Source organism: Mytilus galloprovincialis, chromosome 12 (genome assembly GCF_965363235.1).
Source record: "Mytilus galloprovincialis chromosome 12, xbMytGall1.hap1.1, whole genome shotgun sequence".
In the NCBI taxonomy this organism is placed as follows: Eukaryota; Metazoa; Mollusca; class Bivalvia; order Mytilida; family Mytilidae; genus Mytilus; species Mytilus galloprovincialis.
Genome location: NC_134849.1, coordinates 49,825,338 through 49,969,516, shown reverse-complemented (window position 1 = coordinate 49,969,516; position 144,179 = coordinate 49,825,338). Strand labels below are relative to the sequence as shown.

Below are 144,179 nucleotides of genomic sequence, written 5' to 3'. Positions count from 1 at the left end.
TCAAACTATCATTATAAATAAGGATAGATAACTAAATTGTATTTCCCATGATTCTATCAAAATTTTAAATTTAAAAATAAGGAAAAATGAAAATTGTTATGTATAGCAGTAAAACACAGCCTGTGTGTGATCTTATCTATATAAAATATTTTTCAATGAGAAGATGTTAATCAAATATAAAAATAAGATTGTAAAGTAAATCAAAGAATCCAATAGAAAAAAATTAATGCATCAAAAAATTATCAATAAAATAATATTACATTTGTAAAAGATATATAAAACAACTTATTATGCAGAAAACTAAAGTATTGAAAATGTTGATGTAAAAAATACCGATGATGCAATCAGGATGTGATATATACTGTGAACATTGGTCATCAAAAATATAAATAACATTTGAAAAATGCAGTATTTTAGAAGTGCCACAAGGTTATATTTCAGTTCTGCCAAAATAAATGCTTAATTTGCACCATATCAATATAATTTGAGTGGTAAAAGAGAGGCTTATACCAGAATTTTTTAGATTGCAAACCTGTGGGTATTTAAATGCATCCATAGCTATTTTTCATAAAAATCAAACAACATTATAAATTTCTAGTGTTCACATGTTAGAGGTGACATGATGAAATTAATTGAATCTGAGAAAAACAGAAGAAATGTGTCTGTGATTTTTTATGATCACACATATAACGTATAAAAGAATAAATACAAATCTAATATAGATGTACAAAAACCACTTGCAAAGTACATTGATTAAATGAGGACAACCATGTTATTCAATAGCAAAAACAGATTCTCAGCAATGAAAAAAAGTCTGAAAAATTCTTCTGATATTCCTGAAACAAAATAAAAAATTGTAGATAATAATTTAACTTGCTGGGGAAAGATGTAAATGACAACCTAAAGGGAACTGAAAACCTCTTACATGCTCAAAGGAACCAAATATTTCTCATTAATTTTGTTTATGCAATGTGTTAAAATAAGATGTGAATATATCTATCTAACAGACTTAAACAGTCATTTTATTCAAAATCAAGAAGATATCTTTCTAATAAAAAAATAAAAATGTTTGATTTTAATACTTTTTAAATTTTAGTCAACCTTGAAATGATAATCTATCCAACATGATATAACTCAAATCTTAGGAATAAATTGGACACACTTACAACCATCAAAAAAGAAGTACATAGATAAAACCTACACTGTAAAATTCAAAGAAAATTAAATTAATAAATTTTAAACATTTATAAAATAAAAACCATATTTCTTATACAGCACAGCAAAATGCCATTTAATGTAGAGAAAAATACCTCACCCCCTCCAATATGATTAACAGTCCAGTGACAAGTTCAAATAACAACATTGTTTTCTTGAGAGAAAGAAGTTACTATCATTCTGAAGGTTACAGAAAATGTTTACATTAACAAACCAATTGTTTGACAACAGCCACAGTAAATGTTAAATGTGACAACCAAATATTTAATAAAAAAGAAACTGCTTTACAATATACTAGTGCTTTTTTAACTATTAGATTGAATATATTTGTTTTTTAAATAAATACAATTAACTATTTTCTGCATCAGATCTTCTTTTCCACACATCATCAGGTTTGGGATTTTTTTTTAATTGTTTCTTTTGTTCCTTAACATCATCAATGTCTTCATACATATGACTCCTCAGAACTCTTTTCTTTACATTGTCTGCTTCACTTGCAGGCTTGACTTCCTCATAATAGTGTTCTCTAATTAACTTGGTTCCATTTTGTTTTGTCACAATACTAAAAGGTCGCTTAGATTCTGCTTCTTGAACACTTTCATAATTAGGATCTGCTGACGCTGCCATGTCAGATATACAGTCTCTGACAGTCTGGTAATTAGGATCCAGAGTTATGGTCTCCTGGTTAGATAAGGTTCTTCTGTGATTGGAGTTACTCTCTACTGGTGAGCCAGCTCCGTTTGGTAGTCTCCCATCAGCTGATTTAGTCATAATGTGTAAACTGTCCAGGGAAGGAGGTGCAGGAACATTATGAGAACGTCCTCCTAAAAAATATATAAGTTGAGATTATTATAAAACTATAGATACACCTAATGATACACATCCAAGATAAAAACATGAAAAAAATGAATCCATGTAAAGTTACTTTAAAATAGATTTTATTTATATTCCTAGTAAGCAACACCAACACAAATGTCCATTCTGATCTCCTGCGTTATTCAAAATACAAATGACATTGTAATTTCAATTGTGACAGCAATCATGTGCATCTAATATTATATTGGAATAAGTACAGCTTTGTTATTGAATTTGTAAATGTATCACATAGTATAACATGTTCATTAGAAGCTTGATACTAAATTTCAGGAAGCTCTGTGAAGTTTCTAAGTAAATAGCAAAACAACCCTTATGAGACAGACAGAAGAACTATCAGGTGTAAACCAGTACTTCAATTGTTTTCAAAGCAGATGTTCAATATCTTAAACGCCTATCTTGTGTAAAACAAAATGTTTACAAAAATATAGATTCTTTTGATTCAACATTTCTAGGACAACTGCAATTTAAAAGAAATAACTAATCTTTAAAATCATGAAACTGTAAGTACAGGTATTATTTCAATGTCAAATCTGAAATGTTTCTACCATGATGAAGGGACCACTTATTCCACTATCCAAACTGGACACTCATGAGAACTTGTTAAAAATTAAAATTGCATTTCAGTCTAAAATGACAAAATCGCAATAATAAATGCGCACAATAATTTCTGAATCTACAGTACTAATATAGGTTCAAATTTTAAAAAAAATTGTAGTTTCCTTAAAACTAAGTAGTTATAGGTAAAAATTAATGTCTTCTGTATAATATCATATCAGATCGGTACTTTTTAAAACTTGTATATATGTTAGCTGCAATAAGTGAAATTATGCATTAAGCTTAAATCCTAGGCAATAAGCTAACGCCTAGGCAATAAGTTATTGCCTGAAATTTTCAGGCATTAAGCTTATTTCCTGAAATCTGATGATGATTATTCATCCTATTGCCGAACATAATTTTAGGCAATAAGTAAAATCTGGAATTTATGCATATTTGGTGATTTATTCTAACAGATCTTCAAATTTAGTAAGTTTATTTAGTAATTTTAGCAGTTATAAAACACAATTGACTCATACTTTTCATGTTTTTGTGGTATTCAAAAATATTAAAAAGATTACAAAAAATATGATTGTATCCAATTAAAAAAGGGGAGATTCTATAGAATTATTATAATATTTATTTGAAAATTTGAACTCATTACTAGTCGAGCTGGTTTGAACTGGTCAAAAATAGACAAAATTAAGATATTATTTTTTGCTCACACCATTTTCCAATTTTTTTTTATTGGGTAAGTAAATTTTCTTTGTTAACAGTTCCATAACTTTTGATAACAAAATAATTTAAACACAATTTTCTATCAAGTTTTCATATTTTAAAATTAATATTTGATGCGTTTTAATATGAATAACATATTGTAATAGTGAGTTTATTTCCAGTTTCTTGTGGAGAGTTGTCTCATTGGCAATTATACCACATCTTCTTTTTTATATTTAGGATGAAACTTGGCCCTGTAGTTTTGCATTGATAACATTTGATTTTTTTTTTCTCTTGCTCATTTGCAAATGTATTTTATTTGCAGTAATAAAATAAAATAGTTGAAGTACTCAGTATTTATATGAAAGATGCACAAGATTTGCTTTTAAAATTTAAAGTATAAAACTGTGACAATTAATATATTTCAGCTCCCTCAAAACATATAATGATGTTACCGATTACATGTTTTATTTTACCTCTTTACAATTATTTTGTCAATTCTAATATAAAATGTAGTTCTATATTTTTACTTAGGTGTGTTTTGTTTCAAAGAGTTTAAATGTAGTACTACAATTAAAATATCAAAATTATTTATTACCTTTAATTTAAAACTAATTATTATTTTCTAATAATTAATCGGTTTTTAAATTAAAGTTGTTGATTAAATTTGAGACACTATTTCAATTTTTTAATTTGCTATTTTCTTTTACGCCAATACTGAGGACAGCGGTTATAACATCATAGCTAAGATAATCCTTAGATAGCTTCGATGTGCATGCTGAGACATGTCGTAAGCTGGACCTAACCTTATCATTATTTCTGTCCTAAGAATATTTAATAAGGACCGATCTTAGAACAGTTTTGATAAACAGGCCCCAGTTCTCATAATATTATTATGTAACAAATATATTTTTATTTATATGAATAAATGTCTTTTATATACTCGCATTTATAGTTTAGGCATTAAGCTTAATGCCTGCACACTTTTTTCAGGATTTAAGCTTAAATCCTATTTAGGATTTAAGACTAATGCCTACAATCATTTAGGCAATAGACTTACTGCCTAAGCGTAAGCTTATTGCCTAGGATTTAAGCTTAAAGCCTAATTTCACTTATTGCCACTAACATATATATATATTAATAAACTAATCAAACAAACCTGTGGCACCTATTTCAGCATAATGGTCCATAATTGGAGATTGATTTAATCTATTCCTGCTACCATGGTTACCTTGATTTGTAACAACACCATCTCCAGAGCCACCTTCAACCTGAAAAACACATTTAATTATCAACTAATATTAAACATTTTTTTGCAAACTAAGTCAACAATACATAAGGTTAGTATATAAAAAAGAAGATGTGGTATGATTGCCAATGAGACAACTATCCACAAAAGACCAAAATGACACAGACATTAACAACTATATGTCACCGTATGGCCTTCAACAATGAGCAAAGCCCATACCGCATAGTCAGCTATAAAAGGCCTATATAAGACAATGTAAAACAATTCAAACGAGAAAACTAACGGCATTATTTATGTAAAAAAAATGAACGAAAAACAAATATGTAACACATAAACAAACGACAACCAATGAATTACAGGCTCCTGACTTGGGACAGGCACCTACATAAATAATGTGGCGGGGTTAAACATGTTAGCGGGATCCCAACCCTCCCCTTACCTGGGACAGTGGTATAACAGTACAACATAAGAACAAACTATAACAAGAGTGCACACGCTGAAATGTCTCGCCTTCTTTACTAATTATTGATATTATGTTGATAGTCCTAAGTATAAAACTTTATTAAAAACTGTCACATAAACTTAGCATTAACCAAGATAACTAAACAAAGACCAATGAACCATGAAAATGAGGTCAAGGTCAGATGAACCATGCCAGGCAGACATGTACAGCTAACAATGCTTCCATACAACAAATATAGTTGACCTATTACTTATAGTTTAAGAAAAATAGACCAAAACACAAAAACTTAACACTGAGCAATGAACCGTGAAAATGAGGTCGAGGTCAAATAAAACCTGCGGGACTGACATATAGATCATAAAATATTTCCATACACCAAATATAGTTGACCTATGGCATATAGTATTAGATAAAAAGACCAAAACTCAAAAACTTAACTTTGACCACTCAACCATGAAAATGAGCTCAAGGTCAGATGACATCTGCCCGCTAGACATGTACATCTTACAATCATTCCATACAACAAATATAGTAGATCTATTGCATAAAGTATGAGAAAAACAGACCAAAACACAAAACTTAACTATAACCACTGAACCATGAAAATGAGGTCAAGGTCAGATGACACCTGCCAGTTGGACATGTACACCTTACAGTCCTTCCATACACCGAATATACTAGACCTATTGCTTATAGTATCTGAGATATGGACTTGACCACCAAAACTTAACCTTGTTCACTGATCCATGAAATGAGGTCGAGGTCAAGTGAAAACTGTCTGACGGGCATTAGGACCTTGCAAGGTACGCATATACCAAATATAATTATCCTATTACTAATGATAAGAGAGAATTCAACATTACAAAAAATCTGAACTTTTTTTTCAAGTGGTCACTGAACCATGAAAATGAGGTCAAGGACATTTGACATGTGACTGACGGAAACTTTGTAACATGAGGCATCTATATACAAAGTATGAAGCATCCAGGTCTTCCACCCTCTAAAATATAAAGCTTTTAAAAAGTTAGCTAACGCCGCCGCCGTAGCCACCGTAGCCGCCGGATCACTATCCCTATGTCGAGCTTTCTGCAACAAAAGTTGCAGGCTCGACAAAAATCAGTTGAAAAAGGCTTAACTCATCAGATGGACAAAAATACAAGTGGTCGTGGGTTCATTTTTAGTCCTTTTATTACTGTGAATTCATATAATAAGGTTATACTTGAGGGTAACAATTTTGACAAAAAATGATTTTCAGATGATTATTTGAATATTTCATTTGATGGTTTTTTAAGTCTGTTTGAATTTAAACTAATATGGTATTTTTACTTCATTTAACATTTTTCCTGGTTATCCTAAACTAACAAGCTCGCTAATGTTCATTAATTATGTCAGATTAATAAAAAAAAATTTACTGTTGCGTAGAAGTTTTCCAATAATGGTAACGTTACAGCTTCTGTCTGTACATCAGCCACAGTTTCAGCTACTGTTTCGTAAGTATTTCTGGCCAATCTTTGGTTGATACTAGCTAAGGATTCTCTAGCTGTTATCTTGTGATATGGTGGTTCTCTTTTCTGTGTGGTCTGCTGTGTTGTTCCTAAAATTACATTTATATAGATAAAAGATGAATATGTCTGAGGACACTATTGTTGCTACTCAAGCTTGCTATAATCAGTGAAAATGTTGTATAAGAGCATTTGATGTCAACACAAATTTTTAACAAGTCTATTGAATGAATGAATGAATATTTTATATGCGAAAGCATAAATAACATGCTATGGCAATACATAAACAAGTTTCTCTAATTCTTTAGAAATTTATCCCTTTCCGAACCCATTGTATAAAAAAATTTAATCCATGTGTGGTTGCCGGTGATCTCAAAAGACCATTGGATGATTTTAAGGGTCATAACCTTTTTAGCTACATTTTTAAAACTGGATGAATCAAAATATGCTAACAGGTCTTACTGAAATTGACAACTTCGTGGAATGTGAAAGGCACTCCAAGGGGATTTTCGTTTAACTAAAAAAGAAAAATTATGTTTTAATCATAAATAGTTAAATAAAATTTTTTTAAATTGATACAGCTCTGAATTTGGATTGTGATTAAATAGTTGACACAGCATACTGAGCATAGGTTTCTGACAGTGACACAGAATAAATGTGGTCTAAGAACGTAAAAAATTGATATTGGACATTCACCATGTTTACTTTTATAATCCAATATCCAAAATCTAAATACATGCATGACATGGTTAGATTCAGCATATATAACATGTATAACATGTATAAGCCAAGAATTCAATTTTTGATGAAATCAAATAAAGTTCAATTTTGGACCCTTTAGATCTCAATTGATAACAGGGTCCACATATCAAAATCTAAATACATGCCAGGTTATATTCATTGAGATTCAGCATATCAAATTAAAGAACCCCACGTGCACATATTCAATTTTTTTTTAAATCAAAAAAGTAAAATTTTTGACCCTTTGGACCTTCATATTACCTTTATGTAGACCAATTTAAAAACAGGACCAAAAATTAAGAATCTAAATTCACGGATAGATTCGGCATATAAGCCTCGGTCACACCTTACCGGATAGCTCGAACGGACGCCTAACGGATAACTTATTTTCAATCCGTTGATGTCCGTTAGACGTCCGTTTTTATCCGTTAGGCGTCCGTCCATATCCGTTGCATGTCCGTTCAGCGTCCGTTTTATCCGTTGACGTCCGTTCTGTCCGGTGGAAAATTTTGAGCATGTTCAAAACTTTGAACGGACGTCCAACGGATAAAATGTCCGTTGAAAGTCCGTTAGGCGTCCGTTAGGCGTCCGTTTTGTACGGTACTCGTCCGTTTTGTATCCGTTACGTGTCCGTTATGCATCCGTTGGAGATCCGGTAGACCAATTCACCAACGGACGTCTACCGGACGCCTAACGAACGCCTAACGGATAAAACGGATGTGAAACGGACATTAACGGAAGGATAACGGATAAAACGGATGCCTACCAGATGTAAAACGGACAAATGCCTATTGAAATTTCGCGTCAGAAATGCCAATAATTGGTATGCTAGATTTTCGTAAGTGTCATGAATATTTATTATTCGTGATGGATCTTGGAGTAACAGCACGTCTTCGCTTCCAAGCAGCCCTTATTCAGGCCATACTTAACTTAAATGTAGCAAATATAAACCTTATAGCTGTCGAAAGGAGAAGAAGGAGAAGACAAAGGAGATGGTGGACACGACCATGGCTTAGTCCTGAAAGACGACGCAGTTTTGGTCTATATGACCAACTCATGACCGAACTTAGGCGGGAGGATCGGCGTACACTTCCTTCGAATGCCCACAGAGATGTTCGATGAGGTATTGCAGCGGGTTGGACCTCGCATAGCCAAGCAGTATACCTTTTACAGAAATCCGCTGGAACCAGGACTCAAGTTAGCAATTGCAATTACACTTAGACATCTTGCTTCTGGAGCAAAATATCGTAGCATGCAGAACGGATGGAGAGTTCCGCATAACACCATATCCGTTTTCATACCAGAGTTACATAATATAAACAAATTCAGAAAATCAACTTAAACTCTATAAAAATGAATTACCACACTGCTTCTACCTTGACTTTTTTAATCAGAGGAGCTCTATATTTGCACATATATCATGCTATACATCACGCAATACAAAATAAAATCAACTAAACCAGTTAACTAAAGTGACCCTCGTGTGTAAACACGTAAAAAAAATCGGATAAATTGTTCAATTTGTTTGGTACATGTGACCTTGATACCTGTCCTACTGACCACACTTTCTCAGAAGCAAATATTATAACATATATACCATGTCCATCTGACGCGCCTTTAATTTTCAGATGGTTTATTGCTTTTAATTTTCAGATGGTTTATTGCCTTTAATTTTTAGATGGTTTATTGCCTTTAATTTTTAGATGGTTTATTGCCTTTAATTTTCAGATTATTTTGTTCACCCGTTTTATCCGTTACGCTTCCGTTAGGTGTCCGTTTTATCCGGTACTCGTCCGTTGGATGTACGTTCGACGTCCGTTCTGTCCGGTACGTATCCGTTTCACGTACGTTCAATGTCCGTTGTGTGTCCGTTAGGCATTCGTTACATGTCCGTTAGTACACCAACGGACTCCCAACGGATACAAATTTTGTCAACGGATAACTTTTTTTTTATCCGTTAGGCGTCCGTTCGAGCTATCCGGTAAGGTGTGACCGAGGCTATATATCAAAGAACCCCAATAATTCAATTTTTGATGAAATCAAACAAAGTTTAATTTTGGAACCTTTTTGACCCTTATCCTAAACTGATGGGACCAAAACCCCCAAAATCAATCCCAACCTTCCTTTAATGGTTATACATGTTAACCTTGTGTTAAAATGTTATTGATTTCTTTCTATTTACTTATACTAAAGTTATTATCTGGAAATCATCGGTCTAAGACGTCGCTGACGTGATACCAATATACAACCATTTTTTTTTTAATTTTTGCAGTCGCATAAAAATCTGAGCATTTGCATTTGTGCTTATAAAAATAAGAAGATGTGGTATGGTTGCCAATAAGACAACTCTCCATCAGAAACAAATGAAACTTCAGCAAAGTCTTTTTTTCATAATTAATGTTTTATGTAGATTGAGTCATGTTTGCTTGTAACAAAATTATCCACAATTATCAGAGAAGAATAACTTCTTAAGGGGTCAATTGACAATTGTGTCATATTAACATTTATACCCCTGTAAGATTTGCTTTAACATGTTTAAATGCTTTAGTTTTTGAGATATAAGCCAAAAACTGCATTTGACCCCTATGTTCTATTTTAAGTAATGGCAAGTTTCATCCAAATCCATTCAGTAGTTTCAGAGGAGAAGATGTTTGAAAAATTGTTAACGACGACAGACGACGACGGACGCCAAATGATGAGAAAAGCTCACATTTCCTTTTAGGAAAGGTGAGCTAAAAACTGCAAAATTTCCTTAAAATTACCAATTCAGGGGCAGCAACCTAGCAACGTGCGTAATAAATAATTTTCTCAATCATGTTAATTTATGTTCTAATGTATACATGTATATGACGTAGATAAGCATGAAAACACAACACAACTGAAACAGTCCCAGAATTGCTCTTCTCTAAGAGGGAAGTCACGTCTCCCTCTTCAAATTCTAAGACTAGGCTCTGACATTTTTAAAGATATGTAGAGAAACTATTCATAACAACAGTTAAACAAACGACAGATCTTTACCGCAAATCATAACTTTTTAGCTCACATGGCCCGAAGGGCCAAGTGAGCTTATGCCATCACTTGGCGTCCGTCGTCGTCCATCGTCTGTCGTCGTCTGTTGTCGTAAACTATTTCAAGAAACTTCTCCTCTGAAACTACTAGGCCAAATACTTCCAAACTTCAACTGAATGTTCCTTAGGGTATCTAGTTTATAAATTGTATCCAAAGTTTTGATCTATCAACAAACATGATTGAGAAAATTATTTATTACGCAATAAAAAAATAACCTGGAGACAGGAGTATTTCATATGATATGTATTCTGTATAAATTTGTAGAAAATCTTTAACATGTTTAATGAAATATTATTTATTAAGTCATTTTTTGTACTTTTTTTTTATAAAAAGATTATCTCCCTTATTGAATGAGTTGTTTGTGGAAACAAAACATGCTGCTGATCACAAGCTGACCACATTGTCCAACAGCTGTTTTTACTTTTCATATATCGTTTGATTCAATGAATAGTAAAACATTTGTCATGATGTACTATCTTCATGATCTTGTGTACATTAGTTGTAAATCCCTCCTTTTAATTGAAAACACATTATATTTTGTTATTTTTACCTGCTGCACCTGCACCAGCTGCGACTGCTTGATCTGGTGATGACAAATCACTTTGTACTAATGATGACCTTTGTGAACCTATCTGTATCAGTGAAGACCTTTGTGAACTGATCTGTACCAGTGAAGACCTTTGTGAATCTCCTTGAACTGATGATCTTTGTGACCCTGCCCCACCAAGTATAGCATCATCAGGCTCAGCATACTCATTATATCTTCTTGGAGGTTCTGGCGGTAACATGTAAGGATCAGTCTCTTGGGACTGGAAAGTAAATGGATGTTGTGAGGTAGGTGTTGGTGTTGTGTCAGACCTCGACTTCATCACCACAGCATATTCATTGGTTGAATTTTCCACAATATTAAACTCTGTTCCATTGTGTGATATATTTGCACTTTTTGTAACATTTATTCTTGTGACTTGATTGGTTCTTGAAGACTTTGGTTCCACTGATGCATATGCATCAATAACTGTAGATGTTCCTGAAGCACCACTTTCCATGTCTCTTTCGTTCACTTTATTATACGGATCCTCAATCTGACTATTGGCTAGTGAATCTATATCATCATCAACCCTATTATATGGGTCATAATCTTTGACCCCAGAATATTGAGGGTCATCTTTCATTTTTGAATAAGGATCGTCTTTTACTTTGGAATAAGGATCATCTTTAACTTTGGAATATGGATCATCCTTTACTTTGGAATATGGATTAAAACTTTGACCCGAATCTGATTCAAAGTCATCTTTAAACTTTGAGTAAGGATCGTCCTTGACCTTTGAATACGGATCAATGTCAGTAAAGCTTCCACCCGAACCTTCTTCTTTCAATTTTGCATATGGATCCTCAATTGATTTAACCTTGACAACTGACACTCTTTTGACCTCTGCCACTGAGCCATCACTTCCTTCATTTAGTGTATCATAATCTCCTTCTTCATCCTCAGCCACTTTATTAGCACTAGATAATGGCCGATCAATGATCACATTGTCTTTCTCTTTCTTGGATTTCACTTCACTGTAAAAATGTTCTGGGGTTTTATGTTCTTCTACTAGAACTTTTCCCTCGGCAGACATCTTAATGTGGTCATAATTTGAGGCACGCTTGGCTGAAGTTTTAGAAGTCGTAAGATGATCATAATCAGCATCTTCCTCCTCCTCATCTTCTGCTGTTTTGAGGGAGGAATTTAAAGAGGATGTAGGTGGCGCTGGCAATTCCCTTTGTCCACCAGGCTGAGGTGAAGAACCAGAACTTCTGTAGGAACTTCTGGAAAACAAAATACATTACTGTCACATAACACATATAAAGACAATCTTAAACAAAATTCATTAGCATGATTGCTGTCACATATTTTTCATACATGGTGATAATCTTAAACAAAATACATTGCTGTCGCATAACTTTTATCCATGAAGACAATCTTAAGTGTTTTTGAAAAATAGTTAATATACAAATAAATATTTACAGTAGGTCTTCATTTGTTACAATCTTATCATTATGTCATAAGTTAGACAAAAACATTACATCAATGTATTGGGTTTCATCCTTTATCTCATAACATTAATATAAACTAAATGCTTTATTAATTACAGTAGCTGCCCATGTTTATTTATACTCTTTTAAAATTGAATCTAAGAAATTAATTAAATTTTTGAAAGTATTAAGCAATATCATGAATATAAAAGGGACTTAGAAAGTTTTTCTAAATCTTTCAAAGCTTTATGCAAATGAGCTATCACTTGCTTTCAAATCTGTTGTTCTATACAATTGTATTGCTAATTTCTGTACTCATTCTTATATAAGAATGTATATATGTATTATATAATTTGTTTGTCTTTATAATATTTTAGACTGTTTCTTGTTCTATATTCAGCATGTTAAGTTAGTATCAATTATTAATGAAAGCTAGTAAGATGCTATTTAATAGTGTGTCCATACCTTGATCCTGGTTCTGGTGGTAAATGACCATTCTCTACTGGCGTTACCCCATTATCAACATTGATAACTACACTCTGGGGATCCAAGGATTCCTGTAAGAAAAACAAATATATCTTATAACTTCTTCTATGTATTTGTATGTTCTTGTGTGATTATATAAGTCAAAGACAATGTCAACCTTGTATTAAAAGTATTGCAAAATATGCTTGACCTGACAATCTGAACTATAACTAAATTTCAAAGAACTTTGTTGCCTTTGTCTTTATGTAAATTTTATTTTGTGCACTGCTGTCATTAGGGAATTGTGATTAAGTACCTACAGAACAAACATTATTTCTAGTTTATTCTGCACAAAGATGATAAGTAAGAAGCTTGATGAACGTTAATAGAACAGGGATACAGGCGATCCCCTCTATCTGGTAAATGACATCATAAAGGCATGCATAATTGATGAGTTTTTCCCGGGGAAGGACAAACTCGAAAGTGGTCTATTTATTTAAACTCTTGTGATAACTATCTCGTTGGTAATCAAAGCAGATTTCTAACATTTTCAGGTAATGGAGTATTTGATATATTTGTATTGACTTTATCGATGTAACACAAATCTTATAAAAAAATATTAATCTTTATGTAGATTCTTCATTCAAAATCTGCACTTTTTCGTAATTGCTGGCTGTTTATTTACAATGTATTTTTATCAATATTACTTTTAAACACAAGACTTTTCTCTTACATTTTTGATAAAAGTACCACTTTTGCCATTTTCTGCTATTTCATCTTCTTTCCTTTTGTCACTGAAAAATATATTGTAAATGCTCTAAACTTTAAAAATATATGTACATGTAACATGAATTTTAAACTAATTAATTATAAGAGAACACATATTACACCATGTTAGACTGTCTGACACCATCAACATTTTGTATACATGGCAGATATTTTATTCAGATTGGTAGCCTTATATCAAACAAGCTCCATAAGATGCTTTGACCACATATATATATAATAGTCAGTGATATAGACAGATGACCAGCTATCCTTCTTAAAACTTTAGTTAATCTATCCTCATATGTATAGTGTCTCAAAATACCAAAATAAAATGCTCCCCAGGGTTCAGCTTGAATAAGACATTTTGGTATTTTTATTTGACATAACTAGGTTTATTTTACATCTTAATGTATAACATGTATAAGTAGAGTTGAAGTTTGTGTATCATGAATCTACATGGAGTATGTCTATATATTATATGCATGTACAGATGGTTTTTGTAGTTTGTTTTATTGTCCAGTAATTGACTATTGCTTTCTTAATATTTATACTTTAACATTCTGTCTAGTAAATTTTGCAAAAAATATATTTATGACATGTATTCTGCACGATTTACAAAATTTTCTGAGTAGTAAACAATTCAGGAACAAAATTCAGTGCATGTAGTTTGAGATGTCTCAATTATCTATTGATTTACATTTTTTCAACAAACACATTACTGTCTATAGTAATTTACCTGTCTCCACAAACACAAAGTAGAACCAGCACAAACAGTACAATACAGGAAACCAGACCACCAACAGCTACAGCAGTCGACTGGGACAACAAACTTGTTGTCACAGCAACAGTCATCTTCACATACAAAGTTTACATTTTTAGCTCTCTTGTTTCAAAACCTGAAAAAAACACAATTATACATATATATTGATTCTGGTATGTTGATAGTGGAAATAATTATAATCAACATAAGGTAAAACATTGAAATAAAATACTGACTATAAACAAGATATCTTAAACTGCAAGCATGAATACATCTAGCACTGTTTAATCAAGTATTGTGTCCATCATTTAGACATAAAACTATTATATTCTTTAGATGAATTTTAAGCAGTTTAACTTAACTAATGATAAGGTTCCTGGCATTCACATGATGAACATACTGGTAATTTTTTTTAAAGTTTTTATAGCTGACTATGTATTCAGTATGCTTTTTCTCAATACTGAATGTTTTATGGTGACCTAGGCCTATAATTGCTTACTTCAATTCTAACTCTGCATGACTTACTGGGGTTACTCTTGTCATTTATGTCAGTTTACAAAAAAGTCACATGTAAGAATTTATATAAACAACAGAAAAGGTGTAGGAGTTAATGACAAAGTTTGAAAATATAAATTTCCAAGACGTCCTACCTTATACTCATGAAGCTTCAGTTGTGATCAACATTGAATGGATTAGATGTTTCAAAAATTTGAAATGAATTTTTGTACATTTTTACTATTTAAAGAAAATTTTAAACAAAATGAAATGTTACCTTAAATATGCAGGTACACATGGTACATGTAACTTCCTGAAGACAAAAGAAAGATTTTACATGCAACCAGTAATTATTTCACTGGCAGAAAAGATGCCAAGGGAAGTTACTTCCTGATTTTTTTATCCCTAACAAAACAACTATTCAACAAAATCCAGTTTATCTATTTACAGCAACAAAAAGTATTTTTAAATTTTACTTCCTCCTTTAAGTTTTCAAATTGAATCGATGTTTACATCCAAATAGCTCATGCTCTATTGAATTTAAACATTTAATATATATACAGTATCGTGTATATAATGTCTATTTTTTTACCCTAAATATATATACATCAAATCTGCTTCTTTCTGCTATGAAAATGACATACAAATACTTTTAATTTAATTCTTAAGCAATTGAAACATTCTTAAGCATGTGTTAAGTGCAAAGTTATCTAAGTATTAAGTCTATTTTAGGATTTCCATCTTCCTTCATCCTTCTTTAACAAGTATAACTATATTACTGTTCTGATATAAAAACACAATAGGTCAGTTAATGTCAATAGTGATGTAATTTAGATCTTTCAAGACTCAAACTGACAAACATTGTTCAGTTTCTATATTAATTAAATACAATGTACCTGGTGTATCAAAATCAAGGTATGATTCAGACTGAATCTAAATTCTAACCCATTCATTTCCATTTACATATCAACATGTATATATATATATATATATATATATGTGTAGATTAAATTCAAACTTACTTAAGTTAAATTTACATAGAATTTTTAAGTCATGATCAATGATGATACATGTATATATTATTATATATATATCATTTATATTGGAAGCAAATGAAACAACTTGATATTTTTGTTAATGTCCCAAATGACTAAAATTAAGTCTATATCATGTATATTGCAATATTAATTATCTGTTGAAAATATTATTTTTTGTTGTTTCTCAATTTGATCAGACATGTCATTTGGCACCAATTTCAACAACAACAAAAACTTCCAGCATTCTACCATTGTCAAAAAGCATGTTTACATGGCCAGATGGCTGAGTACTTTCAATTTGAATTTATAAGTACAATGTATATCTTAGCTTGTGCCTTTTAGCAAATTATTATTTCTGCAATCACTATCCTTCTATATATATATTAAACATTGATGTATTACATATTGAGTATTTTTTCTAATTTATCATGAGCCATTGAAGTGTCATTTGTAGAAAGGTCAAAAATTTAAATACCAGTACATCATTTGTACATGTACAACACAAATGTACAACAATGTTTTACATCTTGTTTTTTTTAGATTAAACTCATTCCAAAGATGGTCTTCAGCAGATTTCAAATTATGTAATTATATATAACAGGTACATATATATCGGCTTCACAATAATCATGATAATAGTATCCTAGAATTTATCACAGAGCTTCCATTTATCTGTTTATATCCATTAATATTTCAATCATTTTTTTTTATGATCAAAACAAATGTAGTACCTGTATAATGCTGTTCTAATGGAGACTTGAAGTTAGCCCTAATATTCCCTAAGCATGCCAGTTATAAAATAAACAGAAAGAATTTAGGAAATTGAATAAGGTGAAATAGCTTCAAAGATGCATAATCTGGTCCTAGAAATGACTGCTGATATTAAAAAGACCTGCTTCCAAACTCTTTAACAAAAATCATGACCATGTGTAAAGGGGGGTCCCTAACATGTAAGTTAAACACCCCTTTGCTTTAGTTAAGTACCAGAAACAAAGACATGTGGATGCATTCTTACCTTATTTATACCTATCCTTTTCTAAACATCAATACTTTATAATCAATATGTTAAACACAGTTAATTAGTCATCCTACCCCCAGGTATTCCATTCATGTTCATTCACAAATGTCCAAACATAGATATTCATCAGGATACAAGAATTTCACCTGTAACAAATAATGTTAAATGATCAAATTATGGCCTTCAGTTACATCTTACTATCATTATTGATAATCTATCTTGTTTGGAAAAAATGTTAATTTTCATGTTTACATTATTGAAATACATGTACAAAAGGGCAAGGTCTTATAAACTCAAGATAAACATACATTTTGTAAAGTGTGTGAACATTATCTCTTATATTTCACAAATAGTTTATTTTGTTTTTTAATATATATATACATTGTATAAGAATTCCCTTCTGCAAGACAATAAATGTCAATAATCTAACATTACTGCAAGGGGTCAGATCTCCATTGATAACTAATAATTGTGTTGAGAAGGCATATGTTTGTCTTTGGTGGATGATTAAGTACAACTGTATCATGACATGTATATATTTCAAATTCAAAGTTACACAAGTTTGTAGTAATTAAAAATGTATACAAAAAAGGTCTAATGAAGGTTATGGCAACTGAAATGTTGCTGAACCTAATAACAATAATACTAAACAATGCTAAAACATTTTGTCATTTCCTACATTGGTTACAATGTACAAAAAAATGATGTATGGCAATGTATGGCAAAAATCTAAAATTGACTCTTTTTTGAAAATATATAAGAAAGATCATTTTTAATATATACAGTATACATATATATATATATACAAATATAAAATTGATTTCAAAAGGGAAACTGACAAACCATTCAGTCCAACATATTTCTCCAGTAACAAAATTTAAAATGTTTCAACATATTTAACATGTTTAAGACAAAAATCATTCAATGTCCTATAGCTATCATCATTATTGTAACCTGAGTTTCACTTTTATTTTATGATCATGATGATAATGAATAGTTGTAACTGAATCTAACTGCAGTTAAATCAATATTTTCAGAATTGAAAGAACTGTAGTGTTACATTTTTTGGAACATGTACACAAATCATGCAAATGATAAAATCATGATGATGTTATAAATTCACTGAGTATACAATACTGTATGCTATGACAAAAATAACCTCTCATGAAGTTCAGATCTTGAATTAATACATATACTGTGGATTCATTTATTTTCATGGGTACTAATTTTCGTGGATCAAGGAAAACCTATATGTTAGACAGTGGATATTTAAGCTAGTAGTTTTGCAAAAGTCTGCATACAAGCCTATAGAAAATATGTTCCTTGTTGAATATTTAATTTCTTGGTTCGCCTGTATCAACGAAATCCACAAAAATTGGTATCCAACGAATAATAATAAAATGAATCCACAGTATACATGGTATGTGCATTACAATACATGTACATGTATATATATGTACCATTAATAAGGAAACCAAATACATAATATACTGTATTTTGATTGAGTTTAACCAAAATCTACAGCATTTCAAATTTCAAATGAAGTTTGCAATCATAATTACCCAGAACATGCCATTTAAATACATCATAAAAGTCTTAAAATAGAAAATGATACACATTTTGTACATATTCATGGCTAAAATTAATATTCCTTAATCAGCATTAAATATTAATCATGTTAATAGTAGCTTCTAAAAATAAATTGACAGCTAAGGCCACACCAATTTAATTTCTTGCACTACAGATTTTTGGACTCCAAAAATAGGGGTGAGCAAGTGATTTGAAATTTTTATAAATAAATATTTAATTTGCTAATTTTTTAGGCGAAGCTTGAAAAGTAAAGGCGAGCGATTATATTTGTTTTTTGTAAACATAAAATAGTAGGTTATGACAATATTAAAACTTGATATATCACTTGTGTTCTCACATTTCTTTAATTTATGAAGTGTTATTTCCCTCAGTGTTCACCAAGAAATATTTGAATGATTAGCAATGATTAGACATGTTAGATGTGGTAAATATGTGTGCCAATGGCTCCATCCAAGTCATAATCAGGTTTAAAACAACCCCTCAATGTTATAAAATATCCCTTTTATGAGGGCACAATGCATTGCAATATAACATGTATAAGTTATAATATATTTTTTTGTAAAAAACACTTTTTAGTACAAACATGACAAAAGGGCTAAACTTTTCCCAAAATCTATCTGGTATGAAATGGTCAAAACATGTCCAAAAATTTTGTAATATTCCTGGATTTTAACCATGATCCAATTGTTAACACATATTATTTACTTTTATATTATTCAAAATATTAAAGTGGACCCCTCTTTTAGAAAAGTTACAAGTTTCAAATTATGAAATATGATGCATTTCTGCTCTTTTTTAAGCAAAAAATTCTAAGGTTTTCCCAGAATTTGTATAGTAGTACTAAAGAAATCCTTGGTTTTTGCTATTTTCTTTTCTACAACAGTAAAATGACACCTTGCCTGAGGGAGGGTTGTTCCCAACCTGATAATAACAAATTCAGGTCATAGCCTTTTACACAGGGCTTTGACTTAGACCAAACAGCAAACTAAAAGGGCATAAGGGACCCCAAAATTACTAGTGTACACCAGGGATGGGGTTGATTACTTTAAAATGTAATCGATTACATTACAATTACACCCTTTTTCATATGTAATCGATTACATTAGATTACTTTTCTTTAAAGTAATCATGATTACTTTAGATTACTTATGATTATAACATTGTATATTGCAATATCAAAAAAAAATTTATAATTTTTTATCCTCACAAAAAAGCTAATTTTGGTGATTTTTTTAAAAGCCTTAATTAAAAGAATTTATAGACAAGTACAGTGTGTAATATGTGTAATTTGATAAAGTAGCTATTACAGACAAGTGCATGTCCTTTCTCTATGTAAAAGATATAACTTTATCTTTTTCTACAAATTTTACCCAACTGGCTAATTAACAAAAAACCTGAACAAATAAGGAAAAATTAATTAAGTATAGTTTTATTGTCTGTTGGGACATAATTGACACATCCATTAATGTTTTTACAGGTGTTAATCACCACTTCCATTTTTTTTAACAAACAATAGGTCAGTCAGGGGTACTACTTGTACAAGTGTATTTTATTTACTTGAAGAAGTAAAAAAAAATATACACATATAAGTAAATAAATAATGTTTGAATAATCTCCCCTTAATTTTCTAAAAAATTTACTTGTATAAGTAAATTTTTCTTACAATCCCACAAAAATCCTCAAGTTTTGAGATGTAAAATCATGCCTTTGATGATTTTTCCCAGGTTTGCTCAAATTTTTTCATTAAAGTTCAATGTTTCATCTTATTAATTCATCAAAGAAACTGATTGAGCAAAGATCTTGTATATTTATGCAAGGCAATCCAAAATTGCTCCTTTGGGGCTTGTAAATGAGCAGTGTTATGAAGATAATAGACAAATGGGATTTTCATTGTCCAAGAAATTACACTTAAATGATTAGTAAAGACATCTGTAAAAGTTACACAATTTAAAGTTCTATTAGAGCAAAGAAATCTTAAGAATTAAAGAAAAGAAGAAAGGATGATTTTTTTACTTATACAAGTAAAAAATTCTGAATGCCTAAGGGACATAACTAAGCCAATTTTTTTTTTACCTATACAAGTAAATAAAATTCACTTGTATAAGTATCCTACAAATTTACTTATATGTGTATATTTTTTTTTAATTCTTCAAGTAAATAAAATACACTTGTACAAGTAGTACCCCTGACTGTAGGTGAGCTTGGGTAGTAAAATTTTATTGTCTTAATAACAATATCAATAAAATGCAATAAAGAAAGATTATCATATCAAAATAAAAAGTGGTTGATTGTCATTATTTTGTTTGAAATTTTTTATTACTTGATTTAATTAATAATTATTGTCAGGTGAAAACACAAAACAGCTTTGTAACTTAAGGAAAATATATACATTTCTCTTTAAATTAAGAAACAGTTTATTTTAATAAAATATAGTTTGTACTAATGAATCTTCTGACGTCACCTGTTGTTTACTATGTATATTGTTTGTAATATTATGCCATATGTATACACTGTACATGTACTTGTGTGTGCTGATGAGCCTTAAGGCTCAAAGTTGATAAAGAATAAAAATTAGAAAACACATATTATAAACGAATTTATGGAAAAGAAAATTTATTCAATTTGTCAATAAATGAAATCTGGTTTTAACTTCCATTTTGAATTAAGTGAGCTCATATATTTATGTCGACCATCAAAGTAAAATTGGAACTAAATGTTTTCTGCATTTGAATTTCAAAGTAGTTATTAATTATGTAAAAATATTGGTTAAACTTAAATGAAATTGGAGTTAATATCAGAAGTTTTCAATCAAGGAAAAAAATGCTTTCTACACAGCTACTTATGCATTTGTATGTACTATTTTTGTACTTTAAATCTGTAATACTGGAAATTTACTTGTAATATTTAGTACTATTTCTTTACTTTAGAATTATTGTAATATTTAGGTTCTTGTATTTTCCAGTACTTGATTTGTACTTAAAATATTGGTACAAAAATAATACCAACAATGATAACAGTATTCCATGTTTGAATATCATGACTTAATGAGATTGGAAAAAGACAAACTTTCAAAATGCTGAAAGTGTTACCGTGCAACCAAAAATCTGTAGTACTTAAATTTCAAGTACAAATCAAGTACTGTAAAATACAGGTACCTAAATATTACAATAATTCTTAAGTAATAAAAAAGTACTCATTATTAAAAGTAGATTTCCAGTACTACAGATTTTTGGTACATAAATAGTAATGGCCCCAAATCAATCTGGACAGGTGCATAACATAAGACTGTGATTTTAAAACAAGTGATAATATCTTTTTATTACATTTACCAAAAAAAAAACAGTGCGGGAAATGGACATGATTACATTTCCGGATGTTGAAAGCGGAAATTAAAAAAAAATTCTAAACTGCAGGTGGGTCTGTCGAACAAGGAATTAAATTGGTGTGGCATAATCACCTCAAGACAATACAACATTTCTTAATACATAATTTAAAAGCAGTATAAGGGAGGCAATCCAACATATAATTTGTCCTTTTTTAAAATTGTCCATTAACAAAGAAACCCTTGTTTTCCCACTTGTTTACCCCTTATTCCCAAACGGTTGAGCCATGCATAACCCCCAAAATCAATCCTAACCATCCCTATATGGTATGGAAACTTGATGTATAATCATGAAAATGGCACTTTAGAAATATGATTGAATAAAGGGCAGGCCAAAAATTGTCTTATACATGTATATGTGGACTGCAGGGGTTTCAGCAAGAATTTTTTAGGTGGGTTAATACCTTTTATCATGTTTATGCAAGATGAAACTCAAAACCTTATTTTGGGTAACAGTAAAGGATAAAGGCTTTTTAATGGTATTAAAACTAGCTATAAATATGCCCTAGTCCTTCAAGGACAAGGATCTTTGAATGCCTTAGGCATGCAATAAATGTAGGCAGTAAAATAATAAAATAAAAAATAATTTGTTTTGAATTCTGAAAAAAAAATTGTTATATTACACCCTCATCTGCCACTAAATGTAATGCTAAAATTGAAAGAAAAAATTGTTTTCGACTTGTCGCGTAAAAAAAAGTTTGTACAGAAAAAAAAACCATAGGCCCCCCCCAGAAAATTAAATGGCCTAATGTCCCATTTTATTGGATTTTGACAATGTTTGTGAACTAAACATAATTTAGAGTTTCTGTATAAAATATTATTTCCTTTTTCATATTTTTTGGTTTTCAATTCTAGTGTTTATATTTCATAGCTGAATATTGTGATCTGCTTGGATTTTTATTCATTTATTGTATTTAATCGGCAAACCCGGAATTATCCTTATCCGTTTCCAGAATCCGTTTTAAACGTTTTATTTACATTTCCGGTTGTGCCAATGATGGCAGCCATTGTTGTTTTTGACAGTCAGATACGTTTTTACCCGGATTTACACATTTCTGGTTGGCGATTTTCGGCATAAAGCTAGCGGTTGAACAAAATAAACATCGCTGTGATGAATAATAATGATGAAAATGAATTTGAGATCGTTTGGCAATTTTGCAAGACTGTTACAAAAAATCCATGAAAAAAACACACCGGACATTCGGACCGGAATTTAACAAAATTTTACCAGACAGATCCATTATTCACGGGATTTGTCCGACAGTCCGACGTATTTCGTGTAGTCTGTTGTTGAAGGCCATACGGTGACATTACATGTACAGTATAGTTGTTAATTTTTGTGTCATTTTGGTCTCTTGTGGACAGTTGTCTCATTGGCATCATACATTTTGTACATGTACCACATCTTCTTTTTTACAATCAACCTTCTGGTGGCGATAAACGTATTATCTGTTATCACAACATATCACACCTGCTGTAAATATTAACTAGCTGAGGGTCATAAACTTTTCATAAATATATATTAAGACAGGTAGAATAATGGTAATTCACCAAAATATTATGACAATAAACGTAAAGGCATGGACATGCTAAAAAGGGAAGGGCGTCAGAAGAAGGGCACAGGTTGGCACTTGTAGAAGGACGGGCTGATTGTTGTCCTGTTAAAACAACCAAGCTGGAACACTGTTAATTACCAAGCATACACCTTATCACTAATCCTGGCTGACCCGGCCTCTTGAAATTTTGACGCAAACAACAATCACTTTAATTTTCCATTGTGGCGTCAGATATTTTGTTTTATGACGTCAAAATTTTACGGGAACCTGTGTGATTTCCCGAAACGGCGGACAAATAGCGATAAGGTGTATTGTAAAATGTCATGACTAAATAATTTATGTGGACTACATTGTACATGTTGTATATCATACATTGTATATACATGTACAGTATATGTATATGGGGTGTTTTTTTTTTATAAATTAGACTTTTTCACAACTACGTTTCATATTATTCATGCCAGGGCCTTTTGTAGTCAGATTTAAGTAATGGGGTTTCTCTTTGTTGAAGGCTTCCAGGGTACCTATGTTTGCTTCAACTTCATTTGAACTTTGGTGGACAGCAATCATATTATACATCTTATATAAATAAAATCTTTAAATCAAGAAGCAAAATTGTAATCATTGTGAACTGATAATTGATTTAGGGTTGATAAGGATCTTCCCCCAACTAGGTAAAGATGCAGTAAAATCTAGGGCGCGGCATCAACGGTGGGGAAATTATCTGAACAGTTGAAAAATAATTTATCTTGTTTTTTGTTTGAAATTGAAGTTATGAACTGAGATGGGGGAAAAAACATGTTCTATTGGTGTAAACAGTAAAATCAGTCTGTACCTCAGCATTTAGCTTTTTAATGGTAAAGTATAAGAATACAATCAGTGTGAATCACAAATAAACAAGCTTATAATTTTACCTTTCAAAACAGGAAGTTATCTATTATTCACGAGTACAATATTATGCAGCTCCGGATTATAAAAAAACAGTTTCGGTAAACCTGAAAATTGTTCTTTCCGGATTTATCAAAGTATGATTGTACATTGCAAGTTAAAGTAAATTTTATTTAGAGTCGGCATATATCTCGGGGGGTGGGGGTGGGGGGGGGGCACTTGCTATAAAATTAGTGGTAGGGATGAGCCGCTGGAATAGGTGACTTGTTCATGCTCTATGATATATGAAAAGGGTGATGTGGTATTTCCACTGATACCAGTGATAGATGCAATAAATCCAACTATTTTGACATTTGCACCTAATATTAACATTCAAGGGTTTGTATACATAAAACATGATAACAGTTATTTAAAGAAATTCCATTGTGACAGCATCCTTTAAGAGGGAACGGCAATGTAACTTTGTATCAGTTTTTAATTAATATTTAAACATGTTAAAATCAGTGAAGGTGTTACACTCTGGGTGATATTACATGATTTATCTGACCATAGATGTATATACTAATACCATCTATGATCTGACCAAACGTCTTTTATATGTATTGTATTTTCAAATTGAAATCTTCATAATGATAAATGTAAAATGGACAATAAGAATAAAGTGTTTAAGATGTGACGAATTTATTGGAAAAGAAAAGGATATTAAATTGCGACTATTTTGCTTCTGAACAACAACTCGATATTTAAGTTAAAAAAATACCCCCCCCCCCCTCCCCGAGGCATATATATACATAATACTGTGACAGACAAAACATGAGCTCTGGTGAGCTCTTTAACCGACTATCACATAAAAAAAAAATCATGCAGCATTATGCAAATACTATCAAATAAAAATGAAAAAAGCACGCAAGTATGATGAAAGCAAATCTATTTGATCTGTGAGCCTCCAGAGTCAAAGTTCATGTGGCAAGCGCCTCTATGTGCATTGAAACGGAGGAGTCAGCAAATCACTTGAAAATCATAAAATAATAACAAACTGAAAGCGGCATAAAAACAATAAATAAATAAATATAAGCACTAGCATTTAGTGGCAGATATATTCAATAAACGCATAAAAAGCAGAGCAAAAGGCCATTATAAAAAGAAAGAAAGAAATTTCAGCTTTGAGATGAGCACTGGATGAAAACGACATGAACTGCAGTTGCATTTTTGACCCCCACACCAGGAATTTATATAATTTCTAAACTGGTCAGAAGAAGTCATGATTCTAGCCTCATTAGGAAGGGAGTTTCATACTTGTGCTGCCTCAAATCTAAAGAATCTTTTACCATAACTTGAGGTTCTAGGTGTCTTTTTTTAGATATATTTTTTTTCGTTCTGGTCACCCGTGAATCAGTGGTAGCTGGTAATACAACTTTTCAAAACAAGACAAATATATTTCAGAATATTAGAAATGGCTTTTATAAACACCATAATTTATCTTTAATATATCAATTTCAATTTGAATTGGTAATCAGGGGCGTAGCTAGAAAGAAACGATGTGGAAGCAACTACCGCCGAGCGGAGCGAGGCGAAAAAATTTTGGGACCCTATTATGCAGAATTTTTTTTTTTTTTTTTTCGGTTTTCGGCGGTCATAGGACGGTTAAAAGAGGAGCTATATGTAGATAAAAATTTATGAATGTAAAACTATTAATAAATCTTCTGAATATAGTAATACATAAACAACAAATATTTGTGATACAGAATTTACTCAAAATTGTCCAAAATCTGCTCTTCTGGTCTGGGCAGAAACGAATCCGGGTCTGTTCGCGCCCATTCACTTTCGCACCCGATCACGTTCGCACCCTACACGTTCGCGCCCAATTTTTATTGGTTTTGTGTTTGATAGCTTTATAACCAAGTTTTGGCAAGTGTATTCCTTTTAGTATATTTGTTGTCATTGTCTCAAAATAAAGTGACAACGTTTTTTTTATGTGTTAAATAAATCTTAATCATGTTTTGGATAGTGTAATGAGGGCCCTCATGGGGTTTTTGATTATGTGATTACTTGGCCGTTTTTTTAATGATTATTTGATTATTAAGCCAAATATTTCATGATTATTTGATTACCTAGGACTGTATTTTTAGTTTATGATTATTTGATTACTAAAGATAAGCAAATATTTAATGATTATGTGATTATATTGGCAAAAAAATGGTGATTATGTGATTACTAGGACCCCCCCATGAGGGGCCTCTGTAATGTTAAAATATTTTTAATCATTGTTTCTAAATAAAGTGAGATTCTGAAAACTGGGATGTTTTGGGTGGAATAAATCTTAAATTTTAATCATTTTTGGTTAGTGTATTGCTATAATTTTTTGTTTAATTGTTTCAGATCAAAGGGGCAAATCTGTTTGAAACAATTATCTTTTGTGTTTTTCATTTAAAATTTTCAAAGTCAAGTTTACCATGGATTTGTATAGTTTACTATATATATACACATGGATCCTTGGTTTTACTCATATCAAGGACGTATATTTATACGTCATTGCTCATACGAAGCTAAATACATGCAGTATTTACATCAAAGCAATTTAAAACAACAATCATGATTTTCTAATTATTCAACATATCTTAGAATAGACTGAGTATTACAAATTCAAAAGTAAAAATCTTGTAAAAGGAGGTATATAATATACAAGGTTATAGATATTGTAACCCGGACTGTAACCTCGTATTTGTGCGCATGCGCGACCGGAACTGGGCGGATCCGTTAATTTCTACTTTCACTTTTTGAAAAAAAATCTTCTATGTGGAGATAGATTTGTGTTAATAGGACATGAAACTTGAAACTGGTGAAAATGTAACAAATCTTGTAAAACGAGAGTGGTTTGATGTTGATGGTAATTTTTCATACACCTTATCAGGGGCGAATCCAGCCATTTGAAAAAGGGGGGGTCCAACTATAAGTCACCATTCCAATGCATTGATCGTTAAAAAAGGGGGGGGTCCAACCCCCCTGAACTCTCCCCTGGATCCGCCACTGCACCTTATCACTATTTGTCCGCCATTACTGGATATCACACAGGTTGTAGTAAAATTTTGAAGTAAAAAAAAATATCTGAAGCCACAAAGGAAAAATGATTGTTGTATTCGTCAAAAGTTCTATGCAGTCGGGTCAACCGGTGTTACCAATAATTAAGGTGTATTCAATATGATAGATAATTTCTATATATCTAGGACCTTGATTTATCTCTTCTGTCACTTTATGATATTGGTCGAGGGTGATGCGGCATGTGATACGGATTTTGCCATGTTATATACGCTTTATCATATATTTCACCAGACTTTATATATATGTCACCATACTTTATATATCTGTCCCCACACTTTATATATATATGTCACCAGACTTTATATATCTGTCACCACACTTTATATATCTGTCACCACACCTTTTATATCTGTCACCACATGCACATTTTATATATCCGTCACCACACTTTATATACCTGTCACCAGACTTTATATATCTGTCACCACACTTTATATATATATGTCACCAGACTCCGTCACAACACTTTATATATCTGTCACCACACTTAATATATATCTGTCACCACACTTTATATTCTGTCACCACACTTTATATATCTGCCACCACACTTTCTATATCTGTCACTAAACTTTCTATATCTGTCACCACACTTTATACATCTGTCACCAGACTTTATATATCTGTCACCACACTTTATATATCTGTCACCAGACTTTATTTATCTGTCACCACACGTAATATATATCTGTCACCAGACTCTGTCACCACACTTTATATATCTGTCACCACACTTTGTATATCTATCACCACACTTTATATATCTGTCATTACACTTGACATATCCATTTCCACACTTTATATGTCTATCACTACTTTATATATCTGTCACCACACTTTATATATCAGTCACTATACTCTGTCACCACACTTTATATATCTGTCACCAGACTCTGTCACCACACTTTATATATCCACCACCTCACTACATATATATCTATCACCTCACTTTATATTCTGTCACCACACTTTATATATCTGCCACCTCACTTTATATATCTGTCACTGAACTTTCTATATCTGTCACCACACTTTATATATCTGTCACCAAACTTTATATTTCTGTCACCACACTTTATATATCTGTCACCACTCTTTGTATATCTATCACCACACTTTATAAATCTGTCATTACACTTGACATATCCATCACCACACTTTATATCTCTATCACCACTTTAAATATCTGTCACATGACTTTATATATCTATCACCACACTATATATATCTATCACCATACTTTATATATCTGTCACCACACTTCATATATCAATCAGCACACTTTATTTATCTCTCATTACACTTTATATATCTATCACCATACTTTATATATCTGTCACCACACTTTATATATCTGTCACCACACTTCATATATCTGTCATTATACTTAACATATCCAACACCACACTTTATATATATCCATAATGTCTTTATATATCTATCACCACACTTTATATATATCCATAATGTCTTTATATATCTATCACCCCACTTTATATATCTGTCACCACACCTTATATATCTGTCACCACACTTAACATATCCATCACCACACTTTATATATCAATCACCTCACTATATATATCTATCACTTTATATATCTATAATTACACTTTATATATCAATCAACACACTTTATATATCTATCACCACACTTTACATATCTGTCACCTGACTTTATATATCTGTCACCACACTTTATATATATCTGTCACCAGACTTTATATATCTGTCACCACACTTTATATATTAACTGTCACCAGACTCTGTCACCACACTTTATATATCTGTCACCACACTTTGTATATCTATCACCACACTTTATATATCTGTCATTACACTTGAAATATCCATCACCACACTTTATATATCTATCACTACTTTAGATATCTGTCACCACACTTTATATTCTGTCACCACACTTTATATATCTGCCACAACACTTTCTATATCTGTCACCACACTTTATATATCTGTCACCAAACTTTATATACCAGTCACCACACTTTATATATCTGTCACCATACTTTATATTTCTGTCACCACACTTTATATATCTGTCACCACTCTGTATATCTATCACCACACTTTTTATATCTGTCATTACACTTGACATATCCATCACCACACTTTTTATATCTATCACCATTTTATATCAATCAGCACACTTTATATATCAATCAGCACACTTTATAAATCTATCACCATACTTTATATATCTGTCACCACACTTTATATATCTATCACCATACTTTATATATCTGTCACCACACTTTATATATCTGTCACCAAACTTTATATATCTGTCATTATACTTAACATATCCATCACCAAACTTTATATATTCATAATGTCACTATATATCTATCACCCCACTTTATATATCTGTCACCACACCTTATATATCTGTCACCACACTTAACATATCCATCACCACACTTTATATATCAATCACCTCACTATATATATCTATCACCTCACTTTATATATCTATATTTACACTTTATATATCAATCAACACACTTTATATATATTTCACCACACTTTATATATCTATCACCACTTTATATATCTGTCACAAGACTTTATATATCTATCACCACACTTTATATATCTATCACCACACTTTATATATCTGTCACCACACTTTATATATCTGTCATTATACTTAACATATCCATCACCACACTTTATATATCCATAATGTCACTATGTATCTATCACCCCACTTTATATATCTGTCACCACACTTTATATATATATCACAACACTTTATATATCTGTCACCACACTTTACATATCTGTCACAACACTCTATATATCTGTCACCAGAATTTATATATCTATCACCACACTTTATATATCTGTCACCACACTTAACATATCCATCATCACCCTTCATATATCAATCACCTCACAATATATATTTATCACCTCACTTTATATATCTATCATTACACTTTATATATCTGTCACCAGACTTTATATATCTGTCACCAGACTTTATATATCTATACCAACACTTTACATATCTGTCACCACGCTTTAAAAATCTATCACAACACTTTATGTATCTGTCATCAAACCTTATATACCTGTCACAAGACTTTATATATCTATCACCACACTTTATTTATCTGTTACCACACTTTATATATTCATCACCACACTTTATTTATCTGTTACCACACTTTATATATCTCACCAAACTTTATATATGTGTCACAATATTTTATATATTTGTCACCACACTTTATATATCTGCCACCACACTTCATAAATCTTTCACCACGCTTTTAAAATCTGTCACCACACATTATATATACATCACCACACCTTATACACATCACCACACCTTATAGATATATATATATATATATCACCACACTTTATATATCTGTCACCAGACTTCATAAATCAATCACCACACCTTATATATCTGTCACCACACTTTATATATCTGTCACTATACTCTGTCACCACACTTTATATATCTGTCACCAGACTCTGTCACCACACTTTATATATCCATCACCACACTTTATATATCCATAATGTCACTATGTATCTATCACCCCACTTTATATATCTGTCACCACACTTTATATATATATCACAACACTTTATATATCTGTCACCACACTTTACATATCTGTCACAACACTCTATATATCTGTCACCAGAATTTATATATCTGTCACCACACTTTATCTATCTGTCACCACACTTAACATATCCATCATCACCGATCATATATCAATCACCTCACAATATATATTTATCACCTCACTTTATATATCTATCATTACACTTTATATATCTGTCACCAGACTTTATATATCTGTCACCAGACTTTATATATCTATACCAACACTTTACATATCTGTCACCACGCTTTAAAAATCTATCACAACACTTTATGTATCTGTTACCACACTTTATATATTCATCACCACACTTTATTTATCTGTTACCACACTTTATATATCTCACCAAACTTTATATATGTGTCACAATATTTTATATATATGTCACCACACTTTATATATCTGCCACCACACTTCATAAATCTTTCACCACGCTTTTAAAATCTGTCACCACACATTATATATACATCACCACACCTTATACACATCACCACACCTTATATAGATATATATATATATATATCACCACACTTTATATATCTGTCACCAGACTTCATAAATCAATCACCACACCTTATATATCTGTCACCACACTTTATATATCTGTCATCAGACTCTGTCACCACACTTTATATATCAGTCACTATACTCTGTCACCACACTTTATATATCTGTCACCAGACTCTGTCACCACACTTTATATATCCACCACCTCACTACATATATATCTATCACCTCACTTGATATATATTTTACTCCATTATTTATGACTTTATAAATCTATCACCACACTACATATATCTGTCTCCATACTTTATATATCTGTCACTACACTTAACATATCCATGATCACACTTAACATATCCATGATCACACTTTATATATCACTCACCTCACTATATCTATATCTATCTATCTACTCACTTTATATATCTGTAACAACACTCTATATATCTGTCACCACACTTTATTTTTATCCACCAGACCGTATCTGTCACCACACTTAACATATACATCATCACACTTTATATATCAATCACTTCACAATATATATCTATCACCTCACTTTATATATCTATCACTACACTCTATATATCTGTCACCAGACTTTATATATCTATCCAAACACTTTATATATATATCACTACACTCTATATATCTGTCACTAGACTTTATATATATATCACCACACTTTATATATCTGTCACCATACTTAACATATATATCACCAAACTTTATATATCAATCACCTCACTATATCTATATCTATCACCACACTTTATATATCTACCTCCACATCTAATATATCAATCACCTCACTTTCTATATCGATCACCACACCTTATATATCAATCACCTCACTTTAGACATTTGTAAGTACACTTTATATATCTTATCACCACTTTATGTATCTATCACCACATTTCTATATCTATCACCACACTTATATATCCATCACCTCTCTTTGTACATCTGTTTCTACACTTTACATATCTATAATCTTACTTTCTTTATCTATCACCTCACATTCTTTATCTATCATCTCACTTTCTTTATCTATCACCTCACTTTTTTTATTTATCACCTCAATTTATATATCCATCACCTCGTATGATATAGCCATCACCACAGTCTATATATTTATCACCTAACATGATATCTTCACTTCATTTATCTATCACCACCTTCTATATACATATCACCTCAATTCTATTTATTTTTTTCTATCCCCATACTTAATATGTTTGGTATATTCTCTTACTGTATAAGGCTATCACAACTCTATGTGTATCTGTTAAAACCATGTTTATACCAATTTGAAAGTGGATATAAGCATACTAACGATTGATTTATATTTGCAGCAATCTGTGTATGTTTGCTGAAAACTAAAAATGATTCAGTTCGGCACCTATCATTGTAACTATTTGTTTTTCAACATGGTTGATTTTGTTGCACAATCATACACATTTCAATTTTGAAAACTATTATTGTCATCGTAGAAAAGACTGGTGTTTGTGTGTGTATCTTTTCAGAAAATGGGTGGGATTCTTATTGCTATATAGAGATATTTGAAAAACAAACAGAACATATTAAAGCACACCACATGACTGATATCTGGATAGTATATAAATACAGCCTAGCGATATATGTAGGACTGTATCTGTAGGACACCAAATTGAGGAATAGATATCTATGACCACACTCTACATATCTATCACCACTCTGTATAATTAATAACCTTACTGTATATATCTATCACCACTCTGTATCATCAATCACCAAACTGAATATATTTTTCACCACTCTGTATCATCAGTCACTATATTGTTTATCTCTATCACCATACTAGACATCTATCCCCACTCTGTATCACCAATTACCACACTGTATATAGCTATCACCTCTCTGTATATATCTTTCACCACTCTGTATCATCAGTCACCATATTGTTTATCTCTATCACCACACTAGACATCTATCCCCACTCTGTATCACCAATTACCACACTGTATATAGCTATCAACTCTCTGTATGTATCTATCACCACTCTGTATCATCAATCCTCATAGTGCATATATCTTTCACCACTCTGTACCATCAGTCACCATATTGTTTATCTCTATCACCATACTAGACATCTATCCCCACTCTGTATCACCAATTACCACACTGTATATAGCTATCAACTCTCTGTATGTATCTATCACCACTCTGTATCATCAATCGTCACAGTGTATATATCTTTCACGACTCTGTATCATCAGTCACCATATTGTTTATCTCTATTACCACACTAGACATCTATCCCCACTCTGTATCACCAATTACCACACTGTATATAGCTATCACCTCTCTGTATGTATCTATCACCACTCTGTTTCATCAATCCTCATAGTGTATATATCTTTCACCACTCTGTATCATCAATCACCCTACCCTTTATATGTATCACCACTGTGTATTACCTTTCAACACTCTGTATCATCAATCACTTCACTGTATATATATATTACCACTCTGTGTCATCAATTATCACACTGTTTAATAATCACTCTGTCATTAATCACCTTACTTTATATATCTATCATCACACTGTATATATTTATCACCACACTATATACAACTTTCACCTAACTCATCATATGTCAAAACAACTTATGTATCTGTCACCACACTTTATATATCTATCATCAAACTTTATATATCTTTCATCACACTTTATACATCTATCACCTACCTGATCATATGTGACAACACTTTATATATCTATCACCACACTGTATATATGTCACCACACTTTGTATATCTATCACTTCATTCTATATAAGAAAGACCTCATTTAATTGATACACCATCTCAGTTTATATATCTATCATCTTATTTAATATATCTATCAATACACTGTACATCTATCACTACATTTTATACATATATCACCACAGTGTGTATCTGTTACCACAATTTGTATATCTATCATCTCACTTTATATATCTTTCTATTAAATTTATATATCTATTTCCTCATTTTATATATATATGACATCCCTGAAAATATTTTATTGACCTCACTGTTGATATTTTTTCACCATATTTTTATATATGTATCCCCTCCACATATGTCATGTATGTATCTTTTAACTAACTGCACTGTTTAAATCAATCACAACACCATTGATATATATGTCACCACATAGTATATATATATATTTTACAGATCTAACATTGTTGAGTTGTATATACATTATGTACACAGCCATGTATCACCATCATTGATGGCGATCCGATGGATTAATCTGTTGGAAAGTTGTCACTGACTCAGACGTACTTATATATATATCAGCAGGGTTAAAGAACATCAGTTGTTCGACCTGTTAGTCAAATGCGTTTTGTTTAAAAATACTTTTTCACTTTGTTGGTCTTTTGGAAAATGTTGTTTGTGCTGTTTTTAGACCCTTCTACAACGAAATTTGTTTGACATGCACACGTATAAAAATTGCGGTTTTTATCCAACGCAATCATAGGTTTGAACGTAGTTTTCAATTTAGACTCGTTTATATATATATATATATATATATCATCCTTTTGTTTATATATCATCACACTGTATATATCTTAATACTATTCTGTGGACCCTTTACCTCACTGTATATACACATAACCCCACTGTAACTAAGTCCACACTTATCACCTATCTATATATATTTATCACCATCATATCATATTTATAGTAACACAATGATTATATCTATCATCATTCTTTATCTATTTTTCACAAGACTGTATATTATAACTTGTTGTATTTTCTCTAAGTCAGAGAAATGTACTGGTCATTGTATAATTTGCAGTGGAAGGAGATATGCAGATATGCAATGTCCACTGAGATATGTTTGTATAAGCTTGTATACTTGTTATGTAGCAATTATCAAATTCATTATTTATATTTGTGTTCTTCTTGCAGAAATACCAAACAACATTTTGCAGGGATTTAGAGGTCATTGGTGAAAATGGAAAAAAGGAAATGGTTCATCTAATTTTAAGTGAAATAACAAGAATAGTTAAATGATTTACAACCAAGCAGCACTCAGAAATAGTGATGGTAAAGTATTTTTAGAAAATAATACTCGAAAAAAGATATATACAGTGTGGTGCTTTATAAATTATATATTCTTCCATTGCTACAGTCGCTGTATTTAGCACCACATTCTTCATATATATCACAACAGTCTCAATAGGGACCCCCATACTATGATTATCTATCACTACAGTCTCAATAGCTATCCCCATACAATGATTATCTATCACTAGTCTCAATAGCTATCCCCATTCTATGATTATCTATCACTACAGTCTTAATAGCTATCCCCATACTATGATTGTCTATCACTACACTCTCCATACCAATGCCAACAGTCATTATGTATATATCATAATAGTATCATAATATTCTCTATGTATATCTCGGGATAATACAAACGCTACCCCCTTACTTTATTTATCAATCACCTCACTTCATATATTAATCACCACACTCTCTATATATATCCCCAACTCTCTGTATCCGCCCCAAAAGTCTCTCTGTATATCTCCACAAAATAAACACCTATCATCTTACTTTATTTATCAATCACCTCACTATATGTATCAATCACCACTCACACACTCTCTATATCTATCCCCCACTCTTTTTTGTATACCCCAAAAGTCTCTCTGTATAACTCCACATAATAAACACCTATCACCTAACTTTATTTATCAATCACCTCACTTTATGTATCAATCACCACACTCTATATATATCCACAACTCTCTATATTCGCCCTAAAAGTCTCTATGTATATTTCCACAAAATAAACAACTATCATCTTGCTTTATTTATCAATCACCTCACTATATGTATCAATCACCACTCACACACTCTCTATATCTATCCCCCACTCTTTTTTGTGTACCCCAAAAGTCTCTCTGTATATCTTCATATAATAAACACCTATCACCACACTTTATTTATCAATAACCTCACTTTATATATCAATCAACACACTCTTTATATATATCCCCATAATCTCTGTGTCACTCACCACACTGTCAATATCTATACCCACAGTCTCTATGTTTTTGACCACATTATCAACACCTATCACCTTACTTTATTTATCCATCACCTCCCTTTATATATTTATCACCACACACTTACTATATATATCCCCATACTCTCGATATGTATTCCCACAGTCTCTATGTTTATGACCACATCATAAACACCTACCACCTTACTTTTTTTAATCAATCACCTCACTTTATACATGAATCACCACACACTCTCTATATCTATCCCCAAACTCTCAATATCTACCCCCATAGTCTCTATGTTTATGACCAAATAACAAACACCAATCACTTTACTTTATTTATCCATCATCTAATTTTATATATCAATCGCCACACACTCTCTATATCTATCCCCATACTCTCAATATATATCCCCACAGTCTCTATGTTTATGACCACATTTTAAACACCTACCACCTTACTTTATTTATTCACCACCTCACTTAATATAATGATCACCACACACTCTCTATTTCTATCCCAATACTTTCAATATCTATCCCCACAGTCTCTATGTTTATGACCTCACAATAAACACCTATCACCTCATTTTATTTATCCATCACCTCACTTTATATATCAATCACCACACACTCTCTATATTTATCCCCAAACTCTCAATATCTATCCCCATAGTCTCTATGTTCATGACCAAATAACAAACACCAATCACTTTACTTTATTTATCCATCATCTGATTTTATATATCAATCACCACACACTCTCTATATCTATCCCCATACTCTCAATATCTATCCCCATTGTCTCTATGTTTATGACCACATCATAAACACCTATCACCTCATTTTATTTATCCATCACCTCACTTTATATATCAATCACCACACACTCTCAATATCTATCCCCATACTCTCAATATCTATCCCCAATGTCTCTATGTTTATGACAACATCCTAAACACCTATCACCTCATTTTATTTATCCATCACCTCACTTTATATATCAATCACCACATACTCTCTATTTCTATTACCCCTTCTCTATATCTACCCCCCCACAGTCTCTATGTATATTTCTACATATTAAACACCTTTACTTTATTAATCAATCACCTCACTGTATATTTTCACCTCAATTTATATATTATTTCTATCACACCACTGGGTATACCTTTCAAAGCCCTATTTATATCATTTTAAAAGTAGATATGAGCATGATAATAATCCACCTTTCTGTACAGAAATCTGTTTATGTTTATTCAGATTTTAAACTAAAAATGACTCAATTGTTATTATTTTTATTTCTTCAGAAAAGTGAAACTAGATTTTTGAAAGATAGAACATAGAAGAAAAAAGAAAAGGTAATCTTCATTAAAATTAAAAGTATTACTCATAGTTATCAAAGGTACCAGGATTATAATTTAGTACGCCAGACGCAAGTTTCGTTTCTACATAAGACTCATCAGTGACGCTCATATCAAAATAGTTAAAAATCAAACAAATACAAAGTTGAAGAGCATTGAGGATCCAATATTCCAAAAGTTGTGCCAAATACGACTAAGGTAATTTATGCCTGGGATAAGAAAATTCTTAGTTTTTCGAAAAATTCAAAGTTTTGTAAACAGGAAATTTATAAAAAATGACCAAATAATTGATATTCATGTCAACACCGACACTTTACTCTTTACATATGTATGTAAAGAGTTAATAAGCAATTAAACAATCCTGGTTGAAATGAAATAATTTAAAAGAAATGTTTTTTAAAGAATAATTGCTCCAACATATTGTGCAATATTTTATGTAAATATCATGTCAGATATCTTTTCAATAAAAGTAGCAAATATGGTATACTAACTGTCAGTCAAAGATTCTATCATTCAAGATGAGTAAACCTTAAAAATATATTGTTTCAGTGTTATTGTACTTGTAACTATGTCTACATGATACTTTTGCTGGCACACACATAATGTATATTCCACAACATATTATGTATCTACTGCAACACATAGTATAATTATGGCCACATATAATATATCTACCGCCACACATAATCAATCACCACACTACATAAGTCATTCACCACAGTCTGTGTATTTATCACCACAATATTTTTGTCTATCACCACACTATTGTCTATCAAGAAACTATGTGTTGTCTGTCACCACGCTATGTTTGTCTATCACCACAATTTGTTTGTCTATCACTTCAGTATGTTTGTCTATCACCACACTATTGTCTATCACCATGCTTTGTTTACCTATCACCACACTATGTATGTCTATCACTTCGGTATGTTTGTCTATCACAACACTATATATTTTAATCATCACAGTTTACATATTCACCAACACATTCTTATGACCGATACTTGATAAAAAGAAATAGTTATGATGAAGCCTTGTTTTCTCTCACATTGTCATTTCATAAAACAAAAAGGTAAATCATTTGAGTCATGGTTCTGTGTAAAGTCATTACTAAAGAAAAAAATAATTTTAACTTTTCATTTAAATGATTGGTCTCACAAATGAATTGTAATTCTGCATTACAAATTTTACAATTTGATACAATCTTGGGATTATGTTCTGTTTTTGCACTGATGAAACACGCTTTATTCTTAGATGGAAAATAAATAACAACTGTTTGAGGCATTGAAATTCTGTATTGTATTGGACTAATTATATATTCAACTGAACCATATATTATTTTGTAGGTTAAACAAGACTTAGTGCCAGCCACACAATTAAGAAAGAATACGAACAAGAATTCTTTACAGAACAGGGGAGACTATTTTATTGTGCTTAGATCTGTGTTTTTGTTATAATTAATTAATATTGTAATTTGTTCTTGGATAAAATATCTGCAATGTGGAGGACAACTGAACTGTGTTCTTATATATTGAAGACGTGCAATGATTTAAAAAGCATTTAAGATGAACTTTTTACTACTCGGAAAATGGTTATCATTAGAGAAACAAACATAGAATTCATTCACATGAATACATTTTATGTTCTATGTATAAAATGTTATCTAAAAGGTGAAAGTAAACAGATTCCTGGCTGTTTAAAATCAAATCAAAGCAGTTTTATTGTGTAGTTAAGAATGTGTATACGTTGTTCATGCATTTATGTATTTGAATATTTAGAATTGTACAATGTATTGAGTTTAGTGGATCTTTCATTCTATGTTATTTAGGTTTGATTTTCATGAAATAAAAAGTTCTAAAATTTTATTATAACTTTTACTTTGTATCAATGTGACAATTTTCCAGCAACAATCCTATATGATTGCTTTTCTGTATATATAATGAAATTCCTCATCTCTTTATTGACAAGAAATAAATATTGTGTCTATGATGATGATAAGAAAATGTAAACAGTCTTATGATAGGGAGACTTGGAAAATCTTGAAATAATTGTATATGAAGCTCATAAAATAGAGTCAGTGGTTTCCTAAAATATTCAGATTATTCCAGAGGGAACATCTACAATCTTTTATGCACATTTTATATGTTATCGACTGTGAGTAGATATAGGAAGATGTGGTTAGACATGCAAAGGTACTTTAGTCAGGGTGAAATATATCCAAAAGACACTTATAGAGTAGGCTGTATGTGTTGAGATTCTCCATGAAAATTTATTCAGTAGGCTGCAAGTGTCAAACTTTGAGGACATTTACAATGCTTCATACACATTTGATATTTTACTCACTGCAAGGGATATATAGGTACATGAAATCTTTCCACAAACATTTATACAGTAGGCTGCAAGTGTTGATATTTGAGAGGGAAAATCTGCAATGCTTCATACATATTTGGTATTTTCCCAACTGCAAGATATATATTAAAGAGGAACGAAATATACAAGAGGAACAGTCAAACTCATAAATAGAAAATCTTAGGTACATTAGTAAGGATCAAATCTTTACATCAGCATTTATGCAGTAGGCTGCAAGCGTTCATATTTGAGATAGATCATCTACAATCCTTCATACACATTTTGTATTTTACTGACTACAAGACGTAAAAAAAACATGAATATGAAATATTTCCAGGAAAATTATAAAGCTGTGGTTTGTGCTCATAGTTGAAGGCCGTATGGTGACCTTTAGTTGTTATTTTCTGTGTCGATTTGGTCTCTTGTGGAGAGTTGTCTCATTGGCAATCAATACCATATCTTCTTTTTTTATAATAAGGAGGATGTAAGTGTTGATATTTGAGAAGGAACATCTACAATCCTTCATATATAGATATAACAAGATGTGATATTAGACAAATCTTCATCCAAGTCCCAAGTTGTAAAAGTAACCAATTATAACATGTTTAAGTCAAAGTTCGGTTTTCAACACAGAGTTTTTGCTCACACCGAACGGCAAGCTATATAGGGCCCAAACTATTGTGAACCATTCAAACGGGAACACAAACGAATTTATCTAAATGAAAAAAACGAGAAACACTTATGAACCACGTCAACAAACAACAACCACTGAACATCAGGTACCTAATGAGGACAGGCGAATAACAAATGCAGCGGAATTAATTTTTTTGATAGGTACCAAGCTTAACCCTTAACAGAACAACAGTGTGACACCACAACATAGAAAGACTCACTATGAAATATGAATTAAAATGGGTTAACTTAATAAAAAAATTTCTAAGGGTTCCGCGGAACCCAGTGTCTCGCCTACTTTTGCTGTAAATCGCAGGCTCAACAACAATGAGGAAAAAAATCAATAAAAATATTCCTCTTGATACTATCTTATGATTGTAAGAACCTTCTGTCCAAGTTTGGTAAATATCTAGGATAGTTAATGAATCTAATAAGAAAAATTTAACTGCAGACTGTATGTAATGTTAACTGGAAGAAAATCTAAATCCATTTAAAAGAAAAATACAGAAAAAATGGAGTTATCTTTTTACAAAATTTACTTCTGGATACTATCTTATAAACATAAATAAGCTTATGTCCAAGTTTAGTACAAACCCAGGATAGTTTAAGAAAGTTATTAAAATTTTAAAAACTTTAACCACAGAGTGAATGTAATGTTTCGCCACAGAAAAACTAAGTCCATTTAAAAGTAAAATACGGAAAAAATGAATTTATTATTTTACAAAATATACTTCTGGATACTATCTTGTGATCACAAACAAGCTTCTGTCCAAGTTTGGTAGAAATCCAGTATAGTTTAAGAAAGTTATTAAAATTTCAAAAACTTTAACCACAGAGTGAATATTTGTGGACGCCGCCGACAACGACGCCGACGACAGAATGTAGGATCGCTTAGTCTCGCTTTTTCGACTAAAGTCGAAGGCTCGACAAAAAACATATAACCACAAACTTGAATGTATACACTGAAGGAATGAGTTTGATATATGCCACAATGATAATACAAAATCATTAGAATAAGGGATTATATGTTAAACAATTTCACATGGATAACCACAACCTTTATTGTAAAGGATCACGTTTGGGAGTTTACCGACTACAGGAGCTATATTGATACTAAGGTATAACTGAAATCTATCAATGTACATTTATACAGTAGGCAGTATGTGCTTGAATTCGAGAAACAACACCTACAATCCTTTGTGTACATTTGATATAATACAAATTGCAGGATAATGGTCAGAATTTGTTCAGTAGACAGGATGAGCTTAATTCGAGAAACAACACCTACAATCCTTTGTGTACATTTGATATAATACAAATTGCAGGATTATGGTCAGAATTTGTGAATCTGCACAAACTATCGTATCGTTTATGTTGGCACCACCCACAAAACATAAACCGTTAGTTCTTTATCTGTATTTTTATCTTCAAGTTGTCTTTGTGTTTACTTTTGTAGGACATGTATCTGCTCATTATATTACTCGTTGTAATTATCACCATCTACTCTAAAACTCCTAACCGAAATGTAATAATCTTTTGGCATAATGTTAACTTTCTAATGTTGTAGTGCAATTTATATTGTAGTAGATTTTTTGAAGCATGAACGTATTTTACAATAGGTTTATTTGAGAGATACACAGTGTTAAGGATTTGTATAGTGAGGAGGATTTTGCGGTTTATACAAATTCTTGCCAATATTTATCCATAAATTCTGAAAACCCTTTATTACAATAATTTATACCTTCTTATAATCTTAACCATATTACATGTTAATGGATTTTACACTCATTTTCTGAAACCCTATATTACAATAAATTAAACTTTCCCATTACAATAAATTAAAATTTCTCATAATCTTAACCATATAATCTTTAAGCATCTCATTCTTTTATCAGATTTTTTATAGCGTATACTTTATACACTTGGAGATTCACTTATATTCCCATGAAAAGCCTGAAATTAACAGGTACGCAAGCTCAAAATATAATTGTAGTTATCTTTATTCGTTTTGGCATTACTTATCTCAATTATTATATAAATTAGGTTAAATCTTAAGGAGTTAATATACAGTTACACGAAAGGCTGTTCTCTCTGTCGTATTGATTTAAATCAAGAAAGGATTTGTCTTCAGAATAACCGATATTGCTTCAATTTAATACGCCGTTTCACACTGTGTTCCTTTTTTGAATAGCAGGTACACTTGTTCCAAGTTGGGGAGTAATTTTTAATCAATTATGCGACAGTTATATCAGTTGTCCATATAGCACTTGACCCTTTTTCAACATGGTATTGAAAAGTCCAACATTATAGGGGTAAATCATATGTCAGCTGGTGTTCGCACACCAAACTTCAAGATCATTTAAGATCGACAGGTTATAGCTTATAAAGTATCATCATTCATCGAAACATTTAACAGAGTGTTATAAGCAATTAAGATATTTTCTTCATTTCATTGTAAAATATGTTATAAATCTGAACATCGGACAGACGCTAAATTAATTTTTAGTCAGGCAAATCTGTTAATGCTACATCCATTTCTATGATTACTGATAGAATAACTGAATGCAAACAAACAGAAAAATATATTGAAAACTTCTTCAAATCTTGTATCTTGTACGTTTTAACAAATTACAAAGTTTAGTCATATATTTTTTAAAAGTTTATTCATATGTATCATGACAAATGTACACGTATCAAGTTGAACTTCTAACTAATTTTACTACTGACTTCTGTGCGTGAAATATTCGTCGCTGGGCGTTGAACATTTGTTCTAAAAACAGTTGTTAGCATGACACGGGTTATGTTCTTCTCATATATGTTATGATGGTATGATGCTAAACCCCTCACGGGAAGGATTGTGCCTGATGTTCATATGATGAAATCATAATCTTTCAGTCAGTTTAATTGAAGTCTGGAGCTGGCATGTCAGTTAACTGCTAGTAGTCTGCTGATAATTATGTATTATTGTCATTTTGTCTATTTTCTTTGGTTACATCTTCAGATATCAGACTCGGACTTCTCTTGAACTGAATTTTAATGTGCGTATTGTTATGCGTTTACTTTTCTACATTGGTTAGAGGTATAAGGGAGGTTTGAGAACTCACAAACATGTTTAACCCCGCCGCATTTTTGCGCCATTCCCAAGTCAGGAGCCTCTGGCCTTTGTTAGTCTTGTATTATTTTAATATTAGTTTCTTGTGTACAATTCGGAAATTAGTATGGCGTTCATTATCACTGGACTAGTATATATTTGTTTAGGAGCCAGCTGAAGGACGCCTCCGGGTGCGGGAATTTCTCGCTACATTGAAGACCTGTTGGTGACCTTCTGCTGTTGTTTTTTATTTGGTCAGGTTGTTGTCTCTTTGACACATTCCCCATTTCCATTCTCAATTTTATGCAACCGGAATTAATCAATATATATACCATTAAAAAAATCAAGTACTCAGAAAACGTAGAAAAGTTGTTCCAGCTAATGATTTAGTAACAAACAAATGTGGTAGTCGTAAGAGGTAATACTTAATTAAATTCCATAAGAGTGAAATTATCTTTATTCATGATAGCAAGTTATCTATGTCAAGTAATTTTATATCACAACCAGATCTGAGCTTAAATCATGCCTTGAACATTCAACGATCCGTGTATATGAGAGAGTCGACAATTTGCTTAAATAAAATGACTATCTTCAGTTAAAAACCAAATCCTCTAAATATTTGCGGCTTCTGGTTGGTACTCCACAACATATATATTTTTTTATCTTTTTATCTGTATCTCTATTATTAACAAATATCAGTCTTTCTTCAATTATTCTAAACCACCCACGGAAAAAGATATATTCAGTGAAGATTTTTGGTGTGGTTTGTGTTGCTAAGTCTTCAGTTTTTTTATGTTTTTTTAAAACTGTTGTTTGTGTTTGTGATTTGGTCTTTTTCTTTTTTATCCCTGGCGTTGTCCCTTTATTTTCTACGTCTCAGTTTGTAAGTCCCTTTGTTATCGATCGCCTCTCTTAAGCTTAACTTCTGCGAGGTTTTGAATAACTGCATCTGCTGTATGTTCCCTTCAAATCGATTGATAGTTGTGACTTTTTGAATCGCTATACTACATTTTCAATCAAATGATAGAAGTTTTTTTTATAAATAGCCATTTATTATCAGCAACTAATAATTGTATGTCCACTTCGGTCAGGAAAATGATGAATACGGCATATATACTTGTAAAGAACTATGATGAAATCATGTTAGCTATATATTTTCTCCATAAAACTGTATATTAATGTTCGGCAAATAAGTTAAAATGCATGACTGTAGTTTTTCGTATTTTTCGCCATTGTCCATAGATTTGTTCGTGTGTTCTGTACAAAAGTGTATTATCAAAAGACATTTTCTTCATGAAAACTGAATATCAATGTTCGGCAAAAAAAGTGAATAAACGCATGACTATTTTTTTCCCAATTACCCTTAGATTTGCTCGTGCACATGTGTTGTTATGAACAAACATGTATTATCAAAAGACAGTAAAGACCGTGTAGATTCCATTCACTACGAACAAGTTAAAAATATCTAACGGTACCTTTATGATTTTTTGGCTTTGAATAATTAAGACTTGATTTTTCGGGATTAGATATTTCACTTTATAATAAATTCCAAGTATTACCTAAATTATGAAATAACGTCTTTTGAGTAACAAACAAGTTTTAACTAATCAACTGTATAAATTCTTCAATGGTTTCAGTACATACAAATAAACAAAAAAATATTCAGAACCACGGCTGATACAAACTGGTTCCTAGAATTCGAAACAATACCAACTGCCTATATCTCATAACCATAAACAAAACATATACAGACTGTATATGGGATTCACAGACAATAAAAAGACTAGATGTATCTTACAACCATAGAAATGCAAAGACTGTTTTAAAAACCATGTGCAGACTATTTACATTCAGATAACTTTAAAGAACCACAGACAATACATTCAGACTGTGAAGGAGAACCACAAACAAAACACACTAACGTACCTTACAATTAGACAATACTTAAGAACACATGCAATACATATAAGTTTGAGCGGATTAACGACCAACTATAATGTAAGTTTTTTTTACACATTGTTGTCAATATAATCGAATTTTATACATGTGAGAGGTTAAGCTAGCTATAAAACCAGTTTCGTTTAAAGCCACCAGTTTCAAAATCAGAAAATGTCTGTACCATTTCAGTAAAAAGACAGGTATTATACCAAATATGTCCGTTTTTTAAGCATTGTTATAAATAAATGGAATTTGATGTGACAGTCATTCAAGCGAGAGGTTTAGCGCTATAAAACCAGGTTAAATCCACCATTTTCTGCATTTGAGAATGCAGGTACAAAATCAGGAATATACAAATACAAATATAACAGTTGTTGTTTATTCATTTGATGCATTTCATCATTTGATGTATTTCATCATTTGATGTATTTCATCATTTGATTTTGCCATTTGATTGCTTTCCTTTTTGAATTTTTACTCGGAGTTCAGTATTCATTTATTTCACCTTTTATGTATTCTGTTTGATGTGTTTTTGCCTTTGATCAGGAACGTTCCATTTCTGCTTTTCCTAGGAGCTCTGTATTTTTGTATTTTACTTCATACAAATCAAGCATATTCTTTTTGCTCTGCATGTTCTTAATTTGTGTAACGGAAGGAGACCCATATCATGCGTTATTCTAATACATGAAGAAAATCTTGAAGTAATCTTTCAATTAAACATTGTTTTACACATGCTTAAAACTTAAAAACTTGAAATGTGATATGTTTATCAAGAAGATAACTATCCAATGGAGACTTTCAACAATGGCAAAACACATACAATATTGTATAATGTAGTTCAAAGGAGAAAACCAACCATGTCATTAGTGTAAACAACACATTTAGAAAGTGAGTAGGTTAAAATCAATCCAGTTTAGTCTGATGTAAAATCATTCTGTAATTGCCAAAAGTGCATTTGATATAAAACATGTATAAGGCAATTTCCTATAAAAATTTAATTTCCAAGGGACATTACTAATAGTGAAAAAGTGGATTTGAAATGAATTTCAATCTAACCCTAATACTTGCTAAGATAAACCTTCAATATAAATTTCGTAGCAATCCTATGAATGATGTAGATTTGAAAAGGCTTTCCATGCAATTTTTCGTATAATTTATATTTCCAAGGGGAATAGCTCCTTCAATAATAATTATTTGGAACTGAATATGACTCCCCTATAAAAAGAATTCTAAACACTAACTTTCCTAGGAGCTACATTCAGTTAAAGGGTAATCAAGTATAAAGGTATATTAAAACTGCTTCTGCATCTTCTAGTTGTTACAGATACACATGTTAGAAAATAGTTAAAAAAGATATGCATTTGTCACTTTACTAGGAGAATCCAATGTTGTCAAAGAACACCAAGCATGAGAAGGAGAATTGGCATAAAGTATTTTTTAAAGAACATAATATAACATGATTTATTGTACATAACTCTTTAATACTAATTGAATATAACTATAACACAAATCGAAGTGCAGTACAATTAATCTCCTCTGTTCTGTAGACATTCTTGCCTCTCATTCTTTCTTAATTGTGTGGCAGGCACTAAATCTTGTTTAACCTAAAACATAACAATATGGTTCAGTTGAATAAATAATTATTCCAAAACAATACAAAATTTTAAAGTCCCAAACAGTTGACATTTGTTTTCCATCTAAGGACAAATAGGAGTGTTTCATCACTGCAATGGCAGAATCCCAAGACAGTATCAAAATGTAAAACTTATAGAAATACAATTCATTTGTGCGACCAATCATTTAAAGTTCAAATCATTTTTTTCTTGGGTAATTACTTTTCTTTGCTTTACAACTGTGATGATTAAAATATAAAGTGTGGTGATAGACAAACATAGAATGGTGAGAGACAAACATAGTGTGGTGATAGACAAACGTAGTGTGGTGATAGACAAAGATAGTGTGGTGATAGACAAACATAGTGTGGTGATAGACAAACATAGTGTGGTGATAGACAAAGATAGTGTGGTGATAGACAAAGGTAGTGTGGTGATAGACAATAGTTTGGTGATAGACAAACATAGTGTGGTGATAGACAAACATAGTGTGGTGATAGACAAACATAGTGTGGTGATAGACAAACATAGTGTGGTGATAGACAATAGTGTGGTGATAAACAATAGTGTGGTGATAGACAAACATAATATGGTGATAGATATACACAGTGTGTTGATTTATTATGTGTGGCGGTCGATATATTATATGTGGCCATAATTATATTATGTGTGGCAGTAGATACATAATATGTGGTGGTATATACATTATGTGTGTGCCAGCAGATGTATACTGTAGACAATGCTTCAAGTGCAATAACACTGAAACAATATATTTATAAGGTTTACTCATTTTGAATGTTACAATCATTGACCCCCAGTTAGTATATCATATTTGCTGCTTTTACTGAAAAGATGCCTGACATGATATTTACATAAAATATTGCATGACATTTTGGAGCGGTCATACCTTAAAAAACATTTCTTTTAAATTATTTCATTTCAACCAGGATTGTTTAAGTGCTTATTAACTCTTTACATACATATGTATAATACTTTGCTAATTAACTCTTTACATACATATGTATAATACTTTGCTAATTAACTCTTTACATACATGTGTATAATACTTTGCTAATTAACTCTTTACATACATATGTATAATACTTTGCTAATTAACTCTTTACATACGTATGTATAATACTTTGCTAATTAACTCTTTACATACATATGTATATTACTTTAAATTTCAATGAAGATTACCTTTTCCTTTTCTTCTATTTTCTATCTATCAAAAATCTTGTTTCACTTTTCTGAAGAAAAAAAATAATAACAATGATAGGTGTCACATTGAGTCATTTTAAGTTTAAAATCTAAATTAACATAAACAGATTTCTGTACAGAAACATGGATTATTATCATACTCATATCCACTTTCAAGTTGGAAGTTGAGAGATATACCCAGTGGTGTGAAAGACATAATGTATATATTGAGGTGAAAATATTAACAGTGAGCTGATAGATACTTTCAGTGAGGTGATACATATAAAATGAGCAATTGATTTACAAAGTGAGGTAATTGGTATTTTCAGTAAGGTGATATGATATATTGTGTGGATATATACATAGAGAATTTTGGGTAAATATAGAGAGAATGGGGATATATATAGAGAGTATGTGGTGATTGATATATGTAGTGTGGTGATTGATAAATAAAGTAAGGTGATAGGTGTTTATGTTGTGAAGATAAACATAGAGACTTCTGGGTTAGATATAGAGAGTGTGTGGTCATTGATAATTTTTGCGAGGTGAAAGTATATAAAGTACGGTGAAAGGTGTTTATAAAGTGGTCATAAACATATGGACTGTGGGGATAGATATGGAGATTATGGGCATATTATACGTATATAGAGAGTTTGATGTGATTGATATATTTAGTGAGGTGATTGATAAAAACAGGAAACTGATAGGTGTTTATGATGTGGCCATAAACATAGAAACTAGTGGGATAGATATTGAGAGTATGGGGATGGATATAGAGAGTGTGTGGTGATTGATATATAAAGTGAGGTGATGGATAAATAAAGTAAGTTGATATGTGTTTATAATGTGGTCATAAACACAGAGACTGTAGGGATAGATATCGAAAGTATGGGGATAGATATAGAGAGTATGTGGTGATTGTTATATAAAGTGAGGTGATGGATAAATTAAGTAAGGTAATCTAAGGTGTTTATTATGTGGAGATATACAGAGAGACTTTTGGGGTAGATATAGAGAGTATGGGGATATATATAGAGAGTATGGGGATATATATAGAGAGTGTGGTGATTGATATATAAAGTGAGGTGATTGATAAATAAAGTAAAAGGGAAGCTTTTGTATTATCCTGAGATATACATAGAGATTATTATGATATATACATAATGACTGTTGGCATCAGAATGGAGAGTGTAGTGATAGATAATCATAGTATGGGGATAGCTATTGAGACTGTAGTGATAGATAATCATAGTATGGGGATAGCTATTGAGACTGTAGTGATAGATGGTCATAGTATGGGGATAGCTATTGAGACTGTAGTGATAGATAATCATAGTATGGGGGTAGCTATTGAGACTGTAGTGATAGATGGTCATAGTATGGGGATAGCTATTGAGACTGTAGTGATAGATAATCATGGTATGGAGATAGCTATTGAGACTGTAGTGATAGATAATCATAGTATGGGAATAGCTATTGAGACTGTAGTGATAGATAATCATGGTATGGAGATAGCTATTGAGACTGTAGTGATATATAATCATAGTATGGGAATAGCTATTGAGACTGTAGTGATAGATAATCATGGTATGGAAATAGCTATTGAGACTGTAGTGATATATAATCATAGTATGGGGATAGCTATTGAGACTGTAGTGATATATAATCATAGTATGGGGGTAGCTATTGAGACTGTTGGGATAAATGATCATAGTATGGGGGTAGCTATTGAGACTGTTGGGATATATATGGAGAGTGTGGTGATGAATGCAGCGACTGTAGCAATGGAGGAATATATTAAACACCACACTGTATATATCTTTTTTTGAGTATCATTTTATAAAAATACTTTACCATCACTATTGCTGAGTGCTGCTTGTTTGTAAATCATTTAACTATTCTTGTTATTGCATTTAAAATTAGATGTACCCATGTCCTTTCTTCCATTTTCACCAATGACCTCTAAATCCTTGCAAAATGTTGTTTGGTATTTCTGTAAGAAGAACACAAATATAAATAATCAATTTGATAATTGCTACATGATTAGTATACAAGCTTATACAAACATATCTCAGTGGACATTGCATATCTGCATATCTCCTTCCATTGTAAATTATACAATGACCAGTACATTTCTCTGACTTATAGAAGATACAACAAGTTATAGTATACAGTCTGGTGAAAAATAGATAAATAATGATGATAGATATAATCATTGTGTTACTATAAATATGATATGATGGTGATAAAAAGATATAGATAGGTGATAAGTGTGGACTTAGTTATAGTGGGATTATGTGTATATATGTTACAGTGAATTTGTATAATCAGGGATTATGTAGAATCCCTGATTTTTCAGGGAATATGTAGAATCACTAAAATCATTAGTAATTATATATAATCCCTGAAAATGACCAGTGATTTTACATAATCACTGAACATTTGAATAATTATTCTACAAATTCCCTTATATAATTTCAGGGATAATGAATAATTTAAGGATTCTTTGTTTAATAAAAAAAAATAAAAATAAATATATACAGAACAAATTAATTCGTTCATAGTGTGTTAATTTACGTTTTTTTTTATTGAGTTAAGCCTTCCAATTGATATTTATCGTGTGTTTTTCTATGTTGTGATGTTTTACTATTGTTTCAGAAAAAGGTAGACGGTTTGGTATCATTAAAACGTTTAATCCCGCTGCAAATGTTTGCACCTGTCCTAAGTCAGGAATCTGATGTACAGTAGTTGTCATTTGTTCATGTAATTTATACATGTTTCTCGGTTTTTTTTTATATTAGACCGTTGGTTTTCCCGTTTGAATGGTTTAACACGTCTAGTAATTTTGGAACCCTTTATAGCTTGATGTTCGGTCTGAGCCAAGGCTCCGTGTTGAAGGCCGTACATTGAACTATAATGGTTTACTTTTATAAATTGTTATTTGGATTGAGAGTTGTCTCATTGGCACTCATACCACATCTTCCTATATCTATCAAATTATCATTTTATTTACTTTCATATTCCTTGCCAGATGAAATAATGTTGCTTTTTAACACAGAGGATGCCATTGGTCTTAAAGATATAACCATACAGGGTTTCGAGATAAAGTTGAAGACTTCAAAATTAATAATATCAAGATTCCCTTTATAGCGATAACTTTACATATATTGTTTGTTTTTAAAAGCCAGCGTCAAATGGATATTGATGTTCTATTTGTAAATCTACAGAGCATGTTATTTGTTGTACATGTAAAACAAATGGTGAAGAAGATCATGGAAAATCTGCATTTTGGTGTTTTTTTTGTTTTTTTTTCTCTCAAATGAACAAGAAATTCAAACAAAGAGAACTTACGCATTTAAATGTAAAGAAAAACTAAAGATTGATAATTAGAACAAAATTGTAGAGGAAGCATGAATTTGGTTTAATGTTCTCATAGCAATTCCACACGGTAAAAAAGGAAAGGAAATCCCCCAAGAAACATAATTGTAATTGTTCACCAAGAAAAAAGGATATCGCCTGTCCAAAAAAACATAGAGTCTTGCAAGAACCAGTTCGAGGTTGCTAATTCTCTTATTTTTTGGAATACCTACATATGTTTTTACTGAACACTTTATTTCTCTTAGGCGGGTCATAAAATCTGATTCCGATCGACGATATGTCAAGGTAAATGTTTTCTAAAATATGTATATTGTTGTAAAAGCAGATGTAAAGCATATTATTTTAATATATTGTGTTTAACATTTTGAAATATATTGTGCCTAACATTTAAAAAATAAAAAAAGTTATAATTTTGATATTTTGTGCTTAACATTTTACAATTTATGTTTATACAGTGTAATGCTGTTTTAATATATGATTTTATAGCATACATTATTTGACTTTTATTCATTTTCTTTATAAATAAAACTATTTCTTCATTTCAGTTATTATGTATAATCCCTGACGTTTTTTCTAGTGATTATACATAATCCCTGAAAATTTTAGTGATTATATATAATCCCTAAACTGGTCAGTGATTCTACATAATCACTGAAATTTTCAGGGATTCTACATAATCACTGATTATACAAATTCACTGTAACATATATACAGTGAGGTAAAGGATCCACAGAATAGTATAAAGATATATACAGTGTGATGATATATAAACAAAAGGATGATATATATATATATATATATATATATATATATATATATATATATATATATATATATATATATATATATATATGCTGTGTGGTGACATATATAGCAATGGTGTTGTGATTGATTTAAGCAGTGCATTTAGTTAAAAGATACATATGTGGAGGGGATACATATATAAAATATGGTGAAAAATTATCAACAGTGAGGTCAAGAAAATATTTTCAAGGATGTCATCTATAATACTAAAATTACGAGGTCCAATTTGTCAGCTGTCATCACGTAAAAACGATGAATCAAAGAATTCAACTTTATATATAAATAATATAGTACAAAGGTGTAGATTAAAAATTACACCACTCCAGGCCCTTTTGTTTTCCACGTAATTAATATTGCTAATAATTAAGAAGTTCCGGGTCGAGTCCGATACCGATACCAATAGTATATTCATCTGTTTAATTTTCTGCATTTGACAGGCGCACCACCAAACGGTGTATTCAGGATATGCTGTATACACGGGTCATAATCACAGGGTTGACAATACTAAATTGTCAAATTGTTACCTATTGTAGTATTTTAATCAGTAAGACTTTATAAGATAACAATACGAATACTAAAAATAAGGCGTATAGGTACAGTTTTCAATTTGTTAGCGGGCATGACGTAAAACAGCGAATCAAATAATTCAACTTTATTTATAACTAATATAGGACAATGCTGTTGATAAAACAAATACTCCATCCCAGGACTTTTCATTTTCCAAATAATTAATATTACCAATAATTGATTAGTTCCAGTTAGACGGGTTCAAACAGAAAGATTTGAAAGCAGAGAAAACTGTGATAGCTATATCTTATAATCAGCATGACTTTATCAGATGACAATACTAATACAAAAATAAGTCTTGCGCATAGTTATATACTTTAATTCAGTCACGGACCCATGATATCACGGGTGTGTTCTAGTATATATATAAAATGAGGAAATAGATATATAAATTAAGGTGAAAGATATATAAAGTGAGATGATAAAGTGAGAGGATAGATATACAAATTGTGGTGACAGATACACAGTGTGGTGCTATATGTATAAAGTGAGGTGATAGAGATATAAAATGTAGTGGTAGATGTACAGTGTGGTGATAGATATATTAAATAAGGTGATATAAAATGAGGTGGTATATTAATAAAATGAGGTCTTACTTATATAGACTGAGATGATAGATATACAAAGTATGGTGACATATATACAGGGTGGTGATAGATATACAAAGTGTTGTGACATATGATCAGTTAGGTGATAGATGTATAAGGTGTTATGATAGATATATAAAGTGTGATGATAGATATATAAAGTGTGATGATAGATATATAAAGTGTGGTGATAGATACATAAAGTGTTGTGACATATGATGAGTTAGGTGATAGATGTATATAGTGTGGTGTGGTGATAGATATATACAGTGTGTTGATAGATATATAAAGTAAGGTGATTAATGATAGAGTGATACTAGATTATGCCACTGTCCCAGATTAGGGGAGGGTTGGGATCCCGCTCACATGTTTAACACCGCCACATTATATATGTATGTGCCTGTCCCAAGTCAGGAGCCTGTAATTCAGTGGTTGTTGTTTGTTTATGTGTCACATATTTGTTTTTCTTTTATTTTTTTCTAACATGAATAAGACCATTAGTTTTCTCGTTTAAATTGTCTTATTGGGGACTTTTATAGCTGACTATGGGGTATCGGGTTTGCTCATTGTTGAAGGACGTATGGTGACCTATAGTTGTTAATGTTTGTGTCATTTTGGTCTTTTTGTTGGTAGTTGTCAGTTGTCTCATTGGCAATCATACCACATCTTCTTTTTTAAATATAGAGTGTGATGATTGATGATACAGAGTGGTGATAGATATATACAGAGAGGTGAAAACTGATACAGAGTGATAATAGATATATACAATGTTGTGATTGATGATACAGAGTGGTGAAGGATGATACACAGTGGTGATAATTATAAACAATATGGTGACTGATGATACAGAGTGGTGATAGATACATACAGAGAGGTGATAGCTATATACAGTGTGGTAATTGGTGATACAGAGTGGGGATAGATGTCTAGTGTGGTGATACATATAAACAATATGGTGACTGATGATACAGAGTGGTGAAAGATATATACACTATGACGATTGATGATACAGAGTGGTGATAGATACATACAGAGAGGTGATAGCTATATACAGTATGGTTATTGGTGATAACGAGTTGGGATAGATGTCTAGTGTGGTGATACTGATAGAGATAAACAATATGGTGACTGATGATACAGAGTGGTGAAAGATATATTCACTATGACAATTGATGATACAGAGTGGTGATAGATATATACAGTAAGGTGATTAATTATACAGAGTGGTGATAGATATGTAGAGTGTGGTCATAGATATCTATTCCTCAATTTGGTGTCCTACAGATACAGTCCTACATATATCGCTAGGCTGTATTTATATACTATACAGATATCAGTCATGTGGTGTGCTTTAATATGTTCTGTATGTTTTTCAAATATCTCTATATAGCAATAAGAATCCCACCCATTTTCTGAAAAGATACACACACAAACACCAGTCTTTTCTACGATGACAATAATAGTTTTCAAAATTGCAATGTGTATGATTGTGCAACATAATCAACCATACTGAAAAACAGATAGTTACAATGATAGGTGCCGAACTGAATCACTTTTAGTTTTCAGCAAACATACACAGATTGCTGTAAATATACATTAATCATTAGTATGCTTATATACATTTTCAAATTGGTATAAACATGGTTTTAACAGATACACATAGAGTTGTGATAGCCTTATACAGTAAGAGGATAAACCAAACATATTAAGTATGGGGATAGACAAAAATAAATTGAATTGAGGTGATATGTATATAGAAGTTGGTGATAGATAAATGAAGTTAAGATATCATGTTAGGTGATAAATATATAGACTGTGGTGATGGCTATATCATATGAGGTGATGGATATAAAAATTGAGGTGATAAATAAAAAAAGTGTGGTGATAGATAAAGAAAGTGAGGTAATATATAAAGAATGTGAGGTGATAAATAAAGAAAGTAGGGTTATAGATATGTAAAGTGTGGTAACAGATGTATAAAGAGAGGTGATTGATATATTATATGTGTTGATAGATAATAGAAAGTGTGGTGATAGATACATAAATTGAGGTCATAAGATATATGAAGTGTAGTTACAAATGTATAAAAAGTGGTATATTGGGTATGGTTATAGATATATGAGGTGATGTAAATTAATGTGTAGTGACAAATTATAAAAAAAGGTGACAGATTTATAAAGTGTGGTGACAGATATATATAAAGTTAGGTGAAAGTTAGTTGATTGATATATGAAGGGTGGTGATATATATAATACATGTATATTGTGTAATCATACGTTTTTTGATTGAGTAAAGTCTGCCAATTGATATTTTATCGTATGTTTTTCTATGTTGTGATGTTATGCTATTGTTTCAAAAAAAGGGAGAAGGTTTGGATCCATTAAAACGTTTAATCCCGCTGCAAATGTTTGCACCTGTCCTAAGTCAGGAATCTGATGTACAGTAGTTGTCGTTTGTTTATGTAATATATACGTGTTTCTCGTTTTGTTTATATAGATTAGACCGTTGGTGTTCCGGTTTGAATGGTTTTACACTAGTAATTTTGGGGCCCTTTATAGCTTGTTGTTCTGTGTGAGCCAAGGCTTCGTGTTGAAGGCCATACTTTAACCTATAATGGTTTACTTTTTAAATTGTTATTTGGATGGAGAGTTGTCTCATTGGCACTCACACCACATCTTCCTATATCTATATATATATAAAGTGTGGGGACAGATTTATAAAGTGTGGTGACAAATATATTGAGTGAGGTGATAGATGTATTTAGTTTGATGATAGATATATAAAGTATAGTGATAGATATATAAAATGAGTTGATAGATATATATATAGTGACCTGATGGATATATTAAGTGTGGTGATGGATATGTTAAGAGTAGTGACAGATATATAAAGTGTGGTGACAGATATAAAATGTGTAGTGACAGATGAATGGTGTAGTGATAAATGAAGAATGGGGTGATAGATGTATAAAGTTTAGTGAGAGATAAATATAAAGTGAGGTGATTGATATATAAAGTGAGGTGATAGATATATAAAGTGTGGTGAAAGATTTATAAAGTGTGGTGACATATATATAAAGTGAGGTGATAGATATATAAGGTGTGGTGATGTATATATAATGTTTGGTGACAGATATAAAAAGTGTGCTGAAATATTTATTAAGTGTGAAGACAGATATATCAAGTGTGGTGACATATATATAAAGTATGGTGACATATATATAAGGTGTGGTGATAGATATAAAAAGTGTGGTAATAGATAAATAAAGTGGGGTGACAGATAAATTAATTTGGGTGAAAGATACATAAAGTATGGTGACAGATATATAAGGTGTGGTGACAGATATATAAAGTGTGGTGACAGATAAATAAAGTGTGGTGTCAGATATATAAAGTCTGGTGACAGATATATAAGGTGTAGTGATAAATATATAAAGTGAGGTGATAGATATATATATATATATATATAGAGTGATTGATATATAAGGTGTGGTGACAGATATATAAAGTGTGGTGATAGATATATAAAGTCCGGTGACAGATATATAAGGTGTGTACAGAGTGGTGTTATATATATTCAGTGTGGAGATTTTAATATATTGGTGATATAGAGTGTAGTGATAAATAAAGTGAGGTGATAGATATTTATATTGGTGATACATATAAAAACAGAAGGATGATAGATATATACACTGGTGATAGATGTTTGAAATGGTGATATATATATACAATTGGTAATATATGTTTACATTGGTGATAAAAAATAAATATTTTTTTATTATGAAGATTTTTTCAACTCGTTTTATGGCATTCCCGACCTGATGATTATTTTCATTTAATCTAGGTGTGTTTAGTTTTATCTTAGTTGTTCATTGGTCAATATTTGATTATGACGTCAAATTTTCAGGCTTTTGAAATTCCCATTGTGACGACATGAAGACAGAAAAACAGATTTCACCACCTAATCTCTTGCAATACCATATTTATCCACTCTTGACAGTGTCAAAATTAATTGATTTTGATATCACCTAAAGGAATGTGTACATTTTTATAGTCATGCACCCAAAACTACTGTTATAAACGTCATTTGCCAATTTTTTTTAAGGTTATTTGTGATTTCCAGATTTCCCAGGGATTACAAGTATCACCCTCATACATGACCAGGGGTAGGAGGGGTCCTGATCCCTTAAACATGAAATCCCGATTTTTAAATAAATTTAAATTCTGACATCCAGAAATTCAAAAATAGAATTCCCGTATCTCATTATAGATCCCAAAATCCTGAGCCTAAAAACACCAGATCCTGGAGTCCCGATAAAGGTCCTCTCCCCCCATATACATGCATGATCCATATCCATCTTTTTAAAACTTCCTTGACAGAATTAATAGGTAACACAGCAAATGACCAAGCAACTGCATACACTGATGGATCATGCATGGGAAACCCTGGACCATGTGGAGCTGGTGCAATCATATACACAGAAGACTCAAGACCAGCCATACGACTACACAGACCTGTCGCTCAAAGAGGATCCATCTTACTAGCAGAGCTTGTAGCAATTGTAATGGTACTGGAATTTTGTATACTGGAAAGACTACACAACACCATCACCACACTTAAGATCTTCTCTGACAGTCAAAGTGCTGTAGGACTCCTCACACTAAATTGGGCACCCAAATCCTATATTGATGTGATTCGAGACATCAAAGAACACATCGAAGACTTAAGAACTAAAGGGATGGAAATTTGCATCCTATGGACACCAGGACATGCAAATATTCAAGGGAACGATGAAGCGGACTTATTGGCAAAGCAAGCAGCAGAAGAAGCAACACAACTCTTGCCAAAAAACAATATTATTACCCTTCAAGACGTAAAACAAGGTGCACACAAGAGTGTCATGCAGAAATGGCAAAGACGATGGGAACTAAGAGACACAGGAAGAGACCTCTTTGATATAACACCAAACGTCAAAAACATCCCAATCTTTGACTTTCCTTCCAAAGAAATCTTCAGCATCCTTATACAACTTAGAACTGGCTACACAACCCTTAATTATTATAAACAACGCACAGGGCAAGACACCACCGACTTATGCAGCTGTGGAATTAAGGAAACACAACAGCACTACCTCACAGAGTGCCCCAACTACGAGAGTTATAGAGAAGAAATGTACCAGCAAATTACAAAGGAAATTGGAATACGCAAGATCAACACATGCACCCTGCTAGGAAGACTAGACCACGAAAACACAGAAGAATATAAACGGAAGTTAGAAATCATTTCGGCCTTTATCTCAAAAACAGGACGTTTCGACTTACCCGAACATCCGCAACCTCAATCGTAACAGCAATAACAAAATTAAAGTACATGGAGGAAAATACATGGAGGAAGATACACATAGGGCGTAATATGCACCAATGAGAAGAGTTGTGCCATAAGGCCATAAGATTGAGGATTGAGGATTCCTGGACGCCGCAAGAAATCATTTGGTCACCTCCTATGAACACTGACATGATAATTACACATGAAAAGTATTTATTGTCGGACTCTTTTGAACCAGATCACATTTTGTAGTTTGAAAAGGAAAAGGAAAAGGGGGGGTGGGGGGTGAAGCCTCCTTTCCTAGTTAAAATGTTATTTTGCATTTTGAGTTGATCATGTATGTTTTCATTGTTACAATGCATTATTTTTCAAACCTTTCACATGTTTTTGTTATGTGTGCTCTTAAGGACTCGAAAGAGAGCCACTTCAGCAAATGAGCACGACGTGTATTTTCTTTCGCAGATAAATGTAAATAAAAGCGTACAAATCTATCTCCACATAGGAGATTTTTTTCAAAAAGTGAAAGTAGAAATAACCGGATCCGCCCAATTCCGGCCGCGCATGCGCACAAATGCGAGGTTACAGTCCGGGTTACAATATCTATAACCTTGTATATTATATACCTCGTAAAAGATACAAGTAACCTTCCGATTTTGTCATAATCTCCAAAAAAAAAAATTATTTTGAAACCAAATGTCGTTATCTAATGATATTTCATCAATTAAAAAAAGTGACAAAATAGGTGTTTCCTTTAACATTCAATTTATAAATTTTTATTTTGCCATTTCTTTTTTTGCATGCCGAATCAATGTGCACGCAACTTCGGAGCTACGATCTTTTTCTGAATGAGCTTCATCAACACTTGTAACTAGGTTGTCAAACTAATATCCGGGATTGACGGAAAAGACACCAACAGTCTCCGATTCCGATCGACCAACTCATCTCTCTCTCTCTCTTCTGCTTTTTTTTTTTTTTTTTTTTTTTTTTTTTTTTTTTTGTGAAAACGACGTGGATGCACGTGCTGTCGTGCCTCCGGGTAGCTACGCCCCTGGTAATGATTCTAACAAGCTAAGGATTTGTATAGGAAGCCCATTTCCTTTCTCAATTTTACTATACAAATCCTTGGTTTTAAACACAAAATTTTAAAGGTAATCATCGGTTAAATGTAAAATAACTACGTTTTAAAATTTAATGTTTACAATCAGTACCAATTAGTAAAATTTGATATACACTCCAGGCTGAACAGAACTGAAATGTCACATTCACTGAAATCAAGTTAAATTCTTCCGAGTGTTTTCTTTTCTGTTTTTTTTTTCATTAGAATCGTTGTTTACCGTTGTGTCATACCAGAGTGACAAATATTCCAACCCAGAGTAAAAGGGGGGGGGGGGATTCCAACTATATGCTCCCATTCAAATGCATTGATTGTCCAAAAAAGTGGGGTTCCAACCACCGGAATCCCCCTAGATCCGCCACTGGGGTCTCAGTGAGAAATTACTGTATCATAAAAAAAAATTAACTTAATTCTTAATAATTCGCTGTTTTGACGACTAACTGATGGATGACCTTCGGTTGTTTTTGCTCTTTATCGAATTGTCTACATCTGACACATTTCCCATTTCCATTTTCAATTTTATAGCTGAAAAAATGAACCCTCTCAACCATTCAAAGTTTTTTCTTCATATTTTCGAGTTTTTATCGTAACAATTAGAGCTGAATCATCAGCATATAGGTCCATATAGGATTGTCTAACTTGAAGCGGATTAAAAAAAAAATCTACACTCAGGTGCGATGATAACAATAAATACATCTATGTCACGAGTTCTAATAAATTGTGGATATTTTTGTTTCAAACATAGTTTACTGACACCCTTTGTTTTCTATTCATCGATGTTCATACTGTTATTGTAACAAATGATAGAAGACCTATGCAATGGAACCTAGACTGAGCTAGGCAATGAACATTATTTATCATGCACAATCATGTAAGCGGCCGTTTGCACAATTCAAAGTCTTGCTGTTCTTACTTAATAAACAAATGATACTTAATGATGTTGTCCGGTGCAGGAGCCTCACGGTTCCTCAGACTCATATATTAAATTGTTATATATAATTTGATTTGTTTTAAACAAGAAATTTAAACATCACAAACAATTCAAAGTAAATGAACCATGACTGAATGTATAATGCAATATATAATCACCATGAAAATAAGAAATACCAATTTGAATAAACATCATACTAAATCTCATTGACTTTTTATAACTTATATATAGTCTCTGAAAACATGTACACTATGAATATAAGGAGAATAGATCCAATGAGACAACTGTGTACAAAGCGGATCCAATAGATCATGGGCAAGCTATTATAGCTGACTATGAGGTATGGGATATGCTCATTGTTGAATGCCGCACCGTCACCTATATAAGTTTCTAACTTTTATGTCATTTGGTCTCTGGTGGAGTTGCTCATTAGCAATTATACAACAATTTCTAATTTTAATATTTTTCACAAAAAAATTAATACGTCATTTTTTCAAAATGTTCAAAGTTAATATACCAGGACTGAAGTGGACGAGCCACATAATCTTCATGGTTATGAGATCAGAAAATTCGATCAAACTGTGCATTTATACTATGTATAACATTGATCTTCCACTAGTGTAACTGACGTAGTCGCACACTTAATTTATGCATTGTTGATGCTGACACCGCCGCCGAAAACAGCAATCCTTAGTCTCACCTCCTCGATTTCTTTGGGGCGAGACAAAACTTATCAATTTCCGACCATAATTATTTGTATCAAAATCGTCTGTGTATTATTTTTATTTTATTGGAATTTTTTTAAAATATCATATATATACCATATCAGTTGTTATTTCATTTGTTTTTATGTTTTATTGTACATGTATTTAAAGATTTTTTCTTCAAATAATTGATCTCAAATATAATATTTTTTAAAACTTTAAACAATATCACGAAATTCCACACATGACGTCACACAGTATATCGGTTTTTAGATACTAGTATTCTAGAAATAACCGTGCAATATGTTTTTTTTGCAATCCACCGTTTTCTATCTACATTCGAAAAGATAGCTTAACAGTGACTATCCCTGAACGAATCAAATTAGTTAAAATATACGAATTAATAATATTAGTACATATCTCTGTCAAAAATGAAGTTGAAAAGTTTCAGTTAAAACATTGTATCCAAATATTAACCTCGCAAATTGCCAATTCGAATGTCCTACTGTATGTAAATTAGAGAGTAAAACAAATTGCTTTCGGAATGTTAATTGTATTCGTTCACTTCACAGGCATGATTTGTCTCAGCATCACCCCCCTTATATATTAAGGTATATAGGGGGGAATCTGAGACAAATGCCTGTGAAACACTATCGTCATTAAGAAGTTTTTGTGACCGCGTTTCCCTTGCACAATATCATTAGTCTGTTCTGACTCTTACGAGGCGATAGCTTGGATATTATACAGGTAAAAGACGTTATTACATTAAAATTCGACATTCGCAAAATATTCTTCTGCAAAGAAGCATTTGACCGACCATATAACAACAGCATTAGAGAACTGAGCTTGACAAAACTAATTTATTCGTTCATAATTCAAATTTTGTCCAGTGGACCCATCATAGTATCATCCATGGATTGATTGATACAGTGTCTAATTTTCTGAACTTGAAATTACCAGAGAAATGTAAACACTAGATCTGTCCACACTTGTCTTCTATTGTCCTGTATACATTATAACAAGTTTTACTTTGTTCATGAATTTGAATTTTTACAGAATATGCGATGGGTTATGCTTTTAAACTCGCTGTTTGACATATACAACTACAATTAGCAATATAAGCAAGGAAAAGTATAAAAATGATTAAATAAAATGGTACGAAATTTACAAGAAGGTACACAACATAAACAAAATGTTGTTCATTCTTTTTATTCGGGGTCTAGTGATACAATTAAGTGATGCATATCTGATTCATTAAATAACAATAAAGAGGGGGGCAAGGGGGTCCCAATAACAGCAAAACAGCAAATTGATTTGGCTCATAACAGATAACAAGGAATTAAAATGGACAAAAACAGATAACAGTAAATGAAATATTAAAATAATTCGGTCTTTGACAAATCAGTATTTCTTATTACGGATATAATCCTTTGTAATGCATTCCATTTTTTATGACTCTGTTTTCAGTATCAATTTATGTATCTAGAATGTGTTTAAATTACTACTCAATATATTATAATATTTTTTATACGCTCGTTTACGGAACGTATTATGGTATACTGTTGTCCGTCTGTTGTCAACATATCGGACATTAACTCAAAAATTCTTTAATCATTTGCATTAAACTTTGGGAAATTGTTTATATCTATTGACGTGAGCTCCCCTTTTTTTTTTTTTTTTTTTTTATAAATTTTAGATTTTAAGTTTCTGGGTAATGGGTTTTTATTCAATAAAATTGGTGTTTTTTTCAGTTTTCTGATAACATCTCAAAAATGCTTTTACAAAGCAAGGAATTTTGGTGAATTGTTTATATCTATTAACATGAGGTAACTTTCAATTTTTATAAATTTTAGATTTTACGTTTCCGAGTTAACAGGTTTTATTTTAAAATTAAAAAGGGGTTATTTTCCAGTTTTCAGACATTAACACAAAAATGTTTTCAGCAATTCTCATGAAACGTTGGTGTATTGTTTATATATATTGACTGAAGCTCCCTTTGTTGCTAATAAAAAAAGTGACCTAAAAGAGTTTGACTTTTTCTAAATGACCATTTAATGTGGTGTGTGAATTTTTCTTAATAAAACTATGAGACAAAGTGGTATATAGGGTAGAAAAATCAAAAGCACCAATTTAAGCATGCAATTTACCAAGTACTTCGAACGAATTTTGACACTCTAAAAGCAATTTATTCCACTATTTTCAAAGGCCTTATTTGAACAAATTTTTATCAGCTGAGGTTTTTGATTGTACCAAGTGTACTAGTAAGTAGAATACATAGTTTAGTAGGGAAACAATGGCTTGAAACGAAATAAATCTTTGTTTGTAATGAGTTATGTGCAGCTTCGGACCCAAGTACATGGTTGGAACTTTCATTGTACAATGAATTTGGTTCTGCTTTGAAAAGAATCACAGAGCTGAGTCTATGTACCATATTATATAAAAGGTTAAGTGGTTGTTAGGACCTAGTCCTTAATTGAGATCCTTGTCAGATATTCCTGGCCATATGTTTTCCTTTTTGTCATATTAAGAATTGTTTTAATTTAATATGTTCGTACGGAAAACAAGGAACATTATTCTCATACAAAAAATTAAGATAATTCTAAATACACATTCATTAAAAAAATGGAATTTATTACAAAGGATAATCATAAGATATACTTGAAGTGTCCTGGACCTCACTTCTGTGATGGGTATATGTTAATGGAATCCTCTGAATAGGGAACAAACATATTAGTAGTGGTAGACCCAAATGGCCAATGATATTCAATTTATACCGAATATTGACTGTCAAAAAAATGCTAACATTCCAATTTTCAATAACAGTTAACAGCAAATACATTATCACAATAACAGATAACAAAAAAACTAGAAGCGCAATAACAGCTAACAAAGAATAAGACAATAACAGCTAACAGCAAATGTATTTTCAAAATAACAGATAACAAAGAATTAAATTGCCCCATAACAGCATAACAGTTAAACCCCTTGCCCCCCTCAATAAACAATAGATGCACATTCAAACACAAAATGAGCACTGCAAAACCTGTATAACCGTAACCAATATAACATACATTAAAAACACAAACATTTCATTCAATCAAAATAATGAATAGATCAAAGAAATCAGAACTAGCATGTTAACCATAAATTATTTCTTCTCTAAAACTCTCTAATATTTTTCAACTTAAGGTAGATCATAAGTAAATGTTTTTTTGAGACAGATTTTTTTTATAATTTGCCAAAATGAAGATCTTACTACGCTTTTTTCAAAAATATAACAAAAAGTATGGGTTACCGTGCTATTTTTTGAGCTATGAGTCGTTGAAAAATGCCTAAATTTGGTTAGTTTGTTCATGAAAAAACACATAAGAGTGCATAAAAAAAATTCTATGAGATAGAATTTTGAAATAAATTGTGAGAGTATAGCTTTCATAATATATTTTAAGAAAATAAAAAGAAAACATGGTGTCACCGAACTTGTTTTCTTGCCACAAGTAAAAATAAAAAATTTCCCTATTAGTCGAGTATAAATTTTGTACTAAAAGAGTTATCTACCCTTAAATAGCTCATTTGTAAAAAATGATTTTAAAAACCAAAAAGCTTGATATTTGTCAAAATATTTTGAATAATACAATACATTTACAAGTTTTCTTGATATAGATAAACAGTCTTACCATTAAATTCCAAATCTGTTTCCAAATTTGTTGATTTGGGCAAATTACTAGACCGATTTTGTACTGTAAATGTACAATCCAAGATGGCAGTATACCATAAATCTACCTTAACAACAGTGAAGCAAGTTGACCTTAAAAAAAATTGAAGAATAAATATTTCCAGAATGGAAAATTCTTTCATTTTGTACAATAAACAAGACATTGACTCTCTTTTAAAGTTTTACAATTATATTATTTGCTCTTAAAATTCATACACCGAAAGTGAATCAATATTGAAATTAAAACGCATATGATGGCTTAAACAATATTGAGTGTATGCAGTATTTATAAACAAATTTGATGATACTATACTGGAGTCCACAAAAGAATTATTCTTCGGTAATTCCTTTTGCAGCAAGTTCGTCAAGGACACGTGAAATATATCCTGGATCTGGATATCCAAACCTGAATGAAACAAAACGTTTGATATACTAGTAAATGATTGCATAACTTGATCAATTAAAAAAATAAGCATACAGGGGTTATTTTATGAACACATAGAACCACGAAACGTTTATCTTGTGTTTTATTTTGTGATATGTTCCAATCCCGGTAGGAAACACAATGTCTGAAACATCGCATTTATTGATGATATATTTACAATATGTTTAAACGAAACATTTAAAATAAAAACAAAATGCAAGTCAGGAACCGTTCTTATTGTAGACTTCATGCTGTTTATTATGGTATGGTGCAGATCTAACTTCTCGTATTGTAATTCAATTCTAATTCAATCAGATATTGAGTCACCACGTTTTCGGTATTTTTATAAAGTGGAGCTTCGATACATCTAGCTTTCTTGAGAAGTCTATGTATATTAAGCCTGTTCCATACAAATAAAGCACGAATTATGATGGGCAGAATTCTACAACATCAACGGCGTCAGATGAAAAATCCATTCACCAAATACATGATTAATGCTTCTGGTAGCGTGTATATACATAATGACAACAGAATATCTGAAGAATAATACAGACTTTTACATAGATAAAGCATTCAAATAATAATATGATTTGGAACATCACACATCAGATTAAAAAAAAAGCTTTCGGACAAATTTGTGGTCAACTGAGCATGCAGTCAAATTTGATGTCAACAGTGTTGCTTGTCTTAAGTAAATTATGTAGCTTGTAGGTATCCGTGTGTGCTGGAACATTTACACATACTAGTTATGTTTGCAACGTTAACACACATGGTAGTTTTATCAGAATACAATATCTACAAACGAACGTTTATGGAAAAAATTATTATGATGTTGACAAATTTGGTATTATAGTAACCTTACACGCCATCTGTCCTCCGTCTATTGTATTGAAAAATCTGATATTATAGTTAACTTGCAGGTCCTACGACTATTATATTAACTAATCAAATCGTATAGTTACCTCTCAAGTCCCCCGTTTATTATGTTGACAAATCATATTATATTTACCTAGCAGGTCCTCCATCAATTCTTGTTTTATGATGAACATCGTTCCATGTGACCACATCTTCTTTTCCAGTTGTCCTAGAACTGCCAATCGTAAAGAGAATACGTTGTTCAAAAGCCCGCCGTAGTAACCGATGAACCTTCTGTCCCTCTGTGTTGTCTGGTAAGTATGCTGTCCGTTTAGTTCCTCTGTAAACTTTACCTGGGTTTGGATGACCTTGCTTATAGAAAATAATTATAATTAGAAATATACATCGAACGCTTTATGCAGATCTATGAACGTAAATATAAATAGTAGTGTTGTCAAATCGTACAGTTTTGCCTAACCGGTTACTCGGATAATCATTTAACCGATTAACTGGTTAACCGGTAGTTTAGGTTGATAATCGAAGGTCTTATCCATAGTACCCTACACATGTACGTTTTAAAATACGATGAATTTAAGTTTGTCCTTTGGCATTGTAAGGCTTGTCTGTGAGGATTCCCGACTAAGTTTGACTTTTAATAATCCAATACACCGTTTCTAATATGGCGTTTGTAATAGCTTCAGATTGGAAAATAAAAAAAAACCAGTTTTTGATTTCGTCGAATTGAAAATGTCAGATTCGATGATTCTTTCATTTTTTCTTGATGTCTCAGGAAATACTGTGTGTATATAAAAACTATATTTAAAAAACAGATAAGTGGAAAATACCAAGGGAACATTCGAAACTAATGAATCGAAATGCAAATAACAAAAGACAAGACAAACAACCACAAAATACATATAATTCTGTTTAATAAAAACCCACTAAATATGGGGTTATCTCAGGTGCTCCGTTAGGTAACAGATTCCTATCAACTCGTGACACCGGCGATATAACTCTGTTTGTTGAAAAACACGTCCTTCAAATGTTACAAATTCGAAATAATTGATTCATACTATGCGTGGTACTTGTCTCAACATGAACATAATTTTTTATCATATCTTTTTAGTTAGGGTTATCAAAGTGTTACATGTTGGCAAATGTAATTAGTACCAATGTTAAAATGCGCGTAGAGCATGACACCTTATTTCCTTTTGAGCATCACAAACCCAATTGCCAATTTTTATTTTCGGTGTTGTGCAACCTATGTTTCATTGGAATGAAATGATGACTTTGTTTACAAAGTAAAAGAAGATCGACTTTTAGTATACGCCTTACTTTACCCCCTCTCTCTCTCTCTCTCTCTCTCTCTCTCTCTCTCTCTCTCTCTCATACTTTTGCATTACATTCTCAGAATACTCACCGATTGTTTCCCATCAAGAAATGAATAGAAAATCTTGATGACCCCACATTTTTTATAACCTTTCAGATTGATATCGTTTTGGAAGCATTCGATCATGATTCCGTCTGGCTGATTTCCGGTTAGTTTGCCGTACACCATGTTGCATACTGGACAAGCAGGTGTTTGTATAAAGCACTTCTTAATACATGTTTTACAAAATATATGCTTGCATCTGTAAAGCTGTTTTAATTTTGAACTTGCTAGTTCTTCCATACAAACAGGGCACGTGTCTTTTTCTCTATCAACCACACTTAGAAAGTAGGAATTCCCATTGTCTTGTGTTTCCTTCAGAGACTGTACATGATTTAGCTTACGGAGACATGTTCTTGAACTTTTTACCCTATGCTCTATAGTATCTACCACTCTTTTATCAGGATGAACTACCATCACAGTTCGAAGCCCTTTGATTGACGTTTTTGTCGTCGCAAACTTATCAATGCTTGCGCAAATTAAATCAATTACGAAATCAATCGGTGCACCACCTTTTCTAGTGCCAATTACTGGAAGAGCTATAGATTCGTATCCCATATTATCTGTTCTCGAAAAGATATCAAATAGGAGAGATTCAAGCCCATCTACCCAGTTAGATTGCCATTGTCTGGGAAACTGAGGGACAACCGCATGGAAAATATGTTTACATTTCAATTTTCCTGTTGCTGGAGTTGGTTGAAATGCCCAGTTAAGAATGCTCGGATGCATTTTCCGCAAGCAATCTTTACATACGTCTAAAAGAGGGCCTCCCTTTTCTGCGATAATTTTAGCAACAATGCCGCCGCTTTGTATTGAAGAATCTTCACTACTGAGTATAACATCTACAGTTAGATCGACAATACTTTCATTTGATGCAATGATTTCTATAAAAGAAGTATCTTCTTTTACATTTGAGTCAGTATTGGTTTGTTTCAGAAAAGCGTCTTCCTCTTTTAGTATTTTTGGGGATGCTCCAGAAGTTCCGCATGATACATCAGCAGTTTGTACCTCCGTATTTTTCTTTTTACGGAAACCATCTTCTGAATAGCTTTCATATGCACTACCAGTGTGAGAAGACACGTCAGTGTCTGCAAATTTCTTTGATATTCTATCTTCAGATATTGAACCTATTGCTGAATTTTGGTTGGTGTCAGACTTATCCTTTATGGTAGACAATGAAGGAGCAACATTGGTGGATTTTTCGATAGTTCTTGTGTCGTCTAATTCTCTTTCCTTTGACTTGCTGATATAATTAGTTGTGTTTGTTGTTAACTGATTCTCACTGTTTCCCGTTGATTGCCATACTGGAAGTGAAATCTACAATAATTTGAGTAGTTTATTTTGAATAAGACAAAATTGATTACGATCAATATATAGTAAAGAACTTTTTTTCATTTAGAAGTGAATAAATAGTGTTCAAATATTTATCGCGTACTTGTATTTCCCGCATATAAAAAACCTCAATACATTTGAACTTATTTAAGGTAAATACTTTGCCTTTGTTTATATGCGCTCTATAGTGTCTGATTCAGGTTATTTCAAGAACACCTGTAGTGTTGAAATGGTATATATTCTGCTACATGTAGTTCACATTCGATATTAATGCAATCTAAAGGACACTTTTTGACTGTACTTTTACAATAAATAAATTGTGTCATTCTTCTAAATAATTGACCCCAACGCTCTCTTTGTTGTTCTCTCTATGCCTTTTGATATTAATATCAAGAAAAAAATCCCATTTCTGGGCCTTTTGAACACTTAATGAGGGTCGCTATGCCCTCTACCGTCAGGCGTCAAACATTAATTTTCAGCAACCACTAGCGTCAAATCGGTTGACTATTACCGGGATTTGTCTAAATATCCTTATCGTGATTCGTTAGAGGTCTCAAATAATTATCGTTATCGTTATTTTTGGGATAAAAAATAACGTGATTTGTCAAAATCAGCTGACTGTATTATCGTCTAAAAGAAAGAGTGCATTTTATCGTCATGCACCAACAATTACTGTTGACGTCAATTGGCAATATTTTTTTTTTACCGTTCTTCGTCATGAAAGTACCCCCATTACGACCCTCCTTAATTTCGAGCATACACGAATGAATGTTTTCAGAAGAATCCGTCTTGTCCCCTGGAATCCGTATCTTTTGCATGATTACGTTGCTAGGCGGTATTTTTTTGTGTTATATAAACCTGATTAATGTTGTATGAATTTATTCCTCGTTCTGAATCTGAATAATGATAACTGGATATATAGCACTTACACTTCTGGAGGCGGAAATAAAATCATGACAAAAATCAAAATCATGACAAAAATTAATAGCTAGGATGAGCTCACAATCACTTTCATATTATCAAACGGATATGTCCACAGCAATAACATACTATTTCTTAAAAGTAAAATAGTAAAATAACAAAACAAAAACAAAAAACGATGTCAAAGGAAAATTAAAAACGTACTCTTCTAACAAATGACAAAATCAAAAGTTCAAACACATCAAACAAATGGAAGACAACTGTCATAGTTCTTTGACTTGAGGCATACTCAATAAGGTGTGCATGGATTAAGAGAAATAAGTTTTTTTTAGCTGCTTTTTGTGCATTCTATATTAATTTTGTGAATCTCTTTACGTATATACACTGCATTTGCCGCTTAATGATATCAAAATGCATACACTTTCACATGAATCAGAAAATCAAATAATTAAATATTCAAACTTATCAAATGATGTATACTTCGACATAAACATGTATTATTGATATCTTTTTAATGAAAGAATATGAGGATGTAATGTAAGAAAATCAATGCTTCAAAAAAGAAAAAGACTCAAACGAGGTTTACTATATATGATACTAGTATACGTTTTGCAGCTATAATCTTCGCATATGCATGTATAAAATCTTAGTAATCTGATTACCTTTGTTGTGCTCCCACCATTTAACTGAACTTCAGTTACATTTTTTTCTGTGAGACTTCGACTTTTACTATCTAATTTTTTACCAGCTTTGTTATTTGACTTTGACCTTCCTTCATCTAGTCGGCTTGCTTTTCCAATTGTTGTTGGTAAAGACGTGGCAAACGACTCTGCACGTGGTTTTATTTTTGGGTTTCTCATACTTGACCCTGGCTTCGTTATGCTGGCATTTGCTGGATTATTTATGGCTTCCCCAAATATTGCATTTTGTATGTCGTGTGTTTTTTTGTGCATAATAATTTTCCCTTGGTCTTCTTTGCTCTTTGGTTTCTTTGAATCTTTAGCCGCCATGACTTAAATGAAAATATGTCTTTTTGTAACACTGCAATTTACTTATGAAATCTCAAAAACTGTTCATCTAATATTCGAATTTTTAATAATAATTCTTTATTTGCAAAACAGACAAAAACCAATTTAGGCTATGGCAAATACAAAACAAACATGATCAAACATAATGAAAACTCGACAATATTATAATAGATATATATGATAAAAACAGTTATTGTTCTCCTTTCCTCAGTTCTAATGACTCTTTATTAAAAGAAACAACTGCTATAAACGAGGATTATACCACAATCCACCAATATGCCTTATACTTCTAAGTTCGAGGGAAATGGCATAGGAATCATTTTAATTATAGTTTGTAAAGTAGGTAAGCATGTTATACATTTTGAAATATTAACATAACACTGCCAAATAAGAATACAAAAATATGTATGGGGTGTTTTCTACAAGAAAACAACTCAACGACATAAATAGACTCGATGCCTTTACACACAAAGACAAATTTGTAAAATCATGCAATATACCAGCCTCTAAATTGTCCCTAGACTATAAAAGTTGGGATTTAGTTAACGACGGATATCGAATAATTCAGCTTATGTGTTAAATATTTCTTGTTGATATCAGTTGTCAATGTATAAACGATAATGACGTATATCAATATATTTTTTAAAAACATAACCTCTTGAATTATGTATACTAGTATATCATTTCTCGTAAAATAATTATAGCGAGTACTTACTGTTCATCAGCAGAATGAAAAATGAAACAGGAAATTCCTATAGTTCTTCTTCCGCATAGATTGTATATCTATTTCCATGTACACTTCAAATGTCAAGGCACATTATATTTAAATAGCAATCGCGTTTAGTTTCGTTTTCGTAGTATCGATCTGCACTTTAAATTATGTTTCAATAATACGACTGCCGTAAATGATACAATTAAATTAAGAGTATTAATTTTATTATTAATTTTTTTCTACTATTGTCATTAAACATACATTTCATTTGATTTAGCCTTAGAAGTGAGTCTTCTGTTCACAGCGGCTTATAACTGTATGTTTTTCGACCTGATATATTAGTATGCGTTTTATTAACAACGTTCCTCTTGAAGCATTGCTATAAAAATGCTTTTATATCTGTCCTCGCTGGAACAAACATCGTATACCGTCAATTTGCTTCGGCAGGAACAAAAATATTGATCAAGATGAAATCATGGTAACCCAGAAATTTTTATCCATTTTAGACTAATATTATGTAGAACGTTTTATTTCATGCGATTGTTACCACTCTCAGTAACCATTACGCATATTGTTAACTATTATATTTGTATTTCAAAGAGATTGCCATTGCTTAAAAGCAGAAACTATCTACTAAGGTAAAATGCGATTGGTGAAACAGATTTCCAAATATTAGGATAGGAAAAAAATTATCTTTTACGTATTTATTGTATGTATGATATTACTATAATTAAATGGACGACTGCAGATCTCACCTTTTAAGTAGGGACCTACATTTTTGTCTCATTTGAATATCCTCATAAATGAGATGTGCATAATGTTTAGATTTTTAATTATGTGAAGAAGGAACATAATATATAGCGAAAGTTTAATATCCCGCCTTTATAAAACATGAATGACTTGGCTAGCACCCCAATTTGTTTCGATCTGTTCGTAAATTTATCTATATATTAATTCCAAAGAGAATAATAAAATAAATAGACATTTGTGCAAAATATCTTTCCCATAACAAGATTTTGACCGTCCATATAACAACAGCTTGTCAGAAATGAGCCTAAAAGAGAGGGACGAAAGATACCAAAGGGACAGTCAAACTCATAAATCTAAAACGAACTGACAACGCCATGGCTAAAAATGAAAAAGACAAACAGAAAAACAATAGTACACATGACACAACATAGAAAACTAAAGAATAAACAACACGAACCCCACCAAAAACTAGGGGTGATCTCAGGTGCTCCGGAAGGGTAAGCAGATCCTGCTCCACACCCGTCGTGTTGCTTATGTGATAACAAATCCGGTAAATAGTCTAATTCGGTAGGTCACATTCAGGAAAGGAAAGGGGATTGTAGTTACGACGTAAGGAACATATCCGATATCATTTGTGATACGGTTATTCCATAACGGTCAACCAACTCGTGATGGCGTCCGTAAAATTTACGAAAGGATGATTTCAACTTCACCATTTGGAACTCTTGGTTAAATAGCTTCCTTGTGAGCAGCAACCCTCTATCAAGAAAATCATGATAGGAAATGCAAGCACGGGAATATCGTATCAATTGGGAGATATATACCCCGTATGCAGGTGCTGCTGGAATGTTGCTACTTAGAAATGGAAAGTTCACAATTGGAAAGCTGAAATCATCTCTTTTGTCGTAAAGTTTTGTTTTCAACCGACCCTCATTGTCAATTTCTAGATGTAAGTCAAGATATGAGGCCGACGTAACTGTATCTGTAGTATCCTTTATCTCTAGCTCAATTGGATAGATGCGTTCCACATAGTCACCAAATTTTGAATTATTTAGTGAAAGAACATCATCTATATAGCGAAACGTAGAGTTAAAGGATAGTGCTAACTTCTTATCTTTCTTCCTAAGAAGTTCCTGCACGAAGTCAGCCTCATAATAATAAAGAAAAAAGTCGGCAAGTAGAGGGGCACAGTTTGTTCCCATTGTTAACAAAGGATGTCACAACCTACTTGTTCGTTCATATGTCTAGTCTGGGACAGGTTACCTCCTACAGTAACATACATATATTGATTGTTATAATGTTTCATTTTAGAGACATGTTAACACTGTCGATTATCCTACATGTCTTCTTTTATCGGACATTACTACTTCATTAATGTGAGTTATTACCGAATATGCACAAATTGGGAAAATTTGGCAAGAGTCGTCTGCATATCGAATGCGGTATCTTTATATTCATCGGTATGCACAGATTCATTTCAGATAATATACTAGTATCAACCGTTAATATTTCGTTCGTAACTGTGTGATCAAATCATATTTTAATGGGTGTTGATGAGAAATTAATGTTGCACATTATGGACCCTTATTTAGAATCATATTTTTGTTTGTTTCTACCTTATGTCTTTATAGGTTGCACTTTGTAAATACAGCTGTTTCTGACAACACGCCTCTTTTGGGGAGAAATAGAATATTCATAGAAAATTAATTTTGTTTACATACTGGTTCCCAGTTATGCTCTCTGTGTTCCATATCGCAGAGACAGAACTGGGGAATGTTACCAGTAAATAAACACGTGCATATTGTTTACATTGAAATCTGTGGTAACCTTTCATTCGAGGTAGGGGTAGTTAAGAAAATTAGTGTAAGTTTCAACTCTGAGAAGTTCGGGGCATATAAACGTTGAAAATATGCCGCACAGCCCTATATTTTGACCTTTGAAAAAAATTGTGGTGCAAATGAACTTTCAATTCTAGGATAAGATTTTTTTCAAAACTTCATAGTGAAAGTGGTACAGTTTTAGCCGTAAAAGGAGTTCCTATGGGAAATCGCATTGTCAATATTTACAGAAATGCAACCTATATAGGATGAAAAAGGGGAACATTCAGAATTTAACCAAATTTGCTTTATTTCACAGATTTTAAAGAAATTAACTCAAATATGAAGTTTTATAAATATTTAATGAAGATTGATAGAATCCTGGGCCTTAGATATGATGACTCAGCATAAATTCACAGTTTACAATATGCATAGCTTACTTAAAGTCCTGGATACAAAATTAATTCATAACATTTGCATATTTGTAAGTTAAATTGTTAAAAAGTGCTTATATTTACTCTTCGCAGTCATTGAAACTCATAGATCCTTCCTGAATATTATTTATGGAGTATTTGTGTCCTTTCGATAACCCAAAATTAAGCCGCAACACCTAATTCTTCTTTTTTGTCACCACGGCAAAACAAATACAAGCTAGAAAAACAAAAATATCTCAAGAAAACTTACAATAGTGTGTTCTATCCTGAATATGTACTAAATATTTCAAATTGCTAGAAACAGCAGATTGATTTAGGAAATTTGAGGCCCAAGGGGCAAAAAACATAGAAAATTGCCTACCCCCCGGGTCATAAAACAAATAATTTAACTTGTAAATGCTATGATTTTCTGATTTTAAAGTTCTTGATATAGAAACAATAACTATGTTTGGAAGTTATGCAAAAATCAGATGTTAGCAGTCATCTCTACAACATTTTAAGTGAATTTATATCTCAGACTGGTATCTGCATACATACAACTATTGCAAATATGGCTTTGTTTGAACACTTCTAGTATATATAGTAGCTAAATTGTGTCAGATATATGGTTACAGATGATACTGTTGTGACAAGAATTCTAAATTGACCATTTGAGTCAGAAAATGTGTTCTTTAATTGACAAATAGGCATACAGTAAGATGTGGACTGGAGACAGAGGCTGGATTGGATACTTTATATAATCTTAAATGTTGTGATGATTGACTGCTAAACATTACATTTATAATATTCTGATATGCTTTCAATATGTTATCAAAACAGTTTTTAACAGGTTCTTGGCATTTTTTTATCAGAAAATATGTAAATAGGGTAAGCTGGCAATAATTAAAGTCTTGTTTTCAAATTCTTTAAAAAAATGCAACAGGGGAGGGGGTATAAAATGTATAGTAAAGAAAAACTTAGAGTATACACAGTGATTTCTTTAAGACTATAATTCTGATAAATGAGTCATAATGTGAGAAAAACTGGTTTTAGAGAGTTTTCTATTTGAATAAATGTCTGTATAGGTTGCACTTTGTAAATACAGCTGTTTCTGACAACACGCCTCTTTTGGGGAGAAATAGAATATTCATAGAAAATTAATTTTGTTTACATACTGGTTCCCAGTTATGCTCTCTGTGTTCCATATCGCAGAGACAGAACTGGGGAATGTTACCAGTAAATAAACACGTGCATATTGTTTACATTGAAATCTGTGGTAACCTTTCATTCGAGGTAGGGGTAGTTAAGAAAATTAGTGTAAGTTTCAACTCTGAGAAGTTCGGGGCATATAAACGTTGAAAATATGCCGCACAGCCCTATATTTTGACCTTTGAAAAAAATTGTGGTGCAAATGAACTTTCAATTCTAGGATAAGATTTTTTTCAAAACTTCATAGTGAAAGTGGTACAGTTTTAGCCGTAAAAGGAGTTCCTATGGGAAATCGCATTGTCAATATTTACAGAAATGCAACCTATAGATATATAACACTGCATACTGATACTAATACTGAAAACCATTAGTCTTTTGTTTCTATTTTCACTATATTCTTAACACAAAATGTCATACTTACACGAGCTATAATCTTGGTACCTTTGTTAACTATTCGCAATTTACAAAACGTGAACTATCGAAAAATACTGGACAGTACAACAAACAACATTAATCATCAACATTCCGTTTCATCAGAAAAATTAACAACACATTGTCCCGATAGCTTGTGGACTAGTTTTAAACCCCCTCATATATAAAGTAACCATAATGAAACTGTTTAAGGTAAAACACACAATAACAAACCTGCGCAGTATAGCTATCGAGGGGCTGACCTCTTACTTGAACAAATAGTTAACTTTAAGACGGCACACTCATTCGACACATTACACAAATGTTTTATTGTACTCAAAGATACAAAAAATACAAGATTTGAATAATACATTAACAGAAAAAATACAAAAGAACGAACGATATCATACCGCATGTATAGCATTCATGCTTGCGTCTAACTGAATCGTACAAGTACGTTACTTAAAGAATAACTGTTCACTTAGCTTCAGTTACGAAGAATGTAAAAGAACACAGACCAAGGTTCATTATTACCAATCAGTATATAGGACTTTTGCATACTAAAACAATTAAATAATTCAACAGTGATAGAGCCATGACTTGGCGGACGATTTTTAACGTATAATGCAATAATTTTTGTCATGAAGTAGCAACATGAAGAAGCAAATAAATTAGTACTTGTATTTTAATAAATGAAAAGGTTTGGGGTTCGTGTTGTATATTCTTGAGTTTTCTATGTTGTGTCATGTGTACTATTGTTTGTCTGTTTGTCTTTTTCATTTTAAGCCATGGCGTTGTCAGTTTATTTTAGATTTATGAGTTTGACTGTCCCTTTGGTATCTTTCGTCCCTCTTTTAAGATAATATAGTATCCCACGTACAACAACTGAAACAAAATCAAACAATTTATTTTGCCTTTAAAGCAATGTTGATCGATTACAGTAATTACAGTCATCATAGTATACAAATATGGTTTCAAACAAAATAAATATCTCTACAAGGATAGCACTGCGAAAAATATTAAGCAATTTCCATGCTATTAAATAAACTCAGTATAGATACCAGGATTGTATTTTTTTTAATAACGCCAGACGCGCGTTTCGTCTACAAAAGACTAACCAGTGACGCTCGATTCTAATATGACGTTCTTCTTAAGCTTTGGGTACAAAACCATGTTCTAATTCAAATAGAAAATAGGCTGCATGTGATTGACGGCACAATTGAAATTGCAACGTCAGATGAATTTTGAACAACGCCAGAGATCAAAATGGACATTTTTGTTGGTGTTGCTCGCTAGGAAATTAAATAAAAACATTATAAAAGTAAGTTTATGCTCTTAAACTTCGTACTTTATTTGGCATTTTCAACTTTTTTGGATTCTAGCGTCACTGATTTTTTAGACGAAACGCGCGTCTGGCGTATTTAAAAAAAAATTGGTCCTGGTATCTATGATGAGTTTATTTAAATGTTTCTGTTCTTTTTTTATTGATAAACTTCTGATTTTCTATAACGTTTTTGGTTCATGAAATCAAAATGGCGATATTCCGAGCGTCTACTATAGGTCCGCTTTGAAGTGAAAAAGTTCAAATATTCCTATTAGAATCGAAATAATTCTATCCTCTATGCTCATTTTAACATGGGTAGGCATTATATTTGTAAACTTAACAAATATAATGCCTACCCATGTTAAAATGAGCATCGAGCATGGCAGAACAGAATTATATCTTAAATAAAAAAATGTTTAAAAGGCCAAATAAAGTACGAAGTTGAAGAGCATTGAAGACCAAATTGTCCTAAAAGTTTTGCCAAATACAGCTTAAGTAATTTATTCCTGAGATAGAAAAGCCTTATTATTTCAAAAATGCAAAGTTTTGTTATCAGGTTATTTATAATTATGAACATATCAATGATAAATCAAGTCAACACAGAAGTGCTGACTACTGGGATGGTGATACCATCGGGCATTTAAAACTCCACCAGCAGTGCCATCGACCCATAAGCACCAATTTAAGATAAACCAGCCTTATAACTCCCAGCAGTTTTTATTTTATTAAATACTCCTTTCTATATTTCTCTCTAATAATCGTCGAATCATTTATTTCAGAAGCAATACATTATGTTAGAATATATCCAATAACGTAAACGTCTTTAAATAAATATACTTTTTTTTCAATAGCTGTCAAACATTGCAACAAGATATATTATACAATAATTTATTCTTCTGTAATTCCCTTGACTGCAAGTTCGTCAAGGACACGTGACACATATTCTGGATCTGGATATCCAAACCTTAAAGAGAAAAACAATATTGGAACTTTGATTTATGTAGTGTTAGCACGTATAAGAAACTTTTATAATTCTTATGTACCATATGTTCGTTTCAGAATAATTAAACGTTAGCTCTAAAAATTATATAGATATTATATATTCAAAATCTAAATTTCAATGTTTACACACAAACGGAATCGTTTGCAGTGGAAGTATAGCAAATAGCAAATCCAGCTGTAAACGGCGTCGCCGAAACTCTCTTCTATCTAAATGCACATATATAACCCTAAAGTGGTCCAAATATTGTATAGTTACTTTAAAGAATGGACGTATCTATATTTTGGTATTGCACCAGACAGTTTGATAATCCTTTAAATGATTTGATTATTTTCGTTCTGCAATCTTTGTGCTTATGTAAACACTAAAATATTTTGCTTTGATCTATATCTCATCGTTGGAATGGAACATAGTTTGGTCTGTGAAACTCCGAAATAGTCATATAGTCGTCTCTGCTACTTTCAAAGCAATATGGTAACTATCTTAACGTTTCGTGATTAAAAAGGTTTACGAAATTTGATAACTACTTAGATCATTGTTGATGAGACGATTGTTTATGAATGCAGCGTAGCGAAGTCGTTGACCTTTCGGATTTTTGTGTGTGTAGATCATAGTATGGTATAACACTGACTATACTTACAGAGAAAGTGTTCATTGTTTCAGATTTAATCGAATGTAAATGGGATCTACATAATCTCTTATGTTGAAAAACCTGATATCATAATTACCTCGCAGGCCTTCAGTCTATTATTTTGACAAATCTAATATTATAGTTACATCGCAGATCCTCTGTCTATTAAATTGAAAAGTATGATATTATATTTACCTAGCAGGTCCTCCATCCATTCTTGTTTTATGATGAACATCGTTCCATGTGACCACGTTTTCTTTTCCAGTTGTCCTAGAACTGCCAATCGTAAAGAGAATACGTTGTTGGAAGGCGCGTCTCAGTAACCGATGAACCTTCTGTCCCTCTGTGTTGTCTGGTAAGTATGCTGTCCTGTTCGTTCCTTCGAAACTTTTACCTGGGTTGGGTTGTCCTTTCTATAAAAAAATAATTTATTGTAAAAATATAACAACTTTATTTCAAAAGAAAGTCCTAACGGTTTAGGATATAGAAACATATGAAATATACATTCGTTGATTACAACAATGTACACGAGTGAACAAAAACCATATAAATAATGTTTAAGCAAGGTATTCTGAGTTCAGTAAAAGAATACATGCACAACTACTCGAAACAGAGATATGTCGAATTTAGACATCCCGGACGAAAGGCAAGTAGGACACTTTGGTCAAGTTATAAAGACAACAAGATCACTTACGAAACCACCAAAGAGTTGTTGCATTGGTTTTCTTGCATATGTTTTATAAGTATGACTGGAATTCAAGATTATGAGATATGGTATAATTGCCGATGAGACAACTATCTACCGTAGTACAAATGATGTGGATGTCAGCAGTTATAGGCCACCGAAGAGATTTGTCAATGCAAAAAATATCATACCGAATAGGAGGCTATATAATGCAACGACATGAAAAATATATCAAAATTTAATTGAGAAAACTGACGGCCTAATTTGTCAGTTGTCAGTTTATTTTCGATTTGTGAGTTTGACTGTCCCTCTGGTACCTTTTGGTACCTCTTTTATATCAATATAGTTTTTGAAAAAACAAATATGGTAGACACGATGTTGTGTCTGTTGAAGGCCGGACGATGACCAATACTTGTTAATTTCTTTGTCATTTGGTCTCATGTGAAGCGTTGTCTCATTCGAAATCATACCACATCTATTTTTTTCTGTATATGAGCCAACGACAACCACTGACTAACATATATTCTTGAATTGATTATAACATGTGGCGGGGATGAGCATGCTTGAAGAATTTTTAATTTAAAATATCAGCTGGTTATAAGAGATCATGATCCATGTAAATGTATTTATTTATATGTTTATGACTATCAGATTTTAAATAAATATCAAACACACTTCACTTTTCCTCGGAGTTCAGTTTTTTTGTGATTTTACATTTTAGGTTTATATAAAAAAAAAAATAGATGAAGGAGTTATAATTACTTCTACTTTGTTTCCCGTTTCATTATATTTCAGAAAACTCACCAATTGTTTCCCATCAAAGAATAAGTAGAAAATCTTGATTACGCCACAATCTTTATAACCCGGTAGATGGATATCATTTAGGAAGCATTCTATCATAAGTCCTTCTGGTTGATTTCCGGTTAATTCGCCGTAAACCATGTTGCATATTGGACACGTAGGCATTCGTTTAAAACACTCTTCAAGACATTTCTTACAAAATATATGCTTGCATCTGGAGAGCTGTCTCAATTTGGAACCGGATATTTCTTCTAAACAAATAGGACATTTGTCTGTCTCTGTATCTTCAACATTCTGGAAGTACATTTTCCCGTTTCCTTTCGTTGTCTTTGGTGCAATCTTTGTTTTTTGTTTTGGAGCGCCATTTCGTAAAAGTGTAACTCTTTCCTCTAAAATTTGCCTGACTCGTTTGTCAGGATGGACTATAATCACAGTTTTCAAACCATTAGTTGATGTTTTTGAGAGAGAAAACTGATTTACAGATTCGCAAATCAAATCAATCACAAAGTCAGAAGGTGCCCCATTCTTGCCAGTCCCAATTATTGGAAGGCCTAAAGACTCGTATCCCATAAACTCTGTTCTACTGAGTATATTCTTTAACAATGATTGAAGTCCTTCCGTCCATTTATCTTGATTTTGAATGGAAAACTGTGGCACAACAGCATGGAAGACATGTTTACATTTCAATTTTTCCGTAGCAGGGGTGGGTTGGAAAGTCCAGTAAGGTATATTCGAACACATCTTTCTCAAACAGTCTTTGCAAACCTCTTGGAGCTTACCTCCCTTTTCAGCAACAATCTTAGCCACCATACCTCCGCTTTGTATTGCAGAATCTTCACTACTAACTATAACATCGACGTCTAATTCTGCAATACTGTCTTTTGATACAGTAATTTCAGTTATAGAAAAACGGTTACTATTTTTTGCCGGGTTCCTTTCTGCATTTCTGTGCTCAAGAATCGAGTTATCCTGATGATTAGGGGGAATATTGCAGACATCATTTGTGTGACCTGCAGGTATTTGACTTTTGACATCTGTAAGTGAAACACGTCCGTCCGGTTTAATTCCAGGTAGACTAGTGTCATCGTTTATCTTAACTTTGTTTTCCATAATGAATTTAGTTTTCAGCTTTTCTCCTTTATAACTACCTTTAAAATCTGCTTCATTAGATTGAGAATGGTTTCCTCGAAAGGCCTCAAGTAATCTCCGGGTTACAGACTTCTTTTTTGTTGTTGGTAACTTTCTGACATTTGATTGTATTTTACTGTTAACTGACAATCTCGCTGTGTGTGAATTGTTAGCTTCTTCCTGGTCATATAAGAAATAAAAAATAGACACCAGTTAATTAATTATTACTCTTAAAATCAATTAACAAAAGTTGGAAGAAAATCTTTGCTGTTTTGAAACATACATAAGATTAATAACTGATTCTCGATTTTGAAAAATATGTTATAAAATACTTTAAAATGTCAAAGGAGTAGGTCCGGTAAGGACCGATTTTGGCCTCAAATTTCAGGTTCATCTAACGAAAGATTTTGACCTCTTTTTAAACACTTAAGTGTCTATTTCAATTGTTTCAATTAGTGTATGTGCAAGATTTTAACTGATTAAGTCATTAAAAACGCTCTGATTCAAGCTTAAATATGAAAAATCTATCAAATATGCCAAAAAAATATTATAGTATTTGCATTATTATTTCTTCCACTAACCCACATCGTGAGTGTACTCTGATGCATCACAAATCTTAGAATGATAAAGCCAGATAGAAGTTCTTGTCAAGGCCTGATAACATACATTGCACGTCACGTCCATGGTATAAATATTACAGTCGTTGTAGCCGATATTTTTGCGTAATAGTCAATAAAAAAACAAACAAACTTGCTGTAGGTCTTACCGGTTTTGATAGACTTCGTGCAGTGTTTGTTGGAGTCGGTTTTTCACGTATGTTTACACCTGAGTGTGAAAATGATTGGAACAGTCCCGGTTGTCTACTAGTACAATTTTTATCCAAATCTGGCGATGATGATAAGTTGTGTGTTGACCTTCCTCCATCATCAGACAATACCGTTCGGTTATGACGAGAAGTCCGATGCGCATGCCTATCCGATGTCGATACGGATATAATGTTTCCTTCATTCTTAATTTGTTGTTTTGATGTATGATTAAGTTTCGCATCCGATTTATCAACAATCTGTCCAATTTTAATATCCTGTGCGATGTCCTCGATTTCTGTTCCACCAGTGGCCATTGTTGACTCTGTGACTAGGAAAAATCAAAATTATCTATCAACACCAATTATTGCAGTCTGAAATTGGAAAAAATTTATCATCAAAATGTGTTCACCGATTTTCTGTGTTCTGTCTGACGTAGAATGATCAATTATGCATATTTGATATAAACATATAAGTTTTACTTTTCGATTTTCGTTAGAGTCATCAATATTTTGAAGTGAGATGTGAACGGTAGTTCTTCGTCTGATTATTTATACTCTTTGTCGCCCTCAAGTAACGAGTTATAGTGTGCTTATTGTGATTTCTTTGTTTGTTTCACAGATGATTTGATATTGCTTTTCAATTAAAAAAAACAACAGAAATAGCTTTAAAAAAAGAGGAAAATTTCAAGAGGGTATTAAAAACTAAAAGATGGGCAACACATTGCAAAATGTGAAAACAACAAAGTAAAAGATCATGTCTACAAAACACTACATAGAATGCTACATACTTACCATGTCAACCTAACCGATCTAATTATATTGACCTGTAAACAGGCACGGATTTGTTTATGGTACCATGTCAACCTAACCGATCTAATTATATTGACCTGTAAACAGGCACGGATTTGTTTATAGTACCATGTCAACCTAACCGATCTAATTATATTGACCTGTAAACAGGCACGGATTTGTTTATGGTACCATGTCAACCTAACCGATCTAATTATATTGACCTGTAAACAGGCACGGATCTGTTTATGGTACCATGTCAACCTAACCGATCTAATTATATTGACCTGTAAACAGGCACGGATTTGTTTATGTTACCATGTCAACATAACCGATCTAATTATATTGACCTGTAAACAGGCACGGATTTGTTTATGGTACCATGTCAACCTAACCGATCTAATTATATTGACCTGTAAACAGGCACTGATTTGTTTATGGTACCATGTCAACCTAACCGATCGAATTATATTGACCTGTAAACAGGCACTGATCTGTTTATTGTACCATGTCAACCTAACCGATCTAATTATATTGACCTGTAAACAGGCACTGATTTGTTTATGGTACCATGTCAACCTAACCGATCTAATTATATTGACCTGTAAACAGGCACTGATCTGTTTATGGTACCATGTCAACCTAACCGATCTAATTATATTGACCTGTAAACAGGCACTGATCTGTTTATGGTACCATGTCAACCTAACCGATCTAATTATATTGACCTGTAAACAGTAACTGATCTGTTTATGGTACCATGTCAACCTAACCGATCGAATTATATTGACCTGTAAACAGGCACTGATCTGTTTATTGTACCATGTCAACCTAACCGATCTAATTATATTGACCTGTAAACAGGCACTGATCTGTTTATTGTACCATGTCAACCTATCCGATCTAATTATATTGACCTGTAAACAGGCACTGATTTGTTTATGGTACCATGTCAACCTAACCGATCTAATTATATTGACCTGTAAACAGGCACTGATCTGTTTATTGTACCATGTCAACCTAACCGGTCTAATTATATTGACCTGTAAACAGGCACTGATTTGTTTATGGTACCATGTCAACCTAACCGATCTAATTATATTGACCTGTAAACAGGCACGGATTTGTTTATGGTACCATGTCAACCTAACCGATCTAATTATATTGACCTGTAAACAGGCACGGATTTGTTTATGGTACCATGTCAACCTAACCGATCTAATTATATTGACCTGTAAACAGGCACTGATTTGTTTATGGTACCATGTCAACCTAATCGATCTTATTATATTGACCTGTAAACAGGCACTGATCTGTTTATGGTACCATGTCAACCTAACCGATCTAATTATATTGACCTGTAAACAGGCACGGATTTGTTTATGGTACCATGTCAACCTAACCGATCTAATTATATTGACCTGTAAACAGGCACGGATTTGTTTATGGTACCATGTCAACCTAACCGATCTAATTATATTGACCTGTAAACAGGCACGGATTTGTTTATGGTACCATGTCAACCTAACCGATCTTATTATATTGACCTGTAAACAGGCACTGATTTGTTTATGGTACCATGTCAACCTAACCGATCTTATTATATTGACCTGTAAACAGGCACTGATCTGTTTATGGTACCATGTCAACCTAACCGATCTAATTATATTGACCTGTAAACAGGCACTGATCTGTTTATGGTACCATGTCAACCTAACCGATCTAATTATATTGACCTGTAAACAGGCACTGATTTGTTTATGGTACCATGTCAACCTAACCGATCTAATTATATTGACCTGTAAACAGGCACTGATCTGTTTATGGTACCATGGCAACCTAACCTATCTAATTATATTGACCTGTAAACATGCACTAATTTGTTCATTGTACCATGTCAACCTAACCCATCAATGTATAATGACCTGTAAACATGCACTTATCTGTTAATGGTACATGGCAACCTAACCTATCTAATTATATTGACCTGTAAACATTCATTGTTCTATTAATAGAACCATGTCAACCTAACCGATCTAATTATATTGACCTGTAAACATGCACTAATCTGTTAATGGTACCATGGCAACCTTAACTTATCTAATTATATTGACGTTTAAACAGACACGGATCTCTTAATGGTACCATGGCAACCTAGTCTATCTCATTATATTGACCTGTAAAAATTCATTGATCTGTTAATAGAACCATGTCAACTTAACCCATCATGCAATTTATAATGACCTGAAAACATGCATTAATCTGTTAATAGAACCATGTCAACCCAACCCATCTATTTATAATGACATGTAAACATGCACTGATCTGTTAATTGTATATTTGAAGGTACGTAAGCAAAGGTGAATGTACTGCTTCCGTTAGTTTGGAGATATTACTACTATTTTATTTGATACATTTTCATGAATTTCTATAATAATATCAAACAAACTTTTTCAAAATCTGCATGATCTTAATTTGGCAATGAATAAGGGAAATGTTTACAGAAGTATATCATTGACAAATGTTTGAATATGTTATTTATATGATTAACCAATACGAAAATATATAAATCTACAGTACTGTTCTGAAATCTTTGCCAAAATAAATATGTTTGTAGCAAGAGGAAATATTTTCTATAATGTCCGTTAGATAGGTCTTCATGGTCTTACCGGTTTTGAAATACTACGTGCATGCAAGTTTTCTGAAAGATTTATACTGCAAGCTTGCGGCAAGTTTGCAGAAGAAAACATGTTCGCAGTAAAATAAGTTGCATAAGAATTGATGTGAGGGATATTTGCAGCTATATAACAGACATCTTGGACCATTCTAGTTGTTTGCATGAGCATCGAAAGAAATACACAAGAAATGTATACTAGTCACTACCTCTAATGTAAGTTGAGAATTCGAAATTAATTGGTGAGTGCATGTTGATTGTAAAATTGAGAATTGAAATGGGGAATGTGTTAAATTAATTTTAAATATGACTGCGCAGAAAGGTATGGCAGGTTCATTACGTTTTTGGATATAAAAAATAAAAAAATTCCATTATTCAATTTCGAAATAAAAAAGAATAAACATACACTATTCATAGATTGTAAACTAATGAAAGTACTTCTTTGTCACCTCCTCAAATGACTGTATACAGTTTGAAAACAATTTACAAAGATATTTATAACACATTTTACTCTCAAATCTGTTTGGATTTACATATGAAATATAATATTTCTATGAGTCACGTTGAATTTTGTCATAAAATAAAAATAGCGAGCTGTGTATGCAAAAAATCATTTTAACTTGAAACTAAAACATTTGAGCACTTCAACCAATCAGAAAATAGTACTAGTAGCATTTATAAAACATATTGGTGAAACATAAGTATTGAAATGGTTGTGTGTATGTTACCAAACTTTGTTTTGGGAACTCGCTATTAAAAAATAATGTTGTAGATTGCACACAACATGAAATTAATCAATTGTAATGTATGTAGTTCCAGCATGATTGCAGCAAACTTACAGGAGAAAACTTTTTTCCTTCATATAAATGTTCGCTGCAGGTTTACAGCAAAAACGAAGGAAAACTATTGATTTGCATATCAATGTTTGCTGCAGGTCTGCAACAAATACTCAGTTGGATAAAATATTGGCTGCAGATCAGCAGCAAATATTTCTTGGCATAGTAATGTTTGTGTGGTGGACTTGCAGCACATTTGCAGAAAACATGAATATCATATTTGAAAATATTCTTGAGCTTACTGTTAGCTGGCTGTAAATAAATTTATATCTATAAAAATATATAAAATATTTGCTGCAAGTTGCACAAATACTGATTTTTTTTCAGAAGAGGGCCGGATGTAATTTATGCATAATATAAATGCTTGTGTGTAGGATAGAATATGCAGTAGCTTCCAATATGTTTGCTCAAGTTGTTAATCAATCAACATACTAGATAAATTGATGAAATCTAGTCTTCTCTTCAAGGGGAATTATATCTATACTATCCACACTGATCTGTGTCCACACTTGTTAATTAAACAATTTAATTAATAGATTTTACACGAATGCATTACTAAATTTTCCGTGGTACAAGGCAAGAAGGTCAACTTAAAAAAGAAGGCAAGCGTTAGCCTATATTCGGGGTAGCGAACAGTAAGATGAAACACACCAACCTTATCATTACTAAACACGGAAGACTTGCAGCAACATATATTGTTTTTGGAGGCTGATAGTATAAAAAAAGAAGACAATGAACTAACTCTTCACAAGAGACCAAATGACACAGAAATTAACAACTATAAGTCATCATACGGCATTCAACAACGAGTAACACCCATACCGCATAGTCAGTTATGAAAGGCCCTAAAATGTCAAACGTAAAACAACTTAAACAGCCTGATGTATGTATAAAATAATAAACGAAAAGCAAATATGATACACAAGAACAAACGACAACCACTGGATTCCTGACTTACAAGCACAATCGTCATATAGAATGTGGTGGGTTATGTTAGTTAGAAGGCACAGTGCTCAACCTAACCTAGGACATTGGTGTAACAGTGAACCATAAGAACAAACTATAATTAACACTTAAACAGAGGTTAACTCAACAGATCGATACAAAGCAGCAACAAGAGTGCACACGCTGAAATGTCTCGCCTTCTTTACTAATCATTGATATTATGTTGATAGTCCTATATATATTTAAAGCTTTATTACAACTGTCACATAAACTCAACATTAACCAAGATAACTAAAAATTGATCAAAGAACCATGAAAATGATGTCAAGGTCAGATCCAGCATGCAAGGCAGACATTAACAGCTAACAATTCTTCCATAAAACAAATATAGTTGACCTATTGCTTATAAATTAAGAAAAACAGACCAAAACACAAATACTTAACACTTAGCAATGAACCGTGAAAATGAGGTCAAGGTCAAATAAAACCTGCGCGACTGACATATAGATCATAAAATATTTCCATACACTAAATATAGTTGACCTTTTGCATAAAGTATTAGAAAAATAGACCAAAACTCAGAAACTTAACCTTGACCACTGAACCATGAAAATGAGGTCAAGGTCAGATTACACCTGTCAGCTAGACATGTACACCTTGCAATCATTCCATACACCAAGTATAGTAGACTTATTGCATATAATATATGAAAAACAGACCAAAACACAAAAACTTAACTATAACCACTGAACCATGAAAATGAGGTCAAGGTCAGATGACACCTACCAGTTGGACATGTACACCTTACAGTCCTTCCATACACCGAATATACTAGACCTACTGCCTATAGTATCTGAGATATGGACTTGACTACCAAAACTTAACCTTGTTCGCTGATCCATGAAATGAGGTCAAGGTCAAGTGAAAACTGTCTGACAGGCATGAGGACCTTGCAAGATACGCACATACCAAATATAGATATCCTATTACTTATAATAAGAGAGAATTTAACATTACAAAAAATCTGAACTTTTTTTTCAAGTAGTCACTGAACCATGAAAATGAGGGTCAAGGACATTGGACATGTGACTGACGGAAAGTTCGTAACATGAGGCGTCTATATACAAAGTATGAAGCATCCAGGTCTTCCAACTTCTAAAATATAAAGCTTTTAAGAAGTTAGCTAACACCGCCGCCGCCACCGCCGGATCACTATCCCTATGTCGAGCTTTCTGTAACAAAAGTTGCAGGCTCGACAAAAAACATTTAATAAACACGTGACACTGTGGCAGGGTACTAATAAATCACCACAAAAAAATGAAACTAAGTATAGATAGTAGATTACTCGCAGTAACTGACAGCTAGGTCAATCCAATATCAACTAATAATAATAAAAAAACATGCAACTGAGACTTTTATATAAGTAAACATTCTTCAACATCCAATGGATTTAGTGTAGATACGTCATCAACAGTCAGAGAAAAACATGACCTTGTACAATACAAAGATACAGGTATCGACAGATTGTAGAGCCATGAATTTGCAAATATTTATACAAATAATATTTAGTTTGATTTTAAAATACCGATAAAAACAAAATCCATAGATTCTAGTTATTGTGTTGAATTGATACCCTTTGATGATAACTTTATTTAAAGGACCGATAAGTTACCCGGATCGTATATAAATTTCCGGTATCGGTAAACAACAACTTTGTCTGCTCTTTGAAATTCGATAATTTTATTCTTTTGCACAAGAATGTGAAATTTGGCTACCGTTAGTGGATCACGCCGAAAGTTATTGCATTATATATTACAATTTTTAAAAGTAAAATGAGTCCCCTTAATATCAAGATCTTTCTTACATTTCGAATGGGGACCCACATATGATTATCAATTTTTAACGATTCATGATTTGGGTAAAAATATATATTTTTTTAACATCTCACAGCGGTATACTACTTTTACCTTTATTTATTCAATCATTATTTTATTTTATAGATCAAATGCATTCGTTCAGTGTATGTTCACTTGTGTTTATATGTCTTTTGATTGAGTTAAGTACTTCAATTGATATTTTATATTGTGTCTTTTTTTGTTATGATGTTACACTTTTGTTTCAGGTAAGGGTTAAGGTTTGTACCTATAAAACGTTTAAACCCGCTGCATTTGTATGCACCTGTCACACGTCAGCAACCTGATGTTCAGTAGGTGTCGATTGTTGATGTAATTCATAAGAGTTTCTTGCTATTCGGTGTTTATCAAGCCTAGACTCCGTGTTGAAGACAGTACCTTGACCTATAATGGTTTACTTTTATAAATTTTGACTTGGATAAATAGTTGTCTCAATGGCACTCATACCACATCTTCCTATATCTATTATAAGACATTTTTGACAATTTGAAAAGACAATAAGGACCACTTATTACATTGAGGAAGAAGAACAAATATCTATTTCCTATATTTGCATTTATCTTCAACACAGCGATATAGTTAAAAAAAATACAATATAAAGGAAATATATATGACTGTCATATAAGTGAGATGATCACTAGCTATAATACCAAGTTGATGTCACTATTCTATACATAAAGAAATGTCTGTACCAAGTCAGGAAATTGACAGTTGTTTCTATTATTTTAAAGTGTTTGGGCTTTTAATTTTGCCATTTGTGAAGGGTCTTCCCGTTTGGAATTTTCTTTGAGTTCGGTATTTTTGTTATTTCACGTATACAAAAAGATGTATTTTACAATGATGTGCATTCAGATGAAAGATGATTGATATCGTTGACATTTTCCTTCTGTACATTAACAACGGGTTACTCGTCTCTGTTAGGATGAGTTACCATTGATCAATCATACCAATTGACGCACGACAATGATAGCTACTCGCATCTTTCTCAGACCTAATAAATAAAAGCGATGAATGACAAATTATAGAAAAGAGCGAAAGAGTTATGCATACTATTTATCATTTACATAAATCTATATGTAGTTTGTTCTAGTTCCGGTTTTAAAGCATCTGATGTAAACATTAATAATTACTTCTTACCAAGGGCCTGTATTTTCATATGAATCTTTTATTTTACTCTTGATATTGTTTATGTTTCTTTAATTCATATTCAAATTTAACACTTCCTTGTAGGAGTCAACGTCAATTTATGAATCAGTAGGGATTGTTTTTAAATTATTTACATTTGTATCAGGACATCTACACTAGACAAGTTACTTTCCAGGAAGTGTGAGAAGGTTGAAATAAAAATATTGTCGTGAGTTTTACATATACCGTATTTATTTCATGCATAGAGTGCATACATTTGACACTTACATGATGATGTAAACACTTTTGTTGAATGTACCCCATATACATATGGGTATTTAAAAAAAAGTTAACCCTAAACATAAATCCTTTTTGTTTTGCCAAACAAATATTGTTTTCTCTTAGTCATAAAATAAAATACTAAGTAATTTCATTTCTATTCTGGTTAACTTTAATTAATCGATTTTTGAAGCTTGATGTTGATGATGACTTATCTGATAAAACAACAGTTAAGTGATGTCCTTTTCAATTTCCTTGAATTGTGATAAATAGGCACATGGTGCATTTTGTTGATGTAGCACTCTTTCGTTTATGGATTGAGATTAAACGTGTGTGTTGATTGTGACTGTAATTCTTATACAACAAAAGAAAATACAATTTTTTTTTTATTAGTAGGAAGTAATTTTGCCACATCATATACGATTATAGTATAAAAGCACTGTATTAGCTTAGAACATAGCGCACGCTTCCTATTATATTAAGTTAGTGTTTATTACTATTAGAGCTTTCTTACAAATTGACGAAAGGTACGTATGCTTGACGAATCATACGTAAGACTCGTTTTATGGATCCTTTATTTTGACATATTTAAATAATAGTTGTGAAACTTCGGACAATTATCGTATATGTAACGACACTTATGAAATTGGATTTTTCTTGAGATATATTTAGGATTTCGAGACGTACGATAGGTTAGAATATGATTATTGATACCACCAGGTTGGAGGAGATAACGCTACAAAATATTCTAAATATAGATTACTGGCATACGAAACAAATGCCCCTTGAAGACTAAAAACCGGCCCCTCCCCCACTCTTCAATATTACAATGTTGCAATGTTTAACATAAGAAAATGTTAAAGCAAATACATTGTCTTCTTCCCTAACAGAAACATAAATACTTCCGTGAAACTCATGCTTGAAAAATTCCCGCGGAAATGTGTGTACTCGTGGTTTACGTAAGTAACGTATCGGACGTAAGTGTATTTGACACTATTTTTCTCTGTTTTATTATATTAAAATCGTGTATTATTTGCGATATTTTTTTTTTTTTTAAAGAAACTTGATTTAGAAAAGAATGCTGTTTTACTAGATAAAACAAAGACACTTTTAACTGTTATTGTAGAAATGAAATACGTGCTCCCTTTCCGTTCGTTCGTACCTTTCGTCAATTTGTAAGAAAGCTCTAATAAGAAATAGAAAGTTAAAGTCTATCTGATATATACAGAAAGTTAAAGTCTATCTGATATATACATCATTTTTACACAATTTAATCTACTGTGTGATGGTTCATATTCTGGACGCCAGTCTTTGCTCCTTTGTAATAAATCTACATAAAACCCCGCCGCAATTTTGCGCCTGTCCCAAGTCAGGAGCCTCTGGCCTTTGTTAGTCTTGTATGATTTTAAATTTTAGTTTCTTGTGTATAATTCGGAGTTTAGTATGACGTCCATTATCACTGTACTATTATGCATATTTTAGGGGCCAGCTGAAGGACACCTACGGGTGCGGGAATTCTCGCTACATTGAAGACCCATTGGTTGCCTTCGGCTGTTGTTTGCTCTATGGTCGGGTGGTTGTCGCTTTGACATATTCACCATTTCCTTTCTCAATTTTATCAATCGATAATTGTAAACAAACACTTGGCTCAAAATCCTAGCTTCTATAAATGGTGCCAGCTGAAGGACTCCTCCGGGTGCGGGAGTTTCTCGCTGCATTGAAGACCCATTGGTGGCTTTCGGCTGTTGTCTGCTCTATGTTCGGGTTGCTGTCTCTTTGACTCATTCCCTAATTCCATTCTCAATTTATTTTACAGTGGAAACAACAAAAAATAGTATGAACCTATTAATATTGAACCAAGAAGTAATTTGTTTTACAGAAAATCATCATTTTAGAGTTATTTCTTGATTGATGATTAGTTATTTCTTAATTGATGATTGTTTACACACGAATTTGTGTACCATCTATGATCATCCTAATGATCTTGTTTCCTTGGGTCATTTAAAATGCAAAATAACAAAACAAAAATAAGATGTGGCATGATTTGGACTTTCCGCCAGAGTAGTTAACACACATTAGATATCACTTATATCACTATACAGCCTTCAACAATTAACAAAATCCATACTGCATAGTCAGCTATACACGGCTCCATAATAACAGCCGTGAAACAATGAAAATATAAAAAAGAAGATGTGGTATGATTGCCAATGAGACAACTGTCCACAAGAGACCAAAATGACACAGACATTAACAACTATAGGTCACCGTACGGCCTTCAACAATGATCAAAGCCCATACCGCATAGTCAGCTATAAAAGACCCAGATTAGACAATGTAAAACAATTCAAACGAAAAACTAACGGCCTAAATTATATAAAAAAAAAATGAACGAAAAACAAATAAGTAACACATAAACAAACGACAACCACTGAATTACAGGCTCTTTACTCGGGACAGGCACATACATAAATAATGTGGCGGGGTTTAACATGTTAGCGGGATCCCCCTAACCTAGGACAGTGGTATAACCGTACAACATAAGAACGACCTATAAAAATCAGTTGAAAAAGGCTTAACTCATCAGGTGGACAAAAATACAAGTGGACGTGGCCGGGTACTTGTACATCCCGACAACAAAAGACACAATGAACAGATCTGAGAGTACTCGCAGTTATCTGACAGCTAGTTCAAAGCCACTAACAACTAATAAAAAAAATCATGCATCTAAGACTAAACTATCAATCCGTACACATCCAACATCCAATGGATTTAGATAAAAGACGTCATAAACAGTCAGAGAAAAACATGACCTTGTGCAATGCCAAGTTACAGGTATCGACAGGTTGTAGATCCATGAATGTGTATAATTTACTGATAACAAAATCAATATTCATACCAATAAAAACAATATTCAATGATCTTTTAACAGTGTTGAATTGGTAACCTTTTAGAATAAGTTTATTGAAAGGAGCGATAAGTTTACAAGGATTGTTTCATACCTGCACAATTTAGAACTGTCAATCCGTATCCTTGATATGTGCACATCGTTGAATTGAAATTTAACACCATTAACTATAGTACAAAACAGTAAGTACGGATAATAAGCTTCTAAATGAAATGTAAACCTACCGTGTATTAGAAGGTTACAATAACATGCACATGCTTTTAACACTCCTTGTTATATAATTCTACTGAATTATAATACAAGGAAATTAAAAATTGACGAATTTGATCGGATATAAGATATCTACAGTACAAGGCAGTTGTTGCAAGTTTCTTTTTCTGTTTACAACACTATCATATAATAGGGGGGCTTAAATATTGACATAGACACAGAAACCTGGTGGGGTGAAGGATGGATAAATACCCTACCACGTCTGGTCTGTTAAACTTTATGTTTGATGGTTTTCTTCTTTGTTATGACCATGCAGCTGAGTTGAAATTGATTACTTATGTTAATATATAGATGCTTGTTTATTGTCTATTTGTGTAATTAGGTTGTATAATCTACATATTATTTTTAACGCCATGATCCTTAGATTGGGTTCTCCGAAAAGAGAAATCATGGAATGTCCTTCTCCACTCTACACCAATTCGTATTGTATCATTAACATTTGATCTTATTAACAATAATATATAATCTTTGCCAAAAATTGAGATAATACAATAAAATATATAGAGGTTAACAGGAAAAAACTGGACATAATAATAGACTACATCAACCACCAAAACCTGACTCCACGATAAAAAGGAACATCAGCAAATTAATCAAAACAGGAATTACCAACAAAGTTGAACAGTACAACATACCTCAGCAACTTAATTACATAGCGACGAACTGTTCTTTCATGGGCTCATCACAACATTGACCTACAAAATTGTGCCTTGATAAGGGACAGACAACACAGACCTGCAAAATTGTGCTTCGGTGAGCGAGAAAACACAGACCTACAAAACTGTTGTGTGATGAGCCACGAACAAAACAGAGTTACAAAACTGTTCTTTGGTGAGCGATAAGCAACATAGACCTACAAATCTGTGCTTTGATGAGCAATAAAACACAGACCTACAAAGCTGTTTTTTATTAGCGATTAACAACACAGACCTACAAAACTGTTTTTTGATGATCGACGAACAACACAGACCTACAAAACTGTGCTTTTATGAGCGATGAACAATACAGAACTACATAACTGTGCGTTGATGAGCTATGAACAAAACAGACCTAAAAAACTGATTTTTTTATGAGCGATAAAACACAGACCTACAAAACTGTTTTTATGAGCGATTTATAACACAGACCTGCAAAACTGCTATTTGATGAGCGACGAACAACACAGACCTGCAAAACTGCTTTTGATGAGTGACGAACAACACAGACCTACAAAACTGTGCTTTAATGAGCAATAAACAAAACCGACCTACAAAACTGTTTTTTGATGAGCGATTAACACCACAGACCTACAATACTGTGCTTTAATGGGCGATTAACAACACAGACCTACAAAACTTCGCCTTGATGAGCGATGAACAAAACAGAACTAAAAAACTGTTTTTGATGAGCGATTATCAACACAAACCTATACAAAAATGTGCTTTGAAGAGCGATAAATAACACAGACCTACAATACTGTGCTTTAATGGGCGATTAACAACACAGACCTACAAAACTTCGCCTTGATGAGCGATGAACAAAACAGAACTAAAAAATCTGTTTTTGATGAGCGATTATCAACACAAACCTATACAAAACTGTGCTTTGAAGAGCGATGAATAACACAGACCTACAAAACTGTTTTTTGATGAGCGATTAATAGCACATACCTACAATACTGTGCTTCGATGAGCAATGAACAACACAGACCTACAGAACTCTTCTTTGATGAGCGCCGAACAACGAAAACCTAACTCTGATACAAATATATTAAAATGTAAGATGCGACCCCTGTTGAATCTAAGTCGGTTTATGTTTTGTCAGGAATATTTTCCTTATCCTTTAGATATGTTTTGCTTAAGAACTTGTTCCAGACGCGTTGGCAGTTTGTAAACTAGTAATTCCATCATTATGTTGATCCAATTCTGAAACACGTCCATCTGCTCGACCAATAAGAGAAAAGAAATCATCGTCTTCTGTAGACGTCAGTTCTGTTCCATTGGGCGATCTTGAATCTATATCTGAATTATTGGGGTTGGCAGGTGTATCTGTAATGGCAGGGGTCGATCTCGAATCTACAGCTGAATTGTTGGAGTTGGCAGATGTATCTGTGTTGGTAGGGAGTAAGGGAGCCACAATGTTTGATTTTTCGTCCGTTGTCTTGTCGTCCGAATCTTTTTTAGTCGGGTCTCTAATAACATTAGATGGTTGTATCACAGACTGAGTTTGACCATCTGCAGAGCATCCAGGTATTGAAATCTAAAACAACGTTGAAATATTATTACTGTGGATTTAATTTATTTTCGTGGGTATCAATTTTCGTGGGTTGCTGAAAAATTGCATTTTCGCGGATATTTGATTTCGTGGTTTTTCCAATCTCTCTGTACAAAGTCTATTGAAATATAAAATTCGTTGAACATTTGAATTCGTGGTTCACACGTACCCACGAAATTCACGAACATTGGTATCCAACGAATAAAAATGAATCCACAGTAATCAAATTAAAGGTTTTTAAATATTTTATTCGGGTCTAGAAAACTGTAGTCCGAGATTACTCTGACGTCCAACGGCTGTTTTGCCAGACAAGCTGGGGCCGTGGGACGTCAGAGCTCGGCCCATATCAAAAAGTGGATATTTGCCCACCCAAAATAGATGTGCTGCTTCGTCGCTTCTGGTGCCGACTGGCGGCCTTGGAATTATATAAATCGGGTATCAATCTGTTCATTTTTCATTTATCTCTTCATTTATGTAAGTTTCACCTACCTGCCAACCTTTATTTTTCCATATTTTAACAGTTTTCACAGAGACCCATCGATTTCTGCATTTTGCCTTTCACTTTTAAATGGACGTCAAGTTACGAGAGAGTTCGTGGTCTCGAGACTCAAATATGCAAATATTTATATTTTTTCACCTCCTTTGTAGGAGATCGATGTTTAAGATTTAGAAGCCAACCACGATTTTCACCTTCTTTACAGGAGATCGGTATTAAGCATTTAGTTCCGACCATGATAACAGTCGGAAGCTCTCGGACATATAGATAACTTGCATCGTAAATGATCGAGGTGTTACATTATGGTCATTTGCGCTGTTTTCTCGTGGTCACGTGATAATCTTTGAAAATGAAAGTCAAAATGCAGAAATCGATGGGTCTCTGTGAAAACTGTTAAAATATGGAAAAATAAATGTTGGCAGATAGGTGAAACTTACATAAATGAAGAGATAAATGAAAAATGAACAGATTGATACCCGATTTATATAATTCCAAGGCCGCCAGTCGGCACCAGACGCGACGAAGCAGCGCATCTATTTTGGGTGGGCAAATATCCACTTTTTGATATGGGACGAGCTCTGACGTCCCACGGCCCCAGCTTGTCTGGCAAAACAGCCGTTGGACGTCAGAGAAATCTCGGACTAAGAAAACTGAGACTCGCTAAAAGTGTCTAATATGTATCGGCTATTTTCTCCAATTTGAATGGAATTCTAAAGTAAAATCTAAACATTTGAAATATGATTAATCATCAACACGTTGTAATCATGCTCTTTTCTCTCGTATGAACAATTTCACCATGGAATAGATCCTGACGGTTTTATCTCTACAACAATTTTAAATAATATGTATATTGGTTTATTTTATTTGTTTTATTACTGATCTTATCAATTTTATTTATCCATTCGTATGCATAATTCATCTATGAATTAATTAGTTTATTATTTGTGTACCGTTTTTGTTGTAGGAAATTTATGAATCTTATTTTTAACAAAATATTCTGAGATATTGTTCTTACTTTTCATGAATTATTCAATAATGTTCAATCCTAATAACATCTAAAATTGTTTTTAGCGCTACAATAGTGTTTATTAAAAGTAAGGGCGAGCCAAAATTCAACTCCATGGCAATATGCACTATACTTAGTATCATGTAAAACAAATTCAAAAACTGAATTTTAGTTTAGAACTGTCCAAAAGTATTTTTTGAAACTATTCTGTGGGTTTTATGAGAACTGTTCTACAGAAGACCGTTTTCTAGACAAGTTCTCTTGACAGATTTAAAGAGCGATTAAAACTGATCCGCACTGTATAGTCAAAGTGTTGTTTTCGTATTTAGGCCAATAAATAATTAACTTGCCTGTATGTTGTTTTCTTCCTTTTGCAGAACTTTCGCTGCAGGATTTCCATTTTGGTGATTTTCTGCGATTCTCTCCGTCGTATTTTGTTGCTGCGATGTCGTTTTTGTGATACCTCGACTATGATTAACTTTGTGACCTCGCATAAAATGTTCTTGATCTCGTTTTGCGACATTTGTTGCTGTCGCTGTAGAAGCGGACACTTTCTCTTGTGATTTTTTGTTATTTGGTTTTTTGATACTAGAGACTGTTTTGGCTTGGCTTGGGTTTACTGGATTATTTATGCCTTCTCCAAAAACTGCATTTTGTATGCTAATCCTTGCATTCATAGCAGTGTATTCTTGGTTTTCTTTTGTTTGTGTTTTCGTTGGATATTTATGCTTCTTGGCTAAAACAAAAAAGAATAATGATGGAATATTGCAATTAATTGCATGTTATTTTGATATTTCAAGTTAGTTTTCAACGCAAAGTTATCGGAGATCAAAATATGTGCAGTATTTGAAGTATAAATCGTTTTCTCGTTCGGACTGTTACACATTGTCGGGACAATATATGATTTGTATGGCCCCGCAACGAAGTTGTCGGTGCCATATAGTTTTTACCCTTGTCCGAAATTCCGTCATTCCGAAATTCCGTCATTCCGAAATTCCGTCATTCCGCAACAAACCATTGTACGGAGTTTTTTTCTAAACGCCTTCAGGTATTGGGCTGATTTTTGGTTTGTGAGTTAACCACGATGAGTTACAGATCAAGTTTAAGTTTCGTTCCGCTCCGCTAATTTTTGCTGAAATTACGGCTCTTGACTTTGATAAATTGTTGAAAATCACAGTTATACGGAGTTTTTTTTTCTAAACACCTTCAGATATTGGGCTGATGTTTGGTTTGTGAGTTAACCATGATGAGTTACAGATCAAGTGTAAGTTTCGTTTCGCTCCGCTAATTTTTGCTGAAATTACGGCGTTTGATAAATTGTTAAAAATCACAGTTATACGGAGTTTTTTTTCTAAACGCCTTCAGATATTGGGCTGAATTTTGGTTTGTGAGTTGACCATGATGAGTTACAGATCAAGTTTAAGTTTTGTTCCATTCCATTAATTTTTGCCAAAATTAAGGGTTTACAACTTTGAAAATTGTTGAAAATCACATTTATACAGACTTTTTTTCTAAACGCTTTCAGATATTGGGCTGATTTTTGGTATGTGAGTTAACCATGATGAGATACTGTTCAAGTTTAAGTTTTGTTCCACTTCGCTAATTTTTGCCGAAATTACGGGCTTTGGACTTTGATAAATTTTTGAAAATAACAGTTATACAGACTTTTTTTCTAAACGCTTTCAGATATTGGGCTGATTTTTGGTATGTGAGTTACTCATGATGAGTTACAGATCAAGTTTAAGTTTTGTTCCACTCCATTAAGTTTTGCCAAAATTAAGGTTTACAACTTTGAAAATTGTTGAAAATCAGTTATACAGACTTTTTTCCTATAGGCCTCCACATTTTGAGCTGAGTTTTGTTAACAGTTATGAGTTTTGTTAACAGTTTATTTATAATTATGAACATATCAATGTGAGACTTATACCATCATGTTTGTGTCCACATGTGTTATTGAAATTGCAGATTTTTCAACTTTTTAGGACGGGGCCATTCATGTCGCTTTGACACAAATAGTTCAGTATACGGATAGGGATAGTAAACTGCACATTGCTAGAAAACAAAAATATATCGCTTTCATCGTCAAATACGTTAATAAAGCAATACAAATAGACAGGAAATATTATAAAAAATATACAAAAAACATTAACAATTTTTTTTATCTGCTAACCGAGTCCCTGTGGAAAGAGCTAGTGTGCCATAATTAAACAGACTTGTTATAAAATCCTTCAAGAATGATTCCAGTGGCTGATCCAGCGGTATAAATAATAGAGGGCGAGCAACCCCTTTGATCCCCCATCCCCCAAAACAAAACAAAATCATGTTTTCCACGACATTTATAACTATTAAGTATAGAATCGCCCATATTTTTTAATTGTTAGGAAATCAGCCCCATGTTAAATAATCCCAGGCCCGCCTATTAATTATACTACTGTCTTACCTTCACGTCAGTTGTTGCGCAGATTGACGAGAAATCTGTAGCGGATGAATTAAAATCGCATATGGTAGATATTTGCTCTTTTGTACCAGCACGATGTTCATTATGTCCACTGTCTCCTCATCACAAAGGAATTGTCAGTCTTCACATCGCAGGATGTTAAAACTTTTAGAAATATATTATATATATTATTTGCTGAATCAGATATCTAATTATCTTAATAATAATAGAATGAATTATTTGTTTGTCTAGTATATGAATTAAAGTTCTGCATACCCTTATTTATCACTACATTACCACAACGCAATGTGTAATATTTTAATTGTAGCAGAATAAAAGGCCAATTGTTTACAAATTGTAGTAGGCCATTTAAATTCTTTGTTTATTGTTCAAAAAGATGTATAGCTGAGATACCGTTACATTTCACTATGTAAGACATTCATAAGTTCATATATACAATAAAACAAGATAAATATCCAAATCATTAGACAGGAAAATGTCTTTTAAGAATCACTGCTCGCTTAGATTTTGACGGTAAGTTTATCTCAACATATCAATATTCTAATAGAAAAAGGATCTTTGGCAAACAGAAATCTATTGAAGGTCTCCTAACATTTAAGTTTTTATTATTATATTTTAACGAAGGAAAATAAAAAAAAGAGTTAATATACTATTGTCGTTGTCTTTGCAATCATATTCTTATAATACCTTTTATATTAAAATGTTTACAAGCATTCCATTTCAAACTTTTCCTCTTGACCATGATCATAATTTGCTTATTAGTATATCAATATCCATAACTTGTGTTACGTGGCTGGCGATGTTGAATATTATTTACGGAGACATGGTTACAATTTTTCTTTCTTTTGGTTTTGTTAATCTTTTATTGGTCTATATTTACTTGATATGATAACGATTAATGAGTTCAATAATTATTAATTATAATATTTGCATCAAAATGTACTGACTTCTAGGCGGTAAAAAAAACCACCAAAGGATGCGAGCGGACATGTATTTTTTAATCATCATATTTTTTTTCTATTTGAATCAAATTTTTAACGTTGGCACTAATATGTGCATTTTACTGTCCATATCCGCATATACACGGATTATTCAGTATACAGATATTGTAAAGAATCATCAAAAACAAGAGACTCAACCGTGCACAAGAGCTTGAATGTCTTGAATTTATGGCCGTGTAGATCTTGCATCAATGATTATTTTTTCATTTTTAATTTATATTAATGCGTGCTCAAATATTTTCTTCTATCTATGTTTCTGTAACACTAAAATAAATTAAAAATAAAAAATCCTCTCCTCGGCAACAACTATATAGATTAGTTGACGATATCGGTCATCTTGACTTGTTTGTATAGGTCTTACTTGCTGAACATTTTCCCCGAGTAGCGTTTATCGCTATTAATTATGATTCAATTATAGTGTCTGGTAAAAACTATATGGTAATTATATTTTAGAGAACAATTGACAATTTCGGTCATTTGACATTTTTTTTTCGATTGAAAGTTTCTGTACAAGTCTTTCTATTATAGTTTCTCAAAGAAAAAATATTAATGGAATAGTATTTTAAGGTGATCAACTGCTATAAGGAATCAATTGGTGAATTCAGTCTATAAACTTATTGCTAAATCTAACTTTGCTTAACTCCAGAATGGGTTGTCAATTTAGTCTGAAAAAATTAACCTGCTGCTAATTTTTTTGCAATAGAATTTACTCTTGAGATGTAAGCCATAACCTCCATTTTATCCCCGTCTTATTTTAACCAATATCAGAAATGTTTTTGACTGACCGGAATATCACAAAATTATGGTACAAGAATCATTCACTCAAAGTTGAGTGAAATATGTTCAGTAGTTTTGAAAGAAAATTTCTTTTAAAAAGTTGACGACAACGTATGACAATAGCTCACCTGGTCCTTTGACCTGAAAATATGACACTTGATGGTTATTATTCTAGACAAGCAATAAAGATCAATCCCTCTCGTTCAATACCTCTCCTATGAAATAATTGCTTAATACAAGTGTTCCATGGCGCACAGTTTCAGAATCACACTGCCATAAGGTTTTTCTACCTCAGGATTAGATTACCTTAGCTGTATTTACGGGGCGCCGAATGGGACTCTTGTGGTTTTGTACAAAATTCCATTCTGTCATAACAAAATCATTTTTGTCATACAAAACTATGTGATACAGACTTGTTTTATGAGAACTTCAATTTTGTGATGACAAAATTCATTTTTGTCATGACAAAAGTCAATTTTGTCAAAAAGGTATGCAAATATAAACTTATTTGCATACAAATTGACTTTTGTTACCTGATATGGAAATTAAAACACAAAAGTCAACTGTGTGAGACAAGATTCAATTTTTGTGAGACAAAATTCAATTTCGTCAATTTTGTCTCACAAAAGTCAATTTTGTGACGACAAAAGTCAATTTTGTGACGACAAAAGTCAATTTTGGGACGACAAAAGTAAATTTTGTGACGACAAAATTGACATTTGTGAGACAAAATTGACTTTGAGACAAAATTCAATTTTGTGAGACAATATTAACTTTTGTGAGACAAAATTCAATTTTGTCAATTTTGTCTCACAGAAGTCAATTTTGTCTCACAAAAGTCAATTTTATCTCACAAAAGTCAATTTTGTCTCACAATAGTCAATATTGTCTCACAAAAGTCGATTTTGTATGCAAATTAGTTCACAGAATCCAACCTAAACTAATTTGCATACAAAATTGACTTTTGTCGCCCAATTTTCAAATTAGGTAACCAAAGTCAAGTCTGTGATATAAAAATGAATTTTGTATGACAAAATTTAAATTTGTAGTATACTACAAATTTTGTTAAACTGAACTCATTTTTGTTTTTAAAACAAAAATCACTTTTGTCCGTACAAAATTGAATTTCGAGTACAAAACCACAAGAGTCCCGTTCGGCGCCCCGTAGTATTTGGAAAAACTTTTAGGATTTTTTGTTCTCCATGCTCTTCAACATCGTACATTATTTGGCCTTTTAAACATTTTTTGTTTCGAGCGTCACTGATGAGTCTTTTGTAGACGAAACGCGAGTCTGTTGTAAATATGAAATTTCAATTCTGGTATCTATGATGAGTTTATTTACAACCACTGGGTCGATGCCACTGCTTGTGGAGATTTATTTACCCGAGGGTATCACCAGCCCAGTAGTCCACACTTCTGTGTTGACTTGAGTTATCATCGATAAGTTCATAATTATAAAGTAGTAGGTTCAGTAAGACCCCTTTTTGGCCCCAAAATATAGCAGTTTTACGAAATTGTTAAAATGTAAACCTTTAGTTATTTTTTGGACAGTAGAATGCTTCTGCTACATAAATATGGGCTGTTTTTTACAATACAATGCACATATATCCGGTACTAGCACCATTAAGTCATGCTAAATTACTGAAATCCTCATAATTCTAGCATTTTAGTTAAATTTTAGACGGTTTTCGTGTAAAACGAAAGTGGCCGCATTCGTGTTCATCCTTAATATTGAAATGTAAGTTGTATTTTATGATAATACATAACATATATAAAGGTTGAGGATGAACACGGATGCGGCCACTTTCATTTTTTCCAAAAACCATCTGAAAAGTGACATTTTTCGGCATATTAGGTAAATTTTTCATATTTGAGCTTGAATCGGATCGTTTTTAATGACTAAATCTGTTAAAATCTTTCACATAAACTAATTAATTCAAATAAAATAGACACTTAAGTGTTTAAAAAGTGGTCAAAATCTTTCGTCAAATGAACCTGAAATTTGAGGCCAAAATCGGTCCTTACCGGACCTACTCCTTTACTGTTAACAAAATGTTTAATTTTTGAAATACTGAGGCTTTTAAACCTCAGGAACAGATTACCATAGCTGTATTTGACAAAACTTTTAGGAATTTGGGTCCTCAATGCTCTTCAACTTCGTACTTTATTTGGCCTTTTTAACATTTTTTTATTCGAGCGTCACTGATGAGTCTTTTGTAGACGAAATCCGCGTCTGGAGTAAATATGAAATTTCAATCCTGGTATCTATGATGAGTTTATTTACAACCACTGGGTCGATGCCACTGCTGGTGGAGATTTATTTCCCCGAGGGTATCACCAGCCTAGTAGTCAGCACTTCTGTGTTGACGTGAGTTATCATTGACATGTTCATAATTATAAATTTACTGTAAATTTGTTTTTTGAATTTTTGAAATACTAAGGCTTTTCTAACTCATGAATAGATTACCTTAGCTGTATTTGGCAAACCGTTTAGGAATGTTGGTCCTCAATGCTCTTCAACTTCGTACTTTATTTGTCCATTTTAATTTTTTTCATTAGAGTGTCACTGATGAGTCTTTTGTAGACGAAATGCGCGTGTGGCGTTAATATGAAATTTCAATCCTGGTATCTATGATGAGTTTATTTACAACCACTTGGTCGATGCCACTGCTGGTGGAGATTTATTTCCCGAGGGTATCACCAGCCCAGTTGCACGTCAGCACTTCTGTGTTGACTTGAGTTATCATTGATATGGATATTTTTATAAATATACTGTTAACCAAAATGTTGAATTTTTGAAATACTAAGGCTTTTCTACCTCAGGAATAGATTACCTTGCTGTATTTGACAAAACTTTAGGAATTTTGGTCCTCAATGCTCTTCAACTTCGTACTTTATTTGGCTTTTAAAAAAAAAATTATTCGAGCGTCACTAATGAGTCTTTTGTAAACGAAACGTGCATCTGGTGTAAATATGAAATTTCGATCCTGGTATCTATGATGAGTTTATTAATTAATACTGGTCTATTCACTCAACACAAGTGAGTCTATCCATATTCTGTAATGACAGTATCAATTAATTCTTTAAGGCTAGAGCCCATATTTCTTTTCTCTTGTTTGTTTCACGGAATATTTAATTGGGAAAAAAGAATAAAACTTATCACTTTGATAAAAATAAAAATGCTTCTCAGTTGCTTCATATCTGTCATTTTTTTTTCTAGTAAATTGCACATGTGACATTGCTAATAAACATACATGTCATTTTCTATACTGAAATGACATTTCTTTCACATGAATTACCTACTACTCTCGAAATTTGTACATTTGATTAAAGATCTAGACCGATTGTATTCTGGTATTTAAAAATCCAAGATGGAGGAAGACACCTTATCTACCTTAAAGCCAATATCTCATATTTTTTCAGGGTTGACATTTACATGTATTTATATGTCTGACTATTCGTAAATCTCGTTAATTAGCTTTTTAAAGTTTCTCTTTTTCTATTACAGTTTCTAGTCCCACCCTCTCCAGAAGGGACTGGTTACTATCAACCCTTGGCTATTAAGGATGTGGTTTATCAATTACGACCAATAATGATTTTCAAGATTTAAGTGATTATTGACAATTAAAATATTTACCAATTAGAATTCAAACAAAAATAAATTATAGTGACCTTATTCAACCATGATAAAACGTGTATGTCTAACAAATGGTACACACAAAATGTTAAACTTAAAAGAGGGGGAATATATAGTTATCATAGGTACCAGGATTATAATTTAGTACGCCAGACACGTGTTTCATCTACATAAGACTCATCAGTAAGGCTCATATCAAAATATTTATAAAGCCAAACAAGTACAAAGTTGAAGAGCATTGAGAATCTAAAATTCCAAAAAGTTGTGCCAAATACGGCTAAGGTAATCTATGCCTGGAATAAGAAAATCCTTAGTTTTACGAAAAATTCAAAGTTTTGTGAACAGGAAATCTATTAAAATGGCCACATTGTTGTTATTCTTGTCAAAACCGAAATGTTAACTACTGGGCTGGTGATACCCTCGGGGACGAAACGTCCACCAGCGGTGGCATCGACCCAGTGGTGTAAATAGTACAATAGGTACCAGTATTATAATTTAGAATGCCAGACGCGCGTTTTGTCTACATAAGACTCATCAGTGACGCTCATATCAAATATTTATAAAGCCAAACAAGTACAAAATTGAAGAGCATTAAGGAAAATATACTAGACATTCTAGAGGGACATTCAAACTCATAGATCGAAAATAAACTGACAATGCTACTGCTAAAAAAAAGACAAACAGACAAATAATAGTACACACGACACAAAAATAGAAAACTAAAGACTAAGCAACAAACACTGGGGGTGATTTCAGGTGATAGTGGGCACAACATAAGAACTAACTGTTAATATCAATTGATTCTGTTACATGTTCATGACATCAAAACTAACTATTCTGTCTGCAGATTATCATCCTAATCATTTGATAAATTGATATTAGAACTAACATAATAATGAAAGGAATTAAATAATAGATTTAGTCTACAGAAAAAAATTCTTTGATTGTTTTTCAAAAAAAGTTTATTTGCAAATTGATTACTTCTTTGTACAAATGCTGTACAAAAAATGCATAAAGTTTCATCCATTTTTACATTAAGTAACAATAACATAAAACATTGGATAAATATCTATTAATAATGTTAATACTTTGATTGAAAGTGAACAGAATTGAAAGACAATGGTAATCATCAAAGACATTAGAAATGATATAACATGATTTTTTTTTCTTTTTCTTTTACCAGTTTACATGACTTTTTACTTGATAAATACATTTTTCAGAAAGTCAGTTAGTAGTCAGGAACCTAGTTAGTAGTTCCACATGTTAAGTCTCAATGTTTATTTGTCATTTGGAGAATTGGTAGGTTGATTACAGATCTCTTAATGTTGTTATATACACCTTACTTTTGTTGAAGATTGTGTATTGCTCTTTATATATCTTTTGGTTATGCATGATATATTTCTCCTTAAGATTCTGTCTCATTGACAAAATTACAACCCATATCTCCTTTTCTTCATATCTCTGTAAAGTCTACTTTAGGAGGCTCAAGGGAACACAAATTTCAGCAAAATGTTAAACATTTTTTTTTTTCATTACAAATTTTATTTATTACATTTCTATAAGTTGTTACTTTATGATATGGTAAAAAAATCAACCATAAAAATCAATTTGTTTTGGCCCCAGATGCCTTTTAAAATGTTTTATTATTGAAAAAGCTCCAAATTATCTCCCTTTGCTGCAAAATGCCATTTTTGGGCATTAAAATTGAAATATCTTTTTTCACTCCTCTGTGACATATATTTTTTATTGAGTTTTTCAAATAAGCTGTACTTATTATAGTAGGAAATTAAAATTCTGAAGAATGATTGTATTTTACATTGTTAAAATTTACCAGAATATGACATTATTTTATCTAGCTTTGGTTGTGCCAGTCTAAAGGAGTATTTATTTTTAAGTATGTATATATCATCAAATGCCAATTTACAGATCTAACATTGTTGGGTTGATGCTTAGACGAGTTGTATATACATAATGTACACAGCCATGTATCACCATCATTGCTGGTGATCCGATGGATAAATCTGTTGTAGAGTTGTCCTGACTCAGACGTACTTATATATATCATCAAATGTATACCCCCGTACATATAGAACAATATATTAACATAAACAATAGGTACATGTACCACACTATTAAAAATTCACTCTTATCTTTCTTAATTACACAATCTGTGACCGTCTCATCATTGATGAAATGGCCTTTTAGTTTCAAATGTGTCACTTATCAACATTTCTGTCTGTTACCATATAGTTATCACCAAAATTTCTCGCTCTTTTGCTTAAACATATAAATACTGATGTGACCTTGTCATCTAGGGTTGATGGGTGAGCAGAAAAATATGAATATTATATGCTTATGGTTGACAACATACACTACACTCAAATGTTGATGTTGTTACATTCACTTCTTTTTGTCAGAGATATTACATCTTTCTGATTCACATTCTTCTTTGTCTCTTCCAGTCATTCTGTATCTATTGACTGCAAACCACCTATAGAATTTATCTGAAGTCTCTTTGATCCCAGGGTATGATAACAGTTTAGATAACCAGGTAAGTCCAACTGCATTATACATAACTTTCATTCCTTCCATACTATCATATATCTGGAAAACAGTAAATACAAGTTTGTCTCATTTACAATTACACCCCTTATTCTCTTAGTCTTATATTAATTTTGATTCATGAATGTAGTTTCCTTTATGTTTGTTTATTTATGTTGAAATATAAAGAATAATTGTCTCCCTTTAACCCAATAATTGATATTTTTAAAATCTTTGAATTACAGTATAATAATAAGTAAAATGTACATGTACTAGCAGTGAACTGTAGCTCTAATATACATATATAATCAGGTCCTTTTGTGGTAGACTTTCCTCACAAATCAGGCAATACAATAAGGACCAATAGAGTTATGGTTCCACAGTTAAGTAAGAACAAGAAATGGCTTCAGGTACAAATAAATAAACATTTTTTTTGCAGTTTGTATTTTCTCATCTTTTTCTTTTTGTATTGAGATTTGTGAAGACAAAAGTTGCTTTCTATTTAATCATGTTAATAAAATTTGTCCTATGGATATCAATATTTGTCTTTATTAATGTTGTATATCATGTAGATATAATATATATATATATATATATATATATATATATATATATATATATATATATATATGAGTTAGGAATTTTACAGTACTTAATTTGATTGTGTGTTTGTAATGTATGTATCTTCTGTTTGTCCAATGATCCACAGAAGGAAAAGTAAGTGTCTTGGTGGCAGGCAGACACACATCATTTAATATTCTGTTTTTAATCCCAAATATATGACATATACTTATTCAGTCAACAGTTAATATTAATTCTTTACATGCATGTAGGAAAAAACCCACTGATATATCGAACAATTTTAATACTATCTGTTGGAAAGGTCTGTTTATATAACTTACTTTTGTTACTTCTGGTGTAGAATGAGTCTTTGTATTATTTCCATGAGTTACTATCACATGCATTTTACCCATAGCCTGACTATAAGTGATCCCTAAATGATCATCTGGTTTGTATTCTCCAACAGTTATATCCACAAAATTTACAACATTGTCCTTCTTGTTTAATTTCTTCATTAAGTTTATTTCAACAGCACAGATAGGACACTGTCCATCATACAAAACCTGGGAAAAGACAAAAGTAGATAAGATTAAAACTAAACAAACTTTTACAATGTATGTTAAAAAAAAGATGCATATCACATTTGAAAAAGCAACTATATACATGTACATGTACAGTGTTCCAGCTAGGATTTCAAAAGGGCAGGGTGCTAATCCTGAAAAAGGGCATTTAACGCATGATATGATAATATGGAAAGGGCATGTTTTAATAAAGATATTAATCAAAAATTGTGTTTATTTGTTGAAATCACTGGTTATACAAGAACTACATCATTAGCCCTTATAGAACTCTATCTTTTTACTTTTTAGGCTGAAAAACTTGTCAAGCACCTTGTCACACAAGTTTTAAAATCATTGCTTGGCACAGTTGAGCTTTATATGCAGCATGTTTTGAAATGCTTTTTTTGCATGCTTAATTGCAATACAGCACAAAACAGCTGTGCTCAGTAAATGCACAATGTTAGGATATAGCAACAGTGAAAATTTGTATTAAATTTAAAGAAAACAGAAAAAGATGACCAAAGCACCCTACCAACACTGCTACTAAGACCCTCTTTAACTTTTCCCATAACTCAAAATACCTAAACATTTATATTCTTAAGCAAGAAGTATGTAGACATATTTTAGATGTTAAGTGGGTTACTCAATGCTAGGAAAAAAAATCAGATTGAGTTATCTTTCTTTATTCAGGTGTGCTCATTGTATGAAATGTTAAATAACCACTATTGTTTATATAATATAGCTACATGTACTATTTGCTTAAAAATTACATGTAATTGTTATCAACTTTAATTTGATCATGTTGATTCAAAGATTACACCTGAGAGATCTAATTAGTAAGAGTTGCATGTAACTTAAGTTTCAAGTTTCAGCTGAGGGTCTAGATGTGGTTTACAGAACAGAGTTAATGGGTTGAAAACCAAAGATAACAAAACAACAGAAAATAACCAGATGCTCCGCAGGGCGCAGCTTTATATGACCGCAGAGGTTGAACCCTGAACGGTTGGGGCAAGTATGGACACAACATTCAAGCTGGATTCAGGCCTAAATTTGGATTGTGATAAAATAGTTGACACAGCATAGGTTTTGGACACAGAATGAATGTGGTCTAATGAACTTAAAATAATTTGTTTGCCTTTGAGCAATCACTATGCTGTTGAATATTAATCCTCTCACAAAAATGTTTGAAGAAATTTTCTTTTTATTTATGAAATCTGAAATGAGAAAAATTTAACCCCCCCACCATTTTTTTTTCAAATCCCCCTTTCCCTTTTTTCAAAACTGATCTCAATTCAAATTTCTAATGGAGTTTGCAACAATAACTACTCATTTAAATACATCATAAAATATTAAAATGTAACAAAAAGTGCTTGTTATCACTGAATGGTAAAGATTGTTTTAATTTATCAGTTGGTAGTAAAAGTGAATATACATTGTATATTGTATAAAACAATGATTTAAGTTGATTCAACTACTATTCTGGACAAAGAAAGATAACTCCAATCAATTGAAAATTTCTTGCTATTGCACAATATTGTGCAATTAGATATTTCTTGCTATTGCACAATACTGTGCAACTGAAAATATTTGCTATTGCACAATACTGTGCAAATGAAGATTTCTTGCTATTGTGCAATATTGTGCAATTGAAAATTTCTTGCTATTGCACAATACTTAATATAATAATTTTGGATCCTGATTTGAACCAACTTGAAAACTGCTTTAACTGGGCCCATAATCAAAAATCTAAGTACATGATTAAATTCAGCATATCAAAAAAGCCAAAGAATTCAATTTTTGTTAAAATCAAACTTAGTTTAATTTTGGATCCTTTGGTATTTAATGTAGACCAATTTGAAAACGGGACTAAAAATTAAGAATCTACATACACAGTTAGCATGGTTAGATTTGGCATATCAAAGAACCCCAATTATTCAATTTTTGAAACAAAGTTTAATTTTGGACCCCGATTTGGACCAACTTGAAAACTGGGCCAATAATCAAAAATCTAAGTACATTTTTAGATTCAGCATATCAAAGAACCAAGTACATGATTAAATTCAGCATATCAAAAAAGCCAAAGAATTCAATTTTTATTAAAATCAAACTAAGTTTAATTTGGACCCTTTGGACCTTAATGTAGACCAATTGGAAAACGGGACCAAAAATTAAGAATCTACATACACAGTTAGATCCGGCATATCAAAGAACCCCAATTATTCAATTTTTGATGAAATCAAACAAAGTTCAATTTTGGACCCTTTGGGCCCTTATTCCTAAACTGTTGGGACCAAAACTCCCAAAATCAAACCCAACCTTCCTTTTATGGTAATAAACCTTGTGTTTAAATTTCAAAGATTTCTATTTAATTATACTAAAGTTATGGTGCGAAAACCAAGAATAATGCTTACTTGGGCCCCTTTTTGGCCCCTAATTCCTAAACTGTTCAGACCTCAACTCCCAAAATCAATCCCAACCTTCCTTTTGTGGTCATAAACCTAGTGTTTAAATTTCATTGATTTCTATTTACTAATATACTAAAGTTATTGTGCGAAGACCAAGAATAATGCTTATTTGGGCCCTTTTTTGGCCCCTAATTCCTAAACTGTTTGAACTAAAACTCCCAAAATCAATCCCAACCTTCCTTTTGTGGTCATAAACCTTGTGTCAAAATTTCATAGATTTCTATTTACTTAAACTAGAGTTATAGTGCGAAAACCAAGAAAATGCTTATTTGGGCCCTTTTTGACCCCTAATTCCTAAAATGTTGGGACCAAAACTCCCAAAATCAATCCCAACCTTTCTTTTGTGGTTATAAACCTTGTGTTAAAATTTCATAGATTTCTATTCACTTTTACTAAAGTTAGAGTGCGAAAACTAAAAGTATTCGGACGACGACGACGCAGGACGACAACGCCAACGTGATAGCAATACATGTATATGACGAAAAATTTAAATTTTTGCGGTCGTATAAAAAAAGAATAGAGAATTATACCTATATCATGTACATGTATATAGTGTGCGATATAAAATAACATGAAGGAAAAAAGCAGCAACAAAACCTCCTTCAAAGATCTTCATTTATTGTTAGCCTAAATTGGGACAGATCATAGTTAGTCTGTTAGCATCAAATGAGGAAAGGATAAATTTCTTGGAATAGTGTGAATATCTTGATAATTATACTCTTACAAATATTAGTGACAAAACTGATCAGAATTTTTGTTGACATTTAGAAAAAAAATCGTAATGGTCATCCCCTATTAGGGAGGACATCAAAAGATCAATGTAGGATAAAAAAAAACTTAATTCAAATAGTTAGGGGGGTAGGGGTGGTTAAATTTTCTGCAAGTTTTGTTTATCCAACATCGATTTTTCATACATGTCCATGTATATCCATATTGGTCAATAAATTTTTCCCAAATTAAGTTAAGGGGGGTGTCAGTGTAAAAACTATGTGAATTAAGTTTTTTTTATCCTTCATTAAACTTTTGATGTCATCCCTAAGAGAGGAACATACAATTTCCAAAAAGCAAACAAATGTTAAATATATATGGATGAGGAGTTTATAGAATAAAGAATAATATAAACAATAAAAAAAAAACAAAAGAAAAGAAAAGAGAATAATGACTTGAATGAGGTGATAAAATCTATAGAAAAAAAATTATATGCAAAAAGTATAAAGAATAGACATGATAGAGATAAATGGTCATAAACATTAGGACAGCACTCTCTCAGAACATGGAACGAAGGAAAGGAGTAACAAGTGGGAATTCTAGTCAAATCGGCACCTGGTTAAATGGGCACCTGGTCAAATCAGCACCCGGTATAGTAAAATCAGCACCTAGTCAAATTGGCACCTGATTAAATCGGCACTTGATATAGTCAATTCATCACCCATGTTAGATTTGTTTAATATTTTTTTAACAGTATTTAACATGTTTAAGCAAAAAAACAGTAAAAATAAGGAATGGGTTGTCCAGAAATTTTTCAGTATTTACACAAGAGTTAAATAAGGAAGGGTTTGTCCAGCAATATTCTCTTAATAGTATTCACTATTATGGGGGTTGATGTATTTTTAATTATATATGAGGTATTGGATATTTTTTATGCAATTTTTAACCAGTTGAACATTTTGCAGGATTGTTAACCCACCTTAATTGCTAATTACAAATGTATTTTGCAAGAAAGTTTAAATAGATTTGACTAGATGCCGATTTAACCAGGTGCCAATTTGACTTTTTGGACTTTTTCTATAGCCAGTATGGGTGCCGATTTGACTTTTTCTATGGGTGCCGATTTGACTTGTACCCACATGTGATTTCCAAAAATCATTATCATTATAGAATAAACAAGTATCAATATTTTCTCATATACAAATGTACAAGAGCGAGAGTAAACTGGTAAAGATCATGGTGCATTTGTATATATATCATACCTTTACTTTTTTATTTATACCATTTTCTCCTTTTACCCTTTCCTGATGAAAAACTGAGGTAGTAGTAAACAATCTAGTGGAAATTTTTGTTTTCTTGGAAATAAAAGACTTCAATAATTGGTGCTTAAAATTTCTTAGAACGCAAGAAATGTTCATTTTGCGATTTTTTGGTTTTATAACAACAGGAAGTTTTCGTGTCTATTCTAATTCAAAAACCCATTTCGGGAGACACGGGGTAAACGGTATTTTTGACTCACATGATACAGTGGTTAGGGGATACTCTTCCAATCGAGTTATTATTTGATAAGAAAAGGGGGAATGTAAAACTGCAAAAAGTCATAGGATATACTACATGAACCGTTTATATCAAAAATGCATTAAAATTTGAATCATTCGCGGATATTCTTTCATTGCTTTTCCGTTTTAATTTATTTTTAGGAAACTCTACTTACCGGAAGCACGTGTCTGTATATTTTTCTGTTGACAAACATCAGATTTACTATCCATGCGTCACGTTCAGGAATAACGTTTACAACTACTTTGCAATTATGTAAGGTTATACTGTTCATTCAGGTCATTTAAACCAATCACCCGGACAAAACGTCTGGCAAGGCTATTTTTTTTTTCTGGTACGAATTGGATAAAAAAAGTCAAAATCGAAAAATACCCACAGCAGACGGCATGATTATCTGGACTTCCATTACTCTAGTCCAAATAATTATGATGTCTTGAAAGGCCATTATATTCATTTTTTTTTTACCCCTTACATGATGTAAGGGGTAAAAAAAATGAATATAATATACATGATGTAAGGGGTAAACACAAATTAGGATAGAAACTAAGGCGTCCAAGCAAAAAAATAAAATAGCCTTCCTCTAAGACGTCTTATTTTTTGGATTACCATGACTCAGTCCAAATAATTATTAGTCCGAGATTACTCTGACGTCCAACAGCTGTTTTGCCAGACAAGCTTGGGCCGTCAGAGCTCGTCCCATATAAAAAAGTGGATATTTGCCCATCCAAAAATAGATGCGCTGCTTAATTAATTCGTCGCTTCTGGTGCCAACGGAAGGCCTTGGAATTATATAAATCGGGTATCAATTTGTTCATTTTTCATTTATCTCTTCATTTATGTAAGTTTTACCTACCTGCTAACCTTTATTTTCTCTTATTTATTTTAGACAGTTTTCACATTGACCCATTGATTCAGACATTTTACTTTTATTTTCAACTGGACGTCAAGTTACGAAAGATTTCGCGACCTCAAGACTCAAATATGCAAATATTTATACTTTTTTCACCTCCTTTATAGGAGATCAGTATTAAGCATTTAGTGCCACCCACGCTAAACATTCGGAAGCTCTAGGATATTTACATTGCTTGCATTGTAAATGAGCCAGGTGTTAGGTTATACATGTATGTATACATGTATTCATATTTACCTAGGGTCATATGCATACATCATTTCCCATAGTCCATTGTGCCTTACTTTTCTCCCGTGATCACATGACAATCTTTCTCAATGAAAGTCAAAATGCCAGAATCGGTGGGTCACTGTGAAAACTGTCTAAATATGAGAAAATAAAGGGTGGCAGGTAGATGAAACTTACATAAATGAAGAGATAAAGAAAAATGAACAAATTGATACCGGATTTATATAATTCCAAGGCCGTCCGTTGGCACCAGAAGCGACAAACCAGCGCATCTATTTAGGACGGGCAAATATCCACTTTTTGATATGGGACGAGCTCTGAGGTCCCACTGCCCCAACTTGTCTGGCAAAACAGCTGTTGGATGTCAGAGTAATCTCGGACTGTCCCACGGCCCCAGCTTGTCTGGCAAAAACAGCTGTTGGACGTCAGCTGAGTAATCTCGGACGAAATAATTATATATGACACCTTGAAATTTTATTTTATTTTTTGCTTTGACGCCTTACAGCGATGTCAGTTGTCATAGAAAAAAGGTGTTATAGCCTTTCAAGACATCATGATTAACCATGAAAATTTGCATGAGTACATTGCCAGAAAATTTTAGTGTAAACATGGTAAAATCCTTTCCTACATGTACAAATGATGTATGACGTCTTTGAAAAAATAGGATTATTTTTTTATCATGTTTATTTTAATTTTTATTACAATTATGGGAGAGAAATTTGATTTTAACAGTGCTTATTGAAAAATGACTAAAAAAAATTTGAGGTAGTCTATTTCTAATCTTGAAATATAGACATGATAGCTTTAGGGTACATGTACATGATGTAGGTAGGGAAATAGGAAAAACAAATATTTTTATAGGACTGCAAAATATTTTTGTGCGTCTTATATTGGTATGACCTTGTCGCTTGCGTCATTGTCATCTAAAGACGCATTTGGTTTCCAGACAATAACTTTGGTTTAAGTGAATGGATCTCTATAAAATTTACCAGATGTAACCTAGGACAATAAATTATATCAACATGTTTTACCTGAACAAATGGTGAAAGAAGACAAAGTCCATCATATATAAATATAAGAAGATGTGGAATGAGTGCCAATGTGACAACACTTCATCCAAGTCACAATATATAAAGTAAACCATTTTAGGTTAAAGTATGGTCTTCAACCAGGGTTTCCGCTGGCGGTCGCCATTTTCGCAATTTGCGAAAAAATAATAATTGTGGCGATAAAAATTCGTCATTTGCGAAAGAATTTGGCGAAAGAAATATATAAAACGATTTATTTTCCTCCATCTTGTTTATTTAAAAAACTTTTTCGAGTTTTTTTTTTACTTTACCTGATCAGACAATACTCGGAATTCACCTTGACCTCATTAAGATTTAGACAGAAAATCAATAATCAGCTGATTGCATTTTATAGCTATCGACAACAAAGGACTAATTAATAAAGGTGTTGATTGAATTGTTTCTCAAAATGATATGGTCAAATGGCTTCCGCTAAATGTCACATACAGAATTTATTTACATCTTTGCGACGCACGTGTTTGAAGCAAACTTTTGACGTCTCTTCTCCCTTTAAAGATAGTTTAGAAAAGAAAGCTGTTGTTGTGACGAAAAATGTTCAAAAGCAAGAAAAATCTGCAATTTAAAACTTTAATTATCCTTTGATTTTAATAAAGTCGTTTGAGTGACACACGTGTTTCAAGCATAGTTGTACGTCTCAACTTTTTCATTTTACGATGGTCATGAAAAGAAAACTGTCGTTATGAAAAAATCTATCCAAAAGGTTGGGAACAACCCCTTGAATGAGTTTAACCCTTCAATGTAATGACTACACATGAAATGAGGGATCAATTTCATGTCATAAAAGCTTTTGTTTTGTTGTAAAAATGACTTCTTCAGTGGCGGATCCAGAAATTTTCATAAGTGGGGGCCCACTGACTGACCTAAGAGGGGGCCCGCTCCAGTCACGCTTCAATGATTCCCTATATAAGCAACCAAATTTTTTGCCAAAAAGGGGGGGCCCGGGCCCCCCCCCCTAAATCCGCCTCTGTTCTTAGTACAAAAGGGCACAACGGTATTTTCTTTTAAACTTTCCCTACGAACTATACTGGTATTATATGATCAAAACATGTCCATTAATTTTGTTATATCCATGACTTATATCTTCTTTATTATAAAAAGTATAGTGGTCCCCTCATTTTGAAAAGTTTTTTAAAATACAATGGATATTTTTCCTTTTTAAGTTAAAAGAAATTCTGTTGTTTTAAAGTAAAATTAATGTTTAGTGTTAATCATTAAAATATAGACTCTAAACTAAGTTTGACAGAATAATCAGAGACATCATGGGGCAAAATCATCTTATTTAAGGGAGGGGGTAGAACAAAAGGTAAATTTTAAACGAATATATATATTTATGTTACTTGGCGAAAAAAATAATAAAGTGGCGAAAAATATATTGTTTTGGCGAAAGAGGTGGCGAAAAAAATAATTGACCCAGGGAAACCCTGTCTTCAACACAGAGCCTTGTTTTTCACTGAACAGCAAGTTGTAAAGGCATGAAAGGGCCCCAAAAATGACTTGTATAATAAAATAATACCATTCAAAAGGAAAACCCTTTGAATCCTCCTCTGTTATTCGAAAACACACTACAGTTCTCAAAACACAAGATAAGGATTTAAGACAGAGAAACAGAAACCTCACCAAAATGGAGGTACTAAATGGGTAGGTCTACAAATGGAGGTACTAAATGGGTAGGTCTACAAATGGCGTTACTAAATGGGTAGGTCTACAAATGGTTTACAAGTACATGAAGTATAAACCAATTATGTTGTTTATGATTTTATTAGAAATGTCCAAAGCCTGATTATAGACAAAGGATATAATATAACTTTTGAAAATTTTTTAGATTTCCATTTGTATCTAGATCATGGATGATCAAAGCCAGGAAAACATGGACAAGCCTGAAACTGATGAATACTTCAAAAGTTATGGAGATATTTCTGTTCATGAACTTATGTTGAGAGATAAACCAAGAACTGCCGCTTACCAAAAATTTATGCAACAAAACAGCCATTTGTTGAAAGATAAAATTGTTTTAGATGTTGGATCAGGAACTGGTATCCTGTCATTGTTTGCTGCTTCAGCTGGAGCAAAGCAGGTACAAGTAAACAGTTTGTTTTAACATTAAACTCAAGCTTAAGTTTAACCTGCTTTTGCGGAAAAATGTGTAAACATTAATTTTCAATTAGTTATCAGTCATGAATTGTTGCTTCTTCATTCTTCATGTTTATGTAAAACAGGTGTCTTAACCTTATCTTAGTACATGTACATGTTTACTTGTAACCGGATGTTTTTACTGTAGATATTTGAAGTATGCATGCGTGAATTTGGTATCTGGACAACTTGCCCTGTTTACATGTTCGCCCTTGAAGTTACGAATTTGCAGACAAGAAGATTTTGTTGTAGTACTGAACTACATTTTTGTGTAGTTCATGATGCATGTCAGGATATTATGTTACATCTGGTACCTGAAACGTGATATTTTTTGTAATTTTGGAAAGTCTCTGATAAATGAAAATTAAATACTAATAACTTGATTCCGGAGAAGCTTTATTAAATTTTTCATTCTTCTTTAACCACTCACAAGAGGAAAAAAGGCTAAAAACTTTATCAGTCATAAACCATTTTTTTTCTTTACATTCACTTTTTCAACATTTGCGTTGTACATACTAGCTGCGAAAACGTAGCTCTTAAGGTCCTTTTGATGATTTTTGATATTTGCGACAAAAAAAAAAAAAAAGGACAATAGAGCTACGTTTTCGCAGCTATGTACATACATGACTCATGTCATAAACTCAATACAACTAATAAAAATGGATATGCATGAGAAAGAACATTAAATCTGAACAACAAAAGTTTAAAAGTGTATAATTGTTGTTTTATGATTGGATATCAAACCAATAATCAAAAAGCAGACAAAGGGAGATAATTCAAAATAAGAATATCATCATAACTACAGAGTCCAGAAAACACAAGTATTTTGCATCCCAGCTCAATACATTTTCAATATGAGCACCCATGTCAGGTGCAGTGTTTCTGATCTGTTGGTGGGAAAATATCCCAAGTGTATCATTAATCACCTTTAAAGTAATTTGGTTGAGCTTCATGTATGTTCTAGTCATATATGTACAATTTAGTTGAATGTTATTGTGTATATTGCAACGTAAATGGGTTTTCGTGTGTAAACGTATTTTTCTTTCATAATCTGTCTCATGACATTATACCCCGCTAGCTCAGCAGTTTACGTTACTGGTAGAGAGGGTTTGGCCTGTGCTTTCGCCGCAGGACTTCTGACAGCATACTGACAATACAACGAAACAGTAAATTCAATAAATGACAGGTATAAGAAACCTAAAAATGACCAGTGATGACGATTTGCCAAGCAATGTATTTGCTCATATAACAAATGACCAAAATTCATAAAACAGTTTCATATTTAATAGACAAAGACAATATAAATACATAAGTATCGCGGTATCTCCATGTGAAATTATCAATTCAGAATTTCAATACACTTTCGAACTTTTGGGATAAACGATGCGGTGAAAAATACCCATTACAAGTTAACCAATTCAATTAAGCGTTTGGCCTTAGTGCTATCTAATTGAATAAAATAATATGATACTAGAATTTTGAGGTGTCCGTTTACTTAAAATATTGAGAGCTGTACACTAGTCGTCTTTAACTAAAATATTATCCAATCAATCAAGTTGTGACGTCAACCTTCTGAGACAAAATAAATATACCCACTGGTTCCCACCGACTTTGTTAGACTAGATCATGAACCTCATTATTCTATGACTAGGGAACAAAAATCGATCCAGTAAAAAAAACCATCGCATTTATCTATACCCGTTTAATCTTCAGTCCAACCAGAGCAATGTCTGAAAAAGTTTTTCAATATCATTGACCAGTTCAAGACCCAAAACTAAAACATGCGATAATACAAAATTCTATTTCAGAGTACGGCACGAACAATTCCGCAGATTGACGACCGTTACTCCAAAATATCCCTCGGATTAACCATCTGTCTAAATATCGCTATCAAACATTGTCAAAATGAACTCCATCTCTTTATAAACCCGAAATCATAAATTATCAAGCTAGTGTACAATTCCCTTTATTTATTCTGGAACGGAAACATAATTTATATTTTAGAACTGTTTGACTACAAGACCGAAAAGAAATATATCAAATGTGAAGAAATAAATATTTAAGTCAAACATCAAAATACAAAATAAAATGAAATTTAAAGTACAACTTACCAGTACGAAAGTTTTCCCCAATCTAAAGAAATACTGCCCTGACGAGGTTTAAATATCCAGGTCTGGACATTGAGTCTCAAGCACGAATAAAAGGATCCCCGCGAAAAAGTGACTGGACAACTATAGTTATATATAGTATCTAAAAATAGAAAAAGGGGAATTTACGATGATCCATAAACGTTACAATATTGTTGTGTGTGTGTAGATGAATATTATGTGAATGCCTTGTTTTCCATCAATATGTGACACTATAATAAACAAATTTTATTCCATATTTTGCAGGTATTTGCTGTGGAAGCTAGTGCAATAGCTGATTTAAGCCAGAGTATTATTGAGGAAAACAAAATGGAGGATAAGGTGAAGGTCATTAAAGGAAAGATTGAAGAAATTAGTTTACCTGTAGATAAAGTAGACATTATCATATCTGAATGGATGGGATTTTATCTGCTTCATGAATCCATGTTGGATTCGGTAATTTTTGCTCGTGACAAATACTTGGCCAATGATGGTCTTATGATTCCATCCGATGCTGTTTTGTACATGACACCAGTGAACATGTCTTCTTATGTTGCTGAAAACATTTTGTTCTGGGACAATATTTATGGCTATAATTTTTCTGCAGTAAAATATGCAGTTCTAGGGAATAAAATGTGTGAGCCTACTATAACATGTATTGAACAGTTACAATGTGTGGCCGAACCAGAAATTTTCTGTGAACTAGATTTAAAAACTGTCACTATAACAGATATTCAAAATATTAATCAGACATTATCCTACACATTCACCAAACCAGGACTTGTACATGGATTTGCCAGTTGGTTTGATGTAGAGTTCAAAGGGCCTATTGCAGCATCCCCTGATCAAGGGACAAAAATCGTCACTTTAAGTACCTCCCCAGCTACACGCCAAACACATTGGAAGCAGACTGTTATATTTCTGCCAGCCTCCATGACAGTAGATGAAGGTGATCAGATCACAGCCAATATAGATCTGTCACAAGATGAGGATAATAAAAGACATTACAACATATTGGTAGAAATTATAGGTGAAGAGGATGAACAATCAAGTTCTGAAGAAGATGCCTCTCATCATCCAGTTCCATGTCATTGTGGAGCAACACGTTGTATGCTGGTCCAAGCACTTGTCGAAAAATATGATGAAGAGCAAAATGTACTTGAGAAAGAGGCTGAGAAAGTAGATGTTAATGCTGAAGTTGAAGCAGCCAGAGTCATAGATCGAGAAATGACTGCCAATGCTGATATTAATCTGAATGAAACATTTTAATAAGAGCTACAATGTACACAAATATATTAATATGTGATATAAAATAATGATCATGATGATGTAGCAATTACAAATTTAATAGTTTGAAAGATTTAATTTTGTTTTCTAGAAAGTCAATTTTGGTACATGCTCCAATATTAAATATATATTACACAGATGAGCTTGGTCATGTTGGTATAGGGCAAGAGAGTAAAACATTCATTGCTGCACTTCATGTGGACATCTCGAAGTATTCTGTGTCAAATAAAGTTCTAATAACTTAAAGGACTGTTCAGGGTAGTGCACTTTCTTTGTTTTGTTTTTTTCATTTTCTTGGTTGTAATCAATCATTTCCTATTATCATGAGTATAGTTATTTTGTAATGGTTAATTATCTTCATACTTTAGTTAGAAAAAAAAAAAAACAATTCTACTCTGACAATAGTCAGGACACTTATCTATGAGATTTAAGAAGACAATAAATTTTCTTTTATTATCTGATTATAGTGTAATTAAATACAACTTTTGCTATCATTTTATGTCGATCTACTGTTGGGTTAAAGAACTTGAGTCCATCTATAATTGAAATTGTACAACGTGGTTGCATTGCAGAAAGGAAAGATGTGGAATGCATTTAGGGCTTTTGGTCCTTTTGGATAGGAATTGGGGACCAAAACAATGCTTTTCTAATATAAATTTATAAGCTCAAATGGCATGTAGCATCAAATGACAGTGAATGAGCATTTTCTTATCACTTGGCGTCTGTTGCTGTTGCCGTCATTCACATTTACAAAATATTCTTCTTTAATTGAAACTTCTGAGCCAAATTTAAACAAACTTGGTCAAAATCATCATTGGAATATTTAGTTTAAAAATGTGTTGTGAGACCTTGTCTGCTTTTAAACCAAAATGGCTGACATGCCTGAAAAGGAACATAGAGTATATAGTTTTGTATATTGAATTTTGAAAACATTTATAAATATAGAAAATCTGACAAGGGCAAAAATGTTTAGAATGTTCAGCTTTACTATTTGTATATAAATGTCAAAATTGTCAGATGACTTCTTATATGCGTTATTGCTCTTAAAGGACGAATTTTTCACTCTTTTTCTTTTTTGCCTAGTATCTTTAAAACTACATTAGATCATGTAGATAGGGTGAAATTTTACTTTGTAAAATTGATTAGCAAAACAAGTTCTACAAATGGGTTTGCAATGTTTCAAATTGTCAGTTGACTTCTTAAGAGTTATTGCCATTAAATGCCAATTTTTAACCGGATTTTTGTGACAAAAATGTCGGTTATTGATTTGGGGATGTACGGCGGGCGGCCGGGCAGTCGGGCGGTCGGGCGGGCGGCAATCAAATGTTGTCCGTGCATTAACTCATGAACCGTTCAGCCAAAGCTTTTAAAATTTTAATATGTTGTTACTGACAACTAAATGAAGGTCAAGTTCAATAATGGTGCTTGAAAGATTGAAAAATTGAGTTTTCAGTCGTGTCCGTGCATTTACGCATGAACTGTTCTACCAAAGCTTCCCAAATTTTAATATGTTGTTACTGATGACAAAATGGAGGTCAAGTTCAATAATGACGATTTTGACCTTTACCGTTCAGTAGTTATGGTTCTTGAAAGATTGAAAAATGGAGTTTCCAGTTGTGTCCTTGCATTTACGCATGAACTGTTCTACCAAAGCTTTCCAAATTTTAATATGTTGTAACTGATGACAAAATAGAGGTCAAGTTAAATAATGACGATTTTGACTTTTACCGTTCAGGAGTTATGGTTCTTGAAAGATTGAAAAGTGGTGTTTCCAGTCGTGTCCGTGCATTTTCTCATGAACCATTCAACCAAAGCTTTTGAAATTTTTATATGTTGTTACTGATTACAAAATAGAGGTCAAGTTCAATAATGACGATTTTGACTTTTACCGTTCAGGCGTTATGGTTCTTGAAAGATTGTAAAATGGCATTTCCATTCACGTTGTTGCATTTACTCATGAACCATTCAATCTAAGCTTTTCAAATTTTAATATGTTGATACTGATGACAAAATGGAGGTCAAATTTGATATTGATGATTTTCACTTTCACCATTCATCAGTAATGGTTCTTGTGATATTGCCAGGACACTATAGGATTAAACACATTTTTTCTAGAGGTTATTGATGTGTAAACCGGGGCGATTAACTCACAAACTGAATAAAAGTCCGAAGGACTTTTATGTTGTGTTTGTGAGTAAGAGCCCCGGTTTACACATCAATAACCTCTAGAAAAAATGTGTTTAATCCTTATAATTCTTCGGCCAAACATTTGTGATATTTAATAAACATTTTTTTTGTTGATGGCTTCTAAATATATTAACCATCAAAAGCACAATGGCAAGTCGTAACTAAGGAGTACGCCGCCATTTTGACTTTCTAAAAACCATAAATGTCCGATAAATACAACAGAATCTTAAATGAAATAGCACCTACCTCAAAAGGTACATTTTAATTAAATGTTATCCGAATTTGAAGCGTACACGTAACGAAATAATCTTTCCCTTGAAAATTTCTATTCGTATGACGTCGTGTTTTGCCATGACGTAAATTCGCCAAATCCTTCATGTAATTTCGGGGAATTTTATTAAATTTTATTTTTATACATTTTCGAAGCTTTAGTGCATTAAATTTATTTCTTTGTTTGGTATATATGCATTAGAACAGTCACAACTGTTATACAATTGTTTTTAAATCTCAATTGAATTTGCTGAAAATCCCGGGATCACTGCAAGCTTGTGTATCGCGCATGAATAGATTACAAAAGTAGTTTCGGAAACATGGTTTATCGAAGTGTAAACTTAGAGAAAAATTCTAATTGACCAATCCAATTCAAGTATTTATAGATATGCAAATCATATAAGAATTATAAATAAATATTAATAAATCCGGTTTGCTGTCGTTGTGACAGCCTCTTGTTTACAATCTTTTTTTGTTTGTTTTACATCTTAAAAATTACAATTAATGGATAGAAACTTGAATAAGTAAAGGATAGGAGGAAATCGTTGATGACTCTTTATTGAAGTTTTTGTACCAATGTTTTGCGTTTTGCCATATAATGACAGAGAAATAGATACTTTAAAGCACAAACATGATTAGCAAGGCAATGTCCATTAACAAAACTCTCACTCTTTAGTAAAGAAGAGATTGCCCTTAAAAAAGGATTTGTTTACCCTTTTTTGTGTGTTGAGTATAAACTAAAGAAGGTAGAGAGAAACTAAACATGAATTCTATTCTCGTCTATAATGTTGGAAAGTGTCCTTTATTGAATATGCACATAGACCAAGGTGAAGGTCACAGGAAGAATGTTGAGATCTTCTGTCAAATAAAACTCCCAACTAACTAATTGTCAAACGGATGCGAACGTCCAAATCGTGAACCCTATGAATTAGATAGTGGTTGTCATAATTTATTTCTTGTTTTGACATTAGTTGTGTATAAAGTAGTCCTGTTCTGGTGTAATACAGATACTAAAGAGTATAATTCAAAGTCTATCTAACGAGATGGAAAGAATAACACTGAAGATTTAAAGTATAACGGTCGGCACAGTAGATGCAAAGCCTAGCGTTGTAGATCTTAATTTTTGATTTTCGAGTGGCTAAGTAACTATTAATTTATCTGTCCACCAATTTCATTCTATATTTCTTTTTGTTCGCTTGCTTCCGCCTGGTCATGCTGGTAGACTTATGCGATAATTTTCAGATAAACTACTACATGTACTATACATTTACATAATGAATTGCAGCAAATTAGATAATGTGGCGGATCCACTAGTCAGTTTCACCAAAAAACTGAGGACTATAATCGGTCGTAAGCATACTGAATTGTTCTTGCTTTAAGATCAATCTTAGTCGTAGATTTTTTTGTGAAACCGACTCCAGAAATTTTCATAAGAAGGGGGGGGGGGACGCTGACCGTGCCAGCCACGCTTCAGTGATTCCCTGAACCAAATTTTTTCGCCTCTGCAGACATAATAAAAAAAGACGACTTCCTGTACAAAGTACAACGACAAGAAAGAGTTAACGGTAGATAGTTAGTTTAAGGTTCATCATAACAAATGGACAAATATGGCCACATCTTCACCTCAAAAGCTACTCTGTGTTCAGATTTACCTGTGCTGTTTGGAAACTTTTAAGGCCTATTATCCACTAGATATATAAAAGTTTAATGCAATGAAAAGGTAAATTCTTTTTTGGTTTTTGATGGGCATTTTTTTCCTTTCTGCAGAAGGTGTAAAAATAAACAAACACCTGAATTACTTTGATACTGTCCACTCAGATACACTCTTTAACTCACCTATAGTTGTCAGGATACTTATTGTCCATGTCAATAAAGGACCATCAATACAATACAAACATGAGGGAACATCTCAAAGTTGTACCACAACTTAGTTAATGTTCACACCTTATGCATGAAGGGAAACAAATGTCCTTCAAAATCGAAAAAAGATTTTATCTTTCTGAAACACAAAATGCATTCTACTTTTATATATCTACTGGATGCCAGGCATTAAAACTTCTCCAACTCGACAGGTAAGTCTGTACTCAAGAGTATTTTTTGGCATGTAAATACAGCCATATTCGTCCGTTTGTTATGATGAACCTTAAACATATTTTATTGTTCAAAATGACAAATGGATCAGACGCAAGTTTTACAACTTAGTTACGTCTTCTTCAACGGTAGATCAAGTTTAGCTATTATAATGAATTAGAAAAACACTATATAAAATAAATCTGGAAACAATAAAAGACGAATTGGTATTCAACACATGGTAAAATAAGTACTAACATTTATTTTTTCCTTCTTTTAGAATGATCCCAATAGTCTCTGAGAACATGATCTAGTTAAAGCCATTTAGAGAATACATAATTACTATTAGTCTAAGTAAGCTATCATTTTACATGTTATAATTGATATTAATCTAAGTTAGCTTTCATTATACATGTTATAATTGATATTAATCTAAGTTAGCTTTCATTATACATGTTATAATTGATATTAATCTAAGTTAGCTTTCATTATACATGTTATAATTGATATTAATATAAGTTAGCTTTCATTATACATGTTATAATTGAAATTACATGTACTATACATTTACATAATGAATTGCAGCAAATTAGATAATGTGGCGGATCCACTAGTCAGTTTCACCAAAAAACTGAGGACTATAATCGGTCGTAAGCATACTGAATTGTTCTTGCTTTAAGATCAATCTTAGTCGTAGATTTTTTTGTGAAACCGACTCCAGAAATTTTCATAAGAAGGGGGGGGGGGGACGCTGACCGTGCCAGCCACGCTTCAGTGATTCCCTGAACCAAATTTTTTCGCCTCTGCAGACATAATAAAAAAAGACGACTTCCTGTACAAAGTACAACGACAAGAAAGAGTTAACGGTAGATAGTTAGTTTAAGGTTCATCATAACAAATGGACAAATATGGCCACATCTTCACCTCAAAAGCTACTCTGTGTTCAGATTTACCTGTGCTGTTTGGAAACTTTTAAGGCCTATTATCCACTAGATATATAAAAGTTTAATGCAATGAAAAGGTAAATTCTTTTTTGGTTTTTGATGGGCATTTTTTTCCTTTCTGCAGAAGGTGTAAAAATAAACAAACACCTGAATTACTTTGATACTGTCCACTCAGATACACTCTTTAACTCACCTATAGTTGTCAGGATACTTATTGTCCATGTCAATAAAGGACCATCAATACAATACAAACATGAGGGAACATCTCAAAGTTGTACCACAACTTAGTTAATGTTCACACCTTATGCATGAAGGGAAACAAATGTCCTTCAAAATCGAAAAAAAGATTTTATCTTTCTGAAACACAAAATGCATTCTACTTTTATATATCTACTGGATGCCAGGCATTAAAACTTCTCCAACTCGACAGGTAAGTCTGTACTCAAGAGTATTTTTTGGCATGTAAATACAGCCATATTCGTCCGTTTGTTATGATGAACCTTAAACATATTTTATTGTTCAAAATGACAAATGGATCAGACGCAAGTTTTACAACTTAGTTACGTCTTCTTCAACGGTAGATCAAGTTTAGCTATTATAATGAATTAGAAAAACACTATATAAAATAAATCTGGAAACAATAAAAGACGAATTGGTATTCAACACATGGTAAAATAAGTACTAACATTTATTTTTTCCTTCTTTTAGAATGATCCCAATAGTCTCTGAGAACATGATCTAGTTAAAGCCATTTAGAGAATACATAATTACTATTAGTCTAAGTAAGCTATCATTTTACATGTTATAATTGATATTAATCTAAGTTAGCTTTCATTATACATGTTATAATTGATATTAATCTAAGTTAGCTTTCATTATACATGTTATAATTGATATTAATCTAAGTTAGCTTTCATTATACATGTTATAATTGATATTAATATAAGTTAGCTTTCATTATACATGTTATAATTGAAATTAGTCTAAGTTAGCTTTCATTATACATGTTATAATTGATATTAATCTAAGTTAGCTTTCATTATACATGTTATAATTGATATTAGTCTAAGTTAGCTTTCATTATACATGTTATAATTGATATTAGTCTAAGTTAGCTATCATTATGCATGTTATAATTGATATTAATCTAAGTTAGCTTTCATTATACATGTTATAATTGATATTAGTCTAAGTTAGCTATCATTATACATGTTATAATTGATATTAGTCTAAGTTAGCTATCATTATACATGTTATAATTGATATTAATCTAAGTTAGCTATCAGTATACATGTTATAATAGATATTAGTCTAAGTTAGCTATCATTATACATGTTATAATTGATATTAATCTAAGTTAGCTATCAGTATACATATTATAATTGATATTAGTCTAAGTTAGCTATCATTATACATGTTATAATTGATATTAGTCGGGCATAGATTACCTTAGCTGTATTTGGCAAAATTTTTAGGAATTTTGGTCCTCTATGCTCTTCAACTTCGTATTTTATTTGGCCCTTTTAAACTTTTTTGGATTCGAGCGTCACTGATGAGTCTTTGGAGACGAAACGCGCGTCTTGCGTAAATACAAAATTTAGTCCCGGTATCTATGATGAGTTTATTTACAACCACTGGGTCGATGCCACTGCTGGTGGAGATTTATTTTCCCGAGGGTATCACAAGCCCAGTAGTCAGCACTTTTTGTGCTGACATGAATTATCATTGATATGGTTATATTTATAAATTAGCTGTTAACAAAATTTGGAATTTTTTGAAATACTAAGGCTTTTCTACCTCAGGCATAGATTACCTTAGCTGTATTTGGCAAAACTTTTAGGAATTTTGGTCCTCAATGCACTTCAACTTCGTATTCTATTTGGCCCTTTAAAACTTTTTTGGATTCAAGCGTCACTGATGAGTCTTTTGTAGACGAAACGCGCGTCTGTCGTATATACAAAACTTAGTCCTGGTATCTATGATGAGTTTATTTAGCTATCATTATACATGTTATAGTTGATATTAATCTAAGTTAGCTTTCATTATACATGTTATAATTGATTTAAATATTCATCTGGAATATTAATCTGAAATATAACTTTAAAATTGTGGATAGTAACATAAATAAAGACGATATATCCTGAAGGATCCAGGGGATCGATATAATGTTTTTTTTTTAATTTAACAGCTTTCTCCTACCCGCAACATTTTTTCTTTTCTATAAACAAATAGTTATTATCTATACAAGGAATACGAAAGGTTCACAAGGACTAACAACCACCAATCAGCTGATTTGAAATGTACAAAGAATTTAAACTATGACAGGTAAATATCAGATATACATTTTGTTATCTAAAGTGTCAATTATTGATTTAATATACAGATTGAATGAGGAAGAAAGATTATGCTTGATATGGCAATAATATGTAAAATATGTATTTTAATTGTTTCTATGCAGACATTTCTGTTGCATGTTTCAGGTGAGATGATCTGTTCTTTTTTATCTAATTCTTATTTTACAATTTGAAAGATATCGTTCGAATGTATAAAAGTGCAGCAAGGAACCAGGATTGCTGTCATTTAACCTGATACAATCCACATATTTCCAACTCTAAATAATAATACTAGTAAATGAATCGCATTTAGATAATCACATTGTGTCAAATATTTTGTCTCGCCTCTTTGAAGTCGAAAAACGAGACTTATGCTTGCTATGTCAACAACACTACAAACCAGTAAAAGTATGAAATGACCTATATATGTACTCGACTGAACTGATTTTTACTCGATCAGTCTGAAATGGTCTGAAATTTACTTGATTTTACTCGACTGTAGTCTGAACCATACTTAACAATCTGAATTTGCACTTGATCTTTACTTTACTGGATCAGTAATAAACCATTTTAAACGAGTCTGAACGATTTCTTTATTTTTCCCCCTTTTAGAAATACACCCCAAATTATAATAACTAATACAATTGAGAATAGATATGTGAAACATGTGGAATACGTCAAAGAGACAATAACTCGACCAAAAACAGAGTAGATAACAACTGAAGGCCACCAATGGGTCTTCAGAATAGATATATTTCTGATATATTTCAGGGGTAACAATGTCAGTGATTTTTTGGCGGTTGTTACTTCATTAAAAAGATAGTTATATATCCAATGGGTCTTCAGAATAGATATATTTCTGATATATTTTAGGGTTAACAATGTCAGTGATTTTTTTTTTTTTGCGGTTGTTACCTCATTAAAAAGATAGTTATATAACCAATGGGTCTTCAGAATAGATATATTTCTGATATATTTTAGGGTTAACAATCTCAGTGATTTTTTTTGGTGGTTGTTACCTCATTACAAAGATAGTTATATAACTATATTGTACGTAAACATGAAACTAATATGTAGTTTTTTTTATTTCGGAATTTAGGAAAATCAACTTTTGTTTAAAAAGCACACGCCAACAAAAACTCGAGTACATGATATAGGCCGTTTCAGAATTTTACTGGTTTGTAGTGCAATGTAAGGGGACGACCATTTGATATTCTGGGGGGAGGGGGGAGGAGGATTTGCTATGGATCGGTTATTTATTTTTGTAAACTAGGAGGACAGATTATCTATTTTCTGCACTATTGAAGCAAGATTTTTCATTTTTATTAAAGCAATTAAAGGGACTGATTTTTTTTTCTTCACAACTATATTTATTATATTCGAAAACATACAATTTTTAAATATTTGATTATTATAAATAGTACATGTCAAGTCAAGTCATTATGTACCATTTAATCAGAATTAATCAGCATCCTCTGCATAAATGAATCTTATATATTCCCAACTGCATATACATGTATTGTAGACATACACAGTTTTAAAGTTTGGTTGTAAGTAGGCTCCTTTAAAAGTATTGGCAAACTTGTTTCGCCGAGCGGAACGAGTCAAAAAAATTTTGAAGGGATTTGGATCCGCTGAAGGCTCAAGAAGCTACAGAGCAAATGTTGCAAAATCATGCTTTCTGGGTGTTCCCAAGATCCTTTCTTAATCTGAAAATGCAGTTCTGTTTTAATAATTTTTTGACAATATTTTGGTCTCAAAGAAAAATGTATAGATTTAGTGTAAGACTTAAGTTTCTAGGGACAACACCAAAAGACCAATATCGATGATAAAGCAAAAATGTAATTCACATAGTTAAGTCTGTGGCTTCTGGTTTTGATCTAGTTAATAACAAAATTACTAAATTACAAAATGAATGCAACACTAACAGAATAAAGAAGGGCAATCTATGAACAAAAGACAAATAAATAGGAAACATTGATCCCAAAAAATCAAGGGCTAAGTATGAGGGAGAACAGAACTTGCTTCTTGCAAGGCACTCACGGTGAACACAATTTGATATGGAGACAAGCGTTTGGTTTTGAAATTTCCTACATGAGGCATTTGCCTCAATGTAGTTACGGCCCTGTAATAAAATTGAGACAATATACCTCAATTTAAATAAAACCAATTTTCAGACATTTCAAGTATATATTAATAATTTTTATACTTTTATTATTAAAAAATTTGGGAAGTCATTCCCGATTTTTTTTTTGGAAAAAGGATGAATTTATGCAGAATCTGATGCCATCTCATACTTTCGATTAGACCTGCTGAGTTATTTATTTTAAATACATTGCAAGTCAGTTAATTTATTTTCAAAATACCACAGAACAAACCATTTATTTTTTTAGATAATAAAGGTAATTTATTTATTTATATTCAAAATACTTCTGCCCCCAGACCCCCCACCCCCCAGAATATCAAATGGTCGTCCCCTAACAGATATCAGTTTGTGTGATTTTGTCAGTTTAAGAGGAATCCCTAGTGAAGAGTCAGTGTATATGACATGTAGTTGTTTTAGCATTAGCACATCTCATTTCCACGAAGAATATTTAGCTCCACCCTCCCAATCACATCCTATTAATTTGTTTTGCATAGTTCATATTCTTAAGTTTGGGACTACATCAGTTTAAGATCAACCACTTATACAATATAAAGTCAATTATATGTTGATGCAGTTGTATTAGCATTAGAAAATATCATTTCCTTCTGATTCTTCTACAACATAGTCTCGATCAGTTCCATATACACTGCAGAGTATCGCCCACCGTCATGATTCATTGACATTGAAACTTTTACATAGCTTATAAGTTGTTGAAGTTTGTGTTTATATTAGTTTAAATGTAAACGCGTATGAAATGTCCATAGTATTTGGTATGCAGTTTTATGAGCATTTGTCATTTCTATGAGGTATCATATCATGTTTGTAAGCCCTGTACCGTCAGACCCGGACCGTTGAACTTGAACATTTTTCATCATTCACATGTTGTCATTTAGATTCAACATTTGCATTGTACTATCAAATATAAGGCTAGATATATCTCCATATTGACAGTCTATTGATATGATATCATTTAAAATTGTGTACAATTTGACTTATTTCTATGAACAAATGTGATACATGGTATATGATAATAAGACCGCCTGTTAACCAAAATGAGTTTTAATTTCAGCAAATATATTCTTCAACAACATATTGGAAACATTTAAATCGAGTTTCAAAAGGCGTGAATGCAATACTGAATGTATTTAAAAGCTATCGAAGACTGTAACGGACACAAAATAAAGGATACTTATAATCATTATTGTAATGACATTTCTAAATCTCCGTGTACATATATACTTATATTACTGTTTTCATGTTAACAGGTGCCTCGCTGAAAAGTAATGAAAACAGTAACAAAATCAACGAGAGTTTAGTTATCGGTAAGTTGGTGAACGTGTAGTCATGAAAGAGTGTTAAGCAGATCAGCGAAACTTTTTAAGCAAATCAACGAGTGGGCAAACATTGGTAAGACAACAGAAACAAATTCAAATAAGAGTTGTTAGCAAATCAACAAGTGTGCAAACATTGGTAAGACAACAGAAACACAGTCACATAAGAGTTGTAAGCAAATCAACAAGTGGACTAACATCGGTAGGACAACAGAAACACAGTCACACAAGAGTTGTAAGCAAATCAACGAGTGGATTAACATTGGTAAGACAACAGAAACACAGTCACATAAGAGTTGTAAGCAAATCAACGAGTGGGCAGACATTGGTAAGACAACAGAAACACAGTCACATAAGAGTGGTAAGCAAATGAAAGAGTAGGCTAGCATTGGTAAGACAACAGAAACACAGTCACATAAGAGTGGTAAGCAAATGAAAGAGTGGGTTAACATTGGTAAGACAACAGAAACACAGTCACATAAGAGTTGTAAGCAAATGAACGAGTGGGCAAACATTGGTAAAACAACAGAAATACAGTCACATAAGAGTTGTAATCAAATCAACGAGTAGGCTAACATTGGTAGGACAACAGAAACACAGTCACATAAGAGTGATAAGCAAATCAACGAGTGGGTTAACATTAGTAAGACAACAGAAACACAGTCACAAAAGAGTTGCAAGCAAATCAACGAGTGGGTTAACATTAGTAAGACAACAAAACCACAGTCACATAAGAGTTGTAAGCAAATCAACGAGTGGGCAAACATTGGTCAGACAACAGAAACACAGTCACATAAGAGTTGTTAGCAGATCAACGAGTGGGTTATCATTGTTCAGACAACAAAAATACAGTCACTAAGAGTTGTAAGCAAATTAAGGTGTTGATAACGTTGGTGAGTTCACGAAAAAGAAGTTGGACAAGAAGAGTTAGCAAATAATACAATCTAAGATATAATCATTGAAAAGTCAATGAAAATGTAGTCATTAAAGAATGTTATGCAAATTAACGAGAATTGAATAATTGTTTAAGTAATCACCAGCCTAATAGAAGGAGTGTGCTGATCAAATAAAACAGAGTAAGATCTTTTGAAAATTTAACAAGATGCAGTCACAGAGCATTGATGTTTAGAAAATCAACTCGATTTTAAATCATTGGATTCATTTATTTTCGTGGGTACAAATCTTCCTGGATTTGAAAAATCTTTCATCATCGTGGATATATGATTTCGTGGTTTTATCGAAATTTGCCTACAACCCAATAGAAAATTATGCTTCAATGAATATTTAAATTTGACGTTCACCTGTACCAACAAAATCCACGAAAACTGGTATTCCACGAATAATTATGAATCCACAGAACCAAAGATTAGAATCGCGTTGATTTTCTTAATAATCCTCTGTAACATCACCTTCGATAAACTTTCCAATGATTAAAATTGATGAACATGAACCCTACCAAAACAAAACAACAATATACATGCATATATAAGAAAAAAAATATATACCATTTTTCATATTATAGTTTTACACATCGCCATGAGGTTAACATGTTATTCAGTATTAACCATTGCTGTTGACGAATTTTTCAATATAATTTTTAGAACAAAAAGATCATGTTTTTGTAATTGAATTTTCTCACTATATTTATCACTTATTAATTTTTTTTAATATATTCCATTCAGAAGTTGTGATTCTGGAAATGTATTGACAATGTATGAAGTTATAGCATGAACTAATTTCAGGAGTATCAGTAATTGAACATTGATAATTTATTCTAATGACCTAAAGGGGCACTAGCTACGAAATATCATGATTTTTTTTCAATCAATAATGTAAGTGAAATAGTGAAATAATATATCGATTTAAACAGCCAGTTTGGTTAAATTTTGTCATAATAAGATAAGAAACATTGATGATGATTTATTCACATGCAAGTAAATAACTCAACCTCATTGACTCCGAAACCATGTGAACCTAAATTTACCCCCTTAGTTAGAACTATTTAAAGGAAAAGAATATCAGCATTGAAAGTGAAAGAAAGGTAAATCATTTGATTGACTGGTTCGATCCACAAAAAAAAATCATTCTAATACAGGTAAAAACGATGATTAACATATTTTTTTAATCTATAATATAAAATGAAACACACTTAGAAAAATCTAATTGCACGAGTCTGCTTCTATTTATATCTTTATTTATGTTAATATCGCGTATATGGCATTCGGAGACCTTCGGAGGCCAACTCGTCTAGACTAAAATATACACGAAACGAATTGAAGTTACATATTATCGTGACCATGCACTGTATATTGTTTATTTTAGACCTTTTTTAAATTTGGATGAATGTTTTACAATGTTATTAATCAATTATGAAAATTGAGTCAAATTGTTGAACATGAATTTGACAGCTAGTGCCCCTTTAAAAAATAAAATCACAAAAATACTGAACTCCGAGGAAAATTCAAAACGGAAAGTCCCTAATTAAATGACAAAATCAAACGATAGTTTTCTTTAATGATAGTCGGGACATAAAGACATAAGACGACGTAACAAAAGAAATAATGTTCTTTCAGTTAATTCAAAGTATAGAATCCTGTTAAAAGCACACACGTTAAAAAAGAATCGATAGCTTACTTACCATAGATTTTTCTCTATGTGGAAGAACGATTGCCTATAGTTATTTCATTTGATCTCATTGGCAATTATGCTACATCTTCTTATTTTTATATAAGTCAACGATTTATGATTTTTATTTTACCGTAACAGGTATTTTTACTGGAATCATGATCTGTATGAGTTGTTATGTTGTAACTGGATGGATAGTTGACATAGTTAGAAAAAGGTATGTATATCAATATTAAGAACATTCATGGCAATGGTGTTCAAATGAATCAACAACTACAAAACACTACAAACAACTAACATGCCCAATACGGTAACAAAACAACATCACATTTTGTTGGGTTTTTTTTTTAAATGTTTTCCTCTGCAATCTTTTAAGACTTAACTTGATGTCATTGATAATTAAACCCAATACAAGCGGTACCAAAAGGACATAAACAACTCATAAAACGAAGAGAGTGTTGACGAAATTTTGGATAAATCTTCTATGAAAAACGACGAAACGGCAAGCAAAGACAACAGTAGTATACCGCTGTTCAATAACCATAAAAATATAAAGCGAAACATATCCAGGTAACAAACTAAAACCGAGGGAAAAACACAGTCTGTCTATAAAACACTACAAAAAAAAAACAAAAGACAGAGCAACACAAACCACACCGTAAACCGGATTTATGATTCACTATAAAACTACATTGTACAATACTAAGGTTATTTATTTAGTCTACGCATTTGTATGTTGAAGAAACTCGTAATAGGTAAACAGGGACATTCAAACTCATAAATCGGAAATAGGATGACAACGCCCAGACAAAAAAAAATGAAAAAGACAAATAGACAAACAATAGTACACAACTCACAACATAGAAAAAGACTTATACACAAGACCCCCCCCCCCCCCCAAAAAAAAAAAAAACAAAAACAAAAACCAAACAACTGGGGGTGATTTGAGGTGCCCTGGAAGGGTAAGCAGGTTCTGTATTTTTCTGTATTGTTGAACATGAATTTGACAGCTAGTGCCCCTTTAAAAAATAAAATCACAAAAATACTGAACTCCGAGGAAAATTCAAAACGGAAAGTCCCTAATTAAATGACAAAATCAAACGATAGTTTTCTTTAATAAACTCTTGGTTTTGTAAGCGTTTCTAGAAATCAGATAACGAATACAAGTGGCACCCTTCGTGTTGCTCATGTTTGTACAAACCCAGTAATAAGTCTAATTCAGTAGGTCACATTCGTGAAAAGGGAACGAGATTGTAGTTACTACAAAGGGAACATATCCGATATCGTCTGTTATACGGCTATTCCGTAACGGTCAACCAACTCGTGGTGGCGTCCGTAACATTTACGAAGGGATGATTTTTAACTTGACAATTTAAAACTCTTGGTTTAATAGATTCCTTATGAGCAGTTTTCCTCTATCAAATAAATCATGACAAGAAATTCAAATCCGAGAATATCGTATCAATTGGCATGGGAGACATATCCTCCGTACGCAAGCGCTGTTGAAATGTTACTACATAGAAATGAAAGTTCACAATTGGGAAGCTAAGATCAACTCTTTTGTCGTTATGTTTTTTTTTTAACCGACTTATCTGTCGTATCCTTTTACTCAAGTTCGATGGGATGGATGCGTCTAGTATATTCACCATTTTTTTTTATAATTTAGTGAGAGAACAACATCTGTATAGCGGAAAGTAAAGTTAAACAATACTGCTAACTTCTTTTTTTTTTCTTCTTAATAAGTTCCTGTATATAGTCCGCCTCATTAAAATATAGGAACAAGTCGGCAAGAACAGGGGCACAGTTGGTTCCCATGGGAATGCCGATGGTTTATTATTGAACACGTCCTCCAAAACGTAAAAAATATGTTGTCAATTAAAAAATCAAGCATCATGATAATATCAGTTGCAGAAATTTTTTTTGTTTGAATCAGAGTGAATTTTCACACAGTAGGATTTATCCCTCCGTAATACAAGATACTTGAATCTACGTTGGCCATCCTTTTAAATTATATATGAAACAAAGCAATACCAACTCCTTTAGTTTGTCTTTTAGTTTGGAATATGTAATACTTGTGTCAAGTGTAGAAGCATCGAATGTTTTAATACTATTGGAAGGTGAAAGAGTCTTAGATTGCATGTACTCTGAAAGATCTTTAGATTTCTTTAGTATCCACGTCTGATTCATGCCACTTCTAGAATATGCAGTTTCACAAGAACTTTGAATTCTGGCTTTGATTGTTGATACAATTGAAGTTGATTATTTAGAAAGTGGAGCACTTTCATAGCTGTATTGTGTATTGTGTATATGTAATTTATAGTTATTCAAACGTAATTTGTCACTAAAAATTGCAGGCATGTATTTTGTAAGCGTTTCTCGAAATCAGATAACGAATACAGTTATGCGGATACCAGCAGAGAGAATGTGCGCCACACAGACTACGTTGATCTACAAACTCTACACTCACAAGTAAGATCTGGAAATGGAAATGACCTGTCAAATGGAAAGATAGCTTCTGATTCACAGTACATGAACATGAAAGATACAGATGGGGTGGTTAGCACATACATGGAAATGTCTGGAAACGCAGGACATTCTGAAAATAATCTATATGTGGATATTCGTCTTTGAATCTCTGAAATAATTAAGACATTAACTATCTTTGTATTTTTAGAAAAGGTACATGTTAGAAACAATCTACATTCATATGTAATGTTTGCATTATAATTATGTTTTGGTCTTGCAATTGAGTAACAGAGGTTGATTCTGCTTTTTAGTCTCTTTTTCAAATAAAACGCTTGTACAATTAGTCTAATAATCAACAGCCACCAATAATTTCTAGTAATTACTATGCTGATTTCATTGTTTATTGATTTATCACATATTTGTTATGAATACCTTAGGTTTTGCATATGCAATTACCTCAAAATTGCCCGGGGCAAAAAAGAGATATTGATATTGTGCCCTCTAAATGACGTGACGTCATTGCGTCCTTAACGACAATGGCGAACAATGACGGTGACGGTGCTCGTGTCGTCGCAGTGGGAGAAGGCGAAACGGGAGACTTTGTGGAACTAATGAAAAACGCCAATACGAGGAAACAGTAAGTGACATTTAAATTCTGAAGGACTGGTTAACAAGTGTGGGAGAATTACGCAATCCATACTCTAAATTAAGTGGAAATGTGACAATAAATTTCTATGGAGTAAATGATAAAAACTAAATTTGAAAATGTGATAAAACTTTTGTGATATTTTTTAAAGATTTACCTGTTTTGTTTCATTAAATTGTTAAAATTGAACTTTTTTCCTCTTTCCTGCAAACCTTAAATATGTGATCAATAGATTATAACATGACCTTTTCCATATTGGCCCTGGTATCATCCCTCGACCCATATCGGCCCTCGGCTAAAGCCTCGAGGCCGATATGGGAGTCTCGGGATGATACCAGGGCCAATATGAAAAAGGGCATGTTATAATCTATACTTATACAATAAACAGTACCTATGCTGAATCTAATTGCCCTATTTTGTTTCTTTAGAATCACGATAATATTTAGAGGTTTGAAACGTTAACTGTTATGGGGGTGTGGTTTATTTATTGGGTCACTATTTATATCATTAACATACGAAAGTAACAGATTATGTTGGCATACTCACTTGACTCTTGATTAAATAAACTTTTTATACAAAACCGATTTAAATGGATAGACAGAGGATCAAAGCTAGAGGTTTGCTCTTCTACTGTATTATACGATATAAGCGACGGAAGAAATTTTGGAAAAGAAAAGAATGAAAGGAACTCAAATTGTAATAGATAAATAAATTAATTAAGCATTGTTCACAATAAGGTAGATTCAACAAAGTATTTTAATCCCGCTTTGATTGAATAAAGTTCCTTTCTCAGTTCTGTTTATTTAGTAATCAAATTCAGTTAGATAATTAACTTTATCTTTGACCTTTTTGTTCTTACATAAAGACGGTGTCGCTAGTGAATACGTATCTGTCCATTAGCGTAACAGCCTTTTTTTACAGGTTATTGTAAAATGTCACATCGAAACTGGGCTAAAGTAGGTTCATTTGAACATAAGATTTTATTCTAACTTCTACTTAAAAATTTTATATGTTCGTAGTTAATGAAATATATTGATCATTATATGTTCAAGTAAGCAAGTTTTTAACGTCATATGCGTCACATAATAATTTCCTGTTAGATTATTCTAATAATCCTAGATCGTTCATCACCTCTCTAATTTCGGATGACCAGTTGTTAACACACTCGTTAATATCTAAAGTATATTATGAATCATTTTAAGCACTCTATTCCAGTATCGAATAATATTTGAAAATCATTTTGATGGTATCCATCCAATATCTCTATTCATAGCAAGTTTTGAAACAAGTTTATGTACACTAATTATCTAATTGCTGTATTGGTTTTTGTCTATACACTGAAAATGATACTTGGAGTGTGATAGATTATTAAATCTGTATAAGAGGACCGAAAGATACCATAGGGACAGTCAAACTCATAGATGGAAACTAGACTGACAACGCCGTGGCTAAAAATATAAAGACAACCATACATATAATAGTATAGAAGACACAACATAGAAAACTAAAGACTAAGCAACAAGAATCCCACCAAAAAGTCCTTGTATTCAAATACGTTCCATGTAAACTGCTCGATCCATTGAATCCACTAATTGGTGAAGGTAATCAATTTACAGCCGTACTGAAATCTTAACATATTGTTTTTATCGGTACTTACTTGGAGTTTGATTTTGATAAAAAAAAAAAAAAAAACATAACTTAACTTGTATTGCTATGTATGCACAGTTATGAAAACTCATGATCATGCATTCTATCACATTTATTTTTCGTAAATTGTATGAAAAAAATTACTAGTAGGCTGAGCTGTATTACATTTAGCATATCGGTATCTGTTATATCTGAGTACACGGTACGTTTTTTTCTCATTGTGGAAGGTCACACGGTGACATCTAGGTTCCTTGATCTTCGTCAACTGAACGAATGGAAAATTGTTTCATTGGCAAAGCATGCTACATCTCCTTATTTTTGAATAGAATTTAGAAAAATACAAATATAAACATGTCACTTGAATAATAAAAAGAGTATTTTCAGAAATTTGTAAAGATTTACCACACATATGATATTCAAGAACATATGAAATAATTACTTGTCAACAAATAGAGGACCATTAGAACTTTGAACGATGACATTGTTTAGCAGCAAATAATCGAAATGTCTTACAATGACACCAAGTCATACAATGATTCGCGGGGGAACAAAACCATCTCCAATTTCAATAAAAATACACAAGGATGTTTTCTGAAGTTCAATGGATGTAATTTACGAATATCTAATAAACTATAATTTCGTTACCACAAGAAATGAAAACTTTTACTAAAACATCAAGTGTCGATAATGTTTACTCTTTTTTTTTTGGAATTGCACGATACATATTAATATTAGTTTGCGCGATATTATAATGATTATATGCTTATTTTTACCTGAAGCAAGGTACACATCACTATTAGATGATGCATTTGTATTCGTGTAGCGTGCCTTTGCTTTGTCAATATAAAAATTAGAAGGTATGGTACTGTTAACGTACAGATGGGAAGAGCGGACTTAAAAAATGACCAAATATCCAAAAAACAAAAGTCATAGAAATATAAGAAAAGAATATGTGTTATGATTGCCAATGAGAAAACTCTCCCAAAGAGACCAAAATGACACAGACATTAACAACTAAAGGTCACCGCACTGCCTTCAACAATGAGCAAAGCCCATACCGCATAATCAGCTCTCAAAGGCCCCTAAATGACAATGTAAAACAATTCAAACGAGAAAACAAACGGCCTTATTTATGTACAAAACAATAAACGAAAAACAAATATGTAACACATAAACAAATGACAACCACTGAATTACAGGCTCCTGACTTGGGACAAGCACAAACATACAGATTGTGGCGGGTTAAACATGTTATCGGGATCCCAACCCTCCCCTAACCTGGGACAGTGGTACAACAATACAACAGAGGAACCAACTATAAAAATCAGTTGAAAAAGGTTGAACTCACAGAACGATAAAATACAAGTGGACGTGGACAAGTACTTGTACTTGTACATGCCAACAACAAAAAGACACTAGGTACAGATCTGAGAGCACTCGCAGTTAACTGACAGCTAGTTCAAAGCCTTTAACAACTAATGAAAAATCATGCTTGTAAGCCTAAATTATCCATCCGTACACATTCAACATCCAATGGATTTCGTAAAAGACGTCATAAACAGTCAGAGAAAAACATGACCTTGTTCAATGCCAAGATACAGTTATCTACAGATTGTAGATCCATGAATGTGTATATTTTTCCTATTGTATTTCATTCTCTCATAAATCTTCAATGAAGTTTGCAACATCAATTCATAAGAGATCACTAAATTCAATTGGGTATAAAATTTGTTCTATTGATTTTTTTGGAAATCTGTGACACAGTTTTGGAGGTCAAGCTGTGTTGTACAAGAATCTATAAAATATTTTGGGATGCTATGAAGAACAAAGACGCTAAATTCATTCAAGTGTGGACATCACAATATAGCAACTAATTACATAACAATTAATTATGTAATAATTATGTCATAATGAAATTATCACAATTTGAAAGATTAATCATTCTTCTTTCTTTTGGTACCTCATTTATAAAATATAAAGAAGGATGAAATGAATTACATCAGTTTAAAGTTATCTGATTGGGAGTGAAAAAATCTTTGTATTGTGCTACCTTAATATACAACAATCATGATGATTAGACAGCAGGTTTGTTTCCATTTGTTCATCATCTATGTCATCACATTGCTACTGTTTACTTTAACAACTGTTTCGAGATTTTCCAGGACAACGATTTTAGCATTTTTTTCCAAATTCGCATACAACTGGTTTTTATGTATATTTATGGGGATAAATCAAAATGAAGTTGATTAAACTCTAATCACGTGTTCGAATTCGTTACGAAAATTCACAAACATGAGGTCGTA

At 32.2% G+C, this 144,179-nt stretch overlaps 5 protein-coding genes and 3 long non-coding RNA genes across 12 annotated transcripts; 3 read left to right on the top strand and 5 right to left on the bottom strand.

The window, feature by feature from the left end:
* Positions 1-1,068: 1,068 nt before the first annotated feature.
* Positions 1,069-24,404, bottom strand: LOC143054103 (uncharacterized). 3 transcript variants are annotated; one of them, XM_076226997.1, is made up of 9 exons: positions 24,371-24,404; positions 16,926-17,074; positions 14,355-14,514; positions 13,584-13,644; positions 12,851-12,942; positions 10,917-12,178; positions 6,467-6,648; positions 4,502-4,613; positions 1,069-2,039 (listed from the first exon to the last, which is right to left on the bottom strand). In XM_076226997.1, exons 3-9 carry the CDS (start codon positions 14,468-14,470, stop codon positions 1,564-1,566), a joined length of 2,301 nt encoding a protein of 766 aa, XP_076083112.1. In that variant the 5' UTR covers positions 14,471-14,514; positions 16,926-17,074; positions 24,371-24,404; the 3' UTR covers positions 1,069-1,563. The 3 variants fall into 3 exon arrangements, with proteins under 3 accessions (XP_076083112.1, XP_076083114.1, XP_076083115.1); XM_076226999.1 differs by lacking the exon at positions 24,371-24,404 and having other exon boundaries at positions 17,003-17,074; XM_076227000.1 differs by lacking the exons at positions 16,926-17,074; positions 24,371-24,404 and adding an exon at positions 15,151-15,283.
* A 2,677-nt stretch (positions 24,405-27,081) lies between these two features.
* On the top strand, positions 27,082-39,888 carry LOC143054101 (uncharacterized). The gene is made up of 4 exons (XR_012971567.1): positions 27,082-27,231; positions 35,549-35,686; positions 37,970-38,020; positions 39,370-39,888. It is a non-coding gene; the product is annotated as an uncharacterized LOC143054101 (long non-coding RNA).
* Positions 39,889-47,553: 7,665 nt separating this feature from the next.
* Positions 47,554-60,053, bottom strand: LOC143054100 (uncharacterized). Its single transcript, XR_012971566.1, has 4 exons — positions 59,922-60,053; positions 50,741-50,879; positions 48,887-48,936; positions 47,554-47,677 (listed from the first exon to the last, which is right to left on the bottom strand). It is a non-coding gene; the product is annotated as an uncharacterized LOC143054100 (long non-coding RNA).
* A 3,433-nt stretch (positions 60,054-63,486) lies between these two features.
* Positions 63,487-72,797, bottom strand: LOC143053698 (uncharacterized). The gene is made up of 5 exons (XM_076226485.1): positions 72,713-72,797; positions 71,632-71,981; positions 68,708-70,033; positions 67,442-67,659; positions 63,487-66,414 (listed from the first exon to the last, which is right to left on the bottom strand). Exons 1-5 carry the CDS (start codon positions 72,717-72,719, stop codon positions 66,339-66,341), a joined length of 1,977 nt encoding a protein of 658 aa, XP_076082600.1. The 5' UTR covers positions 72,720-72,797; the 3' UTR covers positions 63,487-66,338.
* Positions 72,798-78,200: 5,403 nt separating this feature from the next.
* LOC143054098 (uncharacterized) lies at positions 78,201-101,888 on the bottom strand. Its single transcript, XM_076226994.1, has 8 exons — positions 101,618-101,888; positions 99,528-99,913; positions 96,393-97,660; positions 95,377-96,352; positions 83,645-84,055; positions 81,754-83,058; positions 80,460-80,677; positions 78,201-79,597 (listed from the first exon to the last, which is right to left on the bottom strand). Exons 5-8 carry the CDS (start codon positions 83,996-83,998, stop codon positions 79,522-79,524), a joined length of 1,953 nt encoding a protein of 650 aa, XP_076083109.1. The 5' UTR covers positions 83,999-84,055; positions 95,377-96,352; positions 96,393-97,660; positions 99,528-99,913; positions 101,618-101,888; the 3' UTR covers positions 78,201-79,521.
* A 6,345-nt stretch (positions 101,889-108,233) lies between these two features.
* On the bottom strand, positions 108,234-115,716 carry LOC143053697 (uncharacterized). The gene is made up of 3 exons (XM_076226484.1): positions 115,600-115,716; positions 110,494-110,715; positions 108,234-109,654 (listed from the first exon to the last, which is right to left on the bottom strand). Exons 1-3 carry the CDS (start codon positions 115,714-115,716, stop codon positions 109,451-109,453), a joined length of 543 nt encoding a protein of 180 aa, XP_076082599.1. The 3' UTR covers positions 108,234-109,450.
* On the top strand, positions 109,522-123,353 carry LOC143054097 (uncharacterized). Of its 3 annotated transcripts, none has more exons than XM_076226993.1 (3): positions 109,522-109,601; positions 119,491-119,742; positions 122,192-123,353. In XM_076226993.1, the coding sequence occupies exons 2-3, from the start codon at positions 119,512-119,514 to the stop codon at positions 123,191-123,193; spliced, it is 1,233 nt and encodes a 410-aa protein (XP_076083108.1). In that variant the 5' UTR covers positions 109,522-109,601; positions 119,491-119,511; the 3' UTR covers positions 123,194-123,353. The 3 variants fall into 3 exon arrangements, with proteins under 3 accessions (XP_076083108.1, XP_076083105.1, XP_076083107.1); XM_076226990.1 differs by lacking the exon at positions 109,522-109,601 and adding an exon at positions 115,566-115,697; XM_076226992.1 differs by lacking the exon at positions 109,522-109,601 and adding an exon at positions 115,588-115,720.
* Positions 123,354-131,024: 7,671 nt separating this feature from the next.
* LOC143054096 (uncharacterized) lies at positions 131,025-139,926 on the top strand. Its single transcript, XR_012971565.1, has 4 exons — positions 131,025-131,162; positions 134,427-134,483; positions 137,259-137,334; positions 139,472-139,926. It is a non-coding gene; the product is annotated as an uncharacterized LOC143054096 (long non-coding RNA).
* The last annotated feature ends 4,253 nt before the right edge of the window (positions 139,927-144,179 follow it).

Excerpts from the sequence above, each read along its gene's own strand:
- LOC143054103 (XM_076226997.1), bottom strand. The coding sequence starts at position 14,470 with ATGACTGTTGCTGTGACAACAAGTTTGTTGTCCCAGTCGACTGCTGTA. Across the intron at positions 13,645-14,354 it reads CTTTGTGTTTGTGGAGACAG|TGACAAAAGGAAAGAAGATG; the intron begins GTAAATTACTAT and ends TATATTTTTCAG. Across the intron at positions 2,040-4,501 it reads TGCTGAAATAGGTGCCACAG|GAGGACGTTCTCATAATGTT; the intron begins GTTTGTTTGATT and ends TATATTTTTTAG.
- LOC143054097 (XM_076226993.1), top strand. The coding sequence starts at position 119,512 with ATGGATGATCAAAGCCAGGAAAACATGGACAAGCCTGAAACTGATGAA. Across the intron at positions 119,743-122,191 it reads CTTCAGCTGGAGCAAAGCAG|GTATTTGCTGTGGAAGCTAG; the intron begins GTACAAGTAAAC and ends CATATTTTGCAG.
- LOC143053697 (XM_076226484.1), bottom strand. The coding sequence starts at position 115,716 with ATGAACAGTATAACCTTACATAATTGCAAAGTAGTTGTAAACGTTATT. Across the intron at positions 110,716-115,599 it reads TATACAGACACGTGCTTCCG|GTTTTGTATGATGGACAGTG; the intron begins GTAAGTAGAGTT and ends GTCTTTTCCCAG. Across the intron at positions 109,655-110,493 it reads CTACACCAGAAGTAACAAAA|ATATATGATAGTATGGAAGG; the intron begins GTAAGTTATATA and ends ACTGTTTTCCAG.
- LOC143053698 (XM_076226485.1), bottom strand. Across the intron at positions 70,034-71,631 it reads ATGGTGGGAGCACAACAAAG|ATTTCACTTCCAGTATGGCA; the intron begins GTAATCAGATTA and ends AAATTATTGTAG. Across the intron at positions 66,415-67,441 it reads ATTGATGGAGGACCTGCTAG|GTTTGGATATCCAGATCCAG; the intron begins GTAAATATAATA and ends TGTTTCATTCAG.
- LOC143054098 (XM_076226994.1), bottom strand. The coding sequence starts at position 83,998 with ATGGCCACTGGTGGAACAGAAATCGAGGACATCGCACAGGATATTAAA. Across the intron at positions 80,678-81,753 it reads TCTTTGATGGGAAACAATTG|AAAGGACAACCCAACCCAGG; the intron begins GTGAGTTTTCTG and ends ATTTTTTTATAG. Across the intron at positions 79,598-80,459 it reads ATGGATGGAGGACCTGCTAG|GTTTGGATATCCAGATCCAG; the intron begins GTAAATATAATA and ends TTTCTCTTTAAG.